The 144,179-nt window shown below is 36.6% G+C and overlaps 1 protein-coding gene across 1 annotated transcript; it reads left to right on the forward strand.

The window, feature by feature from the left end:
• Window positions 1–25,068: 25,068 nt before the first annotated feature.
• LOC308635058 (UDP-glucose:glycoprotein glucosyltransferase 1-like) lies at window positions 25,069–89,974 on the forward strand (the record flags this gene model as incomplete). The annotated part of the gene is made up of 14 exons (XM_081269322.1): window positions 25,069–25,157; window positions 32,426–32,529; window positions 33,785–33,867; window positions 62,925–63,037; window positions 64,846–65,020; window positions 67,056–67,152; window positions 68,046–68,124; window positions 79,222–79,322; window positions 80,115–80,214; window positions 81,436–81,496; window positions 85,349–85,440; window positions 86,807–86,957; window positions 89,074–89,193; window positions 89,927–89,974. 14 exons carry the CDS (start codon window positions 25,069–25,071, stop codon window positions 89,972–89,974), a joined length of 1,413 nt encoding a protein of 470 aa, XP_081125448.1.
• Between the last annotated feature and the right edge of the window lie 54,205 nt (window positions 89,975–144,179).

Consider the following 144,179-nt stretch of genomic DNA (forward strand, 5'->3'; position numbering starts at 1 on the left):
CCAAAAAGGTTTTTTAAATTGTTCTAAGTTACAGAGTGGCTCATGGAGAAGCCAAGATTGGAAGCCAGTCTGACTGAAAGCCTCACACTCTGTGTTGTCATGTGACCATGGGGAACACAGCCATGCATATCTGAATTTCCTTATGATGTTGAGTTCAACTGATGCTATAATTGTCCTCGATTCTCTTGGTACCTAAGACTTTCACAGGTGACTGCTTAAGTGACAACTGTCATCAAGCTCAGTGAGGGAGTCCTAGTTTTTAAAACTCTCAAGGTCATGAGAAATCAGAAGAATAGGAACCAGTCACAGAAAAGAGGAAACTAAAAACCAAAATGATGGAGCACACTGTGGGACCCTGGATTAGTTCCTGGACCAGAAAAGGACAGAAAAAGCAAAAAAAAAAAAAAAAAAGCCTGGAGTTTGGTTAACAGTGATGCACCAAGATTGATTCTGTGGTTTGGAAAATGTCCCACAGTAATATAAATAGCATTAGAGGAAATGGAAATGGGTCATGGATACCCAGGAACTAGCTTTGCAACTTTGCTGTAAATCTAATGTTATTACAAAATAAAATGGTGACTTTCAAAAGGATCAATGAACTCCCCCACCCACAACCTGACCCCAACCCAAACCAAAAAACTTGAATGAATTCTCCTCTCAAAAAAAAACTTATTTACATGTACAGACACACCTAATTATACATTAAAAATCTCCAGATGGCTACATTACTGGGACCTTGGGTGAAGAGTGTATGTTATGAGAGATTTTCATTAGCCTCGCTTTGCTGTTGCATTAGGACATGTGTCCCGCAGTGGGGAGGTGCTGTCGGAGGGGCAGAAAGGGCAGAATAAGGCAGAGTGAAGCAACCTGGACCAAAGGGACCCTGCCAGGAAAAGGATGGGGCTTGAGAAGACAGCAGCATGGTGGGACAAACCAACAGAGGACCACTGGGCTGTACATGAGTAAAATGGCTCCCAATCAGAACTGGCCCCACATCCATAACACACATACCAACTACACTTCCCCTGCAACCAGCAGACAAGCCCTGTATGTAGTTCAACTCTGAACTACTCCAAGCTGACTGAAACAGTTACAGTAGCTGGAGAGCAGCATGTGTCTGAGCCACTCACAGCAAGTGAGACTTAAGGTGCATAGCAGAAAGAGCCCAGATAAGATGGAAAAGGCCAGAAGCCAGTGGAGAAGGCAGGGGTGGAGGCTGGAGCAGAAACTAATCAGTTTCTGAGCAAGAGAATACCAGAGAGGCAGCTGGGGCAGTGAGAAAGAAAAAGAAGAGGAAGCACAGAATCAGTGACTTTTTTGCATGTCTTTTTTTTGAGTATAGTAAACTATATGTAACATAAAATTTATCTTCTTACCTGTTTTGAATGCATAGTCAATGACAATAAAGACAATCATATTGTTGTGCCTCAGGCCATTGAGCCCCATAAATTAGGGCTTCCCAAGCTGTCTGTTGTGATAGACCCACAGTTTCTATTTGCTATCCATTATAGACAGATGCTTCTGTGAAAGACAATAAAAATGAATTACTTAGCAAAACCAAATGACAAATGTAAACAAAAATAAACACACACGTTTAAATGTCACATTTGACAGCCTTAAATGGTTGTCCAATTGCAATGGACATTTCTTAACTCCTAGTCTCATCTTCTGTACTCCTCTCACCTTGGACTAGTAAGGAATGTTTTCGGAGTCCCACATGAGTGCCATGCTCTGAATTCTCTGTTCCCAGGTCCCAGTAACTTTGGTGTAGATCTCACTTTAAGCATATTGATTCATGTTCCTTCTTCTGCTGCCTTCCAGAACCAGGGAACTCTGATAGTAACAAGGTCATCTTTGGAGGTGGAGAGATGGCCTGAGGTTAAAAGTGAGGTGAGGAAGCCACAGCATTATCACAGAATGGCTTTTGAATCAACACCATGCACAGATGTGTCCCGTCGGCCCTGTGAGTCAGGCCCACCTTCTCCCCTGTGATAGTCAGCCTTCAAGATGGACCCCAGTTATTCAGACCTCCTGTGTTCACACCCTTGCTACAGCTGCACTCTGCTGACTGTGGCTGGCCCTGTGTGCCCATAGAGAAATGAGGGATTGGCAATGATGGCTTCTGAGGCTAGATCTCAAAGAGCCTGGCAGCTTCTACCTAAGTTTCTTGAGTCTCTGACCTGGTATGGTAGAAGTCCTGATACCTTGGAGCAGTCAATGCTGGAGACAGCACCAGGAAAGACCAGGAGCACTATGGAACCACAGCTAGACACACAGAGAGAGATACTGGAGACTCTGAACTCCTCTATCTTCCCTGCTCTACATCCCAGCCGAGCTCCCAAAAATTGTGGAGCACAAATGAGCCTTCCCTGCTGACCTCCATCCAAACTGTAGAGTCCTGATTATTATGGATTGTATCCTCCTGAAAATTCATATATCAAAGCCCTTAGCAGGGTGTCGTGGCATATGGCTGTAATCCTAGTGGCTCAGGAGGCTGAGGCAGGAGGATATCTTGTTCAAAGCCAGCTTTAGCAAAACCAAGGTGATAAGAAACTCAGTGAGACTCTGTCTCTAAATAAAACACAAAAAAGGACTGGGGATGTGGCTCAGTGGTTGAATGACCCTGAGTTCAATCCCGAGTACCAAAAAGAAAAAAGCTCTAACCCCCAATGGCCCATGTCCTCATCAGAAAAGGAGATTAAAGACACAGGAGAAGATGGCCATCTGCAAACTGAGAGGAAAGTCTGCAGGAGAAATCAACTCTGTTGACACCATGGTCTCAGACTTTCCACTTTTGGAACTGTGAGGGAAAATAAACTCTCTTATTTAAGCCACTCAGGCAATGGTAGCTCAGTACGGCAGCCCTTTCAAATTATACAATGACCATAAATGATTATTATTATTTTAAGATATCAAAGTTTGGGGCTAATTTGCTATAGAGCAATTTATAATCAGAACACCCTAACCTTCAAGAAATCTGTGTTTTTTTAATTACTGGCACGAGAGGGTTACACCTTCCCCATGGAAATGCATTTCCTATAGAAAAGTGATTGCAGCCTTGTGAAACCTACATTGTCCCTCGAGTCTGATTGCTGTTTTGCTGTATTCATTCCAACAGAGAACAAGGAGGGCTTTGCAGATACCTGCAGAGCAAACACACCCCAACTCAGAAGGAAGAGAAGCTGTGATGGAGAACTTCCTTCCACATTCCAGCCTTCCTGGCTGCTATAAAAATGAAGGTAATTGCCAACCTATAAAAATGCAATGACTGTTAGATCCCTCAGTGTGCTATCATCTATTAGTATAGTGACAATGGCAGAATTAGGTGGACAAATGTGCTTTCCAGTTTCCCAGCTGAAACATTGCTAAAGCTTAATTGGATTACACTTCAAACTCTGTGCCCCTCATAGGAGGTTGTGAGTTTGCATTACAAAACAAGGCAAATGACACTCAGGGTCTGAGGTGGCACATTGCCTATCCCTAAATTTACGAGAATGATCTTGTCAGGTTTTGAGCTTTACTAGCAATTAAAAGGTGTTCCTGCTTACTGATCTGGAGATCATGCTGGCCTCTGAGATGTGTCCCTGTAGAGAAAATAAAGGCAACAGGAGTCAGCTAGGAATTTCACCAACTTCTTTCACTTCTGGGGGGGGGGCAGGGTTTCCAATAACATGATAAATGCATTTACCTCCTCCCAATTTGTGCCATGTAACAGTCAGCTAAAAATCTGCCAAAACTTTTAGCCGAATTCTAGAGGGCAAATGAACATCATCCATATTCTGATATATAGCTTCTGACACTAATTTGTCAGAAATTTCTAGAATGCTGTTCCCAACACAAGGAAATGTCCCAGTACCCCCTCCTCTCTGTTCCTGGGACTCTCCGCTCTCCCAGCAAAAGGACCAAGTAGTCATTTGGCTTTTTTTTTAAGAGAGAGTGAGAGAGGAGAGAGAGAGAGAGAGAGAGAGAGAGAGAGAGAGAGAGAGAGAAGAGAGAGAGAGAGAGAGAATTTTTAATATTTATTTTTTAGTTCTCTGCGGACACAACATCTCTGTTGGTATGTGGTGCTGAGGATCGAACCCGGGCCGCACGCATGCCAGGCGAGCGCGCTACCACTTGAGCCACATCCCCAGCCCTGTCATTTGGCTTTTGATTGTACAACCCCATGCAAAGGTTTCTGTCAGGGCCCCAAAATGTATGTGACCGCAGCTGTGGGGGTGAACCACTTGTCAAGGCCTAAGTGATAAATGTCAGATTGCACTGATAATTTGGGGATAATTTTCTGCCTCTTCCAAACTAGTCCAGATTCTCCATCAGAAGTTGACTCTGATTGACCAAGAATTCTCCAATTCAAATCTTTGCTAAATAGTTTGTGTCAAATCCAGTGCAATTGGATTTGGCAAAAATCCTTAAGAACACAGCCACTAGATGTGAGATAAAGCAACTTTAGTTAATGTGTCACAGGAGATTCTTGGCCTGGACTCCTTGGGAACGCTTATCACCTCACTTCCACCTGGGCCACCAGGCCCTGCCCTGGGCTCTCAGCTGGTCCTTCTCCAGCTGATTTCATCATGGAGACAGAAGCACCCAATGTCAAGGGGATAACCCCAACCCCTGCTTCTAGACCCCTGAATCCTTAAGATTAAATCATCCAGGTCTCCTTCCAAGGCCACCACCAGCCTCTTCCATTATGTACCCTGCTGAGTGGCCCGTGTTGCCTACAAGCACCATCTGGGTCACAAAGCGTGTCAAAGGATAGGTGTCTGCAGGGGAAAGGGAGGGAAGTCCCCGTGGCATAAATAGAGAGGGAGTCAGGTGCAGTTCTACTTCCAGGAGCTTACAGAGGATTAAGCCAATAGGAACAGGGAGGCCATTGAAGAACCTGTCGCCCTCTGCCTCCTTCTTCCCTACTCCATCACCACCAAGACAGAAGGAAATTTTGCCTTCCTGTTTCATATTTCTATTCTTTGTTTCCTTCCATTCGAGAAATTTTGTTTCTCATTTTAAAAACAAACTTTGTCCCTTTCAGGGGTCTCTCTACTAACTTCTTTGCCTTCAAGTCATTGAGCCTTGGTGGGAAAGGGATGGAGCCTACCTAGGTCCCTTTCTTTGGCACCTGATGGCCACATGTGAATAATGAGAAGTATTCTGTGGCTGCAGGGAGCCCTTAGCAGCCCTGAGGAAAGCTCAGGCTGAGCTGCAGAACCTTGTGATCCTTGAGTTATTTCCAAATCTCTCGTGTCCCTTTGAGGGGTAGTGGGGACTTCATTGCTTGTTCTTATCCCACAGAGATATTTCGGTACCAACCCAGATTACCACCCAGATGGGGATGAGATAAAAGGATTTGAATGCTGTCACATGGTTTATTCAAAAGCCAGATAGAAATAGAGCAAAATGAAACTGGGGCTAGGATTTGATAGAGAAAATAGTACTCCATTTGGGGCTGAGCCAGGGCCTCAGCGACACGGGCCTGATATATAAGATCTAATTTTCACTGCCACAAAGAATGTGCTGGTTCAAATTCCCTTTGCTCCTCACTTTTTGTTCCTAGTCAGAAGACACGGAAACTGGCAAGGATCCCTGGCAAGGCCACCTGATCACATGGAGAGAGGGACCTCTAGTGTTGAGCTACTTCTTCTGCCATCCACTACCACTCTTTTCTTACATGTTTATCATTTGCCTATGATCATTAGAACCATGTTTCTGTGAGAAAAACTCTATTTACATTGTAAAGTGAGCAGTATATTTTATTTCATTGAATTTTTTACTTCTGGGATAAGTTTGAATATTTTTGAGAATGGCAAAATATAGACCATAACATACGAAATTAAAGAAGACTTAAGGAAAATCTTATGCAGCAAAAAAATACTTATTAAACACCTATGAAATGTTTGGCCCTTGAATAGGTACTAAAATTAATTCCAGGAAGGCAAAGATAGGAAAAGGCAACTTAATACCAGTAGTAATTAGATCCCTGATGAGTAATGAGGAGATTTCATATCTATCTTTCATTTGTACATTCCCACAAACATTGATGGAGAAAAAAATCTCATATTACAGGCACTTGACTAGGCTCCAAACTACAGAGAAGAAGGATATAGACAGGTGAAAGGGAGGGGAAACCTCTGGGCAACAAGGGGCCCAGAAAGCACTGGTCCTGCTCAGCATTGCTGAAGTCATGTTTCCTATAGGGCATAGATGGGACAGAAGGTTAGTACATAAAGCTGCAGCAATTTCTGCTCTGTGGTGTTAATTATCATTTCTTGATTCATTCAGCTAATTTGCCAAGTACCTTCTGTTATTGGATCCTTGGTCCTGGCACAGAGGCCACAGCATTAATCATCTTTCCATGACTATAACAAATAACTGAGATAATCCACTTCTTTGGAGGTGGGTAGTGGGGTTGAACTCAGAGATGCTTTTCTACTGAGTTACACACCCAGCCTTATTCATTTTTCATTTTTCTTTTGAGACAAGGTCTCCCTAAGGAGACGAGGCTGGCCTTGAACAAATGACTCTCCGTTGTCAGCCTCTCAAGTCACTGGAATTACAGGAGTGTGCCTCCAGGCCTGGCTCTGAGATAATCAAATTATAAAGAGAAATGATTAATTTTAGCTCACAGTTTGGAGGTTTCAGTCCATGATTTGTTGGCCTCGTTTCTTTTGGGCCTGTAGCAAGGCAGCACCTGATGGCAGGAGCATCTAGTAGAGCCAAAATATTCATCTCATGGCCAAGCAGGGAGAAAGGGAAAGGGGCTGGAGTACTACTGACCCCTTCAAGGGCACACCTTCAATAACCTGTAGACATTTCCCTAGACCCTATCTTTTAAGGTTTTACCACCTCCCAATGGCACCATGCTGGGGACCAAGCCCTTGCCACATGGTCCTTTAGGAGACACTTAAGGTTTAAATTACAGCAGCCACCGAGATGAGAAGGATGTGGTCTAAACCCCTCAGAAACCTCACTGTCTAGTCAGACACAGAGATATATAAACAGCCACCCAGGGGACCATAAAATATGTGCAACCAGAGAGCTATGCCCAGGATTTGACCACCGTGGAGGGGCTGAGCAGCTGTATCTGATCCAAGGATTCACAGAACAGGTTGCAGGGTTGAGCCTTCAAAAATGAATAGTAGTGCCTGAGTCGAGGCAGGAAGAGCAAGACTAGTGGTATATGGGGGTGGAAGGCCTCTATGAGCCCTACTGAAATCGACTCCATCTGACTGGAGTCTCTCCTGAAGCTGAGAACTATGAAATTACAGGGAACCAAAACAGATGACTTCAGGAGCCCTAATGAGAAGATCTTATAATGGTTTGGAATGTCCCCCCAAAACTCACGTGTTGTGTCATGATCGCCAGTGCAGTAAGGTTCAGAAGTGGGGTGTTGGGGAAGTGATTGATCATGAGGGCTCTGATTAATCCATTGATAGCTGAATAGACCACCCTGGAGGTGTAGGCAGTGGGGCATGAATGGAGGAAGTAAGTCACTGGGAGTGTGACTTCACCTTGTTCTGAGCCTTTCCCCTTTCAACCTCAAAATCAATCTCTCTCTCTCTCTCTCTCTCTCTCTCTCTCTCTCTCTCTCTCTCTCTCTCTCTCTCGCTGCCATGAGATAAGCAGCTGTCCTCTACCACCTCTGGTGGAGGATTTCTGTCCTAAAGCAATGGAGCCAGCTGACCATGGACTGAAACCTCTGAAACTGGGAGCCAAAAGAAAGCCTTTCTTCTTTAAGTTGTTCATGGCAGGTATTTTGGTCACATCAATGAAGAGCTCAGTTACACAGATTTAGAGACCTTTTGTTAGGTAGAGGAGACAGGAAGTAATATGATGAGATGATCATTGTTCAAATGCTAACAAGTGACAGCATGCAAGATGCATTGAGGGGCAGGGCAGGCCACTGCACTGATTACAGTCACAGGCTCTAGAAGGAATTAACTAAATTTTGTGAGAATCCTAACAACCAGAGTAGATATGGAATCAATTTGATATTTGTCTGCACCTTTACTGTTGGCCAAGGAGCCAGGGGAGGATGCAAATGTTATCTTTGATGCCAACATATTAAATGAAGCTCATCCATACGCTTACCTTTATTCACACTGGAAAATAACATTACAGCAGAGAAGGATTGCTGTGATTAACAAAACATGTCAGCTGAGCACAGAGCCCATGAAACACAGCCATTGGGAACTGTTGCATTGCCTTATTACCTATGAATGATTGTCCAGTTGGTAGATCAGAGCTCTGTGCTCACAAACAAAGGGTTATACAAAGAGGGATACCCCAGGCATGGAGAAGACTGGTGGCAGGATTAGACTTCTAGTATGGGGATATCTCCAGGTTTTGTAATTCAATATCATAGAGGGCTGATTTGTTAACCAGAATTTCGATTTATCACCATGCAATGGATTCTTTAATAAAAAACTACTAAGATTTATAAGGAAGTTGCTTTGTGAACCTGGCACTACAAGAAGTGATGTGGAACGTAGCTAAGCTTACCCAGCTTGACTAGTCCCCATTCTGTGCTCTCACAGAGGAGAAGTGTAAGTGAACCAGGTCTGCACACCCACAGAGTGTCACCAGACACTGCTCTAGGGGCTGTGGTGAGAGAAATTAGTGATCCAAGGCCCTGCCCTTTTGGAGTTTATCCCTTTTGAGGGAAAAGACTAACAAATACAAAAGCTAACAAATACCTAGTACAATATCAGGGAGTGGTAATCACTGAGAAATGCAGACAAAACCAGGAAGGAGGGAGAGAGAAATGAGTGGGCAGACAGTGCTCAGGAATGATCCCTCTGAGAAAGGAACATCTTCGCAGAGATCTGAGGGAAGAGCAGGTGTGAGCTGTGTGATCATTGTGTTCTTCCAGCCCTGCAACAGTGGAGTAGAGATGCACCCAGGAGGGAAAATGAAAGAGGGGTTTGTGTGTTCTGGAGGATACCTGATGAGATATTATCATATACGATTATGATGGATGTCATCATCAGAGAAGGGGGTAGAAATACTACCATTCAAGTTTTAGTTCCAGTTTGGCCTCAGAATCATCTTCTATTATTGTTATTCAGCATAGTAGATCACACTCTGTACCAGAGTGTGACCAGAGTCATGCAAAGGTCCTGGGAAAGGAAGTTTGGTATGCTTAAAGGACGGGCTTCATTTCTTAGCAAATGCATCATAACACACTTGATATACCAAAAGAAGTTTTTCCATACTCAAAGTGATCAGAATGAACTTATTATGATAAGGCTACTATTTTGGAATTTTCCTGCTAGAATCACCTTCAGATTGCCACATACATGCCCTTCCTCTCAATCTTCCACCCAAATTACTCAAGAATATAAGAGTAAGCAAAGAAAATGGTGCTAGGAAATAGCAAAATTCTGAAACTTTGAGAAATTTCTGGTTGGTCTGAAATAAATGGGATTAGTGATGGAAATTTTGATTAGGACTGATTGGCTGATGATTCATCATGAGCAAGAGAGCCTCCTTGAGAAGGAGAAGAGTTGGAAGCAAGAATGAGTCAAAGATGCAATTAGCAAGGGGCACTCAGAAAACTTCCATAAATGCCCCGGAGCTTGATCCACCTCTCAGCTCCATGCAGGGTGCATGCTGGCCAGCAAATGGGACATTTACCTTCACAGTCCCTCATGTGGTCCAGAGGGCCTAGAGGGTGTAGGTACTCCAGGTGCCCTGCATGTGCCACATCAAATAGAAAGGAGAACAGTAACTGATACTAGTCACATCCTATCTCTAGCCACATCCAGAAGGTCACAGAAGCAGAAAGGTGAGTGGAATGTGAACGAAGCAAATTTTGTCACTTCCTGAGCAGCTGGTTGCCCATGGGGCTGCCCTCGTGAGGAGGGCTCAGGTCACCGAAAGACCCTGTCTGTAGGCTCCCTCCTCACTCAAGGAGACCTGCCTGCCAGCCTGTCCCCAGACCACAGAGCCCAAAGGGGAGCTCCCTTCTTCCCTCTTCTGCTTCTTCTCCTTACCCAGAGCCAGCCTGTCCCTTCATAGGGAAATCCACGTTTGCCCTGGTACTTTCCATGTTTCCAGTACCTTTATATTTTCTATGTAGATTTTCTCAGTGTTTTCCATTCCCTTTCCAAACATATATGGGGTTCATTAAATTTTCTTTTTTTATACTCTTTTTGGAATTATATATCCTACTCCTATTCTACCAGAATTTTACTTAAAATTTTAATGAAGTTTAATTAAACACCAGATTTTTTGCAACATCAATAATTGAAGAGCACTTATAACCTCCCTCTTCCCAAAGTCAAGCAGGATGAGATACTTTTATACCCCCTCCTGTTAATGGTCCCTGTGCTCTGAAAGCTTTGTTAAATTAATGGTAATTTTAGTTTCAAGATTATAATTATTATTGTGGGGCTTTTTTCCAGTCTATAGTTTTTACTTTCTTAATAGGCTTTACATGTTATAGCAGTGTAGGTTCATAGCAAATGAAGCAGAAAGTACCTAGATTTCCTCTCCACCCCAGGTCCCCACATGCACAGCCTTCCCTGCCAACATCTCCCACCAAAGCAATACATTTATTATAATCCACAGACCTGTACTACATATTACTATCACTCAAAGTTTACCCTAGGGTTCACTCTTAGTGTAGTATATTCTGTGTGTCTTGACTTATGCCATTAGAGTATTTTTTAGAATAGCTCCACCACCCTAAAATCCTCTATTTCCACATACTCATCCCTCCCCCTCTCTAAATCCTGACAGCCGCTGGTATTTTGCTGTCTCCATGACTTTGTCTTTCGCAAAATGTCATATGGTTAGAATCATGCAATATGTAGCCTTTCTAGACTGGATTCTTTTACTTAGCAACATGAATTTAAGTTTCCTCCATGTCTTTGTTGTTCTAATTAGTCATACATGATAGTAGAATGCACTTTAACACATCATACATAAATGGAGTATAATCTCTCATTCTTCTGGTTGCACATGATGTAGGATCACACCAGTTGTGTAGTCCTGTACATACATAGGGTGAAAATGTCCACTTCATTCTATTATCCTACCTACCCCCATGCCCCCCTCTCTTTCCTCCCCTCTACCTAATCCAAAGTAACTCTATTCCTCCATGTCTTCTTATGACCTAATATGTCATTTCTTTTTTTTATTTGTTCTAATTAGTGATGCATGACAGTAGAATGCAATTTGACACATCATACATAAAGGGAGTATAACTTTTAATTCTTCTGGTTTTACACAATGCAGAATCACACTAGTCATATAACCATATATGTACACAGGGTAATCATGTCTGATTCGTTCTTCTATTCTTCCTGCTCCCACACCCCCCAATTCACTCCCCTGCTATTTCTTTTTATTCCATCATCAGGATGTGCCACAGTTTATTTATATAGTGTATGTCTTTCACTCACCTACTGAATGACATCTGAAGTTGCTTTCAAGTTGTAGCAATTATAAATAAAACTTCTATAAACATCCATGTGCAGGTTTTTGTGTGATCTTAAGTTTTAATTCATTTGAGTAAATGCCAAAGAGTACTGTATTGTGTTAATTGGCTTTCTGATGCTGTTACAAATAACTGAGAAAAATGACTTTAAAGGAGGGAAGGTTTATGGTCTCAATCCATGATCACTTGGCTCTGGTGTCTCTGGGCCTGTGGTAAGGCTAAACAACATGGTGTGGAGCACATGGTAAAGTAAAGCTGCTTACCTCTCAGCATCCAGGAAGCTGAGGGGGGCAGGCAAAAGGGATTGGTAAAAGGACCAGAGTCCCAATACCCTTCATGAGAATGCTCCCAGTGACCTGCTTCCTTCAAGTAGCCGCCTCCCCAAAGCTTCCACTGCCTGCCAATAGCACCACCAGTGGGGACTGTCTTTAGCACATGGCCTTTGGGAGATATTTTAGATCTAAACCATAATAAGCATGAATGCTGAGTCACATGGTAAGAGTTTGCTTAGTTTTGTGGAAAACCAGCAAGCTGTACTTCAAAGTGACTGAACCATTTTATATTCCCTCCAGCAGCAAACCGAAGTTCCCATTGCTTCTCACCCGTACCAACATTTTATGTCATCAATGTTTTGATTTGGATGATTCTAATAGGTGTGTAGTGGTATGTCATTGTTGCTTTAATTTGTAATTCCTTAATGTATTATGATGCTTATTTTTTAAAATCCTTCAAACATGTATTAAACATCACAAATTTCATTAAACTTAACTTTCAGTGTTGGTAGTTTCATGGCTTACTACAAAACACGGTATTTCTTTCCCTTTTTAAGTTTATTCATTTATTACTCCAATATTGACTGAGTGCTAAGATGTGCCCATGTGGAGATCTACAATAACAAGCGTTGTCACCTCTGTCTTCATGGAATTTACATCTACATGAAAGCTCTAAATTGTTTGGTTTGGTTGGAGTACACCCTTAAGTAATTTTTTAAAAGTCACTCTTCCTGGAACAATTCCCCTGGAAGGAAGTTTGACTTCTTCCAGGTATTTGCTCATATGTCACCTGCTGGACCACACCATTGAATATTGCACCCTGCTCCCTACAGCCCCCGCCCCCTGTTTTGTTTCCTCCACAATTCTTCCAACATTTAATATGCCATATTTCATGCCAGAAGTGTGTTTTAGGGCACACTGTTGCAAAGAGAAATGCTGCCAATCTGAGTCATGGCCTTAATGTTGGGTCACCCCTTAAATGTTTCTTTTACTAACAGGGGAGATTTCCAGAGACTTTTCCTGCTTTCTGTGGAAATCCTTGGTATGTGATAAGCAATAATTATGCAAACTTTGCTCAGTCATAAGACATGACACAGATTCATCCACTTGGGGGTGTCTTTTTTTATGATGGTGACTAAACATTGCTGGTTATTTACAGGAAAATATGAAATTGTGGTCAATAATGTCCCAGTAATGAATAACTACTTCATTTCCATGCCTTGCTGTGTCCACAATAACTTATTTTTTAATGCTGGATAACTAGGGAATCTTTTTGAAGAAATTTTAAATAGCATATCAAATCCTATAATGTATAACCAACAGTAAATATAACTGGATTGAAGTGAACAACTTTTATCACATCTGCTGAGTCAAAACAATAACTACCTAAAGACAGCAGGAATTGTAAGATGCCCCTGATTAGAGAAAGCACCACTCTCTGCAGCACTTCACTCAAACTTGGAAAGTAATCCCATGGTCATGCTCCCTCTTTTTTGCTTCCTGACACTTTCTCTGGCTGTAAGCCTGTTTTCTAGGAAAAGGGGAAGAGCTGATGGGCACATGTCATCTGAAAGATGACTGATGATTTTCTAGGCTGCTAGGGGTTTTTATCAAATGCTTGTAGACTCAAGCATGAATGTCCCAGAAGTTTTAGAAAAAACATACTTTATAAATCAAAACAAGAGCAGAATAGAGGAAGGAAGGAAGCAAGCTCACTTCTTATACAGAAGAACTTCACTCGCTAATGTACTTGGATCTTGCTCTGATGGGTATTGTGGGGCAACAAAGATGTCACTTCTAGGCACTAGGACATTTCAGAAGCCAAGGAAGTTCCCAGGCAACCCAGGAAGAGCTACGACTTCAGCAGGAAAGGACCCTGGCACTTAAACTCATGTACCTCTGAGCAGGTATCTGTGTCTGATGGCTCCCCATAGTAGGCTGGAACGTGGGCAGAAAGCTCCAGAATAATTTACCTTACAAACCATTTCTCACTAGCTGCATGGCATCTTAAGTTCCAATTTCTGTGGTTTAATTTTATGGATGTTAGTACTTGAGAAATGCTGTCTGTCTCTATGGAGAGATGCTGGTTCTCCTTTATGCTCCTGCCATAGGAATTTATTCTTACAACCCTCAGGCAGGTGTTTCTCTTACCCCTGCAGATCCAGTGCAGGCTTTTGGAGCCTAATGTTACAGGATCTCTATTTTAGTTACCTTGATGGCCCATCCAAACTCATCCATTTATGTACATTTCCTTTAAATAAAATCCTGTGGGGGAAAAATATCTGATGTGCTCTTTTACCTTAATTAGCACAACTCAACTTTTCATTTCAGGTATCAAAGGATCTTCACACTTTTGGATCTTAATATCACACATCCAACCAAAGTTCATTAATCACTTCAGTGCTTTGTACAATGGTTAGTCTTTTCCATTCAAAATTCACAGAACAGCAAGCTAAAGAAAATTATCTTTCAGGGATCCTGAATGTGTGCTTGGGGCATACCAGTAATCAAAGCCCAGACACCCAGCCTAACATTCATCTCATTTAACATTAAGTAGTGAGCCCCTGCCAGGAGCTGCTGCTGAACACTGTGCCAGGTCCTAGGGTTGTAAAATTCAGGAGACATGAGCTGTTTCTGGGGGAAATTAAATGATAGACTCTGTTATTGGAATGAATTTAATTTTTATTTAACATTTATTATCTGTCTCATCTGATACTCTTTTCCAAGAAACCCATTCTATCTGTTAAAAGAATGGTACAATGTCTAATGGAGAGCGTGATGGAACATCAACTTTTGATTGAAGGAGATCTAGGGTTTCCCTAGATGGGTTTTCCTCTTATGCAATGGTCAGTGAAGGCGTTGCTTCCACAGTTCTAGCAGGTGTATCCCAAAGTCCTTCCTCAAAGAGCAAAGAAGCTTTCAACTGCCAGACTGTACCTTCCAGTGCTTCATTTCACTCAAAATCAGAAAAAATATTTTAAACATGTTAATCAGACATTAGAGTTTAGGGCTGGGCATGGTGGTAAATGCCTGTGATCCCAGTGGTTCTGAAGGCTGAGGCAGGAGTAACACAAGTTCATAGTCAACCTCAGTAATTTAAGGAGGTCTTAAGCAAATTAGTGACACCCTGTCTCAAAATAAAAAAATAAAAAATAGGTGGGTATGTGGCTCAGTGGTAAAGCACCCCTGGTTTCAATCCCCAGTACGAGAGAGAGAGAGAGAGAGAGAGAGAGAGAGAGAGAGAGAGGATTGCTTAGAGCCAAAAGAAATTGTGATGGCCTAAAGCTCTCCTCTCTCTTTTCTCCACTTGTGTAGCTTTTACAAGAATCTGATTTCTAAGGCAACTGCAAATGAAGTTTTCCTTAAGGAGTTGGTTATATGCGCCTGCGCGGGGCCGCGCTAGAGGCGGCAGCGGCGCTAGGGACCGGAGCGCGCGCAGGAGCTAGAGAGCAGTGGTCTCCGCGCCGGCCCGGTCTGCAGCTTCGGGTGCTCTGGCGGCTGCAGCTCCGGAACGGGTGGTTGGGGAGGGGGGCGCAGGAGCTAGAGAGCAGTGGTCTCCGCGCCGGCCCGGTCCGCAGCTTCGGGTGCTCCGGCGGCTGCAGCTCCAGAACGGGTGGTTGGGGAGGGGGGTGGGGGGACGCCAGGCAGGTGGGGTGCGAAAGCGATGAATCCTCGGCTTTTCCTCCCTCTTCTCCGGGACCCGCTCTCTGCCTCCCGTTCCAACGCCCAATGATCTGAACCGCGAGGGCGCCGAGAGCCGGGGGCCCGGACGAAGCCTGGCTCCTCCCCTCCCCGGGCGGCGGCGGCCGCCGCCGCCGCCCGCCGCCGCCGCCCGCCGCCGCCGCCGCCGCGACCCTCTCCTCGCCCTTTCCCCGGCCGCAGTTGCTGCCGTCGCCGCTGCCTCGGCCTACCAGAGACCTGCCCGCCCGCGGCTGCTCCGGACCTAGATGATCAAGACATAATGGGAGCATTTTTAGACAAGCCAAAGATGGGAAAGCATAATGCCCAGGGGCAGGGTAATGGGTTGTGATATGGGCTAAGCAGCATGCAAGGTTGGCGAGTTGAAATGGAGGATGCACATACGGCTGTGATCGGTTTGCCAAGTGGACTTGAAACATGGTCATTCTTTGCTGTGTATGATGGGCATGCTGGTTCTCAGGTTGCCAAATACTGCTATGAGCACCACCAATTCAATTTGATGCTTATTCTTAGTTCTCAACTGTCAATGTGAGATTTATATAATCAGTGTACTGTCTAGTATCTCCAAGAGATATTACTTTTTTTTTCAAAAAACAAAACTTCCTACAAATTGAAATAAATATAATAACGGAATATGTACATTCTAAAAGGCTCTGGAGAAAATAATGGAAGGTGAGACAGAGCAAAGGGATCTCCACCGTGAGGAATCACCTACCCAGAAGGTGGGAAGAAGGGAAAACATGAAATACTTGCTATGTTAGCCTTTTGTCTCCTTAGGAGGGCATATGAAAAAGGCACATTTTTTCTACTTTTATGTACAAATATAACTGTTCAGGTGAGTAATGAGACAGCCTTCACCTGTCTTGAGTCACCCCAGCTATTCAGGTTACCCTAGCTGAGGTTCTGAGGAGAGATATCCCTGCTGCATTTTCTCTGAATCCCTTATCTACAAAATATATGAGCATCCGAAAATGGTGGTTACTCTAAATTTTCTGGTAGGTTCTTCCACAGCAGTAAATAACTGAAACAACCATTTCCTATCCATAGATGCTAAGATACATTTTCTGCATTATTTCCACACTAACTTTTTCTTTTTTATTGATTTTTTAAAAATAAATGACAGCCGAATGCATTACAATTCTTATTACATGTATTCAGCACTATTTCTCGTATCTCTGGTTTTATATAAAGTAGGTTGACACCAATTCGTGTCTTCATACATATACTTTGGATGATGATAGATACAGTGGAAACCTATGAATAAGGGAGATGTAGTAAACACACATGCCCAGAGAACTTGGTAGTAAACTGTATATATAAACACTTGAAATTAATGTGACTCGCTCAATTTTGTTCTTCTTTTCCAAAATTGTGTTAGCTGCTCTAGCCCTTTACCTTTCCTTACAAATTTTACAGTAATCATCTTTACATCTTGTTAGAAATTATTTAGCCTATAAATAAATTTGGGAAGAGTCAATAAATCAAACTTCATTGAGTTTAACAAAACATGAACTCAATGTGTCTGTCCATTTTATTTAGATGATAGATTTCTTTCTCTCCATTTTATTTAGATCTCTGAATTCTTGTTTGTTTTGTAATTTTCAGCTTACAAGTACTATGTATTTTTAGATGTAAATATATTTCATTTTAGATTCATACCTAAGTAATTTTTAATGGTATTATATCTTTGGATTTTGTGTAATTCACACTGTTTATATAATTAATTTTTGTATGTTGAATTTGTATTCTCTAGCTTTACACTTTATACTTATTGATTCTAGGAATGTTTTCATAAATTCCTTGGGATTCTTTACTAGCAGTCATGTCACCTAAATAAATAGTTATTTTCTTCCTTTCTAATAGGTATCACATTCTTTTTTTTTCTTGACTCATTGCATTGGCTAGTACTTAAATACTATGTTGAATAAGAGTAGTGATAATAGACATTCTGCCTTTACCTTAGTTTTTTTGAGAAAATATTCAGTTTTAGTGTTTGCCAGTGGAAACAGTATACAAATTACCTTTGGCCCAGTGTTCTTTGAATTCCTCATCAGATTATAAGTGAACTGTAAATTCATCTACTCCATCCAGAATCATTTCTCATAACCTAGAGTATTTTCATCTATTGGTAACTAGTGGACTGAAATGATAGCTTCTCTTATTTTGCCTGTGGAACATGAAATAGATGTAAGCACATCAAAAACCAAACACCCCCAAATGCACTTCTGCTAAGTTTTTTCATGTCTCATTCTTCTCTTACTACATTATTTAGAGCACTGACTTTGTCATTATCCACTTTGATACACCTAATCTTCTACACTTACCACATCACCTTCCTCTCTAGCCAGTTATTTCCTAGGAGATACAGTGTCAGAATGGGCCAGGATTACTGACTTTAGCTGCTACAGAAACCAGCTCCACATGTCACACAGACACTTGCACAGATTCCTGTTTGGTCAGGCTTGCATTTCTGGTCCATGATTTGGACAGTGGGAGGGGTTCTTGCCTGTACTTTCAGCAGGCAGGCGTACCAACAGAGTGTGTCAGTGTGCATTGCACTCAGTAAAGTTATAGCCCATAAAACCTGGACCCTGGCATTAATCCTAGTTGTAAATTGTATTTTTTTAAATTGTCTTTAAAATTTTTTAAAATGTTTGTATGTTTTGATATTTCTTTTAATAATAAAATGGGAGTGTTGTACTGGAGGTAACTTCACTAGATGCCATTTTAGCTGTGTGAGTACCGTTTTAGTCATTTTTTTTTCTGTTGTGACTAAAAGACCTGATGAGAACAATTTTAGAGGAGGAAAAGTTTATTTGGGGGCTCATGGTTTCAGAGGTCTCAGTCCACAGCCAGCCAGCTCCATTCTTTGGGGCTCAAGGTGAGGCAGAACATCATGGTGGAGGAGTGTAGCAGAGGGAAATGGCTCACATGATGATCAGAAGCAAAGAGAGAGACTCCACTCGCCAAATACAAAATACATACCCAAAGGCGCACACACACACACACACACACACACACACACATGACCTATCTCCTCCATCCACACCCTGCCCATGGTTAGTTACCACTCAGTTAATCCTATCAGGGGATTAATTCACTGATTGGGTTAAGACTCTCATAACCCAATCATTTCAACTCTGAATGTTGTTGCATTATTTCACACATGAGCTTTTGGCAGACACCTAATATCTAAACCATAACAAGTACCATTAGTGGTTACCAATTTTGTCTTAGGTGGTGATATTCCCTCTAGCTTTAAATTGCCAAAATGGCAAACCAGCCATTAACTATACTTTCAGGGAAAAACAATAGCAAATGTTTCTCTGGGACATCAATTTAAATCCAAATAATTTTACTACTGTCAAGTGTTTACATTTCTTGACTCACTTCCTCTTTGACAATGACAAACCAAACAGCATTCCCAAAAGATATAAACCATTCTTTTCACAAACATTTATTCTCCCCTCATCTCCTTTCCTTTCTTCCACCCTTTGAAAAATTACTGCTTGAGCAGCATGGACTGCATTGCTTAAAACTGTCAAAATCTTGCAAGTTGACAAGCATGAACAAAGATTAGTCATTGACACAGAGACTCTTCTAGAAATAAGATTAAAGGGACTAGAGTAAGTTGACCTCTAAGCAGGGATTTGATTACATAATTAAGCATATGAAATGCATATAAATTTCTGTAATCTTGAAGGAGTAATACATATTTGTGTTTGGATGGAAGGGTAGCTGTGCCTACGTGACCCTCAGTAGTGTCAGCACAGTCCATTAGCACAGAATGCTCTGAAGACACAGCTATCAGAAGGACATATTTTCTTTTATAACAACTGTGGAACTTGGGAGGGGAGAGATCATTAGAAAGCATATACCTTTTAGCTGTTTATAATTATGTATTTTAAATATAAAAAGGCCAGTTTTTATCACATGGGCAAAATGTCATGTTTTTTAAAAAAAGAATCCTCTCCCTTGTTTTTTTTCCCCTTTCCCCTTACAAACTCTTATATGTAATTTTGTGTAACAATGAGGGTCTCCTTCCATTTCAATACAGTTTCCCTTCTCTCTCCCTTTCTCCCACCCCACTCGTCTCTGTTTAATGTTAGTCTTTTCCTCATGCTCTTCTTCCATGTTCTGATCTTAGTTGCTCTCTTTATATCAAAGAAGACATTTGGCATTTGTTTTTTAGGGATTGGCTAGCTTCACTTAGCATTATCTGCTCTAATGTCATCCATTTCCCTGCAAAATCCCCGATTTTGTCATTTTTTAGTGCTGATGGGGTAGAGAGGGAAAATGAGAGGGAAGGGGAGGGGGGATAGTAGGGGATAGGAAAGGTAGCAAAATACAACAGTCATTAATATGGTATTATGCAAAAATGTGGATGTGTAACCGATGTGATTCTGCAACTTGTATTTGGGGTAAAAAATGGGAGTTCATAACCCACTTGAATCAAATGTATGGAAGATGATATATCATGAGCTTTGTAATGTTTTGAACAACCAATAAAAAAAAAGAATCCATTTTCATGAGAAATGGTGATACCAGACAAATATTTTGGAGTTAGATAACCCCTGTTTAAATTCCTCCAAGCTGCCCAGTACTGCTCCAGTTAGCAAATTATACTGGGATGGAATCATATCTCTGTTAAATTAATTCCAGAGAAGGAGGTAGATTAGTGGCCTTTAGAGACTAGGAAAGGTAACGTGAAGAGGGAGAGAGACAAGTCACACAACAGGTAACAAGAGATAGGTATGAGTAATTATTTCTTGTTTTCTGTAGTGTAATAGAATAACTGTAGTCTATAATAATTCTTGATATATTTCAAAATAACTAGAAGAATCCGATGTTTCCCAACATAGAAATGAAAGTTTTAAGTCATAGAAATGCTAATTACCCTGATTTGATCATTATGTTGAATTATTATACTGTACCCCCTAAATATGTACAAATATGTGTCATTTAAATTGTTTTAAATTGTAGCTGTCATTTTTGTTGAGTTTCCTAATTGCCAAAACGGTGATAGTAGTAGTACCTATATCATAAGGTTATTTTTCCCCATAGCTTTATTGAAGTACAATATGCATACCATAAAATTCAGCCATTTTAAGTGTATAATTCTTTGAGTTTTAGAAATTTAGTCATGCAGGGAGCACCAAAATCCATTTTTAGAATACCTGTTGCAGTCCTAATGGTTTCCTTATGCTTGTTTGCAGTCACTGCCTGCTCCCATACCTAGCTCTTGGCAACCACATACCTACTTACTGTCTCCATAATTTGCTTTTTTTTAGAAAGTTTGTATAAATACAATCATACAATATGTAGTCTTATTTGATTGGTTTCTTTGACTCAGTATAATGTTTCTGAGGTTCATTCATGTTGTAGTATGTATCTGTACTCTATTCCTTTTTATTGTTTAGTAGTAGTAGTACATTGCATGAGTATACTACATTGCATTTATGTACTCACCACTTGATTATTTAGGTTATTTCCACTTTTTTGGCTAGTATACATATAAGTCCTATGTGGACAGTTAATTTCTCATCAATGATAGTAGTAGAATTCTAGGGCATATGTTTAACCTTTTCTAAAAATTGAGATGTAAGTCTAGGATGTAACTCAGAGGTAGAGTGCCTGCTTCTTATGTGCAGGGCCCTATGTTCAATCCCTAGGACCTCCCCCCCGAGCCAAAAAAATTGTGATATAACTCACATACCTGAAATTCACTCTTTCAAAGTAGACAATTTAGTGGTATTTGGTATATTCACAAAATTGTGCACCCATCACTACTGTCTAATTCTGGAACATTTAATCACCCTAAAAGGAACTTCATCCTCCACAGCAGTCACCATAAACCCTGTGCTCACATCTCATGGGAACCTTAATCTACTTTCTGTTTCTGTGGATTTACTTATTCTGGACATATTGTATTTACATTTCATATATAAATCTTTTCTGTCTGGTCTCTTTTACATAGCATAATGTTTTCAGGGTTCATTCATGTGAACTGTTCATCACTGTGGTTTTGATTTTTAGTTCCCTAATGTTAAGCATCTTTTTTATGTGCTCTTTAGTCATTTAGTACGCTGGCAAGGAAAACGATGCGTCATTCCTACTTGGTAATGGCCCTCAGCATGTCAAGAGTTTTGTAATGTTTTGAACAACCAATAAAAAAAGAAAAAAAATGAAAAGTCTAGTGGTGGATCAATAGTAGCATGAGGGTAAGGGGTAGTTTATTTGGAGGCAGAAATAAGAGAGAAGCAAAAGAAGAAAGTAACTCTGTCATAGCCCCCAAAAGAAAGAGTCAGATGAATGGATTATGTGTTTATTTTTTCCCACCTTGGAGTGGAATTCATAATTCACAGAGTATGTTTAAGTAGGTAGTATAAAACCATTTCCAAGTAGCTTTACAAATTTGTGTGGCCGCAATCAACATTTGACAATTCCACTCACATAAAATCTTTGTACTTTTTCATATGTTTTATTTATTTATTTATTTATTCATTCATTCATTCACTCACTCATTCATTCATTCAATTTTTTTTCATTCACTTTTGCTTTACTGTTATTGTGTATATACTCCTGGTGAGTATACATGATACAAACACACACACACAATCATATATATATATATAAAATGCTTATTTTGAAGCCAGATTTAAAGTTAGGTAGTCAGTGTAGTTAGGTAAATCGGGTCTAATACCAAGTGAAATCTAAAATGGAGGCCATGCTGGGAATGACTCAGGGAAAACACAGGACAATGGAATGTTAATGAAGTCCCGAAAAGGCCCTAGGCCAAAGTCCATCCCAAAGAAGTGATAATGAAGTCCTTCCTGCCCAGATTACTTCTTTGGCCCACCTGTGTCCCACCCCCTTGGGCCTTCCAACCTACATTCCATCACCAAAACTATAAAAAGGGGAAACAACTGCACTTCCACGGATTCCACCTCTTGGGTCCCCTTCTTCCTCCGGGAGAAGTCTTTTCTTCTGTCCTCTAATAAACTTCTAATTTCTACTCTGACCTTGCCTCGGCGTGCTTCTTTGGTGTTATTCTTCAACATCGGGAAAGCAAGAACTCGTCACCGGTCAACAGCGGTATCAATTTCTATAACATTATATTCTAAAACATTAAAGTCAGTCAGCCTCAGCAACTTAGTGAGGCTGTAAGAAAATCAGTAAAACCCTTTTTTCTTCATAGAATAATTTATTAAAGGCTAAGAGTGTTTCTTAGCAAAAAGGCATATCTGATTTCAATTTGTAATATGAGAGAGAGAGAGAAATCTTGCAGAAATAAAAAAAGTAATCAGTGACACTCTTTGTATCAAGGATGTAAATAATTTAAAATTAATAGTGAGCTAGTTGGAAAACACATCTAGGTTATTAACTGCTGCTTTGGAAATTTAGTATGCTCTCCAACATATAAAAGTTAGAGAGGAATTCTTTATTAAGCTTTTTATAAGAAAAAAAGGAGTTTTGACTCAGCTTTTAGTTGACCCACACTGGGTCAACTTTAGTGGGTGATTAGGGTTCTGCCAAGATGATAGATCCTTGAGTTATTTGGAATAATGTGATTTTATCTAGTCTTCAAAAACAAAGATTAAGGTCTAATATAAATCAGGCTTGACCAAGGAAAAACATTTAAATGAAAAGTAAATGTATCGGGCTGGGGATGTGGCTCAAGCGGTAGCGCGCTCGCTTGGCATGCGTGCGGCCTGGGTTCGACCCTCAGCACCACATACAAACAAAGATGTTGTGTATGCCGAAAACTAAAAATAAATAAATAAATAATAAAATTCTCTTTCTCTCTCTCTCTATGTCTCTCTCTCTCTCTCTCTCTCTCTCAAAAAAAAAAAAGTAAATGTATGAATAAACACATAAAACGATATTTAAAAAAAAGTTAACATTCAGAATATTTATGCAATTATGTAATCACCAGTAATGTAAAAACAATGGCAACTAAAGTGAATTAATAAAGGAACAAATAAATAATGGAATTAATTAATTAATTAATTAATTAATAACAAGTGCAAGTTTTAATGTGACTGGAATTGTCAAAGTCAGCTTGTAGCCATGACAAAGTGTAAAGGTACATGGAAATGGTGTTTTACTACTTACTGAAACATATCCTATGAACTATAAATTCCACTCCTAGGTGGGAAGAGTTGAACTCAGAACCCATTCACCTGGCTCTCTTACTTGGGAACTGTGAAAAAATTACCTTTATCTTTCCCCCCAAATTTTATTGCTGCTTCCAAGAACACTACTTCTCTACATTCATACCATCATTGTAGACTTGTACAATATGAACCCCTCTACTGCTCAAGTTTTTCTATTTTTTTTTCATTGCTCTTTTTCTCTATACTCCCATATAGTCCACCAATACTTATTTTGTAATGCACAATCTACATACTCAGCAATCTCCAGTCTTACTATATCCATTTCATGCCTTGTGAATGACAACTTTGAGATCCCCTCCATCAAGACATCGATAGTCCAAAGTGATCAGATTTTGGGGTAAAATATGCAGAACATTAAAGGTCAGTTACACAACAAAAAAGCTATAAAAATTGGGCTTCATTTAAGAGTGAAAATAAAAAGAAAATCTATAGACTTCACTAGTTAAAGTAAAGGATCCAAAATTTATGAGTCTCAATAATTTGAATTATACATGTGAGTCAATTTTTGGGGGGGAAGGGATATGGGGACATTGCTAATGAGTTTAAAGCTCAAACTGCTTTTTAATGAGACAAAGAACAAAAAAGTTAAGAAAGAAATTAAATAAATTGTGATATCATTTTCATAAATAAAAATATAGACATATTTATTCACAAATTGCTTTAACCTTATAAACAGTTTTAAATGCCAATGCAATTCCCTCTGGGATAGATCCTAGTATTGGAAGAAAACTATGCCTTAAAATAACCACATTCAGGGGCTAGGGATGTGGCTCAAGCGGTAGCGCGCTCGCCTCACATGCGTGCGGCCCGGGTTCGATCCTCAGAACCACATACCAACAAAGATGTTGTGTCCGCCGAGAACTAAAAATAAATATTAAAAATTCTCTCTCTCTCTCTCTCTCTCTCTCTCTCTCTCTCTCTCTCCTCTCTCACTCTCTCTTTAAAAAAAAACACATTCACAGACCCTCAAGTAATAATAATAATAATAATAATAATAATAATAATAATAATAAGTTACGTGGGGAGGATTTCAGGGTTTTGAAGCATACTTGTAATATAAGTTACTTGAAAAGCCATCATTGGAGAATTTTATACACTGTCTGAAGATATATATATATTATATTATATATAAAAAGTGTTTATGGGTTCTGTAGTGAAGGTGCACAAGTCGAATACACAGTCTATTTTTTCTTGAATATTTTTTGTTTTAGATGAACACAATACCATTAGTAGTTTGTTTGTTGATTGGTCTTTTAATGAGGTTCTGGGTGTTCAACCCAGTACTTCACTCATGCTTGGCAATTACTCTACTACTGATCCATAACCCTAGTCCCCAAAGTCCTTTACTTAATTTTTTTTTTTTTGGCAGGAGTGTATGTGTGTAGTTCAGGGGATTGAATCCATGGCCTTATATAAGCAAAACAAGCAGTCTACTGACTAAGCTATATCCCCAGCCCTGATCTGTAGTCTTTTAACAATGACAATGGAGCAGCCTGTCATTCAGATGGATTCTACACCCACTTGGCTCAGGCTGGAGGCAGTGCCTGAAGCCTTGACCAATCAGTCTCTTAGGTGAGAACCGTCCAATCCTCATGCAGCTGGTGATGAGGGGGCGGGTTTCCACAATCTTCTGTTCCCTTGGCATCTGGATCCCATCATTTTTTCAATCTTTTTGTAGGCTTCGGTCCGGGATCCAGAGCCCAGGTGTCTGTGCTATGCAGAATCTGAAAACAAATCACAGGGAGAACGCTGAGAACCCTGAAAGCCAGGAAATGGTAAGTGTGCCTTGTTATCTTGAGACTGGGTATGAAGGTGGCTTAAAGCTGACTGGAGTGGCAATGGTGGAAATTGGCAGTCATAGCTAGGGACTCCTCGTGGTCCTCTCCAGAATCTTGTGACCAGAGGGTCTCTGTGGGGCAGCTTATCCTTCACCTGCCTCTGACTATTCTAGTGAGGCTTAGATCAGCAGTTGAAAACCTGGGCATTTCATTCCATTGCTGTATGGTGTTTTCAGCTTCTTTCTAAAGCCATTTGTGGACTTCCATGTGCCATGAGTCCACCATGTCTCCAGATTGCATAGTGAAGACTGAGATAATTACCAGGAGAGAACCCCAAATCCATTTGTTGTACTCATGCATGAGATAGGCTATTGATTTTAGGGCTTGTTACTCATGAGGGTTTGTTTGTTTAATTTTTTTTTTGTGTGTGTGTGTGTGTTTCTTTTTGGTACCAGAAATTCAACCCAGAGGGGTTCATTCACTGATTCACATTCCCACCCCCTTTTTTATATTTTTATTTAGAGACAGGGTCCCTTTGAGTTTCTTAGGGTCCCACAAATTTGATGATGCTGGCTTTTAACTCATTCTCCTCATGAGTCCTGAGATTTTTAAATGTAGGGGAAGCAGTATCTCAAATCAGAACAAAAATCTGAAATCCAGAACTTCAGCTTAGCTCTCCATAGGTCTAAGAATAAACCCCTATTTTTCTAGCTCTCTGTTCACAGATCCAAAACTAGGGTTTTCTGTTCACAGAAAAACTATATAAAATAGAATAGATAATAGAATGACCTTGTAATGTGTATAATGGGCCTCACTCAACAACACCTGGAGGCTAAATGGAAGATATGTTAATGAGCACCATTAAGGCCTATTTAAAATGTAAAAGACCTTGAAGCCCACTTGTGAGAACACCTTCAACAAAATCCTTTGTCCCAGGGGTGATTCCTGATTGAATTTGAAGAAAAAAGGATGGGTCACACAAAGAATGAAAGTGAACCCATATGGTAGTCTGTAAGCCTTTTCCAAAGCCTATACTAAATGCATTTTGCTCTGTGTTCTGTCTAAACCATTGGTAAACTTCTGAGATGGCACACCAAAATGAGTTTTTTTTCTGATATCATTCCTCATACCACATGGTGGGATTGCTAATTTTTAGATTTTTTTCTTTAAAATTTATGAGACAAGCACCTAGATTCAATTGGCAAACTAAGAAATTTTGGCTTATATCAAAACTCCACTTTCAGCATTATCAATCATTATTTTCCCAAGTTTTATTTCAAATGGATGCATCATTTATGTTTTTCTACAAGAACTGAAGGACATTTTTTAAAAGATTTTAATTTATCGTTCTGAGATTTTCACATGAGAAGAAAGTAGAATAAAATTAGGTGACATTAAAAAGAATGAATCTCTCCTAAATGAGGTTTATGTATCCCAAATAAGAAATTTTAAAAACTGTAATGGGAACTTAGTTCTAAGTTTTAGAATATCTGAAACAAGGTTCACAGAGATATCAAAAATTTTGGAGTATTTACAAAACACTACTATCTAAGTCTTGCCTTCTAGGGACCAGTTTGAATTTTAAGTGTGTAGCTTCTGAAGGGATGAACTAATTGGATGCTTTGCAACTGGAAGGCATTTTCTGATAAAATTTTTATCTAAAAGGTACTTCATTTGTTTCATTTTATTAGATACTGTGAATAAAGATACAATAAAAATAGACAAGTGGCAATATATTTAGCAAAAGGATTCCAATCCCTTTACATAGATACCCAGAGTTATTATTAGTGGATTGTATAATTTTTTTAACAAGAATTTTTATTTATATGTTTACATTTATGTAAATACTAAAGATTAACCCCAGGACACTTTCCCAGTGTGCTACATACCCAGTATCCAACACTTTTATTTATTTATTTATTTATTTTTGAGAGAGGGTTTTACTGAGTTTCTTAGAACCTTGCCAGGTTCTTGAGGCTGGTCTTTACCTTGAGAATAAACCCCTAGTTTTCTAAATCTTATCCTACTAAGCCACTGGGAGTACAGGCATGTACAACCTTGCACTGCTACCCCAAATTACTAGTGGATTATGTGGCATTTTTATTTTGGGCTTTTAAAGATCCCTAACACTTTAATAAAAAATATATATTTATTAAATTTATATTGTCACCAATATTTTTACATATTTATGTGCCCTGGATTCCCTATTAATTATGAGATATTTGCTTGTTTTTTTTTTTTTTTGGTTTGGTGCTGAGTATTGAATCCAGGGATGCATACCACTGAGACACATCCACATTACTTTTTATGTTATATTTTGAGACAGGCTATCACTAAGTTGATTGGAGCTTTGTTATGTTAATGAGGCTGTCTTTGATCTAACCATTCTCCTGCATCATTTTTCATAGCTTCTAGAATTTCAGGCATATGCCACCATACATGACAATTTTAGATTTTTATAATAGTCATTCCAACAGCACTGCATAGGCTGCAGAATATCTATTTGATTAATGCATTAAATCCCTGAGGCAATTTTATATGAAGTAGCCAGTGTAGGAGTGTTGTGTAAAGATTAGCAAGGATTGTGGAATGTAATAGACATTATTATCTAAAGTACATATATGAAGACAGGAATTGATGTGTACATACTTTATATACAAACAGAGGTATGAAAAATTGTTCTATATTTGTAATAAGAATTGTGATGCAATATGCTTCATGTATTTAAAAAACAAAACCAAAAAATAATTTCTTTATATGTATTGCTGAGAATAAAACTCAGTGCTTTCCACATGCTGGCAAAGTAGTCTACCACTGAGACACAACTCCAGCCCATGTACCCAGCTTTTTATACCCTCTTTGTATTAATCAGAAAGAACTTTAAAAATTAAAATTCCATTTATATTACTTTTCCTAGTATAGTATGTATTACTCACTAAACTTATTCTTAGTATTTTTTAAAAAATAATCTAATGGATGATTCTTATTTTTTCCAGAGATTATTTTATCACTTATTTAGGGCTTGGTGAAGGGTCTTCTTTTTTTTCAGAATATGGATGTCATCTATTATCTAATGTGTCCATGCTAAGTGTGTTAAAAATAATGATTCTAAAAGTTCAAACAACCCACACATTTCCAAGACTATAGAGGAAAGGGAAAGACAATATTCACAACCAAGAAACCATTTCCCATGGAAGCATAGTATCAGTGTCCAACTTGGATTGTAATCCAGATCTTTCAGTGATAAAGTTGTTTAAAAACCACAACCATAGGTTTTTGGGATCCTCTAAAGTACCCTGAATGGATTTAAGTCATTTACTCTCCTTCAAAATAAAATTTCTGCTACCTACTTAAAAAATAAAGCACTATGAATGAGAAAGGTGAATGAGACTTAAGTTCTGTGGAGGCACTGAGGTTGACCTTTAATTATGGTTTATAAATAGTCAAATAAGAAGGGCCTTAGAGTAGTCTCATCTTTTCCAACACATGATAGGGAATATTTAGATGAACTGACATGAAATAATGAAAATGCATTTCAGGGAAGTGATATCATAGAAATTTTCAGGGTAGAATATTAGAAATGTGGGAAAAATATATTTATATGCATATGCATTTCTATAGAAAAAAAATAAGTGATAAGTACATGAGTATGAGGGTAAATTCAGTGTGCCTCATGCATTGTAGGTTGAAGGTAATGATAAAGTAGTAACTGAGGAGATCCAGAACTGTGTAATTGTGGGAGACATTAATTGCAATTTAGAAAAAGAAAATATAGTTAAATCCCTTTAGATTTGCCTCTGTCCTCTGTTCTTCTTATGAATTTGATTCTGTCAAAAGAGATTATGTGGGTATGATTCTCTCTGAATTTATGTTTTCTTTTGTTTTTTTAGGATTTTGTCAGCTATGTCATGTAAAGCCCTGTCTTAAATTCACTTGGGAGGCTCTTTTACCACCTGTTCTGGACTGCAGAGCAGAGACCCATCTCACTCATTCTGTGCAATGAATTGACTTTTGTCAATCTTTGCCAACAATGGTTGGAAGAACAAGCATATTAGAGAGTCTTTCATATCCTATAATATGGTTGTCAGACCCTGTGGGGTTAAAGGTTTCTACTTGCTATGTTAGAAACATATTCCCTATGAGAAGGGCTTATCTATATATTTTTTTTCTGTTTTGGAAGCCCAACGAACACAGAAGAGAAGCATTTGTGGTCACAAACAAAGGAATGCCAGAAGCCATTAGATGTGAGAAAATACAAAAAACATAAAATCTCTTAGAGCTTTTAGAGGTTAAAATTTTATTTCTGTTTTATGTAAGAAAACTAAAATTTCTCTTTGACCTGACAATATTTTGATGTTTTAAATGTGCTTGGAATTTCTACCTGTGTTTTGAATTCACCTATGCCTGGCTATCCCTTACAACCCTTTCTAAAACCTTACTGGTGCCTCATAAATTCTGACTCCTGCTGAACCAAATAACAATTCTCTCTAAATCTCAGTGGTTGCTCATATATTCTAATGTCTGGAGCTGAATTTATTCCCTACCTTGAAATGTTAGCCATGTAGATCCTTAACCTTTTTTCTGCCTTTCTATTATTATTATCAAAATCTTGTTAGCTGTACGTACCCTAGACACCCACCTTCTTTGTAACTTTTTGTGCTGTAAAACTTTTTTCTTAAAGATCAGGGGGATGATCTCTAGCATGGGATCTTGTAAGAGACAGTCCTGGCCAGCTTTTGTGTACACAACACAATCTTAATTTAATTTGATTTAAAATTGGAGTTGGTGGTCTTTTCTATGTGCTTTGGTCCAACATTAACGTTTTTTTTTTTTTTTTTACTTCACTGTAAATAAAATCAAAGAACACAACAAAACTCCTGTAAATGAGCCAGGTGCATAATAATTGTCATTCTTTACTGAAAGCATAGTCTTCGTTATAGAAATGATTTAAGCTTAAAAATTAAAACATAGCTCAAATATCAAGGGAGTTAAGGAGATATAATTTTTTTTCTTTCAAAATATAGGTGGTAAAATAAGACAAGAGAAAATGTGAAACATAAATATAATAAGTAATAGGCAAAAATTATCACCAAAATATTTGTTACAAAAAAATCATATCTACAGAAATGGTTCAAAAGAAGCAGTCTTTTTGTCAGGAATAAACATTTGGACAGGAATGGAAGTTTGGTTCTCTTTTTAAGTAGTTTTACTCATAGTGAATAATCTTTACACTATTTCTGCATTTTACTGGTTGGAATTAATTATAATTCATATATCTGCAAAACAGGTACTGAATGCAGAAAAATATTATTGCTCATGTTTAAATCACCTACATTATTTGATCTTTCCATTTTTAAACCAAAAATCTGCAAAAAAACATCTCTTAATAAATATCTCTATCTCTGTATATTAGGAGCAACTGAATTATAAACTTTGCTTTGAAAGCTTATCTCTTCATGTACTTAAAGTCTATGAATTTGCTGCTTTGCATTTAGGTATAATTTTCTATGGTGTTCTCTAGTTATTTGTGTGTCTGTGCCAAGTTTTATACCAAGCTCTTAGTATGTGCCTTAATTACTCTGTGTAGCAATGTAGGATCCATGTCTTATTTGTGACACTTTGTTCCCAGAACTGTGTCTAAAGGGAAATATGTACAAGATGATTATCCAGAAAAATATCTATCTAATATTGTATTTTAGTTTATATTTATATATTTATGTATACATATTATTTTTATTATTTAGAAACACACTGTGGTCTGAAACTACAGTAATACTAGTGTATTTTAGCTTGAATTTGTTGTGAGAAACAAACTAAAAAGACTTTTCTCTTTGTTGACTCGTGATTTCTGCAACCTCAGGAACCTAGTGAATAATAGCAGAAATAAATAAGTAACTCTGTAGTTTGAACCAGAACCATCAAACTAGATGATGTTTTGCTTCTGCTTTCTATCTTGATCATCAGCAACATACCTTTAAATTTACATGGAACACTGTTGGAATTCTGTTCTGTTAGTTCTTCTAAAAAATCAATGAAAATGAAAAATAATGCAGGAAAGAAAATAATTAATTTCAAATAATTCATTTATTAAAATAAATAATGTTTTTTCATATTACCAAAAATTCTGAAAAGTTAGAAAAGTTAAAAGCTTTAGAAATAGCCTAAGGCAATTTCTCTTTTGCTCAGGACAGTAGACTATATCTCCAACTCATTCCTCTCTAGAATTGGACTGTGTGCAAATATGAAAAAAAAAGTGCTAAGATGCCTCACATGGCTTATAAGTTTTAAAATCCTGAAAGGAGCTCAAATCTGCCATTTTTCTACTTTACAAAATACAAAATCTTGAATTTGTATACTTAACAAACATTTGCAGAAGTGTAATTCAAAATGACCTAAAATGAAAAAAAAAAATCATTGAAGGACTGAACATGAGGGACTTATAATATTGAAGCCCTTATATTAAATGTCTATCATTGTCAGAATTTTCCATGTTTATGTTATCAATATATTAATCAAAATTTTTATGCATTTAATAACAAATATCTTAGTTCCTATTTTACTCAGTCTTTTAATAAATTAGTAGTAATTAATATTAATAATTTAATGCTCATACTTGTTAAAGTATGAAATATATACTTTAAAAGCTATGGCTATAGCAAGTGAAAAATCCAGCCTAATATGTTTTTAAGACTGAGCGCCATCTCATCACAAAGGCATGAAAAGTTAATTTCTGCTTCATTATAAATTACTGTGATTTGTAAACTTGCTTGAAAGGCCTGCCAATGCCTTGAACTCACCCATGTCTAGTTTTCCCTGATGAGATAACAACCCTCCCTGAGACTTTAGTGATGACTCATAAATTCTGGCTTTCCCTGACCAAATAACACTCACTCTGAAACTTTAGTGGTGCATCTTAAATTCTGATGTTGTGATCTAAACTTACTCTCTAAGTGCTGAACCATTTATACCATTAACCTACTACCTGCCTTTGTATTACCCTTGTCAAAATCCTGTTATCTGCGTAAAGTTCTCAAGACAACATTTTGTGTTATAAAACTGCAGTCCTAGAGAACTGGAGTGCTGTCTGCTTTTCCCATGGGTTTCGGGAGAGACTGTTATGCTCGAATTCAGGACCCCCAAAAGACCACCAGAGCCGAAGACCCGATGTAAGCAGCAAAGAGGTGTTTATTGCGAGCTAACTCAGTCCTCCACATGCAAAGCAACTTGTGGCTTAGAGGCACTGAGCCCAGGGTTTGCAGCAGTTTTGTACACTCTTTGTGGAAGGCAGGTACCCCCCATACATCATAGCATCTCTTAGCAAATCATCACACACCTTGGGGAAATCGTAAACAACTCTAAAACATGATTAGCACATTCACTGGTGGGAACAAGTTGGGTAAGGGTGATTGGTTAGTACAAAATGGGGATTCGTTTGAACTGATTGGCTTAGGCCATGAGGGGAGTATCTGCTGAATTTTATGGTTTCCCAAAATATTATCAGCCACCATAAACCCCTTGGAGAGTCATCTGGCATCCCAGGTATTTTCCCTGTCTCATGCTGTTTTGTGGCTGCTAGGGGGTTGCTCTGGGTCCCCACCTAGCCTGACTGAGTCAGGGACACCAGGAACAGCAGATCTCTCCTGTTATTTGTAGAGAAACAACTAAGCAGGATGGGTATGTGCCTAGGAATACTCTGTAGGTCTTTCCAAGGACCAAGGTCATGCCCCCTTCCTTGGACAATCTTTGCTCTTAGGTAGAGGCTGGTTTCTCACTTTGTACCTTATGTTTTTTTATGCAATTTTTAGCTGTAGCTGGACACAATACCTTTATTTCACTTATTTATTTTTTATGTGGTACTGAGGATTGAACCCAGGGTCTTGCACATAGGAGGTGAGCACTCTACTGCTGAGCCAAAATTACATCCCATTATGTGTTGTTTTTATTGGGCATTTTTACTTTAGGGGGTTTCTTTCCAGTTCAATCTGTCACCTAAAAAGAACAGAGATCAAAAAAATTAAATAAAATTGGATAGTTATTGTCATTATTTTATATTAATTCCTGAATAATATACAAGCATATATAATCTATTAACTGAAATGACTTTATATGTAAGTTTAAATGAAAATGTTCTGTTGGTTGGGTAAGTTCCTACTTATGGAAAAAACCTTGCCTTAAAATAACAGCAGCCTGAGGCTCTGGGGTACATTTCTCAGATTAAAAAAATAAATTCTAGCCCTTATTCATGCCTGGTTTGGATAATATTGCCTGTCACTCAAAAAAAATCTCACTTCTCTCAGATTCAATGTTCATGATCAGAAGCCCTTTCTAATCAAGAGCATTTTGTGGGAACTGTCCAATCCTGTGTGTCATCAGGGAGGAAGAGCTTTCACTTCCTGAGTCCTCCATTTTTGCCATTTGTAGTCTCACACTTCAGAGTCACAGGTTGTTCTGCTGTGCAGGAACTGAGGATCCCAAGTAGCCCTACTCCTGTGAACCAGGAAATGGTGAGTGTGCATTGTCCTAGCAAGGGAGGCTGGGGAGAAAGACTATTGGAACCACAAGACTAGCTGTGTTGGAAACAGGAGCTAGCAGATTGGTCCTCTGGGCAGTCTCTGTAGTCTGCAGGCTTAAGTTCTCCACTGGGCCACTATGTCCTCAGTCCTACTGGCCAACCAGGTGGGGAACATGTCAGTGGCAGATACCCTTTGTTACCTTCCTTATGCTCAAAGGGCATCCTCAGCATCTGCATAAAATGCTATGTGGCAGGTGTGATCCTGTAGCTCAAATTCTGGAGATTGATAGGTGAAATAATTATCAAAATCACATTTCCAAAGGCCATTTTCCTGCAGGAGAGCAGCTGTCATTTTGGGGTAACTAATTTCCTCTTGACCTAGCTAATTTTCATTTTGGCATTCTTTTATTTTTACTTTCTTCATTATTTTGTTAAAGTTAGGTGAGGTCAGGGATACTGTACTACTTAGCCATATCCTTGGTAGTGAAGCCAGTTTTACAGATAGGTAGTTAGTGTAGTTAGGTAAATTGGGTCTAATATTCAGTAAAATCAAGAATGAACACCACATTGAGAATCAGGGAAAAGGGAATTAAAAATGTCCCCAAGGTCCTTAGCCCATCCCAAAAAAATTTTAATGAAGCAGCCCCCAGCAAACATAGAGATGCTAATCCAAAAGCCCTACCTGCCCAGATTACTCTTTCAGCCCACCTGTGCTGCACACTTTTGGCCTTCCCACCTATATTCCATCACTGCAAGATAACAGAACAAAGAACAGCAATGTGACAGGAATGTGGGATAGCTGAAGGAAGACTTTAGCTATAAAAAGCTAAAAGACCTTAGCTAAAAAAACAAACAAAGAAAAAAAAAACCAAAAAACCCTTCCATGATTCTACCTCTTGAGTCCCCTTTTTCCTCTGGGGAGAAGTATTTTCTGCTGTCCATTAATAAAGCTTCTACTTTCCACTGTAAACTTACCTTGGTATACTTCTCTGGTGTTATACCTCAGCATTGGTGAAGCAAGGACTATTCACCAGTAAACAGCTCTAACAGGTTTAAATTTATTTTGAGAAAGGTCCTATCTAAGTTGATGACATTATTTTTGTTATGGTTTGATTTATCTAGACTTTGCTATTGCAATAAAACATACAGTTTTTACATACAGATATATTCATATGGGGATCTTATTTATATTTTGATTCTTTGATGATTATTTTAATATTACAATTTCACAATACATATTAATAATAGTTCATGATCAGTTCTTTTCCTGCTCTAATAATTGAAAAGGTTTTTGGCTAAAATTACATATAACTTTTAAGATGAATTTTAAAAATTTATGCTTTGGTTTCTTACTTCATTTAAAGCTTGCTGATTTTTTTTATCATTGCATTATTGTTGTATTTAATAGTCAAGTTTATTTTGACATAACCATAAAACATGGAATATAATTTGCTCCCCTTCAGTATCCAGAAGTTCCCCTTTCCCTATTCTCCTACTTTCTTCTACTGTATATTTATTTATAGTTTTTTTTAAAAATTATTGCTTTGAAGAATACACATAAAAGTAGACTTCACTTTGATATATTCATATTTATACATAGCAATTTTGGTGAGATATATTGTGGGTTGAAGGAAAATTATCACCTTTAAAATGATGAGTTTTATCATCTATGTGTGGGTTGTATAATTCAGTCTTTTATGTGCTTTTTGTGAATTTTATTTTCTCATAAGTTCTACATACTTTGTTTCTAAAAATGTACACATGTGAAATACCATTTGCATAAGGTACCTATGTAAAATTTATACATAGTGTTTTATGCTCTTTTTAAAACTGGATATATTATGAAATGTGACGGGCCTTAGTGATCATTTTTCCTACAGATTATTATTTTATCTCTTCTAAGATGTATATTGTATTGAGCCATGCCCTTGGGCTTCAAGTGTTTGGGTGACTACCATTGTGTACTTATATGTTATCAGGATCACATATGCTCTAAATTCAGTAAGTCTCTGTGATAGGGAGTGTCATGTATATTTGATAGCAAAATAGTTTCCACAAATAGATACTAATTTAAACTCATTTTGAGTTAATGATTATTAATTTGATTTAAATGTTCATCAATATTGCTTAATTTTTCCCATGATAGTTTTTATTTTGTATTTCTTAAATTTCTAAACATTTAGTGTTTTATAGTTAATAAAAATATCTCATGTATAAATTTGCAGTTCAAACTTCTGTCCTTTATATCTTTTTGGCTTAAAAGATGAGAAAATGGATCCAAAAATGCAGCTAGGGATTTATTTCAAGAAAAAGAAAAAAGGTTTAAATTATTTTTTCAAATTGACTTTTTCCTTTCTTCATCATTTATTATAGGTTTCTTGTGTGATTGTGAGGGTAGGTTATTTAAAGTGGATTCTAGGGCTTATCTTTGTTAATTACTACTGGAAAAATGAATAAGAAATTTCTCTACACTATGGCTGCAGGAAAATGAATAAATTTCTTCAAAATCATATGGTAATAAAATTGTTAAATGACATATTTACTAAACATCCACTCCTTAAAATTTTTTATGTAATATTTTTGGCAGTGAATCATGAATTCTATTATCTGGATTTTGAGGTTTAATATAAAATCATATGGAATAAAATTTGCCAATCCTAGAAATATTCATACATAATTTGTTGTTTACTTAATGACTTGTTGTGGAGATAGCAACTAATGAAAATATTTATTTTCAGAAATATTTACTTGTTTCTCTTCAGTTTCTAATAAGCCTTTTAGATTTGTTTCCTTACTGAGTCACACAGGGCCACTGCTGTTTTTTTTTTTTTTTTTCATCTCCAGGCATTTACCCTTCTAAGAAATATGTCTTGTGAGCTCTGTTTCTGAATAGTTTCTTAACATGAAAGGAAAAAAAAAGTATTTATGTTGCTCCTGAAATGTATTCTCAATGCACTCTCTGCAAAATGGAGAGAAAATAATATTTCCCCAGACTGACATCCCTGTGTCAGGAGGTAACAATACATTGATGGTCTTTGAAGAAATTTCATGCAGTTCTGTCTCTGGGTAGTTTTCTGTGGGGCATTTAATTTAAATTTAGTATCCAGGTACCCATATTTTTTCATCTGTACTATGGGAATAATTTTAGATCACACAGATGAATAATGCTCTTCATAGAGGCTATGAATACCTGTATGTTCTGTAGTGCACAGCTGACAAAGCCCCTGGAAGACACTGTGTAGATTCTAATTGGTTAACCATTATCTGCCACTCACATTAATTTTCTTTCAAAAGCTTGTAATATCCTTTTCACTTTAGGCATCCATGTCATCCACATTTCCAAGTATAAAAGTTTGAATCTTTCTTTTCTGAATTCCAGGTTCCATTTCTCTTATGGTTCAATGTGGTGCAAATAATTATGTTTATTTTTGTCTTTCGTTTACACTGTGTTTCTAATAAAAATGTTCTCTGCTTAAAGCCTATGTTTTCCATGTCCAACTATGTTTAGAAATTTGGCATAGAAAATTGCATTTGATAATTCATAAAGGAAAGTTGAGAATCCTTCTTGCTCATGTTTCCCTTCCTTAGTAACTGAACGTGAAATATGCTTGGCCCTGTAAAGGGAGCACCATAACCAATCAGATATATAATAAAAATGTTGATTGTATATTCTCTTCTAAGAATACTCTGTTCAGATACTTGGCCCATTTCTTGATTGGAGGAGGAGGATGATGATGATGATGATGATGATGATGATGATGTTGTTGATGATTTGCTTAGTTTTTTTTGAGTTCTTTATGTACCCTAGATTTCTTTATGTACCCCTCGCACATCAGTGCTCTATCTGATGTGCGAGGGGTACAAAATTTCTTCTAGGATGTAGGCTCACTCTTCACCTCACAGATTGTTTCTTTTATTGATAATAAACTATTGGTTTGGTTCCATCCCATTTATTGATTATTTGTTTTAATTTCTGTGCTATAGGTCTTATTAAGGAAATTCGGGCATATTCCCACATGATGAAGACTAGAGCCTGTGTTTTATTCTATTAAATGCAGAGTCTCTGGTTTAATTCCTAGGTTCTTAATATACTCTGAGTTTAGTTTTGTGCATGGTGAGAGATAGTGGTTTGTTGAACAGGCTATCTTTTCTCCAGTGCATGTTTTTGGCACCTTTGTCTAATATATTATAATCAAAATTTTGTGGGTTAGTCTCTGTGTCCTCTATTCTGTACCATTCGTCTTCCAGGTTTTTTTTTCAATGCCATGCTGTTTTGTTACCATTGCTCTTCAGTCTAGTTTAAGGTCTATTATAGTGATACCACCGGCTTCACTCTTCCTGATAAGGATTGCTTTAGCTATTCTTGGTCTCTTATTTTTCCAGATAAATTTCATGGTTAGTTTTCCTATTTATATGAAGAATGCCATTGGGATTTTGATCAGAATTGCAGTAAATCTGTATAGTGCTTTTGGTAGCATTGTCATTTTGATAATATTAATTCTGCCTACTTATGTATAAGGTAGATCTTTCCATCTTCTATGGTCTTTTTTGATTTTTTTTCTTTAGGGTTCTGTAGTTTTTCTTGTTTAGATCTTTCACCTCTTTCATTAAGTTGCTTCCCAAATATCTTATTTTTTTGAAGTTATTGTAATTGGGGTAGTTATCTCCATTTCTTTCTCAGAAGATTTTTCACTAATATACAGAAATGCTTTTGATTTATGGGTGTTAATTTTATATCTGCTACTTTGCTAAATTTATTTAATAGTTCTAGATGTTTTCTGGTGGAGCTTTTAAAGTTTTCTAGGTATAAATCATATCTGGCATTTGCAGGTAAATGGATAGTTTTGGAGAAGATAATGCTAAGTGATGCTAGCAAATTCCAAAAAAACATGCCAAATGTTTTGTCTGATATAAAGAGGCTTGCTCATAATGGGGTTGGTAGGGGGAGTATGAGAAAAATAGATGGTTTCTAGATACAGAAGAAAGGTGGGAAAAAAGAAAGGGGAAAGGGGATTAGCAAGAATGGTGGATAGAGTTCATCATCAAAAATACTTGTATGAAGACACAAATTGGTATCACCATACTTTATATAAAACCAGGGATATGAAAAATTGTACTCTATACATGGAATAAAAATTATAATGCTTCTGTTGTCATTTATTTAAAAAAATAAATAAAAATATGAAAAATTGTTTATAAATTATATACATTAAATATGTGCATGATATATAGAATATATATATATATATATATATATATATATATATATATATATATATAGCCAAGCCTATTTCCTGAATTTTTAAAAATCAATTAATTTATTAATTTGTTCTAACTTGCTATTAGAGCAGAATGCATTTCACTTCATAGTGCACAAGTAGAGCACACAATTTTATTTCTCTTATAAAGAAACAATAACTACAAAACCCATGTAACTCTACTTTGTGTAGAAAATATTTCCATCTCATTCCACCATCTTACCTGCCTCTATACCATCTCCCATCACCTCCCTCCCCTTTGTCTTATTTAAAGTTTCTTCATTTCTTCCATGCTACCTCCCACTTCTCTCATTGTGGATCAGCATCCAGTTAGCAGAGTAAATATTAGGTCTTTGGTTTAGTGGATTGGTTTACTTGCTAAGCTTAACATGATATTTTCCAACTCCATCCATTTACTTTCCAATTCTATAATTTTATTCTCTTTTAATGCTCAGTAATATTTCACTGTGTTTATAGACCATATTTTCTTTATCCATTCATGTATTGAAGAGCATATAGATTGGTTCTATAGTTTACATATTGTAAATTGTTTTGCTATGAACATTGATGTAGATATGCCACTGTATTATACTGTTTTTAACTCTTGTTGGTCTAAACTGAGGAGTGGAATAGCTGGGTAAATTTTGGTTCCTTTCCAAGTTTTCTAAGGAATCTCCTTATTCTTTTCCAGATTGGTGTCACCAATTTAGAGTCCTACCAAGAGTGGAACAGTGGGCCTCTTTCCCCACATCCTCACCAACATATATTTTCCTTGTATTTTAATAACTGCCATTCTGATTGGAGTAAGATTAAATTTTAGAGTAGTTTTGATTTGCAATTTTTTTATTTTCTAGACCTGTTGAACATTTTTTTATGGATTGATTGATTGTTTATCTTCTAAGAAGTGTGTCTCTTCATTTCCTTAGCCCATTTTATTTATTGATTGGGAAATTTGTTTTTTGGCATTAAGTTTTTTAAGTTCTTTATATATCCTGGATATTAGGGGTTCTATCTGATGTGTATGTGGTAAAAATTTGTTCCCATTCTCTGGTATCACTTTTTACCTCACTGATTGTTTCCTTTGCTGAGAAGAATCTTTTAAGTTTGAATTCATCCAATCTAGTGACACTTGTTTCTATTTCTTGTGCTTTAGTAGTCTTCCTAAAGAAGCAAAATTTCAAATCTCCTACCTGGAATTACAGGTGTATGACATAATGCATAGCAAAACAGTTCATTTTGATTTCAAGTACACTTTCTTAAGGGGCTTTCATCCTAGGAATTAAAAGAAAATGTTATAGACAGACCATTGGGTCTAAGGACATGTCATAAAATAAGGACTATACCATTAATCAATTTAAATAATAGACTCAAATCTTTGGATCTGTGGAAAAAAGAAACACACACACACACACACACACACACACACACATACACACACACACACACACACACACAATCACACACCATACACTTTCTGGTTAAATCTCCCTACCCTCAGGACAGTTTCTCTGTAGTTTTTTATATCTAAGGAGAAATATTGGTTAAAAAAATGTATCTTTCACCTGTAGCACAAAAAGAAGTGGTCATGTCCTTCATCTCCTGAACTCAGGAAAATCATAACTCTCAAATATGGTTTTGTGAACTGAGATTTTTTGGAGTCTTGACATAGTTTTGAGGGTGCTGTTTCAAAAATTTCAAAATTTCTCTTATACCATTGGTATTGGATTCCTAGAGATCTCACTAAATATTCAGAACAGCCAGCTGCATCAGAGAAATAACAAATAAAATTCTCCACTTTAGTAAATCTCTGATTAGTGGTTGTACAATTAATATTTGAGGATTCCCTTTCTTAATTACCATAATTTTCTCATCTGAACTATATGTATAATTTATATCATGATATAAAAATTACAAAATAAATATATTTGTGGTAATGCCTGAGTTTTATATTGTGTTTCATAAATGTGGATTGTATACACTTTTTTGAACTTAAATCATTTTTTTCTGCAGAAGCAGGTAATGGTATCTTTGTGTTCCAAAACACCACCTACATGATAGTCTACTAACTTTCATTTCAACTTCAATTACATTACAGACTGTGCAAATGTTCATGTGGTCAATGTGTTATTTATTTACCTATTCTTATTTCAGGTACTATTAACATTCAGGGATATAGCCATTGATTTCACTGAAGAAGAGTGGGAATGCCTTCAACCTGCTCAGAAAAACTTATATAAAGATGTGATGTTAGAGAACTATAGAAACTTTGCCTTCCTGGGTAAGTTTAATTTCCTTTAAAAATTTTTAATTAATAATTATTATTTAATTTACTTCTGTTGTATCTTCTGGGAACTTCTGTATAAGAATGAGTTTCATATTTGTATTTCAAATAAAAAAGGGCATTTTTAATACAGATATTTTACTCTTTAATATATATTATTTTACTCTTTAATCTCTCACTTTCTTGGTGTGCTATACATGCTTCACTTTAGATAAGTAGTAACTAGTGTAATTTAGTGATGTAAACTATTGTAGCCTACACATAGCAGGGGGCACAGTTGAGGCGTTCCAATGGAGAAAACTAAACTAAAAAAATATTGAGAGAGTAGTTATTCAGCAGAAAAAAATTCCAGAATCTTAGGTCTATTTCTTTTGATTGTAATCATTGAACACATAGTGCCCTACATTTATCACATTTTCAAATTCTTTGTAGTCCTCTGTTTTCTAATTTAGTATTGTCCCAGTTTATTCAGATTAACCACCCAAACTTACCTTTTGTTGTGAGGGCCAGCATGATCTGTTAAAAATCTTCTTGTGAGAAAACCTGTAAAGAAGCAAACAGAAGAGAGACACACACACATTGAAAAGAAAAAAAAAAATAAAAAGAAAACCTGGCCACTCCTTCACGGCTGAACATAGTATACCCCAAAATTACATAGCTTCTATTACCATGACTACATTCTAACCCAGTATTATTTTAACCCCAAGTGCTAGCTAACCAAGATAAGGCAGAGTTAATACAAACATAGAGTCCCTTCTCCCTAAGTACATTACCACAGAAACTAGATAGTGAACTTGTATAGTTGTCGTAATAGCTTCAGGGAGAAACTGCTGGGCATTACTATTGTGGGACTCAGGGTGCCAGTTACCATCACCCCACACTTTCCTGTCTATTTCCAAGGTCAGAATACCTACAGCCCCCCTCCATTTTTTAAGGCCTTTTGAATAAATAATATTACTTATCTCCTTAATGCTGGTGGGGGGCAAAAAATTGGGCAGGAATATACAACAGCAAGTACAAACATCAGTAAACATCCACCTATAAATATGTTTTGATCCAGATGAAATTGTGTAAACATGAAGTTAGCCAATCCAAGAAGTCTAAACATCCATGATTTTGTTGGACCTTATTAATGATATCTTTAAGTTAATCTAACTCTTTTGAAATAAAATTACTATTATCACTTAAATTGAAGAAACACGTTATTGAACTTCTCATATCCTTTATGATGTTGCAATAACAGGCAATCAATTGCAGCATGATTGTCAAGTATGGCTTGACAATGTTTTTGTTCTTCATTAAGCATATTAATGGCCATGGAGGCATGACTAATACTTTTTTTTTTTTAAAGAGGAGGTGGGGGGAGAGAGAGAGAGAGAGAATTTTTTTTAATATTTATTTTCTAGTTTTCGGTGAACACAACATCTTTGTTTGTATGTGGTGCTAGGGATCGAACCAGGGCCGCACACATGCCAGGCAAGTGCGCTACCGCTTGAGCCACATCCCCAGCCCTAACTAATACTTTTTATTATAGCATAGGCAAGTTTCATAGTAGTTTTGTAAGCCCATAGAGCTAATCCAGGGAAACCAACTAAGGAGAATGATAAAGCAACAAATTATGCCTTAGAGAGAAGATTCACTGAATCATCACAGTTTTTATCAAGAGGAATAAACATTTTATGAATAAATTGTGCAGGTGACCTATTAAATACTATGTGGATGGTAAGGACACAGTTATACTGCTAAGACAACAATAAATACCATGAGACATTTTTGTAGGTATGTAACAGTTTCATCCAAGTGAGTCAAGATATTGTAATGGGTTGTGGAAGTCCAGGATCTGACAGTACTGAATTTCCCACAGCTGGTGTACATAAACAGAGCAACGTTGTTATTAAGACCAAAGCATGTACAGAGTTTTGTGTGATTTTACCAATCAAAGCAGTAAGAAAGATATTTAGAGTACATTCTAACCTCATTTTATCCAACATCTGTTGAGCTGAGGCTGTTAATGGTTTTATATCCCCACAAGTAACTGAAATTATAGTATGTTGGGTTTCTCTTTAATGTTTCTACTCTTTTGAGGAGAATGATTATTCTCTTGTTTGGAGGGACTCTTCTCTTCCATAATTAAATGAAACTTAGGAATCAGCTTGTGAAGTCCCTGATGCACATTTATAATTGCTATATCCATGCTTCAAGCTAGAGTCCAAACAGGACATGTTGGCATATGTTTAGCAGTCTATGATTTTCCCCATGTGATCAAAGGCATAGGACCATGTCAGGCTGGGTCATGTGGAAACTTATATATTACCTATTTTTTATTTTTGGTAATGGCTGTTTGAGAATAAAATGTCTATTCAATGCAGATGACCAATTTTGAGTATTTAACTTTATGTTGTATATTGAGAAGATTAATTGTAAATAAAACAATATATAATGAATATAAATATGAGAGAGGCTAGATCTTTGTTTGTTTCTGTTTTAAAAGGCAAGTATATGGATACAATTTTCACACTCAAAAAAAAGCTTGTCCAAAAGGATTATGAGAAATTTCATAATTTAAAACTGTATCTTATTGATTAAAAATTGTGCAAAATGATAAGATGTAAAGGCAATGGAATTATCCATCTTTAAACAAATAGGGCCTCTAGGAGCATATTATGCTTGGTTTATTTTCATGCTCTCTGCTGGATCTGACTTGGCAGTTTCTTTTTTAGATTCAATTCTGTTAGTAATTTTTTTTGTTTAGTGTTTTGCAATAATGCATTGATAATCATATATATTTTGAAGTGAAAAATTCATTATACTTATACTTTGTAAGTTGTTTTCTATATTTCTTATTATTTTCTATTTTTATTAATGATTTAGTTTCTAGATCATTGCTTTTCATTGTGGCATACTTGGATTCTTTTCATACTTTCTCTCTCTCTCTCTCTCTCTCTCTCTCTCTATATATATATATATATATATATATATATATATATATATATATCCCACTTCTCTTTATATAATATATACTATATAATATATACTATTATTATTTAGTTGTAAACATATTTTGTCTCTTAAATTGTTATAAGAAATATATGCAGGTCTTTGCATTGAGTGAAATGTGGCAGGCAGACATTAAATTGCAAGAGCATTTGATTCACATGTGGAAGTCAGAAATTTAGTGAGTAAAATTTTTCTCACCAGGTACTGTGTTTTGTGTAGGGTTGATATTTAGTCAAAGTCACATATTTTTATTTTATTGAGCATTAGAGGGTAAAGACTTTTGTTTTACCACATGGTGAGTGTATAATGTTCTTCATAAACACTAATAAAAGGAATACAATACCTTGTAAGAACAAAACTGGTAGGTATATGAAACAATGATTGTGTTAATTCATTTTTTGTGTTAATTCATTATATTTAGTCATTTTACCTTTTATATATATAGTATAAAATACCATGATATACTTAGGAAATAAACAAAGGTGTATTTGTCAATGAAAGAAATCATCATATCTCACGAATTTAAAAATATAAAAATTAATTTATTATACTTGATTGGAATGTGTTGACTTCATCCAAGTATTATGGCCATAGGCTATACAATGTTTCTATAGTCTTTTAAAATGTTTTTATGGAAAATATTATAAACATATATGTGTATATTTCTTAGTAAATTTTTTGTTCATATTTCTTTTTAAGTGTCCATAGCCTCTTTACCCTTGTTGAATATTTGTGGTATTATCACTCAAAATATACTAGTTATTTTCATGGCTGTATGTCATGGTAGACCAAAACCAATTTTTGGACACTCTTTGAAAAATCCACAAATGTTTATATATGTTTCACATTTCTCTTATTCTACTGAGAGTGAAGGTAGTTGGTAGATATTTCCTAAATACACATTGCTATCTTATGGGATAAAAGGCTGTGGATGATAAAAGTAATATACTTACCTTCACTTTATTATATTACTCTTCTTAATGATGTACTCCTCTTGGATACTGTGGTCTCTACAAGAATTTGGGTAATATTCTCAAGGTAATTTTGTCTGTACATTTTTATTGAACTGATAAATTTTTTGATTTATGATGACTTGGACTTACTAATCTTCTACACTCCCGATGTATGTATTTTACCCTTATTTCAAGATATGTATGCAAAATATATTTATCCCTGTATAGTAGGTATTTTTTTTTAATTTTTGTTTATTTCAGCCATGAATTCTCATAATACCCAAGAAGAGTCACCAGAGAAGGTCATAAAACATATATTTCACAAAGAGATAAGTGGGAAATATAAAAGTTCTGATCTTGACTATTTACAACAAAACAAAATATGGAAAAATACAAGTAAGAGTGAAAACCAGAAATCATATAAAAAATCAGGCCTTGTTCACCACCAGAGAATTTATACTGGAGAGAAGCCCTACAAATGTAAAGATTGTGGCAAAGTTTTCAGTCGAAAATCAAACCTTATTTGCCACAGGAGAACTCACACTGGAGAGAAGCCCTACAAATGTAAAGACTGTGGCAAAGCTTTCAGTCGAAAATCACACCTTATTCGCCACAGAAGAACTCACACTGGAGAGAAGCCCTACAAATGTAAAGATTGTGGCAAAGCATTCAGTCAAAAGTTAGGCCTTACTTACCACAGAAGAACTCACACTGGAGAGAAGCCCTACAATTGTAAAGAATGTGGCAGAGCTTTCAGTCAAAAAGTAAGCCTTATTTGTCACAGCAGAACTCACACTGGAGAGAAGCCCTACAAATGTAAAGATTGTAGCAAAGCTTTCAGTCAAAAATCACACCTTATTCGCCACAGCAGAAGTCACACTGGAGAGAAGCCCTACAAGTGTAAAGAATGTGGCAAAGCTTTCAGTCGAAAATCACATCTTATTCGCCACAGGAGAACTCACACTGGAGAGAATCCTTACAAATGTAAAGAATGTGGCAAAGCTTTCAGTCAAAAAGTAGGCCTTATTTGTCACAGAAGAACTCACACTGGACAGAAGCCCTACAAATGTAAAGAATGTGGCAAAGCTTTCAGTCAAAAATCACACCTTATTCCCCACAGCAGAAGTCACACTGGAGAGAAGCCCTACAAGTGTAAAGAATGTGGCAAAGCTTTCATTCAAAAATCACACCTTATTCACCACACCCGAAATCACACTGGAGAGAAGCCCTACAAATGTAAAGAATGTGGCAAAGCTTTCAGTCAAAAATCACACCTTATTTGCCACAGAAGAACTCACACTGGAGAGAAGCCTCACAAAAGCAAAGTATGTGACAAAGTTTTTACTCAAATATAAACCCTTATTTGCAAAAGCAGAATTCACACTTGAGAGAGTCCCTACAAATGTAAAGAATATAGGAAAGCTTTTAGCAATAAAATAGGCCTTATTCACCATAGAAGAACTCACACTGGGGAATGGCCCTACAAATGTGAATAATGTGGCAAAACTTTTAATAAAAAATAAAGCTTTATTCACCACAGCAGAAGACACCCTGGTGAATGTGAAATGTGAATAAAGAATCATTGAGCTATGTTTTATTTTCTTATTTTCTATGGACCAATTAATAAGGTAAACTGAGAAGGTTGTATGTAAAGATTAAGTTTCTTATCATAAAATGTTGTCTTATCAGCTACCATAGGATACAGTCTTCTTATACATGGAATCCATACAAAAATCATATTGAATATCATTCACAATTAATATTAATTAATACTTTTAAAGAAAGATTATACTTCATTAACAACAGAATTCATACAGAAAAGAACCCATACAAATGGTCTCCTTTCTAAAGTTTCTCTCCAGTGTATTTTCTCTGATGTCTAATAATGTATGACATATAATTTAAAATGCTTCTACATTCTCTATATTTCCATGTCTTATTTCCAGAATAAATAGTCTAGTGGTGAAAAAGAATTGATTTAATGTTAAAAGCTTTGATACATTGTTCTCATTTGTAGGGGTTCTTTTCTGTATAAATTCTGTTGTTAATGAGGTTTAGTTTTCTTTAAAAGTATTAATTAATATTAATTGTGAAGGATATTGAATACGATTCTGGTATACTGTACCAGAATCTTCTCAGCTCCTATGACAGCCACTTCATCTGCATTACACAAGAGATGGCATTATGGTGAGGGCTCATTTGAGAGGGAGAGATAACATAATGATACAGGAAGTCAGAGAGATTCAGAAACAAGGCCTTCTCTTTTTGTAACAACTGCTTTAATAGGAACTCTCTTGTGTCCCATGAATTTTACATTAACCCTTTCTAATGTCATTTCCCCCAATGATCTAACCACAATCTACTAGATCTCACTTCTTTAACATTCTATTATTTTCCAAATCTTTCCCTTTGGAAACTAAGTTCCCAACACATGAGCATTTGGGGGACATACTCAAATTCTTCTATTTCATGAAGCAATCAAAAGACTACCAACCAAGAAAAGTCCTGGACTGGATGGGTATACAGCGGAGTTTTACAAAACTTTTAAAGAATAGTTAATACCAATACTTTTAAAGTTATTTCAAGAAATAGAAAAAAGGGAGCTCTTCCAAATTCATTCTATGAGGCCAACATCACCCTGATTCCGAAACCAGACAAAGAGACTTCAAAGAAAGAAAACTAGAGACCAATATCTCTAATGAACCTAGATGCAAAAATCCTCAATAAAATTCTGGCGAATCTAATAAAAAAACACATCAAAAAAATTGTGCACCATGATCAAGTAGGATTCATCCCTGGGATGCAAGGATGGTTCAATATATGGAAATCAATAAATGTTATTCACCACATCAATAGACTTAAAGATAAGAACCATATGATCATCTTGATAGACGCAGAGAAAGCATTCGACAAAGTACAGCATCCCTTTATGTTCAAAACATTAGAAAAACTAGGGATAACAGGAACTTACCTTGACATTGTAAAAGCTATCTATGCTAAGCCTCAGGCTAGCATCATTCTGAATGGACAAAAGTTGAAGGCATTCCCTCTAAAATCTGGAACAAGACAGGGATGCCCTCTATCACCACTTCTATTCAATATAGTTCTCAAAATACTGGCCAGAGCAATTAGACAGACAAAAGAAATTAAAGGCATAAAAATAGGAAAAGAAGATCATAAATTATCACTGTTTGTGGATGATATGTTTCTATACCTAGAAGACCCAAAAGGGTCTACAAAGAAACTACTAGAACTAATAAATGAATTCAGCAAAGTGGCAGGATATAAAATCAACATGCATAAATCAAAGGCATTCCTGTATATCAGCAACAAAACTTCTGAAGTGGAAATGAGGAAAAACACTCCATTCACAATATCCTCAAAAAATAAAAATAAAATAAAATACTTGGGAATCAACCTAACAAAAGAGGTGAAAGATTTATACAATGAAAACTACAGAACCCTGAAGAGAGAAATAGAAGAAGATCTTAGAAGATGGAAAAATATACCCTGTTCATGGATAGGCAGAACTAACATCATCAAAATGGCGATATTACCAAAAGTTCTCTATAGGTTTAATGCAATGCCAATCACAATTCCAATGGCATTTTTTATAGAAATGAATAAAGCAATGATGAAATTCATATGGAGAAATAAAAGACCCAGAATAGAAAAGAAACTCTAAGCAGGAAGTGTGAATCAGGCGGTATAGCGATACCAGATTTCAAATTATAGTACAGAGCAATAGTAACAAAAACAGCATGGTACTGGTACCAAAACAGGCAGGTTTACCAATGGTACAGAATAGAAGACACAGAGACTAATCCAGAAAGTTACAACTATCTTATATTTGATAAAGGGCCTAAAAGCATGCAATGGAGGAAGGATAGCATCTTCAACAAATGGTGCTGGGAAAACTGGAAATCCATATGCAACAAAATGAAACTGAATCCCCTTCTCTCGTCATGCACAAAAGTTAAGCCAAATGGATCAAGGAGCTTGCTATCAAATCTCTGCATCTGATACAAGAAAAAGTTGTCTCCGATCTACATATTGTGCGGTCAGGCTCCAAATTCCTTAATAGGACACCCATAGCACAAGAGTTAACAACAAGAATCAACAAATGGGACTTACTTAAACTAAAAAGTTTTTTTCTCATCAAGAAAAACAATAAGAGAGGTAAATATAGAGCCTACATCCTGGGAAAAAATTTTACTCCTCACACTTCGGATAGAGCCCTAATATCCAGAGTATACAAAGAACTAAAAAAATTAGACAATAAGAAAACAAATAATCCAATCAACAAATGGGCCAAGGACCTGAACAGACACTTCTCAGAGGAGGACATACAATCAATCAAAATTACATGAAAAAATGTTCACCATCTCAAGCAGCCAGAGAAATGCAAATCAAAACCACCATAAGATACCATCTCACTCCAGTAAGATAGGCAGCCATTATGAAGTCAAACATCAACAAGTGCTGGTGAGGATGTGGGGAAAAGGGTACACTTGTGCTTTGCTGGTGGGGCTGCAAATTGGTGTGGCCAATTTGGAAAGCAATATTGAGATTCCTTGGAAAGCTGGGAATGGAACCACCATTTGACCCAGCTATCCCCCTTCTTGGACGATTTCCTAAAGACCTTAAAAGAGCGTATTATAGGGATACTGCTACAACGATGTTCATAGCAGCACAATTCACAATAGCTAGACTGTGGAACCAACCCAGATACCCTTCAATAGATGAATGGATAAAAAAGTGTGGCATTTATACACAATGGAGTATTACTCTGCAATAAAAAATTACAAAATCATGGAATTTGCAGGGAAATGCATGGCACTGGAGCATATTATGCTAAGTGAAGCTAGCCGATCCCTAAAAAACAAATGCCAAATGTCATCTTTGCTATAAGGAGAGCAACTAAGAACATAATAGGTAGGAAAAGCATGAGAAGTAGATCACCATTAAACAGGGAGGAGAGGGGGAAGGGAAAGAGAGAGAGAAGGGAAATTGCATGGTAAAGGAAGGAGACCCTCATTGTTATACAAAAATTACATATAAGAGAAAGTGAAGGGAAAGGGGAAAAAACAAGAGAGAGAAATGAATTATAATAGATGGGGTAGAGAGAGAAGATGGGAGGGGAACGGAGGGGAGGGGGGATAGTAGAGGATAGGAAAGGCAGCAGAATACAACATACACTATGTAAAAAAGTGGATGTGTTACTGATGTGAATCTGCAATATGTATATGGGGTAAAAATGGGAGTTCATAATCCGTTTGAATCAAATGTATGAAATATGATATGTCAAGAGCTTTGTAATGTTTTCAACAACTAATAAAAATAAATTAAAAAAATAAAAACAAATAAATAAAAAAAGTAATATGAGAGAGACAATGGTAAAAGTGACACATAGAATGTCATTTCTTAGTAGTCATAAAGATTCTACATACTAAAATAAAATGCTTTAGAATATAGAAATTATTTTAGGTGGAGATTTTATTTTAAACCAATAGGAAATTTAATTAAACTACTTTTTGAAGAATGAATGAATTTGAATGTGACAAAACTAATGGCCTAGGTATAAAAAAATAAAGAAAAAGTCTGTGCAAAATCTAACAGATGTTTAGTAAACCATGCCTTGGTATATAAAAAGAATGGTGGGATTTCTGAATATGGTATATGAAGCCAAATGTTTACTGGCTAAAATTTGGTGGCCCTCAAAACCAGAGCAAATATTCGTATGGAACATGCAGTGGACATCAGTCTCAAGATCATTCTACTTAAAATATCTGCTTCCAAAGAGTACATGATTCTTAGTAATTCTTGGGAGTATTATATTTGAATTTCAATTTTTATCTTTTTATACAGTTACTGCACCATATCTTGGCCAGATCAATATTTTCTTGAACATCTTCATATATTAATCTCTACACTATCTCACATATGCTTGTTTTTGGTTGTCATGGATCCCTCCCAGTGAATTCTGAGATGTGCAAAAGGTTTAAAAAGCATAGAAATTTGCTTATGAAAAATAAGCCATATTGTAGGTGGGAAATAAAAGGAGAAAAGATGCAAAAGTCCTCATCTAATCTTGTATATGCTGATACTACACAAGGTTATTCCAATGATATGTTTGGTTTGGGGTAGAGAAGCAACTTTTTGTATACACTATGACACAAAGTTCATCAAGTATGGTTGTTATGGACTTTTTGGGAAAACCCAAATTTATCTTAGTAATTTCCACATTGAAAAACTTCTGTTACCTTTAAACAAAACAATTCATTGCAATAAATATGACACAGTTCTTTAATATTGCAGAACAGAAAATTGGTGGCATTATTCACTGAATGCCAATATTTTCCAATAAAATGTCAGACCACAATAAATGTACCTTATATAGTTTAACATCTATAGGGGTACTTAATAAAATGAATAGATAATTAAAGTAAAGATTGAAATGAGACCCAGAAACAACTAAGTGTAGTAAATATTATTATTACCTTCATTTAAATACTAGTGCACACTTTTGCTTTTTTTCCCAAAAAGTTATTTTTTAAAACTTTGTGTATGATATTTCACTTTATTCATATAACATTGATAAATTGTACTTTTTTTTCATATGCACTCTCTGATGCATCTCAAATATATTTGCATACCCCGAGACCTTAGCAGATTTCTATACACGTTTTCACTATAGAAACAGTGAAGTAAACAGTGAAGTACAATATAAAGTTAGTTGTTTGAGCTTGGGTCACAGTTCCCTGAGAGTTTGCATGCAGAATATGTAAGGTACTGAATTCAAATTCATCACAAAAAGCAGATGTTTAGATGAGGTGAAGTTAGAAATTGTTTTAATCAGTCTTTGTCACCACTGTGACTAAATAAATTGACCGTAGAAATAGTAGAGGAATAACAATTACTTCTGAAATCTATATTGCCTTTTTCAATGCTAAGGAAGTAAAATAGGCTCAATCTATATACTTCCCTTGAAACCAGAACCCATAGCTGGTGCTGTGATCCAACTGAATGTGCCTCCAGGAAACTGAACAGTGCCCAAACCCACTAACATGGCCATCTGGGAGTTTTCTGTTATGTCAAGGGCAGAGATTCCATAGGCCTTGCTGAGACTTCAGACCAACACTGAGCACTGAATTGGAACTCAACAGATACAATATTGAGTCAGAAATGTTTAAATAGATAGAAATGTGGGTGGGAATTATCTCTTTGCAAGCAAGAAAAAAAACTAACTGGGGTTAATCTGAGCAAGAGGTGATTAGGCAGAGATCAAAGCAGGAGTGGGAAGCTCTGTTTTTGCCCAGGATTGGCAGCCCAGGCAGCCAGCAATTCAGGAAGGGCACCTCACTAAGGAGCACTGCCATGACCCATAGGGATGAGGACAAGGATCTTCTGAATGAAGCACAGCATAAGCTCTTTCCAGTGATTTGTCCCTCCACTAAAAAGGGAAAAGTTAACTGGCCCAGTGTGGCTTTTGCCAGCAACAGAATTGACCATGTCTAGTGTGGAAGAGTATTTCTAACTTAGTTAAAGAAATAGAGTGCTATTAGGAAAGAGTAACTGTGCTGGGAACTTTAGGAAGAAACAAACAACCAAAATAAATAAATATAATATATTTATTCTCAAGGGAAATCACCATGGTCCGAGAGGACAGTGGTATCTACCTGCTGCAATTTAGCCATTCAGCATCCTGAAGAAACCAAGAAATTTTCACCCATCTTTGCTCTTTGTTCAATGTCAGTGGGTAATTTCGGTAATGGGAACAAATTGCTGCACCTTGGTTTAGGTTAACTTGCCAACACCATCGATCTGCCATAGGTTGATCTTCCTCATGTGCTTCAGCACAAAGCTCCAAGATGCAGGTGGTTGCAACAGGAGCTGAGATGATGTCCCAACCACTAAAGGCCTCATCACCAAAATGGAATCCAGCCACTCAAAACTGTTGATACACACAGACATGCTACATGTGCAAGATGCAGAAAAGCTGAAGGGAAGTAGTGGTGTGGAATGAGCATGCAAACTTACATCCACAAAGTGAGAAGGGATTCAGTTTTGATTTTTTCATCTCTGTACCACCTTTGATTGAGGAAACAGACCAGCACAGAACAAGAGATGCTAGTCACTTCTAATATAGGGCTGCTCACACATAATGTGCACCCAGACACCTGATATAATCAACAACCAAAGCAGGAGGGCAATAAGTAAATCTGTCAAGGGACACCAAGGCCCCCTCTGCCACCATTCCAGTCTTTCACACCATGAGTGCATTTATGGTGAGAGCCACAAGTTGTCTTTTGCCTCCCCAGTCATGGGGCTTGGTTGACAGATCAGTTTGACAAAGACACATTCAAACCGGAGTCATGAAATACTATTTCTCTCAATGCTTACACTGGGGACTGACTATTTCTTACTGAAAATACTAAAGTCATTTTATTGTTTTTTTCCTACCAGATTTTGAATTTTAACCTAACAACTAGTCAAAATTATGAATATGATATGTATCATAAATATATTAAATTCAAATTAAAGATAGTGTGTGTGTATGTGGGTGTGTGTAATTTGTTTGATTTCTTAAGAAGCAAGCTATAGCAAAACTGACATTGGGGATTAGGACACATCATGTTCTCTAAGTCACACTAGAATAGTAAGTGCCCTGACCACACAAGAGCCTCCTCACAACAGGGAGTGTGGCAGGCTGGCCTCTGAGGGCAGCTCCTTGGTCCTTGAAGACATGTTGGGGAAGGAACTCTGGTCACCAAGCAAAACAGATGGGCAGAGCAAGAAGATGTGGTGATGACCCAGGGAGGTGTTGCAGTTTCTGGAAGTTACCAGGAAGTACCAGTATGGGCTTGCTGGAGCATCAAAAAGTGTCTGAAAGGAGTGGAATCCCGAGATGTAAGATAATGCCTCAGCAGGATCCTGATTCCTCTGGAAGCTTTAGAGAAGGGTCTGCCTCAGCTTCTCTCCTAATGCCTGATAGTTATTTGGCTGAGGCATTGGGGTCCAGGGCCCACATGGTACCCTCCCTTTATGCTTCTCTTAATCTGTGCTCAATTTTCTCTTCTGATACAGTCCCCAAGTCATATTGGATTAGGGGCCCAGCCTGCTCCAGTATTATTTAATGTAAATCAGCTCTACCTCCAATGCCTCTTATTTCCCATGCAGGTAGCAGTCTGAAGAACCATGGGTGGGAACTAAGGAGCAGGAGAGGTCACCACCTAAGCCAGGCATTTCCTTAGCTGGGATATCAAATTCCCTTTTTTTCCTTTGTCCAAAAATAGAAAATTAGAGAAACCCATCCCTGGGACTATAGTAAACTTTTTACTTTTTTTTTTAACTCCCTCATGCATTAATCTCTTAATGAATACCTAATGCTTTCTTCCAGAGACTTGAATGAGCAAAAATTGGTTATCTATTTCCACACAAGATAAAACTCGTACTTTTAATCCCTGGTGAAAACTGCCAAGGTAACAAGTTAGGAAGTCATAGTCACATAGTTAGCTGACAGTGATGTTAGTGTTGGAACCTGGATTTCCCAACCAGGACTTTGATGCAATACAGGAGGTAGTAGATTTGGAAAGGCAGGCAAAATTCCCTGGAGAGCCAAGCTCTTCCTCTCACTAGCAAAATATCTGACTTGAAGATGATGAAGGAGAGCCCAAGACCTGGAGAAAGGGCCCTGGAGAAGATCTCAAAGTCAAACAATGTCAGGGGCTATCAGCCCCATCCCACAGCTCCTCCCACACAGGCAGGGGCAGTATGGCACCCCTCTTGCATTGGAGACAGTGAGGCCCAGGGAACTGGTACTGCCTGTTCAAGGTCTAGGTGACCAGGGTTTCAAGGCCATGTGTGCTTGTTCTTAGCTGAGTCTGCCTCAACATGCCATGGAAAGACAAGTTTATTGCCAGATAAGTGCCATACCTGGACCTTCACATATGTGCTTCTCATTTGGCTTAGGCACCTGCCATATTTCCTTTTATTTATTTATTTATTTATTTGTATGTTTTGAATACACAACAGTGGGATGCATTACAATTCTAATTGCACATATAGAGCTCAATTTTTTCATATCTCTGTATATAAAGTATGTTCACACCAATTCATGCCTTTATACATGTACTTTTTTGTATTTCAATTCTTATTACACATATATGCCACAATTTTTCATATCTCTGCTTGTCTATAAAGTATGTTGACACCCAATTTGAATCTTCATACATGTACTTTGGATAATAATGTACATCATATTCCACCATTCTTGGTAATCTCCTGCCGTCTTCCCCTTCTACCCCTTTGCCTATCTGGAATTCATCTAATCCTTTTTTTTAATTAAAGAGAAAAATGCAAGCCCTCCTCTGGAAGGTGAAGGCCTATGCAGATGCACACACTTCCTGCCATTAAGATGGCACCATCTCTCCTCAGTGTCTTGAAGACAAGAGTTTTATGGTTGCTGGGAGTTGGAAAAAATAAGGCTTGAGCAAGTAAAAGATTTCTGGACAACAGTGCACAGTTCCCAAGGTACCAGGCCAAAGCATAGACCATAAAGAGTAATGAAGCCAAGACTCACATACATAGATCTCCATCCCTGCTCTGTTGGCTGTGGGTGGTGAAAATGTGGATGTTGGAGAAGAAAAGTAGATAATAATAGCAACAACAATCTATCATGTATTTGTTAGGATGTTTTTAAAATTCAGATTAACAGATGTTTCCACTACAACTCCATATTTCAGGAGCTGGTTGGAGAACCAAGTAGATTTTGTTAAGAAGATTGCCTGACTGAAGGTCCATAGAGCATTGCTCTTTCCTCTGAGATAGCTCGTCATGAGCAAGATGTGAGCCTGGAATTTCCCAGGGCTGTGTTTTTCAACTCATTGAGAAAAGCTGCCCTGATAGATGCCAGCACAGACCAAGATAAGTTATGGAAAAGAGAGATAAAAAGACCTGGTGGTCCAGGGGCCTAGCTCAGTCTGAACTTCCCACCAGAGGGCTAACAAACTCCTTTTGTATGCATGAACTTTTTTGATACGGTAATGTGGTACTTGCCACTTTAAGAGACTTGACAAAGAAAAATGCAGAGTAAATGCAGGCAAGAGGAAGAACAAGTCTTCACATTTAAACATACACAAAATGACATAGACAGATCCTCACATTATAGCCATATAGATGAGGCCCTAAAAAACCTGACACCTTTGCTAACAGTAACCTCAAAGCTTGTCCAGACAGAAATTTCCAAACTTCAGCTATAAATCAGGGAAAGAATAGATGAGAAAACCTGTTGAGTAGATACACTTACCATTCTGCTCCATGGACCACTGCCCCAAACCTCTATGTTAGATAAGGTGTGCTGCTACAATATCCAAAGTTATCTCCCTTAACCTAGTTCACAGATCAAAACAACCTCAGAGCATAGAGACCATGGGCTAACCTTCTAAAATACATGGGCCATAGACACATTTAGGGAGTCCAATTAGTATCACATTTAGTTTTTTTTTACCTGGTCTTACAATGAATGCTTAATCTTGGGCAGTACATGACAAAGAACACAGCAATAAGCAGCATTTGGATTTTAGTTGAGAGCATAAATTCTCCTAAACTGGGTTCCAATCAGTTGTTCTAATTCTTTTGTCAGGGCTGTCTGATCAACACAGGTCTTAAAAATGTGAAGTCTTATTTATATAAATAAATGTTAAATGGGAATAGCAGCTACTGGTATTTTTGCATTTGAAGTCTATCTATAACATTATTTATATACACATGAAGTATGTAGTTGATATGATAGAGAAGCTCCTGTTTTACAAAATATAAAATCTTTTTCTATGTATGCAGAACACTTGTAGTTGCTCAAGAATGCATGCAGTTAGTGTGATATGAATGTTCTCCTATTATAAGGCATATATACAGCCCTTTCATAATGTTTACTTTGAAAACATTCCATTCTATGACCCTGCATCAATTCCACCCTGTGCAGACATTCATGGGTCTGAGACACACCTAAGTACCTACAGCATCACAGAACCAACCCCTAGCCAGGTCTCACTTCTTACCAGGGAGTCAAGCTTTCAGTTCCAGCTCATACTCTCCCCTTTCAACTTTATTCAAGGTGTTTGAAATTTCTGAAGCATTAAAATGGAGTCCCAGATGCAGAAGGATGATTTTTTTTTTCAAAAACAGATCTCTCCCTTTTTGATAGTATTTTTTTTTTCACTCCTGCTGATTTGAACTGGCATCAGAATCAGTAGCAGATTCTTAGTTTATATAGAGCTTTAAAAAAAGAAATCTGAGGGCATGAAATAAAGGGAAAATTACTGGAGAAAAGTCACAAACATCTTGTGCCTCAATAGAACTTCTCTGTTAATTTTTTATGCTCACCCATGCAGAACATTGTAACATACTGGTTTGGTGTAAATTTCCATGTTCTTGTTCAGTAAAACAAGAAAAGAAGCTCTTAAAAATAAAATTAATCTGAAGAACTGTACCCTAAGATGAAAAATTGAATGACATTTTGGAATGATTAAATTAGATCATTTAAAAAAATAATTCTGTATTGTAGCATATTATTTTATACACACCCACCAATCACACCCTAATCAGATCACAGGAATGGGCAAAGAATGAAAAGCATTTGAAAGGAAATATAAGAGACTTAGAATAAATTAACATTTATTGGACATAAACATGTAATAAGAATTTATCTGTAATAGAAGTTTTACTTACATTAACTATTGTAGTCATAATTAACTGTCTCATACTAGGTACTATAATATTCAGTGATATGGGTAATATAAATAATATTAACTATCACCTATGAAAGAGTTTTTATATGACAAGCAATAGATTTAGATTTTTTATATCCTTTTATAATTTCATCTAAACAGAGAACTGATGAGTGGTCTCTATTAGAACACTCACTTTCCAATACTCTTAGCTAAGAAGTGGCAGAGTAACAGAGACAACACTTCAAACCAACTTCATTAAGTGACTTCATGCTGGGTACATTGCAAAATGCTCAGAAGAGGTTTCAGTGTGCAGTAAATATTAGTTAAAAGCAATGTTTGCTTGGAGAGAAGAGGAATCAACCTGGCTAAGCTAATAGCAAACATAGCAAACTAGATAAACAGAATAAACTGGTGTGCCAAGAAAATAAGTTTAGCACATCCAAGTACTTGGAGGATGATAGGGTTGACAGAACAAATCAAGAGAGAAAGAATATCAGTTTAAGAAATAGTTGTCCTTTATGTTGGAAAATTCACATAGAACCCTACCTCACACCCAACACAAACCACATTGAGAACAGTGCCTTAGGCTCTCTCTCAAGTCCAAGTCTTAATCTTCTGTTCCCTTTATGTATTTTTGGTGTATACTAATTGTACATGTTAGTGGGATGTTTTTATATTTTTGTACATGTGCACAATATGGTTTCATCACACCTATAATTCTTTTCATTTTGATATATGACATTTTCAAGGTCATAATATCAAAATCAGATATAGTAAAATATGGGATGTGTGTGTGTTTTTGTGTGTGTTTTTATATATATGTATATATGTATATGTATATATATATATGTATATGTACATATATGTATATATATATATATATATAAGAGAGAGAGAGAGAGAGAGAAAATTTTTTATTCAACAATAATGAAGAATGAAATTATGCCTTTTGCAAGGAAATGGATGAAACTTGACAACATTATCTCAAGCAAAATAAGCCAAACTCTGAAGGTCAAGGGTCAAATGTTATCCCTCTATGTGTAAGCTAGAAAGAAAAAAATTAAAAGAAAGGTGGATGGAGTGGTCTCATGAAAACTGAAAATAAAAGGGAGATCAATGGAAGAAAGGGACCAAAGAGAGTTGGGGGAAGGGAAAGGGGACATACTGGGGAATTATATTGGCCAAATTATATTGTTATATAGTGTGCACATATAAAAATGTAACAACAAATCTCACCATTAAGTAGATATATAATGCACCAATTAAAAAAAAAAGTGGGGAAAAAAGATGCAGTCAAGATAAATGACAATCACAGGAAGGCCAAAACTTAGGGGTCATAAGGAGACACAGAGAAGGATCTCTGCTGAACCTCTACTGTGCAGAGTAGAGGATACATCCAAAGAGATCTGCCAAGCCTCCTTGGCATTTATGAATCACTTCTCAATGTGTTGTTCTGTAGCTGTGGCAATAAGTGTGGCTTGCAAATGAGGCAATGTGGTCGAGTGGCTTAAAAATACCAAGTCGAAGACTGAACAATGTCTCCTTACCCTATGTTTCCTCACTTCTCTGTCTCATCAGTGCTCAATGATACAGCCAGAATGTGCACGTGAAAGAGTTTCAGGGTGTTCTCTAGCCCTGGCTTTCCTGTGGCTTGGTCAGCCCTTGAGTGTGGCAGGCTCTTCTTCATTTATTTTCACAGAAAAATCAAACACAGTGAATGTAACTTTCTACAGAACTTGTTCACAATTTACAGGCACTGTGGAGTGCATTAAATATTGACATTTTCTAACTAAATGCTCTCAGTTTGAGGTTTGGGGTTGAGAGAACAGGAAGTTGTTCTGACCAAGGAAGTAGAAACTGTGAATGGATGGGGTCTTAGTATTTTGAAAAAAGTAGAATTGTCTGGTGATTGGTCTTTGGCTAACACCATGCATTTCCAGGAACAGGCCTTATGATGATGACCCTGGTAGGTGATCACTGTGTGTGTGTGAGTATTGCATATCGTGACATCAACTCTGCTGCTGGTGACATCAGCATTCTGCCCATGGGCCATTATCAATGTGTGCCTCTTTGGTATCTCTGTTTGGAGATGAGGAAGTTCCTGCAGCACTGTTTGCTAGTCAAGACATGATGTTGTTGGTCCTGGTGCATCAGTAGCTGATCAGAGCAGACTGTGTACTTGCATCTGTATTGGAGAACCAGCCTTTGTACATGGACTTGAGGATATTTGAGGAAGAAAGCTGTGACATACAGCAGAATTGGAGCAAAAACAAAGATGGCAAAATGGTTATTGATATTGTACTTGGGATGGACATGTCAAAACCCAGCAATCTACCAATAGATGTGAAAACCATGACTGAAGTGAAAAAAGTGAGGAGTTCTGGGATTCTTCTGAGAGAGTGCCAGTAGCCCTCCACTCACTCACTGCACTCTGTACTGCCTTCTATCTCCATAGCCTCAGTTGATACATGGGCAATGTTTCTTTCCTCTGGCACTTAAATCATCTCATGTTTTTTTAGGGCATAAATATTGTTTTTAATTAATTCCTCATTGAGAGAGAATTCTCAGAAACTTCAGGGCATTTTTATATATTCCAAAGTTCATTTCATCCTGTAGCTACTGGTTGACCCTCTTACATCTTTGTAACCAGTCAGGTGGCTCATCACTGTTTGATCTTCTTTCTATTTTTATGTGATCCCTGTTTGTTCTTCATTTTTCCCTCTAGCTTTTTCATAAAGTATAAAACATTCAACACTTTGCATTCTGTGTCTGATTATGTCACTGATCATGTCATTCCTTGTTCCATTCATAACTTTGCTGGACATAGCAGTCTTGGTTGGTAAGTATATATTTTCAAAGCTTGGAATACTTTATTCCAAACCCCCTTGATTTTAGAGTCTGAGGTGAGAAGTTTGAAGTGAAGCTTATAAAAGTAAATATAAGTAAATTTATATAAACAAATATAATTTTATATAAATGTGACCAAATGTTTTTCTTGTGTATCTTTTACTATTTTTATTTATTTCCATTGTTAGTTCCTTTGATTATAATATGTCTTGCAGAGTTGCTTTTTATCTTAATACCATTTCTTTGGGATTCTGTGTGTATAGTGTATGTATATGTCTATCTTATTTTTAATGTTTGAAATTTTTTAGTGTTATTTTATCAAAAAGGTTAACGCCATTAGCCTGAATCTCTATGTTCTTCTCCACCATTTGCCAACATTTTCCATTTGACCTTGAGCCCAAAGCAGTGGTGTTTGCCAACCATGTACTTAAAGTTTTGAAATGTAAGCAAAAATAAACTTTCCTTCTTAAAATTGTTTTATGGTATATTAGTCATATTAATAGATAATTATTAACAGGGAAGGAGATACTTTTTAATCAAAATTTTGAGCTTTTGTTTTGTTTCAGTTTATTCTTTTCCAGGCTATAAGGCTATTTTGAAGTGGAACTTAATGTATCTCAATTTTATATATTAAGATTTACATTTTCATTTATACCAGTTTTGCTTCAATGTTGAGATTCTCTTCAAAGTCAAATTGGAAAAAAAAATTGATTGACACTATAAACTTGATCCATTAGATCCTCCAGGAAATATTCTTATTTAATATGCATAAGCTTATCTCAAATGATTTGGAGAGTTCTTCAGGCTGGGATACTTGATTTGAAGAGAAGAAAAATTTAAATTAAAAGCTTCAAGTTATAAATGCATTTTGTAACCAACTCATATCCTTCTCAGCTATATTGGTATTTATATATTGTGACTTGTTAACCACCTGTGGGAAATTTCACTGAGCTGTTCCAATTATTATCTTGCAACTGTTGTTTTAATATTAAGTAACATTTTTCTCAAGACAAATCATAAGTATGTTTTCCACTGATATTTTGAGAGCCATAGTCATTACACAATTTTTAAATAACACATATTTTTACCTCTAAATCTATTTTCTGACAGGGTACAGTAATTTAATGTTTTGTGGATTAGTATGGAAACTTAAATAACTATACACAATAGAAAATATAAATATTTGACCATGTATGTGAATCAAAAACATCAAGGCATGTTTCTATTATAGATGTAATAAAAAGGATTTTGAATCACTCCTTCTTCATTATTATTTAAAGGGCATCTTAACATTAGTATGTTACATAGATGATACGAGTGTACAAACCAGGGCTTGTCATTATATCTTTTCCTTTTCCTATCTGTCATACAACTCTTCAGAGTTCTTCTCCTTAAAGTTGCAGTTCATTGTCTCTTTTATTCATTTGGTGTTAAATGTGTTTCACCCACTCCACACAAAAACTCATGTCTCATTCAGCCTTGTTCTTGAATATCTTTGTGCAGTGCATATAATTTTCCTTTCCATCTGAAGGGCTTTTTTTTTACTCAATTAATTTTTAGAGTCTGTAATTCTTCCTATTCAGTGAGGGGCTTAATGTTAATTTACATATTATCTTTAATTAGAACAGCATAATTATACCTTGGCACTTAAAATTGACATTTTGAGCTTCATTTTTTACATGCTACATTCTATATTCATTCCATAGATATCTTTCAATGTCTTCCAAGATGTAATTTTAACATTTATTTTGGAGAACTACTAGCACCTACCTCCTGATGTGGGAGGAACTGAGTGTATACGAAGAGCACTGGCCTGGAAACCTCTTACTTGCCTGGCTCAGAGTGGGTGTTGAGTAGATGTTAGTTTTGCCTTTATTGGTGATATCTTTTTATAATTTAATCACATATTTAGAACATACATGTTTTTAACTTGACTTTGGTAAGAAGCTGTAAAAAATTATCAATATTGTCTTCTACAACAGATAGCAGCTAATGAGCCTCCACCAGAAGGATGTGATTCATTTTTTTCAGTTCATGGAAAGAAGACCTGTGATTTTCATACTTTGGAGACTCTTCTACTTACAGCATCTGAGAGGTAGATTTTGTGTTTTTTAATTTAAGTGTCATGCATTTTTTTGTGTGTTTTTTTCCCTGTACTAAGTCTTCCTTCTGATTTTTCTTTTCTATTTTATAGTCTATAGGTGTAATAGTTTATAGTGTGGATTCTGAAACCAGAGTTACTGGATGTGAATCTTGTTTCCATCACTTAAAATAATTTTGCAAAATGAAGCAAAGTACTATCTTTCCTATTCTCTCTTCAAAATGGAGCTAATAACAGTATAAATATTCCTGTTGATTTAGTACTACTGTCTGAGCTATATTAACTTATTGTCATTAGCTTAGCAGGAAAACTGTGTGTATAAAATCTAGTGCCTAAAGTAATAGTATTAATGATAATGATCTCTCATGATATTATAAGCTTAAGACAAAGTAAAAGATAATTGCAACCTGATTTTAAAATGAAATTGGTCTGGAGGTATAGCACAGCTCAGTGGTAGAGCTCTTGTTTATTATGCACAAGGCTATAGGTTTGATCCCTGGTACTGTAAAAAAAAAATCAAAACCAACCTCCACCCCACCAAATTTGGCTTCTTTGCCTAAAGAGGTTTAGGTTTCTGTAATAAACAGCAATAATGAATACCTACTTTGCTGTCTGGCGGTAGCAGCAAACCCTCAGTACCTCCTCTAATGCTGCTGTAAATATAATATAGTGGAGGTCTGCTCTATCAGGAATGCTAATGACATTTTTGGTGGTGTGACTCTCCTTATGGACATTGTGTGCCCAGCTGTGTCTGCCCACCAAATGACATTAGTGCTCTTAGTGAGGTGACAACCACTGTATTAAAATGTATGTTCTAGGTAGCTCAGGGTCAAGTCAAGAACATTCAAGAATGGCTGCATAGTAAAATGGTGCTCTCTTGAGCAAACAAAATTAATAACTTAAAATTCTTTAAAAAACTTTAATCTGTTATAAGCATAATGCAGACCTTTATAAAGAGAGCAATTGTGTCTCCTCTTCTGAGAGGCTATAAGTATTTTTCATAATTTGGCATTTATCCTATTAGATTTTTTTCATGGTAAGAGGCATCTTTCCATTTGGTACATTTAGGTGTACCTCAGTGTTTTAAACACAGGCATAAAACTTTTATAAAAATGTCTTACTGATGGTTTTTCCATTTTTTGTTTTTATTTCTTTTTGCTCTTCTAAAAAGGCTACAATGAACAACTTCATTCATATGTCTTTTCATTCTGTTGAATGCATCATAGTAGGGATTAGTAGGTAGTACATTAAGATCTATTAGTATCATGATCACCCTTAGGGATTTTTTTTTTTTTTAGAAATTTTAAAACATGTGAGGAAACAGAAATGTTAGATCCATTAGTGGAAAGACTGTAATAGTTGCAATGGTACAGGAGAGACTTGCTATAATTGGCATCAACTTTGAAGCTTTTTGCAGTATTTGTACTTAGGTTTTTAGACAAAAGAATGATCATTTTTATATGGTAAAAAATATCCTGCAGAGTTAGTACTGAGAGATTTGGATATGTATTATTTTTCTTGCCTTTACCCCTTCTCTAGGAATTGGTACAATTATTAATCTGTGTTTGTATTTATAGTTAGTATTTATATAATGTATTTTTATTTTTTGTAATCATGAACAAGTCAGGCTTGCACCTTACAATATTCTTACCAAGTGAAGACTAAGACTGTGATACCATTTATATAAAGATTCTTATAATCTTTACTTAAGTCATTTAGCTATACTTTACATTTTGTACCTTTTTTAATGTTTAAAATCTTTTTTAACTTGATAATTTTGAGCTTTTAATATTTATTTCCAGACCCAAACCTTTGTTGTTCAAAGGAGATCACAGATATCCCTCATCCAATCCTGAAAGCCCAGTGGTGATTTTCTACTCTGAAATTGGCTATGAGAACTTTTCTAATTTCCACCAACAACTTATATCAAAAAGCAATTTAGGCAAAATCAATTATGTATTCAGACATTATTTATCTGTAAGTATTGAATTATTTTTTAATTTTTGTATATTAATTTGCCTTCCATGACCTTAGAACATAAGCTCATAATTTCCCTTTTTATGAAATAACTTAGGAGCTGGGGTTGTGGCTCACAGGTAGAGTGCTTGCTTGCTTAACACATGTGAGACACTGGGTTCAATCCTCAGCACCACATAAAAATAAATAAACAAAATAAAGGTTTTGTGTTCATCTGCAACTAAAAAAATATTTTAAAAATAATTTAGTTATTTGAACTTCTTTTTGAAAAATCAAATAATTTTTATCAGATCTATTATTTGTGCATAGACATTGCCTGGCTTACCTTTTTGAAGAAATATAAAACAATTTTACTAAAAAAGTGGCTTAATAAAGTGTGCATTTTATTTCACAATTAATCATGTAAATAATCTTTGTTAAATTTAATATGGCTGTCATACTATGAAATTGATTCTTGAATTCAGTTCCTTTACATACCTTTTTTATTTTCCTTTTAGGCACCTTTTCATTTGTAGGAAAAGGAAGATTTCTAAAGAGGTGAAATCAGGCAGAATTGATTTAAAATTAAGCTTTTTGTAACATTTAGCATTTAAAATATTTTTATGTTAAGATTGTTAGCCTTCAAGGTTTGTGTATAATGATGAGTTTGGTGAACATTGGGTGCTAAATCTGTACAAGTAAAATAAAATTTTAAATGAAAATTTAAATGAGCAGAAACAAATTTTATCAAAGTCGAGTTTTAAACAACTTTTCTCCCTCTTTCTTCTTGCTAGACCCTTGTTGGTTTTGAAAGTTAAATGTCTTAAGGGGCCAGGCATGGTTCTGCAAGCCTATAATCCTAGCTTATGTGGAGGTTGGGCAGGAGGATTTCAAGTTTGAGGCTAGCTTGTGCAACTTAGTAAGACCTTGTTTCAAAATGAAATAAAAAGAGCTGGGGATGTAACTCAGGGCTTACATAGCCCTGTGCAATGTCCTATGTTCAAACCTTAGTACAAAACAAAACAAAACAAGTTTAAAAGGACCATCATTTATTAGGATGGTGGTGAGCCTGTGGCATTTTGTTAGCTCATGCCCTGCCAGAAGTATTTAAATTTAGTAAAAAAAAAAAAAAAAAAGGCCGGGTGTTGTGGTGCATGCCTGTAATCCCAGTGGCTCAGGAGGCTGAGGCAGGAGGATCTCCACTTCAAAGCCAGCCTCAGCAAAAAGCAAGGCGCTAAACTAAACTCAGTGAGATGCTGTCTCTAGATAAAATACAAAATAGGGCTAAGGATGTGGCTCAGTGGTTGCATGCCCTTGAATTCATTCCCATTACCATAAAGAAAAAAAATTCAGTAAAAAACATACATATACACATATGGTACTAACAAAGCCCTTCTGGGTTTGAGACCTCACCAGTTTTCAACCCTGCTCTGTATGTAGGTTCTAGAGCTACTTGTTTTCATTCTCCATTTTCTCACATGGTTTAGAATCTTTGCCCTTTCAACTGTCCATTCATCTGATTTTTGCTTCTACATTGGAATTTTAATTCTCACAGTCCTGGAGATGCAATATGTAAAGGAGGCTAGGATTTTCTGGAGAAACATAAAGTTGTAATTGATTTTTTTTCCAAAAATAGAATCAATATTTTAATGGTAGATAAGTGCTTTTATTAATGTTGGTATGTTGCAAACTCTCTTGAACACACAGTTAATATCCTTAAAAAAATAAGCTAAAGATATTTTAAGTACATGATCTTAAGTGATATCTAATAGATGCAATGTTAATGATGTACAGTCAAGTGTGCTGTGACACATAACAAACTTTTTTTGGGGGGGGGATGTACTGGGGGTTGAACTCTACCACTCTACCACTGAGCTATATCACCAGCCTTTTAAATTTTTATTTGAGAAGGGTCTTGCTAAGTTGCTGAGGCTGCTCTCCAATTTACTATCTTCCTGCTTTAGCTTCCCGAGTTGCTAGAATTACAGGCGTGTGCCACTGCACCTGGCTTATAACAAGCTAGGTAGTAATGATGGAATACTTGCTTTATCTGCAGAATCCCAGAAGGGAGCCAGTTCATCTCTCTGGTTATGGTGTGGAATTGGCCATTAAGAGCACTGAGTACAAGGCCAAGGATGATACTCAGGTGAAAGGTGAATTTGTAAAATTAAGACCAATGTGTTTTCTTTAAATATGAACTAAAAGGGAATTTGTTTCCATATGAAAAAGAACAGATTTAGGAGTCATTACTGCTGTTTTCTTTGTCCAATAATTCTTTGGAGGTTGACCTTAAAACAACTTCTCTAGGTCCTAATTTTCTCTCACTGTAAATGCAGGTGATGACAATATTCTTCTTTAAGTATTTTGGATGAATAAATAAGTAAAGAATTTAGCATAGTTTTTTTGCACAGAAAGTTTAATAAGTATTAGTAGTAGCTGTTTTTTTGATGTTATGATTTGCAAATAACCGTTAATTTGTGATTACAATGTGAAATTTTAAATATACTTTAATGAACAGTTTTATGTTCTTTATTATTTTCTCAACTTAAATGGTTTACTCTGAATTTTTCTTGTTCTAATTTTGTGGGATTTTGAAATCATTATTTCAACCACAAGTTTTACATGCTGTCTTTTTTTCTTTTTAAGCATAAAAGTTACCAGTTTGGGTAGTGAAGCAAGTAGAAAATAGCCTTGTACTCATTTTGGTTTTTCAATAATTATATTTAGGATTAAGTTGCCTAATTGCAGGTTCTTCAGAATTTTTATTTTGAAGAACCCTTTGTTCATAATATTAAAAGCTGTTAATCTTGAAATTCTAGCATCTGAAATTTTTTACAGTTTATGGGAAAAATATTCTTTTTGATCACAGGAAATGTTAAACACATTTTTTAAAGACATTGCAAAATGTTAATTGGGGTATTTACATTTTAAATGGTTTTATTTCAGGTGTTTCTGACTTTTATTTTTACATTACTCAAATTTTATCAAATTATAACATTTGTATTTCTAATCTGAACCATTAGACATATATTTACTGTTTTCATAGGAACTGAGGTAAACACTACGGTAATTGGTGAAATTGATCCTATTGATGAGGTTCAGGGATTCCTCTTTGGAAAATTAAGGTATGTATGTATATTCTATTTATTTCTAAAAAAATGTCCTTTATTCTCTTTAAATCTTCAGAGTTCCCTGCATTCCTAGTGTCATCTTTTTCATGATTATTTAAGTACAGATCTAATAGCACTTTATATTTGTAGTCTAAACTGGAGAAATGCCCACTTTGCTTCTAATTAAAAGTGAGCAATTTTCAGTTATTGTGAAATTTGTTAATTTTATTTATTTATTTATTTTGCATTACTGGGGATTGAACCCAGAAGTGCCCTACTATTGAGCTACCTCTTTGTTTTATTTTGAGATATGTCTCAGCAAGTTGCTGAGGCTGGCCTTGAACTGGAAGTCTTCCTGCCTCAGCCTCCTGAGTAGCTGGAATGACAGGTGTGTCCCATCACGCCTGACTAAATCTCTTTTTTCTTAAATGACCTGCCTGTAGCTTCGGTTAATTTTCTTTCCCTCTCAGTTAATGGAATAAAGTTAAATACCAGTTTTTGATTGAATAATAGGGTGAACCAAATTGTTTTATTTAATTTTTTCTCATAGATGGGTGTTTAACTTGGAATGATTGTAGATATTTGCTTATCCTAAACATAATCTGAAAAAAAGTAAAAGATGTATAATAGATTTTGTAATTGCTCAATTAAAATACATTTTATTAGACTAGGCTTTATGAAAGGGGAGAGAAATTTTTCATTTATTTTATTTTTTTGTACTGAGGATTGAACCCAGGGGTGCTTAATCATTGAGGCACATCCTTAGCCCTTTTTTTTATTTTTTATTTTGAGACAAGGTCTCACTGAGTTCTTAGGACTTGCTAAGTTGTTGAGGCTGTCCTGGAACTTGCTGTCTTCCCGTCTCTGTCTCCAGAGTGTTTGGGATAAGGCTTGCACCACCATTTCCAGCTAGAAAATATTCTCTTTTTTTTCATACTGGGGATTGAACTCAGGGGCACTCAACCACCGAGCCACATCCCCAGCCCTATTTTGTATTTTATTTGCTTAGCACCTCACTTTTGTTGAGGCTGGCTTTGAACTTGTGATCCTACTGCCTCAGCCTCCCAAGCCACTGAGTTTTACAGGCATGTGCCCGGCAAGAAAATATCCCCCCGGGCTGGGGATGTGGCTCAAGCGATAGCTCGCTCACCTGGAATGTGTGTGGCCCGGGTTCGATCCTCAGCACCACATACAAACAAAGATGTTGTGTCTGCTGAAAACTAATATTAAAAAATTCTCTCTCTCTCTTTAAAAAAAAAAAGAAAATTCCCCCCCGCCTTTTTTTTAAAGAAATGTAAACAATTTTTTAAAACATCTTTTTAGTTGTAGATGGACACAATATATTTATTTTATTGTTTATTTATTTTTTAAATAAATGTAAGCTTTTTAAAAAATATACCTTTATTTTATTTATTTATTTTTATGTGGTGTTGAGGATCGAACCCAGGGTCTCACACGTCCGAGGCAAGCACTCTACCGCTGAGCCACAACCCTAGCCCTGTTGTTTATTTTTTATGTGGTTCTGAGTATTGAACCCAGTGCCTCACATGTGCTAGGCAAACGCTCTACCACTGAGCCACAGCCCCAGATCCTAGAAAACATTCTTCTTCTTTTTTTTTTAAGTTGTAGACACACACAGTATCTTTATTTTTATGTGGTGCTGAGGATCGAACCCAGTGCCTCACGTGTGGGAGGCAAGCCCTCTACCACTGAGCTACAGCTTCAGCCCCTCCTAGAAAATATTCTTTAAAACAAACAAAAAAAAATTTTGTGTTTATTTTTTTAGTTGTAATTGGACATAATACCTTTATTTATTTACTTAATTATTATTATTTTTTTATGTGGTGCTGAGGATCAAACCCAGGGCCTTGCATGTGCTAGGCAAATGCTCTACTGCTGAGCCACAACCCCAGCCCCTATAAAATATTCTTAATGATACTATTTAAAGTTTCACAATTCCAAACCATTTTTATGAAAACATCGTAGTATTTTATAAAGAAAAGTCTTCTTAGACATTATTTTATCCTTCTATTTATTTATTTTGGTTCTGGGAATTGAATCCAAGGGCATTCTACTACTCAACTACATCCCCGGCCTCTTTTTTTAAACTTTTTATTTATTTATTTATTTTAATTATATTTTCTTTTTTTTTTTTAATTATCAAGGCTCAAGTTCATATAGGTTTTTTTTTTTAAAGAGAGAGTGAGAGAGGGAGAGAGAGAAAGAGAGAGAGAGAATTTTAATATTTATTTTTCAATTATCAGCGGACACAACATCTTTGTTGGTATGTGGTGCTGAGGATCGAACCCTGGCCGCACGCATGCCAGGCGAGCGCGCTACCGCTTGAGCCACATCCCCAGCCCCTAAACTTTTTATTTTAAGACAGGCTCTCACTAAGTTGCCCAGGCAGGCCTTCAACTTGGGATCCTCCTTTAGTTTCCCAAGTCATTGGGATTTCACCCATGTGCCACTGTGCCCATCTTCTAGAACCTTGTGGTGAGCCGTTTCTGCGGACTGTGGTCACCATTACAAGATGGCGCTGGCTCCACTGTGGTCTGTAACAAACAACTCCTTATTTGGGAGAGTTGGCACAGGGTTTTTTAACACCCTATGAGAAAGCTCCACGTAGCAGCTTCGCATTGGGGCTTGGGATGCTTTATTAAGGCTGGGAGGGGCATCCGAGAGGAAGAAGAAGGAATAACAAGGACCTAAATAAACGGCTGAAAGAAGATTCCTGTTGTTGCGTCTTCCTTGCGGGCGAGGGGGCGCGACAAGTGGTGCCGAAACCCGGGAAAAAACAGGACTCTCAGTCGTCAAGAGTGGTGCACCAGATCGTCCCGGTGAGTGGGACCCCATCGTCCCGGAGAGCGGGACCATATCGTCTCGGAGAGCGAGACCCCATCGTCCCGGAGAGCGGGACCATATCGTCTCGGAGAGCGAGACCCCATCGTCCCGGAGAGCGGGACCACATCGTCTCGGAGAGCGAGACCCCATCGTCTCGGAGAGCGAGACCCGCCACCAAAGCGGAATCAGCTCCTCTACTAAGAAAGAGAGAGCCTCATATTTTATTGCAGCTGCACTGTGTACTTTCATTTTTGTTTTCTGTGTGCTTTCATTTTTGCTTTCTGTGTCTGTTTTGTTGCTGTGTCATCCCTTTACATTGACTCTCTTTGAGTCTTTCTCTGCCAATCAGCTAGAGGGACATATTAAATGAAATTGTCCCGAGGGGGATAGACGGGATCGGGAAGGCACGCCTGGAGCAGCGAGTGTCGTTCCAAGTTTGATACTCAGGAACGCCCACTGCAGCCGGGTAACGGGAACAAGGGCCCACCCCGGGCCCCGTATGCCAGAGTGTACGGGACGGTCCAAAGACAGAACAAGCTGCTACCGCAGTAAGATCTTGGCCAGGCGGGGGAAAATGCAGACAAAATCATACAAAAGGCAATCGGCTAGGAAAACTTGGAGAACTTTTGCCCCGAGAACGGGCAGCGGACTCCATGTTGTTTACATCACCATGGTAACCATGGGGTGCCTGGCCGGAAGAGCAGCCTCCTGGTCCCACCTCCCACACTTTTGCGGGCTTCCGATTGGTTCTTCCACAGTCACTCAGACAGGACTTCTGGTCCCGCCTTCCAGCCACTAACCTGCTTTGCTGTGTTTCAGATTTCTACCGGAGCTGCTCAGAAAGATATCTTTTTCAGACAAAATTTAATTCCACGTGTTTCTATGTTACAGTCCTAAATTTAAACTAGTTCTAAGTTAAATAACCTGACTTTTCTCTGTAGTTGTGTTACTAAATAATGTTCTATTGAGATATCAGATATGCTTCTTTATATTTTACTTTTAATTTTGGAGATTATGAGGATGCATTTACTCGCCACAGGAACAAGCCGACAAGGTTCCTGTGATGACCAAAAAATCCTTATTTTCATTGCTAACCATAAAAATAAAAATGTATACTCAAGGATCTTATTTCAGTACATCAAGTGACGTCACATAGAAGAGTGCACTCCTAGTTAAAAATAAATTAAAATGGATCCAAATATTTTAAGACCACGTGGTTACATAAAGTTAATACAATTATAAGTTAAGTTCTTATTCTTAATATATATTTTTTAGATATTTAAATAACCTATATTTGTTAATCTATAAATTAATTAGCACATGCCTAATTGATTAATTAATATATATTTGCCTAATCGTTTTTCTTCAACAGGAAACCCATAATTTATGTTTTATATTTACATTTATCAGATACTCTGCCTTTTCAGTTACAGATATTTGAGATAAATGTGTTTACTATAAATTTGCTTTTAAGTAAAAATACAATCAAATAATTTCTAATTCTCAAAGTTACTATTTAAACTCATAAGATGATACATTATTATAATTATTTCTACAAAATATCTAAGGGTTTTAACTATATTTTCATTGATATTTCTTATCAAAGTATAATAATTTGTTTATAGATCCTAAGGTGTTCAAAGATTGTTCCAAAGTATATTTTTTTTTAAGAAAAAGATGTTCCAACAAAGAAGAAGTACACATGGATCCTAAGGAGAAGAAAGAAATCATCTTTGGGTAAAATAAGGTCTTTCTATTCATTTCCCTAAGTAAAAAGATTTTTATATTGTTATCTAAACAGAAAAGAGAGAAAGAATTTCATATACTAAACTGACTATAATTAACTTAAGGATATTTCAGTTTATTTTCCTAATTTAACCATACTAATGTGAGCTAAAATTTTGTCCATATTTTGACATGACAAACACCTATTAGAATGTGAGTTTATTTCTTTACAGAAAGATCCTTGTTGCCTAACAATTCTTACTGTTTAAGATAGGGATTAATTTTGGTAAATAAATTCACATTGTTGATTAAACATTAAGTATATTGAACTACTAACTTAAACCCCTGTATGACCTTTTGAGAGGAGGCCCCTCACCCACCTCCCTGCGAAAACCTACTCCAAAAGCCTTGAAGGCACTCAGGTTAATGGAAACAGCCTTACAAGAGATGCAGGTTACCCAGATAGATTATTCTATACCCCTATCATTTATAATCCTGCCATCAAAATTAACTCCTACTGGAGTGTTTTGGCAGACTAGTCCCATCTATTGGGTCCATTTACCTGCTTCTAACTCTCGGGTGATAACTCCCTTTTATGAACTGGTGATAAATCTGCTCTGGAAAGCCAAATATTTGGGTGATGCACTATTTGGAAAGACTCTTGGCATTCTCATTCAACCTTATACCCAAAATATGATTTTAAAATTGCAACAGAAACATGATCTTTGGTGTCTTTTTCTTTGTACTTTCAAAGGTAAAATTGATAATCACTTTCCCCGACATAAACTTCTAGAAGGCCTTAAGAGATGTCCTATCATTTTTCCTAAAATTATTAAAAGAGAGCCTATTTCGGGAGCTCAAACTGTTTATACAGACGGAACAAAAAGGGGGGTTTGCTGTTGTTTTTGATGAATCTCAAGTAATTCGACACCCTGTTCCTAAACTGTCTGCCCAAAGATCAGAAGTTGAGGCTCTAATTATGGCCCTTAAACTATACAATTCCATCCCACTTAATGTGTATACTGATAGTCTCTATGTTGCTAAGTTAGCCTCAGTTATTAAAACAGCCCCTTATATTGGCAGGCAATCCACTATCATGGAACAATTACAAACGGTCAGCTCCTTGTTTGGGCTAGACGAGATCCTTTATTCATTGGACATATCCGAGGACACTCGGAGCTTCCTGGGCCTCTGGCGGAAGGTAATGCTAAAACAGATGCCGCCACTCATAATATGGGCCTAGTATACACTATAACCAAGTATGATGAGGCCACACAACTCCATGCTAAATTCCATCTAAATGCACAATCCTTACGCTTCCGCACAGGATGCTCGCGTGATCAGGCTTTACAGATTGTTTCCCTATGCCCAGTATATGCTCCATTTCTTCATTTTCCCAGTTTGGGTGTTAACCCTAGAGGCCTACACCCCAATGATATCTGGCAAACTGATGTTACCCACTTCCCTAGTTTTGGTAAGCTGTCTTTTGTACATGTTTCTATTGATACATACTTTGGCTATATCTTTGTTACATTACACACTGGGGAAAAGGCCAAAGATGTTATTGGACATCTCTTAAAAGCTTTCTCTTGCATGGGCAGTCCACGTTGTCTCAAAACAGACAACGGACCCACATATATAAGCCAAACAATTCAACGGTTCTGCACCCAATGGGAGATTGAACACAAAACAGGTATTCCTTATAACCCCCAGGGACAAGCTATTGTGGAACGAGCCCATCAACATTTAAAAATTTATCTACAAAAAATAAAGGAGGGGAAAATATATAGATGCTGCCAGGGACCTAAGGCCTATTATTGTGCCTCCTGGGGATGTGAAACCTCTAGTAATGGGTATTGACTTAAGAATTCACCTAGGAATGACTATGCCCATTTCTGGCAAACAAATATTACTATTCAGTTTACTTCCAATGGAAGACAACAACCAGATTGGACTTAAGGATATCTCTGGGGGCTGCGTATTTACACCCCAGGACAGTACAATCCTGGCCTGCTTTTTCGGCTCAAATTGACCATAGAACAGCCTACTGGAAGTCTAATAGGACCTAATCAGGTGCTCGGAGACCAAAAGGCCCCATCTGGACTCAAGCAGCCCATAGCCCCAACAGTAAAACCTTCCCCCAGCGGTCAAACAAAAACTATGGGCTATCAAACCTTTGATTATGCCCCTGAGCCCATATACCCTGGAACTGGAGATCGCCTTCTTAATTTGGTCCAAGGAGCCTTCTTCGCTCTCAATGCCACTAATCCTAACAGGACCCAAGATTGCTGGCTATGCTTGACCTCCAGGCCGCCCTATTATGAGGGGGTAACGATACTGTCTAATTTATCCTCTAATACCACTGCAGATCCTAAATGTTATTCTCTGCCCAGCTATAAGTTGACTATCACGGAGGTCATGGGGCAAGGGGTTTGCTTGGGAAAGGTGCCGCTTTCACGCCAACATTTCTGCAACATCACCCGACTAATAAATCAATCCCAATCTGATTATTTGTGGGGTCCCAAAGGGTCCTAATTTGCTTGCAATACTGGGTTAACTCCCTGTGTTTCCATGGCAGTCCCAAATACAACTACTGATTTCTGTGTGCTGATACAATTATGGCCGAGGATATCTTATCTTGGGTCAGACTACACCCTGGGACACCTTGAGGGACATACTCGGCTCCCCAGAGAACCCATAACTATGACTATTGCCCTCCTACTGGGCATAGGCAGAATAGCAACCGGAATAAGAACAGGGACAGCCACCTATGTCCAGGGAGGTCAATTACTAAAGCTACAAATGGCTATGAATGAGGATTTAACAGCCATGGCCAAATCAATTACCGCCTTGGAAAAGTCCCTCACCTCCCTCTCAGAAGTTGTGTTACAAAATAGGAGGGGACTAGATTTATTGTTCGTAAGGGAAGGAAAACTATGTATAGCTTTATAGGAACAGTGTTATGCTTATGCAGATCACACTGGGGTAATCCTGAAACTATAGAAAAGGTCACGGAAAGATTGGCTAAAAGACAAAAGGAGTTTGAAGCACAACAAGGATGATTTGAACAGTGGTTTAAAAATACCCCATGGTTAACTCCTTTGATATCCACTGTAATGGGACCGCTTTTCAGTCTCCTCCTTATAGCTGCTGTAGGCCCCTGCCTAGGTAAGAGAGTGACACAATTTATTAAAGATCAAATTAACATTCTGACTTCTAAGCCAATACAGGTTCATTATCAACGCCTACAAACCAAGGATGATTTTGCTGAAGTTTGTCTCCGACCAATTCGAAGATGATTTTTCTACAATAATCCCTGCTTCATGCCTTCCTCCTTTCACCCTCTTTCTTCTTTATTTTATTATTCCTCTCCTCTGACTTTATGCCTTGTTGAACCGGAACCAATTAGAGACCTAATGACGACTGGCTGAGTAGATACCATTAAACGCCTTGACAACAACGAGCTGATCTTGTAGTACCCAGAGACGGGCAACTTTCACGCTTACACTGCAACCTAAGACAGGGGAATGGGGCCTCCCCAAAGACGGGTAAGCAATGTAAGGACAGTGAACGACCTAAGACAGGGGCTACTTGATTCCCTTTGACGTGCAACAAACAAAAGGAAAAAACTGCTGGCAGTGGTTTCCCCCCGGCCCCCAGGGCTTGGATCCAGCCCTGAATTTTATGCACGTCAAGGAGGCCAGCTCACAGGGCCTTGTAAGATTTGTGGTGTCTGTTTTCATATTCAGCCAATAACGGTCATGTGGGAACGTCCTGACCTGCTTGGGTCTGATAAGGTTCCTGGTTGAAGGCTTAGTATGAGTAATGGCAATTCACCTCAAGTCTGGCTTGCGCAAATTAAACAGTAAATCTTTGACATGGTCGTTGCACCCCAAGTTTTATGAACATTGCGCTGGGATCGACATGTCTTTCTTTGTTATTCTCTTAGTGTTGGAAAGCCCTTGCACTCTGCCGGCTTTACTGCCATTGCACGCAGATGGGTTTCCACACTAGTGCTTTTCTATCGCCTTGAGACCCGTGCCTTTCTTTTAGGGTGTTACCAATTTGTTTATCGTTGTATTTCTATACAGCCACAGTTCAGCCTCAGCTATCCCCCTTCGTCCACCATCGTCACGATACAGGATGCGAGGCAAAGCACTGCACTTGAGTCATCCTTGAAGTGGACCTCAAGGAGAACATGTCCTATTGCATGCGGGTTAGACGCGTCCACGCCCCGTCCCACGGAAAAAAGCGTCGGCTGATATGGCCTCGGATCTGGGGAAGGCGCCTCCTTGGGGCTGAGCCATACTATGCAGCCACTTCTGCACAGTGGGATAGGACCTCTACTCTCGCCTGTGTTGTTCTTAGAAAACAAAAGGGGGAACTGTGGTGAGCCGTTTCTGCGGACTGTGGTCACCATTACAAGATGGCGCTGGCTCCACTGTGGTCTGTAACAAACAACTCCTTATTTGGGAGAGTTGGCACAGGGTTTTTTAACACCCTATGAGAAAGCTCCACGTAGCAGCTTCGCATTGGGGCTTGGGATGCTTTATTAAGGCTGGGAGGGGCATCCGAGAGGAAGAAGAAGGAATAACAAGGACCTAAATAAACGGCTGAAAGAAGATTCCTGTTGTTGCGTCTTCCTTGCGGGCGAGGGGGCGCGACAGAACCTCTTTCAAGGGAATAAATCCCATTTATGAAAGTTCTGCCCTCGGGCTGGGGATGTGGCTCGAGCGCGTGCCTGGCATGCGTGCGGCCTGGGTTCGATCCTCAGCACCACATACAAACAAAGATGTTTTGTCCCCCAAAAACTAAAAAATAAATGTTAAAATTCTCTCTCTCTCTGAAAAAAAAAAAAAAAGAAAGTTCTGCCCTCATGATTCAACCACCTTCCAATGGCCCATCTGCTAATACTGTCACATTAGGGGTTAAGATTTCAACATGAACTAAGGGTGTGGTGGGAACAGTCCATCAGTCTGTAGGCATCATCTATAGATTCAAGATTAAAAAGGCATAATCAATTATCTCTCTCTTTTTTGAAGAAAAAAGAGAAATAAGTGTCACAGTAGAATGGGTAGAGAGAGGTGATGGGAGGGGAGGGGAGGGGAGGCGGGGGATAGGGAGGGCAGCAGTATACAACTGACACTAGGATTACTGTATGAATACACATGGATGTATAACCAATGTGATCCTGCAATCTGTACATGTGGAAAAATGAGAATTCATACCCTATTTGAATCAAATGTATGATATGTCAAGATCATTGTATTGTCTTGAGCAATTAATAAAAAAAAATATGCTACAGAAAAAAGTGAAGAAAATACCCTCCCCCACCTCCCCCCCAAAAAAAGGCATATCAAAACTGGATATGGTGGGGCTGGAATTGTGGCTCAGCAGTAGAACACTCGCCTAGCACATGTGAGGCCCTGGGTTTGATCCTTAGCACCACGTGAAAATAAATAAAGGTAATGTGTCCAACTACAACTAAAATATAAATATCTTAAAAAAGAAACAAACTGGATATTGTGGTGTATACCGATAATCCCAACACTATGGAGGCTGGGTCAGGAGGATCCCTTGGGTTGTTTGGAAGGTGAGGGATCTGAGAGAATATTTTAATTTCTTCATTTTGCATTTAAGAAATTTTAAGTTTCTAGCTGGACTCATGTAATTCCAGCTCTTTAGGAGAACTGAGTCAGGAGGATCACAAGTTCAAGTTCTACCTTGGGGATTTAGGAAGACCCTCTCTCAAAATAAAAAATTTAAAAAAAAGAGTTGAGCTTGTATCTTGGTCATTAGAGAAGGCTAGAGTACCTCTTGGTTAGGGGAATTGAGTTTTTAACACTTAACAGAACATAATCTCCCAGCCATAAGTCTGTCTGACATAAATGTTACATCTCTGTCTCTGATAACTATTTCAGTAGCTTTAAATGGATTGTACTGTATTTCAGTATAAGAATTCATAACTGAGTAGACAATTTATCACTATATATAGGCTGGAGGAAATTCATCTTGGGACTGGAAGAAATTTTTACCCAATTTTCTTTGAGAAATTAAAAAGATCTAGAAAAGTATAGAGAATAATATATACCCATACAACTCACTGCCCAGAATTGATTGTTGGTATACTTGTTTTTGTATTCCAGAGAACTGCTTTGTAAAGTTTTCTTTTTTTCCAAATCCTAATATAAGACTTCTTTTACTTAAAAATAAAACAGTTCCAGTAAAAAACTACAGGTAAAGTTGAAGGCCCCATTTTTTTCTTCAAAAAAGAAACTCCTAGTTTCACTAACTTCTGCTATAGTTGGGAATCCCTATTATAGTGCTTTATATTTCAGTGTGTAAATTTTACGGTGTTTGAACTAACTGATTTCCTATCTTATTTTTAGAGGAATATAATTGTACTGTAATTTTTTTACCTGTATCCAAGAAGGTTTTTTAGAGTTGAGAGGGGGAAATTGTGAAGATGGAGTCCTTCTACAAGTGTACTTTGAGAGAGAAAAAACAATTGAGAGGAAAGGACTTATTTTATATTTCTTTCAGAGACTTACACCCTGACCTTAAGGAACAGTTGAAAGAACTCAGAAAGCATCTTGTAGAGAGTACCAATGAAATGGCACCTTTGAAAGTTTGGCAGTTGCAAGGTGATGAAAATTTAGAGAGATCGTTTCTGTCCTTATTTTATAAATTTTGTTGTATTAAATGCAGAATTTGAATTTGATTGAATGTATTCACATAATTCTAAGATTTTAAAGACCAAGCAGGTATGATTAATTGACAAGAAAGCAAGTCCTTTTGTAGACAGAGAACATTAGACCTTAAGTACAACATAAATGAATGTCAGATCTTTCAGTGACCAGACGTATAAGCTTGGATGTTAGAAATATGTATCTTTTCTTTATGTTCTTATATGTGTACTTTTTTGTTTTTGGTGATACAGAGGATTGAATCTGGTTCTTGCTACGCAAGGACTCTATCATTCAACTACAACTCTCATTCCCCATTCATTTATTAAAATATATACCTATATAATGTGAAGGAATATAGGGGGTAGAACGTGCGTGTGTACTTTTCTGTTCTGAAGAGCAAGTTACCAAGCCCCCCCCCCAATGTAATTTGCTAAATGTCTTAATGTTATATTGTGTGCTATATTGTGAATTCAGAAGAAGGAGAAGAATTTGGGCTTAAGTTAGCCTCTTCTAAAGGTGTTAGTATGTGTCCTAGTGTTTTATTACAGAAAGATCAGGATTGGCTCAGTGAACACTCGGGATCCATGAGGTGGGAAACCTGAAATTGCACCATGGGAACTTTTTGGAATGGTTGCATTCTATGACATTCTTTATTATCAAGAAAATAGTGGGAAGAAAAGGTGGTTTTTATGTGCTTCTCATTGTGTTAGGCTAATACTTTCTAACTTGTATCTGGCATTGTTGCAGACCTCAGTTTCCAGGCTGCTGCCCGAATCTTGTCTGCTCCTGTGGAGTTGGCTTTAGTGGTGATGAAAGATCTTAGTCAGAATTTTCCTACCAAAGCCAGGTAACATTGAGTAAGACTTTGATATGTTCTTCTTCTTCTTAGTGATATACCAATTATCTTCATATTTACATGCTAAATGACATAAGTAAAATATGAAAATGCTTAGAAAATATAAATTTTTATTCATCATCACTATTGTGAGTGGAACCCTCTTTGTGAGAAGAGAACAAGATCATGCATGGTGTGGTTGACAGATGTAGGCAACATTCTTGGCTATTTACTAGTTGAAGTGACTTTGCAAATGAACAATTTCTATTTACATCACTAACTCAATGATAGAGTGGGAATAACAATACCTGCCTTTTAGAATTGAGTGAGTCACAGAGTATAGCATATGCTGATGTTACTAATCTAGAGTGTGCCACAGACCATGGCTTTCTCAGGGGTTGTACGTGTGTCATCTCATCGAATCTTGAAGAAGAAACTGAGTCAGGGAGATGAAGTGACTTGTTAATGGTGACAGAATACTTTTTTTTTTTTTTTTTTAGATTGTGCTGAGGATCAAATCCAGAGCCTTATGCGTGCTAACCAGGTGCTCTAACACTGAGCTACCGCCCAAGAATAACATTTTGATTTTTTGTTAACATTGCTTTCTATTATTAAGATTATTTAAAATTGTTTTAAAAGCCAAATTTTTAGAAAGCGTTGAGATAAATGGTTGCCTGCTTCTTTCTTGAGTCACTGCAGTGTTTTGACATTTGATGTGAGATGCTTTATAAATAAATTTGTTTTTTACTTAAGTGTTGTTGGTCTAGCATCCTACTTGAAGATAAAGATGGAGAATTCCACCTTCACCATAAGTGCTTAAAGAGGATGCACAATCTGCTGCCTTAGTTATTTAATATTATCTTTTAGTCTGTGAGCAGTAAAATCATATATAGGAGCATGGTACACATTTAAGTAAGAACTTGGAAACAACTCCACTTGTTTTAAAGTACTGCTATTTGCTTCTTTTTGTTTTGTTTTGTTTTGTTCTGTTTATTTATATTTTATTTGTTTTTCAGTACTGGAGATTGAACCCAGGGCTTTGTGCATGCTAGGCAGGTGATATATAGTGATTTAAAATTGGACATGTATGAGAGTAGAAGTATGTTTATCAATTGTATAGGTTTAAAATTTTGTTCATTTTTTGTAATTTATTGAACAATATGTTTTATAATTAGAAAAATAGAAACTGAAGATTTGTCTATTGTGAGCGCTGATAATGATTTTGTTCCTTAGAGCAATAACGAAAACAGCTGTGAGTTCGGAACTTAGAACTGAAGTGGAAGAGAATCAGAAGGTATTAACCATTGGAAAATATTGACTGTTTTGTATTGTACCTTTCAAGAAGAAGTCTGAATTTAATCAGTAGCATTTAATACTGCTACTTTTCATTTATCAAGGATGGTGATATTTTGTTCATTTCTATCTTATGTTTTTAGTTTTTGACCAAAATTGAATATGAATGTACTTGAAAGATCAAGTGGTTCTACCACATTGTTTAAAAAACAGCATTATCTGATGTTTCACCCTGTTGAGTTCCTAACATGTTCCCTAACAGCATTTCATACTATGTTTACCTCTTCTTAGAGCATCCACTTTCAACTTTTAGCTGATTCTTCAGATAATTTTCTTCAGATTTCTAGTATGCCTAAGTTGGTATTTTATTTTTTAGCTTTCTATTTCAAGGATGATATTTATCTTTCTTCCACTGTCAACCCCTTAGTGTGCCATTACTTCTCCATATTGGTACTTGTCCCATTTCCTCAGCCTTCCCTATTGCAATTTTATCCAGTTTTGATCACTCAAATTTGGATAAGTTGCTTTTTATGTCAAATGTGTACAAGGCATCCCGGGGCTTTCCTTTAACCGCTTTTCTCGGGTTCCATGTCTTCTTTGTTTTTCCTCTCTTATTTTGATACAGTATATCCTTCTATGTGAGAAAGTTGCAAGGGAGGTCAATTTTAACCTTTGTAACATAAATTTTTCACTTGTTTTTATTGATCGGTTTCTAGGTATGTGGCTTTAGATTGGGAGTCAATTTAGAAGTTTGAAGGATTACTTCTTGAAATTTTGATGTCCATTGTGGTCGTCGAAGTTTGAAGCCTTTATATGAGACCTCTTTATGCTTCCTGGAATTATTTGGAACCTTTTTTTTACCCTAGTAATTTGAATAAACTGATTAGAAGCCTTAAGGATGAGACTTTTTTACTATAGGGTGTTCTGGTGTGGCCATTTCCTAGGGTACCCTGATTTGTAGAGACTGCCCAGGCCTATCAGATTCTTAGTGCTTTGCACTTCAATATGAGCAGTTAGCCACTTATCACTAGACACTTGAGGAAAGTCTCCAATACCAAAGACAAGAGACTGACATCCCAAACAGGCTGCTTTAGAGGAAGTGAGCTGGGCACTGTAGTCCAGCCACTAGAGAGGCTGAGGCAGGAAGTTCATTTGAGCCCAGAAATTCAAGGTGAGACTGGACAATATAGCAAGGCCCTGTCTGGAAGAAGTGGGGGTGGAAACAAAAACAACAAAAAGAAGAGGAAGTAGGCATTGCAAAGAGAAGAAAACAAAGGCACTCTTTTCATCCTCAGAGAGCCATGAGAATACCAGCAAAGAAGAATTCAAGAGCATGAAAAACTCCTGGAATTTAAAAATTTGACAGCTGTAGGAAAACTCTCATCAAAGAGACTGATCAGTCTCCAGAAGATTTGTGAATTTTCTGCCTGGAGGGTATACTCTGGCTGCCAGGGTTATAGAAACCTGGTAGGGAAGAGCATTTGGAAACATCTTCAATCTCCCATTTTCAGCAGGGACCCCTGTGCTTATATAATTTCCCACATCCCACAGATTCTCTGTTTTGCTCTTTCCAGGCCATGAGCCTCCATTTTTCTGGAGTGTAGGGTTCAGTGACAATAGTCACCGAGCTGTGTGGGATCAACAGGAGGGCCATGTCTTTTTTTTTTTTTTTTTTAGAGAGAGAGAGAGAATTTTTAATATTTATTTTTTAGTTTTCGGCGGACAAAACATCTTTGTTTGTATGTGGTGCTGAGGATTGAACCCGGGCCGCACGCATGCCAGGCGAGCGTGCTACCGCTTGAGCCACATCCCCAGCCCAGGGCCATGTCTTAAAGAGGCTTTCTGCCAGCCTCTTTTATACATGTGTCCTTTGGGCTGTGAATTCTTGAGTCTTTGGGTGCTCCACAGGGTAACTTGGGTTTCTTATTGACTTTTCCTACCTTCTACTTAGCAATAAGCTTTCTTGGAATTGCTAGTCCAGTTATTACTCACCCCTTTCCCTTCTGCTTCCAAAATTTGTTGGCCTTTTTCTTTTCTGTTATTTTTGCCCTGTGAACTCATAACTAAAAAAGGTTCTTTTCCTGGCTTTTCAGTACAGTTTCAGGAGGGAAAAAAATACTTGTGTTCAATTCACTGCCTTTACACCAAATTTCCTTAACTTTTATGTGTAGGATACTAATTAATTAAATAGTTCTGAGAAATAAGCAAACCAAGTATTTCTCAAATATTGACTGAATTGACAAAACTATTTAATTCAGGGGCAGGAGATATAGCTCAGTTGGTAGAGTGCTTGCCTCACATGCACAAGGCCCTGGGTTCAATCCCCAGCATCAAAAAACAAAACAAAACAAAACAAAACAAAAAACAAAACTATTTAATTCAAATTTCCAGAATAATAATATCAAATAATACTTAGGCTTTCCCCCACCAAGAAGACAGAACATTAAATTGTGCAGGATATATTGGTGTTTCCTGGGTTCTTATTGCTTTTGAGTAAAACATTTTATTAAAACATAAAGTACATAAAAAATGCATCCCAAAGTATAAAACATACAAAAATGTGCCCAGATCCCGAATCTTCAGTTTGATTAATTTTCCCAAAGTAAACTCATCTGTGTTACTAGTGTACGGATCTAGAAACAGATAAAAACTGTATTTACCAGCTGAGAGTTAGTTTTTCTGACTCCGGAATAAGTGGACGTGTGTAGTTCTTCTCTCCCATGGAAGAAATGCCAATTCTCAATTGATGCAACTCTGCATTGTCCCCGTACCCCCCCCTTTTTTTTAAATTGGGAAGTATGTATTCATGGTATACCACCCAATATTTTGAAATATATGTGTATTTTAATATTATCCCCTTATCTTGCTTACTACTTAATCCTGATGGCCATGAAGCAACAGCTATGGCTTCCTCATTGTTTTGTTCTTTTCCCATGTGACACTAGATCTTAAAAGTATATTTTTTCTTAGTCTGCTGACAATTAGTGGGTGAAGGGAGCTCAGTGGTTCCCTCTCCAGCTGTAGGTTCCTAAGTGATTAAGTTTTGCTTCTGGTATCTAATTTCTTCTGGTTTCCACTATGTGGCTCAGTTTCCTGTGGTATAGAATATACCAATAATAGTTTCTTTTGAGAGAAAGAGGAATTGAATGGAAAGGTCATTATTAACAGATACTTCAACATGAAATCAGAGCAATTTCCATTGGCTCAGGCAAATCTCAGGGACTGCATAGCCACCTGAGTGCAGGGCCGTCAGCATCTGGGGACTGGCAGGTGAAAGACAGCATGAAGGCCAGATCTAGGCAGCAGGAGGCATTGTTGTCCCCAGCACAGCAGCTTAGTTTTTTGGTGTGCCTTGGTTTGAAGGAAACCCTTTTTGGTGTGATCCCTGAACTTCATCAAGAGGGTTCAGCTGTTATTATTGACTGCTGTCACAGCCTTAATTGATATCAGAGATAGGGAAAACAGCAGAAATGTAAAAAAGATAAGTGTAGAAAGCTTGCCCACTATTGTCTGGCACTGGTGAACAAAAGTAAGAGTCTTTGGGTGCTCCACTGAGTAACTTGGGTTTCTTGTGGACTTTTTTTTTCAGACAGGTTTTAGAATTTCCCTTATCATCATTAGCATGAGGGAAGGAGGAAATGGAATAAAGGTGTATGTCCTATGTATCAGCACTTTCATTTATTATATTGAATTCAAAGAAGATGTGTGAGAGTATATGTGAGAGTATATGGAAGGAAATCTTAACCCCACCTTAGAATATTAAGATTTGTACAGACAGTAAACCCCAGCAATGCAGAAGGGTTTGTTCAACACTCTTTCACCATTCTCTAATAATTTCCTTTTTCTTTTTCAGTATTTTAAGGGAACTTTAGGATTACAGCCTGGAGACTCTGCTCTCTTCATCAATGGGCTTCATATTGATTTAGATACACAGGATATATTCAGGTACAGATGATATTTTTTTCTCATTTTGTAAGTTTTTATAATGTGTATGTAGCTCCTTGTGATGTGTTCAGATTGTTGTCCCTTCTTACTGTGGCATGAGGCAAAGACAATTTACCAGGCTGTACTCCCTAACCCCAAGGGTGTGGAGGTGGGCCCATGCTGTCCCTGGGGTGGACATTGTGATCTAGTGCCATCTTGTAACATAATGCATGTTCAAGGACTCTGTTTTTCAAGGATGCCCTTTTAGAGCTAAAGTTTACCTGTTAAGGATAGCATCAGAAAAGACCTCTTGCTTTTGGAATAGTGTGAAGGGGTTTATTCAAAATGCTGTCTCTGAAGGCATTATTATTTGAAAACCTACTTTTTTGTTATTCTTAAAATGTAGTTTAAAACTATTTAGCCCCAAATTATCTTTATGATTTTAGTGGGAGGGGAATGGATAGTCAGGTAGAATTCAGATTTTTTCCTTGGAATGAAAATCAAGACAGTTGTCACTGGCTTCCTAATTGCAAAAATAAAAAGTAATTGTTAATACTTCAGAAGTAGTTTACACAATAAAATATTTTCATATTAGTTATTTTAATTAAACATTTATGCCTATTTATTGCATTATGGAGCTAGTGATAAGTCAGTTAAATGGATATGAATACTTTAAAAAAATTGTTTTTATTGAATGGTTTATTAAAATCATATACAGTTCTTTTTAGTATATTAAAATGGTGTACTTGCTCATTAAAACCAATGCAAAATAATACAGAGATAAGGGAACTAAGAAGTAAAATTTCATCTCATCTTATTTTATCCAACTCCCTTTCTTCTTCCCCAGCAATTCTCCAGACTTTTTTCTGTGGTCATGTGTGTGTGTGTGTGTGTGTGTGTGTGTGTGTGTGTGTGTGTGTATGTGTATACATGCCTGTGTCAATTAATATTGATATAAACATTAAAGATATATAATTTAGTATCTTTGTGATGTTTTTTTTAAACTTTATTTTGAGATAATTGTAGACTCACATGCAGTTGTTAGAAATAATGCAGGGAGGCTAGTGTACTGTTTTTAAAAACATGCAGTGTAGTGTAGATTTAGAGTTATTTCATCCTCAAATTGTATTTATACTTAGAGATAATCTATATATACACTGAGAAGTGTAAATAAATAGGAGCCAAGAAGCATGTTCTACCCCTCCTGTCTGCACACTTTGATGGGATAAAACAAGGGGAAAAGTTCCCTTGTTGAGTTTCTCAGTTTAATTTGGCACTGAGTTTGACCTGATGAATCTTCTTTTCTTTTTTTTCCCCCCACAGCAAGGATCTAAATTTTTCTTACTAAATACCTAGGTTTGCTTTTTTAATTTATTTTTCCCCCTAGTTTGTTTGATGTATTGAGGAATGAAGCCCGGGTAATGGAGGGTCTGCACAGACTGGGAATAGAAGGCATCGCTCTGCATAATATTTTGAAGCTGAACATCCAGCCTTCTGAGGCCGACTATGCTGTAGACATCAGGAGTTCTGCTATTTCAGTGAGTATTCCTTTGAGGTATCAAGGGGCATTCTAGTCAGGCATCTTAATTATCTGTCTTTTTTGAGAGTTCAGCTATTCCCACCATCTTTTGTGTTGCCATCATGTATTTGCAACTGTTTATGTGGAACTATGCATATACTACAAAGTAGCTCTTAAATGCTCCTAAAAGTTGAGTTATTGTCACTGCTTTGGTTGATAATGATCTCTGTCTACATCGTATCCCTAGGATTCAGCTGAACACCTCTCAGGAAGGAGAGTCTAGTTTGTGTTTTATCAGCTACATATGGTCCTATGAGATTTTGTGGCAATGTGTGTGATTTAAAACTGCTAAATAATTCAGAATTTTGGAGGGGGGAGGGCTAGGGAAGAATAGAGTTACTTTAGATTAGGTAGAAGGGAGTGAAGGGAGGGGAGGGAGTATGGGAATGAAGGATAGTAGAATGAATCAGGGATTATTTCCCTATGTACATATATGACTATATGACTGGTGTAATTCTACATCATGTACAACCAGAAGAATGAGAAATTATACTCCATTTATGTATGATGTATCAAAGTGCACTCTACTGTCATGTATAATTAGAACAAATTAAAAAAACTAAAAAAAGTATGATGTTTCGTTAATAACCTTCCTTTCTAGTACTTTATTACCTACTATGTGATCTCTTTGAGCCTTTGTCACCTTTAAGAAAGAATGTGGGGAGTAGTGTCATCGTAGGTGGTCATGGTAATAATAAGATTGGAGTAGACCTCATATGGCTAGTACATTTTAGCACCCTAGGAATTTTGATAGAAAAAACTGTTATGTATTTTCATGAATACTGTTATGGCATTTGTTTTTATGATTAAAATGTTTTACTTATATTATGAGTAAAGAGAATAACATAAATATGACATATTTATTAATAAAGGGGTTAACAACTATATGAGCCATCTATATACTTTCTAAATAATCATTTTGTGTCAAATCTCTGGGAAAAAATATTTCAGTATTTCCCTTCCCAGTTTCACTTGTTTCCTCCATGAAAATAATTATTCTCTGTAGTTGATATGCATTCCCCTGTCCCTTATTTTATTATGTTATTTCCTACTAAATATTTTAAATATTTGGATAGTCTATTCCCCTATCATTGTCCTTCATCAGCTTCCTTTTTTAAGCAAGTTTTTTCAAGACTTGTAGGTTGATGTTGATACATAGTTTTTTATATCATATTTTATGTTTTACTTTTTTAAAGAAAATCTTTTATACATTTTTAGTTTTAAAATATAAAAGCTTTATGTAGTGCAAATCGTTATCCAGCCATCAGTTTTCTCCTCAGAGTCAGCAAGGATCAGCATTTAACTTACATCCTTCCAGAAATACTCTATGCATCCATGAACAAGGAAATAAACACATAATTCCTTCACCCCTACTCTTTTTAAAGAAATGATAGGTACATAGATACATACTGTTTGTTCATTGTTTTCTCTATGGATATTAAGTCATTCCTAATTTTACTATTGAAACAGTGCTTTAATGGCTCTTTTTGTACATCTTCCCTTGAGCATGTGCATGTGAAATGTCTTTGGGGTAGATAACCTAGATATGGAGTAATTAGGGGTAGGGTACGAATCAAGTCTTCAGCTTTATTAGGTCTGTTTCTCTAAAGTGAATGTTCCAGACACAAGCATTGGGTGAGAGTTTATATTGCTGTACATTTTTGCCTGTTCTTGGATATTGACAAAGTTTGAATTTGTTTTCAGTTTAATGTGTTGTTTTAGTTTATATTTCCCAGATTACAATTGAGGGTATATGCTTTCCTTGTATTTATTGCTCATTTGGATTTCTTCTGTAAATTACTTTCATATTCTTGACACATTTCCTTTGAATTTCTTGCCTCTTTTTTTTTTTTTTTTACTGGTATTTCATGACTCTAGCCCTTTATTGTTTTTATTGGCTGAAATAATTTTATTTATTCTGTGGCTTGTCTTTTAGGCACTTATTTTTCTACTTGATTCTTATGTCTTTGAAAAGGGTCTTGTTCCGTGTAATTCTTCTCAAAATAAAGTCTTAACTGCAATTTTAGTAACTAGTGACTAAAGTATATGTGCCATGTTGTGTTATTTTTTTCTAGTGGGTCAATAACCTGGAGGCTGATAGCAGATATAATTCATGGCCTTCTTGTCTACAGGAGTTGCTTCGACCTATCTTTCCTGGTGTTATTCGGCAGATTAGGAAATACTTGCATAACATGGTAAATGAAACTTCTACTTATTGTTTGCCTGTGAACTCTGTTTCTCCCTTCCCGTCTTCCTATCTTTTTGTCCTTTACTAGTTGCTTCCCCACAACTACTACCATCATCAGTTCAACTTCTTGTTCAAACAGAAAGGGCTTTGGAATATATGGATCTTTTATTGTGCTGAGATGCTACATCAGCATTGCAGCCTGTATCAGTGTGTGAGGAAATGCTCCGCATGTGTAACACAAAGCTTTAGATTTAGGCTACATCATTTTAGTTTTTTGTTTGTATTTGTTTTTGCAGTGCTGGGGATTGAACCAGACCTCACATATATGAGTCATACATTCTGCCATTGAGCTCCAGCTCCAGCCTCTGGTTTAGTTAACACTATTTTTTAAGAGCAGTTTTAGGTTCATAGCAATTTAAGTTTTAAGACAGTTCTCCTTTTCACTTAGAAGATGCATATTACTACTGGTTTTCTTTAATATCTTTTTTTTCTGGCAGTACTTTTGATTGAACCCAGGGTTGCTCAATAACTGAGCTACACACTTTAAGTGTGTGGTCTTTACTAACCACATTCTTTGACAAAGATGGATACAGCTGCTGGTTGTCTTAATTCCTCTTTTATGTGGTTCGATAGTAGATACAAAAATCTTGGCTTCATGTAAGATGACTAATTTCTATTGGCCCAGGAACATTTGAATAAATGTCATTTCATGGGTTCTTTTCCTTACCCTCTCCCTACAGGTTATCATAGTTGATCCTGCACATGAGGCCACAGCAAGAGTTGATTAACACAGCTGAAATGTTCCTCAGTAATCATATACCATTAAGGTAACACTAGTATTGATTTGATAATCTCTCTAATTTAGCTGAGGTTTTGTTTGTCATTACAAAGTATAAATCTGGGTGCTACTGAATTGTAGGGTAATTAATAGTGAGGTTCATTAATGGCAATTTTACCTTCTACTTGGAATTAAAGCCAGTATCTTTTGGGGCTCAGAATTTGATTCTCAATGAATAGGAGCTTACCACCATTGAATTATTAATAAATACCTATTTAAAAATAGTTCGTGGTTTCAGCTTGCTTTCCAGTGCAGGAGAGTTTTCCTAGGTTGAGTGACCACATCACAAAGCCAATTTCCACTTTCGGCAAACATATAGAGCTATGCCATAGTTGCTGTCAGACCATCAGGGACTAAATGTTACAAAATGTAACACAGCCTTTTATAGTGCAGACACATTTATTTCAGTCATATTGCCAAATTTTCCAAATTTCTAGGTTTTTTTCAAGAATAAAAATGTTTAAAGTTTTACATTTAAGTGTTAAGATATTTTTACTTTTATTCTGAATGCTTCTGATAATTTTACATGTTGATGAAATTTGTATTCTTAGAAAATCAAGAAAATAAAGATGGAAAGCATTGTTTAGCCAGCAAGTATTAGCATGTGTTTCGTGTCCAACACCAAACTGTTGTGGATGTTTTAAAAGCTGTATTCCTACCTTCTTGGAAGAAATCTTCAAGTGTATTTTCAAACCCTTAAGACTTCTAGAAGATCAAGTGCTACATTATATCATACTAGCTATAAGTGCTTTAGAATTCAGGGAAACAATAGACTGAGAAGTTTGGCATGCTCAGATATCTCAATCTGTGGAAGAAGTTGTTTTTCAGAGAGACTTTGAAGAAAACAGAATTTCAAATGCTAAGAAAGCAGAGATTTTTAGTTCAGTAAAACATTTCATATAAAACGCGAATGTACTTGGTAAGATGGAGGAATAAATTACTGAATCACAACCAGAGCTATATTTTGATTAAAAGGGACATCTAAGAATATGGAAGTGGACTCATGGTACACAGTGGGCACTGATGAAATATTTATTGATTGTACTGAGGGACAGGAAAAAGGATTGTGATCTTCAGTTGACAAAGGTAGATAAGAATAATGCACCCAGACTCTGAGGCAATGAAAAGTGTGATGTGAACAGTTTGGGGGGAGACGTGAGCAGGCAGGCTTTACTTTTGCTCTTGGTGTGGGTGAATGTGGTCCTGCACTAAGGTTTTGGCAGGGGAGAGGTGCCTACAGGTTTTCAGACTACCTCCTGATATCTGTGGAGGGAGGCCCAGAAGACAATTCCTGGCCAAGCTAACAAAAAAACCTTTGAATCCTGTACTCCAAATTGGAAACTCTGGAATGAGGAATTAGTTATAAGGAGATAATAAGGTTCTGCTTCTCTAACTTGGTGTTAGGAAAATGTAAACATAATATAGAATACTACCTAGATGACTATTAAATGGAAAAGTTAAAAAAATAAAATAAAATAAAATAAAAAGCTAGCCAAAAACAAAGGTGTCATCTAAATAGATAAAGCTACAATACAACCATATTCTATATACACTTACTGCACTGACACTATCTATCTCTTATAAAGGTAACATGAATAGCAAAGAGTTGTTTTCAGTTCTAAGAAAGCCTAACATCAGAATGAAAAGAGTTTTGCTTGTGCTTTCAAGGTCTCAAAGTGGGTAACTTATCATTCTTCAATTACCTTTAACTGATTATATGTCCATTTTTCCCTAGCATTTGGAAACCACTCTTCATCCACTACGGGTCTCTTACTTAAGTCTTTACAAGTTTTTATTTCTATATTGTTGTGTGTTGATCCAATTGATTTTACTTCTCATTTAGTGTAGTTTCATGTATAATTAAATTGGTATAAATATGTCTATATTGGAGAGTGTAAAATGTCCACAGACCTTGTTCTTAGGCATATGTTGCTCTGAACTCAGTACTTCATGGATTATACGTAATGTTACTAAAATTGTGAATGATATCCAATATTTTTGTATGGATTCTATGTATAAGAAGCTTTGACTCTATTGTACCTGAAAAGCCAACATTTTATGATAAGAAACTTAATCTTTACATACAACCTTCTCAGTTTACCTCTTACTACTTGGTCCTCAGAAAATTAGACTATAAAACATAGCTCACTGATTATTTTGTCATAAGTATAAGGCCTCATTCAACCTTGACTCCACATCCATTTCTCTGATTCCTGCCCTGAAATAACACTACCTATAGAATAACAAGGACGTCAGAATTTACTAATGTACATGAAAACAATGATCATTGACCTCATTCAATGAAAAATGTAATGTCTCCAATGAGGATGAAGTCTAGAAGGCACACAAGAAAGATAAAACTCTTCTTTCATGTAAGAGCTACCTTTACGTTTGTGGAAATTCAGTCTATTAAAATCACTAGGAAATGTTAAAATGCTAAAATTTTAAAATTTATAAATCAAGATATGAAAATCTGGGGCTTATTTTCCTATATCTATATCCTTCTTATAACTCTTAATTTCACCATAAATACAAACAGAAAAAAAATAATGATATGACTTTTGCAAATTGTATTCCATATTAAGTTTGATTAAAATGTGTAAAAGAATTAACAAATGCCAGAGTATTATTCACTAAACAGTATGTCTTACTGTTACTAGGACATTTAGTCAAGTGGAACACTATGATGTCTGTCATTTAACAACAGGATGCAATACATGAGTGTTAACACATAAACAAATATTCAGTTATAAAGATATATTGCCTACATAAGTTAAATATAGGTTAAAAAATCCACTGTAAACCTGGCATGATGGTCCATGCATGTAATCCAAGCAAATTGGGAAGCTGAGTAATTTCAGAAATTTAAATTCAGCCTCGGCAACTTAGTGTGGTTTCAGCAACTTAGCAAGACAGTCTCAAAATTTGAAAAAGTGGAGAGAGGGCTTAGGAATGTTTCTCAGTGTATAAAAATATCTAAACTTAAACTGAAATACAAAAAAAATAAAGTTTAAAATATTACACTTGAGTGTTAAACATCAAAAATAGATTTCATATAATTCTTTTCTCAGTATTCAAAAGTGAAAATAGTAATTTTTGATATAGAAAAATAATTATATTCTTTCCAAGATGAGGTTTCTTCGCTATGCATATATGATATTTATGACTGATATTTCTACAAAATAACTTGATAATGCTTAATAAATTTAAGCAAAATTTAAAGACAACTACTTGTTTTCTAAACTTAAATGAGTTCTGTATTTTACTCATCCTCATATACATCAAGTGTAATATATAGATAATAAATTAACTATACTCTCACATTTATTATAAATGTTTCATTGTTATATAAGGCATACATTTTGGACAAAATCTGTTCAATGTTCACTACTAGTATGAGTTTTCAGATGTTCAATGAATTAAAAATTTAAATTCATTTTGGAAATATTTTTAACTTTTTAGAGTTTCTGGGCACAATGAATTCTCCAAAAATAAGCAGTGTTTAAGAAACATGTAGCTACAATTTTTTTTTCCATTTGTATTTTCTCTAACCAGTATGTATCCCCAGGTGTTGAGTATTGCTGAATAAATTTTAGAGGCATTGTCACATTGTCAATTTTCACATTTCAAAATTTTCTCTATGCTATGGTTATTGTGGTGAGGATTAAATGTTGTCCCTTTCTTAGAGTAATGGTATAATGGTCTCATTTGTAGAGCTTCTCTCCAGTGTGTTTTCTCTGATGCCTAGTAATATATGATATATAATTTAAAATGTTTCTACATTCTCTACATTTAGTTGTCTTCTTTCCAGAATAAGCAGCCTAGTGGTGAAAAGAATTGATTTCTTATTAAAAGCTTTGCTGCATTGTTTCAATTTGTAGGGGTTCTTTTCTGTATACATTCTGTTGTTAATAAGGTTTAGTCTTTCTTTTTTTTAATGATTATTTTTTAGTTGTAGTTGGACACAATACCTTTATTTCACTTATTTATTTTTATGTGGTGCTGAGGATCAAACCCAGGATCTCAAACCTGCAATGCTAGCACTCTACCACGGAACCACAACCCCAGCCCCAAGGTTTAGTCTTTCTTTAAAAGTATTATTACTTTATTCACATTTCAAATTCACCAGGATGTCTTCTGCTGTGGTGAATAAAGTTTTATTTTTTATTAAAAGCTTTTCCACATTATTCACTTTTATAGGGCTATTCTCCTTTGTGAGTTCTGTTTTGTTTTATTGATAAAAGCCTTACCACATTCCTTATATATGTAAGGTTTCTCTCCATTGTAAATTCTCCTGTGGCAAATAAGGTGTAATATTTGAGTAAAAACTTTGTCACACACTTTGCATTTTTGAGGCTTTTCTCCAGTGTGAGTTCTGTTGTGGCAAAAAAGGTGTGATTTTTGACTGAATGCTTTGCCACATTCTTTAAATTTGTAAGGCTTCTTTCTAGTGTGAGTTCTGCTGTTTCAAATAAAGCCTGATTTTTGAGTAAAAGCTTTGCCACATTCTTTACATTTGTAGGGCTTCTCTCCAGTGAGTTCTTCTGTGGAGAAGGTCTATTTTGACCAAAAGCTTTGCCACATTCTTTACATTTGTAGGACATCACTCCACTGTGATTTCTGCTCTGGCGAATAAGGTTTCATGTGTCACCAAAGCTTTGCCACATTCTGTACATTTGTAGGGCTTCTCTCCATGTGAGTTCTTCTGTGGTAAATAAGGTCTGATTTTCGACCAAAAGCTTTGCCACAATCTTTACATTTGTAGGGCTTCTCTCCAGTGTGAGTTCTGCTGTGGAGAAGAAGGTTTGATTTTTGACCAAAAGCTTTGCCACAATCTTTGCATTTATACGGCTTCTCTCCAGTGTGAGTTCTCCTGTGGCAAATTAGGAGTGATTTTTGACCAAAAGCTTTGCCACATTCTTTACATTTGTAAGGCTTCTCTCCCATGTGAGTTCTTATGTGGCAAGTAAGGTATGATTTTCGACAAAAAGCTCTGCCACATTCTTTACATTAATAAGGCTTCTCTCCAGTGTGAGTTCTCCTGTGGCAAATTAGGAGTGATTTTTGACCAAAAGTTTTGCCACATTCTTTACATTTGTAGGGCTTCTCTCCAGTGTGTGTTCTGCTGTGGCAAATAAGGTGTGATTTTTGACCAAAAGCTTTGCCACATTCTTTACATTTGTAGGGCTTCTCTCCAGTGTGTGTTCTGCTGTGGTAAATAAGGTATGATTTTTGAACAAAAGCTTTGCCACATTCTTTACATTTGTAGGGCTTCTCTCCAGTGTGAGTACTGCTATGGTAAATAAGGTCTGATTTTTGATGAAAAGCTTTGGCACAATCTTTACATTTGTAGGGCTTCTCTCCAGTGTGAGTTCTTCTGTGGCAAATAAGGTTTGATTTTTGACCAAAAGCTTTGCCACAATCTTTACATTTGTATGGCTTCTCTCCAGTGTGAGTTCTGCTGTGGCAAATAAGGTTTGATTTTTGACCAAAAGCTTTGCCACAATCTTTACATTTGTACGGCTTCTCTCCAGTGTGAGTTCTGCTGTGGCAAATTAGGGTTGATTTTAAACTGAAAGCTTTGCCACATTCTTTACATTTGTAGGGCTTCTCTCCAGTGTGAGTTCTGCTGTGGAGAAGAAGGTTTGATTTTTGACCAAAAGCTTTGCCACAATCTTTGCATTTATACGGCTTCTCTCCAGTGTGAGTTCTCCTGTGGCAAATTAGGAGTGATTTTTGACCAAAAGCTTTGCCACATTCTTTACATTTGTAAGGCTTCTCTCCCGTGTGAGTTCTTATGTGGCAAGTAAGGTTTGATTTTTGACTGAAAGCTTTGCCACATTCTGTACATTTGTAGGGCTTCTCTCCAGTCTGAATGTGAGTTCTGATGTGACAAGTAAGGTATGATTTTTGACCGAAAGCTTTGCCACAATCTTTACATTTGTAGGGGTTCTCTCCAGTGTCAGTTCCTCTGTGGTAAATAAGGTTTGATTTTTGACCAAAAGCTTTGCCACATTCTTTACATTTGTAGGGCTTCTCTCCATTATGGGTTCCTCTGTGGCAAATAAGACCTTTTTTTTTACTAAAAGCTTTGCAACATTCTTTATATTCGTAGGGCTTCTCTCCACTATAAATTTTCTGGTGATGAACAAGGCCCAACTTTTTATATGATTTCTGGTGTTCACTCTCACTTGTAGTTTTCCATACTTTCTTTTTTGGTAAATAGTCAAGATCACAACTTCTGTATTTTGCACTTATCACTTCATGTAATATATGTTTTAGGCCCTTTTCTAGTGAATATTCTTGGATATGATTAGGAATCATGTCTGAAATAAACAAAAATTAAAAAAAAACAATACCTATTAGACTGGGATAAATATATTTTGTGTACATAACATGAAATTAAGGTAAAATAAGTACATCAGGAGTGTAGCCGATTAGTAAGTCCAAAGTCACCATAAATCCGAAAAATATATTAGTTCAATAAAAATGTACTGAAAAAATTACCTTGAGAATATTATCCAAATTCTTGTAGAGACCACAGTATCCAAGAGGAGTACATCATTAAGAAGAGTAATATAATAAAATACAGAAAAGAATCATTAACAGCCTTTAGTCCTTTATAAGATAGTATTGGGTATTTAGGAAATATCTACCAGCTACCTTCAGTGTCAGTAGAATAAGAGAAATGTAAAACATATACAAACATTTTTGGCTTTTTCAAAGAGTGTCCAAAATATGGTTTTTGTCTACCATGACATAGAGACATGAAAATAACTAGTAGATTTTGAATGATAATACCATAAGTATTCAACAAGGTAAAGAGGCAATGGACTCTTAAAAAGAAATATGAACAAAAAATTTACTAAGAAATATACACATACATGTCTATAAAGTTTCTTGTAAAAACATTTTAAAAGACAATAAAAACCTTGCATATACTATGGCCATAATATGTGGATGAATTCAACACATGACAATCAAGTATTATAAATTCATTTTTACATTTTTATGTTCATGTGATATGAGACTTTCCTTTATTGACAAATACCACTTTGTTTATTTATAAATATATCATGGTATTTTGTACTATATATACAAGGTAAAATGACTAAAGAGAATAAATTAACAATCATTATTTCAAATAATTATCAATTTTGTTCTTACAATGCATTGTATTCATTCTACTAGTATTTATGAATAACATAATACACTCACTATGTGGTAAAATAAAACTCTTGACTCTATTATGCTCAATAAAATAACAATATGAAGATTTTACTATAATATAAACCCTACATAAAACACAGTACCTGGTGATCAAAATTTTGCTCACTAAATTTCTGACTTCCACATGTGAATCAAATGCTCCTACAACTTAATATCTGCATGCCACCTTTCACTTAATTCAAAGTCCTGCATATATTTCTTATAACACTTTAAGAGACAAAATATTTTATAACTAAATAACAATAGTATATAAATACATATTTTTAAACATTTGACATTGATGGGCACGCACATTGAGTCCTTAGCTTTAATACTGAGAAAAATGTTGGCACTAAACACAAAAGCAGAGGTATCTCTTCAATTTTCTGATTTAACTGTTCATGGATACATATTTAGTACTGGCAATTCTGGATCTTTAGGTCATCCAACTTTTAATGTTTCATGTGTAATGCTTGAGATTACCCCAGAAATTCTATATCATGTACTACAACACAAGTCTTTTTAAAATTGTTTTAGCCATGCTGTTTCTAAATTTCTGTGAATTCTCTCAAACATGACATACTTTTGTATGACCTCCCAATTAGCAAATATTACAAGGATGCTGCACTGTTCTTGCCTATTGTATTTTATTTAAAAGTTTTTATACTTTTTTCCTGAAAATGGAATAGATAATCTACTGATGGCTCCTTTAATGAACAAATGAAAAATAGTTCAGCAAAGTGAAGCATGGATAAATCCAAGTGACAAAAAAAAACAAAAACAAAACATTATGAATTTAACATTAGGATACTGACAGTTATGAATTACTCAAAGAACACTAAATAACTATTTTAAAAAAGTTTAGAGAGTGAAATTGATAAATATTAACCTCAATGGGCACAATGTGTATGTGAATAACTTTTTAAGAAAAAATGAGAGGGGCATTCCTAGTGTGCAAATCCGATATTCTACAAATATGGGAGAGGCTTATCAAGCAGTACCAAGTTTAAGACAAGTCTAAGCAACTTGTAAAATACTGTAAAAATTAAAAATCTATAGGATATATAAAGAGAAGTGGGATATATATATATATATACACACACACACACTGTATTTTGTGTAGGGTTGATATTATAGTCAAAGACTCTCTCTCTCTCTCTATGTATGTTTATATATATATATATATATATATATATATATATATATATATATATATACACACACACACACACACACATATACATACATACATATATAGTGTGAAAAGAATCCAAGCATGCCACAATAAAAAACAATGATCCAGAAATTAAATCACTAATCAAAATAAAAAAATATTAAAAAATTACAAAGTAGAAGTATAATGATTTATTCACTTCAAAATATTTATGATTACTAATGCATTATTGCAAAACACAATACAAAAGAAAAAATTTAATAACAGAATTGAATCTAAAATAGAAAATGTCAGTAAGTTCCATCAGAGAGCATGGAAAGAAACCAAGCATGATCTGCTCCTAGAGGCCCTATTTGTTTAAAGATGGATAATGCTCCTGCCTTTTCATCTCATCCTTTTGCACAATTTTTAATCAATGGGATATAGTTTTAAATCATGAAATTTCTCATAATTCTTTTGGATGAGCTTTTGTTGAGTGAAAAAATTGTATCCTAATACTTGCCTTTTAAAACAGAAACAAACAAAGATCTAGCCTCTATTATATTAATATGCATTAAATATTGTTTTATTTACAGTTAATGTGCTCAATATACAACATAAAGTTAATACTCAAAATTGGTCATCTGCATTGAATAGACATTTTATTCTCAAACAGCCATTACAAATAAAATTATGTAATATATGAGGTTCCACCTGACCAGCATGACAAGCTCCTATGCCTTTGATGACGTGGGGAAAAGCAGACTGCTACACTTATGCTAACATGTGCTGTTTGGACTCTAGCTTCATGCTTGAAAAATAGCAATGACAAATGTACATCAGTGACTTCACAAGCTGATTTCTAAGTTTCATTTAACCCTGGAAGATAAGAGTTCATCCAAACAAGAGAATAATCATTCTCCTTAAAAGAGGAGAAACATTAAAAGAGGACCCCAAGATACTTAAATTCTAGTTACTTGTTGACATATAAAACCATTAACAGCCTCAGCTCAACAGGTGTTGGCTAAAATGGGGTTAGAATGTACTCTAGATAACTTTGTTACTGCTTTGATTACTAAACTCACACAAAACTCTGTAAATGCTTTGGTCTTAACAACAATTTTGCTCTGTTTTTGTACACCAGCTTTGGGAAATTTAGTACTGCCAGATCGTGGACTTCAAGAACCCATTATAATATCTTGACTCACTTGCATAAAATTGTTATACACCTGCAAAAATTTCTCATGGTATTCATTGTTGTCTTAGCAGACTAATGTGCCCTTATCATCCACATAGTATTTAATAGGTCAAAATCCTGTGTAATTTATTCATAAAAGATCTATTCCTCTTGATAAAAACTGTGATGATTCAGTGAAGCTTCTCTCTAAGGCAAAATTTAATGCTTTGACATTCTCCTTGCTGGGTTTACCTGGACTAGCTCTATGGGCTTATAAAACTACAATGAAACTTGCCTATACTATCATAAACAGTATTAGTCATGCCTCCATGGATGTAAATATGCTTAATGAAGAACAAAAACAACATTGTCAAGCCATACTTGACAATTATGCTGCAATTAATTGTCTGTTATTGTTACATCATAAAAGATATCAGAAGTTTAATACCACATGTTCCTTCAATTTAAGTTATAATAGTAATTTTATTTCAAAAGACTTAGATTACCTTAAAGATATCATTAATAAGGATCAACAAGATGATGGATTTTGGACTTGTTGGATTAGTTAACTTCATGTTTACCTCAATTTTATCTGGGTCAAAAATATTCATAGGTGGATGTTTACTGATGTTGGAACTTGCTGTTGTCTATGCTTGCCCTATTTTTTGCCCCCACCAGCATTAAGGAGATAAGTAATATTGTTTATTCAAAAGGCCTTTAAAAAGAGGTGAGGTATTAGGAATTCTGATCTTGGAATTGACAGGAAAGTGTGGGGGTGATTGTAACTGGCAACCTGATTCCAAAAATTGTAATGCCCAGCAGTTTCTCCCTGAAGATATTAAGACAAATCTACAGGTACACTATCTAGTTTCTGTGGTAATGTCCTTAGGGCAAAGGGGCCTAATCTTGGTTAGGTAGCACATGGGGTTAAAGAAACACTGGGTTAGAATGTAGTCATGATATCAGAAGATATGTAATTTTGGGGTATTATATGTGCAGCTGTTAAGAGGGGTGGCCAGTTTTTTTTTTCTTTTTTCCTTTTCAGTGTGTGTGTGTGTGTGTGTGTGTGTGTGTGTGTGTGTCTTCTGTTTGCTCCTTTGAAGGTTTCCTCACAAGAAGATTTGAAACAGATCATGCTGGCCCTCACAACAAAAGCTAAGTTTTGATGGTTAATCTGAATAAACTGGGACATCACTAAAGAAGAAAACAGAGAACAACAAGGAATTTGAAAATGTGATAAATATAGGGCAGTATTGTTCAATGATTACAATCAAAATAAATAAACCTAAGTTTCTGAAAATTTCTTCTGCTGGGTAACTACTCTTTCAAAATTTTTTAGTTTGGTTTTCTCCTTGACATCTGAATGACTCAACTGTGTCCGCTGCTATGTGTAGTCTACAATAGTTTATATTACTAAATTATACTAGGTACTACTTATCTAAAGTGAAGGATGTGTAACACACAAAGAAAGAGACAGATTAAAGAGTAAAATTTATATATATATATACACAGAGAGAGAGAGAGAGAGAGAGAGAGAGAGAGAGAGAGACAATAATATCTGTACTAAAAATACCCTTTTTCTTTGAAACACAAATCTGAAACTCATTTTATAGAGAAGTTCCCATAAGATACTCTGCAACAGAAGTAAATTAAATAATAATTAGTAATTAATAAATTTAAAGTGAAGTTAAACTTACCCAGGAAGGCCAAGTTTCTATAGTTCTCTAGCATCACATCTCTATATAAATTTTTCTGAGCAGGTTGAAGGCATTCCCACTCCTCTTCAGTAAAATCAATGGCTATATCCATAAATGTTAACAGTTCCTAAAATAAGTATATGTAAATAAATAACACATTGATCACAGGAATATTTGCACAGTCTGTAATGTAAATACAGTTGAAATTAGAGTTAGTAGACTGTCATGTAGGTAGTGCTTTGGAACACAATGATACTATTACCTACTTCTGCAGAAAAAGTGATTTAAGTTCAAAAATGTATACATACTCCACATTTATGAAACACAATATAAAACTCAGGCATTATCACAAAAATATATATTTTGTAATTTTTTATATATTGATCTAAATTATACATATTTTTCAGATGAAAAAATCATGGTAATTAAGAAAGGGAATCCTCACATTTTAATTGTACAACCACCAATCAGAAATTTACTAATGTGTAGATCCTTATTTGTTATTTCTCTGATAGAGCTGGCTATTCTGAATGTGTAGTGATATCTCTAGTAATTCCAATATCAATGGTATTAGAGAAATTTTGAAATGCAACAAGGTAGGCAGACCACTTAATGGAAATATTTAATAGTTTATTTAAGTTCAAACATTTTATGGTTTTTATGTTATTAATATAAAAAATAGCAACAACAATCCTGTTTGAATTTTCCTTTTTATAATTTTAACATGCAAAATTTTATATATATAAACTTTGACCGATGTTTATATTGTATATTTATAATAGAATATACATATAGCTCTTCAAACAAATATAATTTGTTTTTTTCTATTTTATTGGTTCTTTCTAATTGTACCTGACAGTAAATTGATTTTTATGGTATTATGCAAGCATGGGATATATCTTATCCTAATTAAAATCCTGTTCTTGTTAATGGCTATGATGGTAGGATTCACTTACAGATATATATCTTTTTATATTTCTATCCTTGTCCCTTTTATTTATTTATTTACTTATTTATTTTTGTTTACCATTGTGCAATCTACTGATCTTCTTTTCTTACCCTTCCCCACTTTATAAGCTTTAGATTTCACATATCAGCAATAACTTTCAATATTTGGTTTTAAAGAAATGGTTTGTTTTACTTAGCATAAAATCTCCAGATTTATCCATTTCCTGGCAAATGTCATAAAGTCATTTTTCTTTATGGCTGATTCATAATTTATTGTGTACATAAGCAACATTTTTTATCCTGTCATCATTGAATGGACCCATTCATCATTGAATGGTTGGTTTTATATCTTAGCTATTGTGAATTGTGCTACTATAAACATTAATGTGGCTGTGTCGATGTAGTATGCTGATTTTATGTCCTTTGGGCATATACAGTGCAGTCAAAAAACTGAGTAAAATTGTGGTTCCATTTCTTTAACAATATCCATACAGGTTATTATGTTTCACTTAGACCTCCATACAGCTGGAAAAAATTGAATTCATCTATACCTGAGGTGAAAATAAAACATACAAAAAAACATAGTAAGCCATAAAATGACTAGAATTTATTATCAAATCATACATCCCAATAAAAAGTAAAATTCAAAAACTAAAAGTAAAGAAAGTCCTAAGCAAAAGAGCAAAATTAGAAGCTATTAAAGATAAACATAACACAGAGTTACCAGTATCAATGTTGGTGCTTTTAAAAAGCAAATGAGCCCAGTCCAGTGATGGACAACTGTAGTTCCAGTGACTGAGGAGGATAAGAAAAAAGGATCATGAATTCTAAGACAATATTGTATATAATATTGTCTTATATATATTGTATTGAGCAACTTAGTGAGACACTTAGCAACTCAGTAATACTCTGTCTTTAAATAAAATATAAAAAAGGACTGAGGATGTGGATTTATTGTTAAGCACCCTTGGGTTCAATCTTCAGTATAAATTTTTTAAAAAAGCAGATACAATTAAAAAAGCACTAGAAAATTTGAAAATTCAACGAATACAAATTATATCAATTATACAGTATATAATTGCAAATATAGGCATATATAATGATTTCTCACTTTATGGAAATACACTCTGGAAAATTTATCCTAAGAATTTTCTGCAATTTTCCAATACTCTGAGTGCAATGACAGAATCTAGATGGTATAGACTAGTACATGGCTAAGAAGATATTTGCTAGATCCATGGTTGTACATAAAGTCTACTGCTGACCAAAATACCATGATGCCACATGATTGATGTTATGAAGTAAAATCAATCAGGGTAAACCTCATAATAAAATAAATGGTGGAACTACCGAAAACACCAACAACAAAACTCTAAGAACATGCTAGGATATTGGGAAAGAGTGCAATAATAAAATGCTATTTTATCCCTTCACTCATAAAACATAACAACATATTTTGACAAATTAAATGCTGAATATAAGTTATTAATAAATAATACTGAAATATATAAGAAAGTACAAAGCTCAAAAGTTTACATACAAAAGATATGGTTCATATGGTGGTGCACACCTGAAATATATACTATTCTCGAGTCTGAGGCATGAAGTTCAAAATTTAAAGCCAACTGAAGAAATTGAGCAAACCGCATTTAGAAATAAAATTCAAAACAGAGCTGAGAATATGCTCAGCATTAAGACACTTTGGTTGAATCCCTAATATCACAAAAAAAATAGTTTTCTTTTGTTTTCAAAATTATACAATAAAGTAGATTTAAACTTATGAATTAAAAAATATTAATACAAAAAAATCTATTCATCAAATGATTACATTAAAAGCTGTAAAACTGACAAGTTAAAAATAAACCCTAATTTCCTCACATATAATCAAACACTTATAAGAAGAAGAAATACAACAGAGTGCATTAAAAAAAAATTCTTGAAGAGTCACTTTAAAAAGGATATATGTAAGTCTTCAATAATTATAAAAACTCAAAATATTTAGAAATTAGGTAACATTGAATAAAATCACATCATATAAATAAATTAAATAGTATCGATGAATATGTGGAATAAATGCTTTCACAAAAAGGAAAATAATAATTTAAGCTTTTATTATCCATTTGTAGAAACTGTTTTGTAATCATATGTATATGATACACCCACACAGGAAACAGAGACTAAAATTACAGCAACTGTTCATGAGAATACATCCACATTCTTCCAGAGTTGAAACCAAGGGGCATGGCTAAAGAGGAAGCAATAATTATTAAATTTTGTAAAATGTAAATTCTAGGAGCTGGAATTTTTGTTGATGTATTATATCCAGTTTAACAAATACTATAAAATACCATGTATGTTTTATGCTGATATCACATGAATGTTGCATTTCACATGCAAGTATGTTTACAAAAGGAATATGCAGTACTTGAGAAAATAAAAATACAGAAAAGAACATAAAAGACTCAAATATTCAACATATTTACAAAGGATATAACTATTATTAAAAATGATCATTTTTCCCAAGGTACCCCTTAATAATAACTGGTCATAATTTTACCATTATTTACTTTTTGTTAAAGAAATCAAAGCAGAAACTTCTAAAATTTTCCTAGAATGATGAATGTATATAACATTACACAAGTTCTCTCTCACATGTAAGAACAAATGTACTAGTGATCATTACCTGACACTAATGCATGTGATAATATTACAACAGTGTAGTAATTTTAAGATAAAGAAATCACAATACAGAAAACTACATAGGGCATTTCATATGTATGCAAATATCTTTTTATTGTTAATAATTATAAGTATATAAATCAAAACATATCAATAAAATATTTAATGTTAATTAATGCTACAATCCTACTTCAAGGTAGATGTTAGAATAAAAGGCAAAGATTACAAAAGCGACTTGTGTGCAGAATAGGTGTGACACTGGAATTATACACAAGCATCCACCAAAGAGCAGATATAAAGAGAGATAATTTTTAAAAATAAAATAAAAAATAAATAAAAGCAGAATATAAGCCTACCTCCATTTATGGATACTCCAAATAAATATATACTCCTGTTTTGAGTCCTTCCAAAAACTGTAAAGGAATTAGAGGCACACAAATTGGAAAACTAAAAAAAATATCGACCAAGAGGAGATAAGTAGAATGCACTTGAAGACTTTTCTGATTTGAGAAATATGCAAAATTACTGGAACAAAATGCCCAAATCCAGTGTTAATATAAATAAAGGAAGATTGATTTGCATTTGAAATGTATTATTTAACTCTAAATTGCCTGTAGTTTAAATGCTAATTTATCTGTACACACAGAGGAAGGAATAAGATATACATGAGTATTTACTTCAGTAGGAAAAAATAAGTGGTTTTCTATGGCCATGCAAGATCCATGGGCTTGATTTATTCCATTAGACCAGAGTGGAAGAGGTGTTAAATCTTAAAGTAATCCCTTAATCCCTTAGAGGGATATGCCAACATTCTCTAAAAATGCAAATAGCTGTTACTGACAGTTGAACTTTCATCTAGACAGTACCAAAAAATTAACAGGGAAATGCAGACCACCACTGAAAGCCAAAATGGCAGTTTAGCACTTCCTGATCTCTCTCACCAAGCTCACTTTACTAATAACAACAGACCTAACCAATTCTTTCTGTAAGAAATTTGTCCCGGTATTAACTTTTTCCATTCAATGGACTACATCTGAAACCTCAAAGGATTGAAAGCACTGGTAACTGTGCAGGTGCAAATCTTGCATCAGAATTTTAGTGCACCATCCAACTATAAGATCTTCTGCATGAGCACAGCTGTTAGAATGGCTACTCTCAAAAAGTGGAATAGTAAGTAGTACTCCAATTATATGAATATGGAAGAAAGAAACACTGTGCTAGACTATAAAATTAGTGAAGACATTTAAAAAATGGAAGTTGAGAGTTCTCTCTGTTATTTCTTTGAGAAACTAAGCTCTCTACATTTATATTGCTCTTGAACAGGAAAAGGTCCAAGAACTGGTCTGGACTTATGAGAGGCATTAGATGTGCCAGCTGTGGGATCCTCATATTACATAGTTCTGAAACACAGTTCCAGGAGAATACCAGAGTAGGGAATGAGAATGCTCTCATATACATTCCACAAAAGGAAATCTGAGCATAAAGACAATCTGACAGGTTGTCTGCCTTTGGAGACACAAAGGAATAGAAACACATGATTTTTCCAAGATCAAGTGATTCTTCTTTACTTTTCAATCATGTAAAATGCTCATAAACAACAACAAAAAATTTTGCTTTTGATATTTTTCTATGATACTGGGGATTTGAAACAGCAGCATGTTAATTCTGGGCTACATACCCAGCCATGTTTTAAAATTTTGAGACAGGTTTTTTCTAATTGTCTAATTAGTCTACCTAAAGTTCCTGATGTTTACCTTGAAATTGCAATCTTACTGACTTAGCCACTTGAGTCTCTGGAATTAATATGCATGTATCACTGCACCCAGAGAGAAAAAAATATACTTTAAAGTCTCATCAAGTTTTTGGTATAACAATTGAAAATACCATGTTCATTTGAAATATAATATGGGTAAAATAACTGATAATACTGCAAAAATGTAACTGATAATACTGGGAAAGGGGAAGTTGTCATTGAACAGGGAGCTAAAATTTTATGTATAAATACAACTCAAAATACTGGAGCATAAATTTAAAATCACACTCAGCAACTGTTTGAAGATAAAAAAAAATATTAAAAAGTACCAGGTATGTAGCTAAGTGGTACAGTACCTCTGGCTCAATCCACAATACCACAATCTCCAAAAAGAAGGAGAATGAATTCAGGAAGAAAGAAAAACTGAGATACCTATAGAGTATCTCACCCCACTCCTGGAGGAAAAAGAATATGGAGTTGTGATTGGGATGATCTCCTCACTCCAGAATCCACAACACAATCTGAGAAGATTTGGAAATATTGCCACAAATGTTCTCACATAAAATTTAAGGTAGGGGCTGAAGATATTCTATAGGATACTATAGGACTTCCAGTGTCTACTGTTAATATATGATCCAGTTGACTGACCAGTGGAAATTCATGGCTGACCTTTCTCAAGAGAAGATGCAGAAACCAAAGATTACACTAGGGATTCTATCCAACCATTGCCAGTTCCCACCATAGTCAGTGCAGCCAGTTTCAACCAGACTCACCATCCAGTCTCAGGATTTCACTGCACACTCATCATTTACTGTATTTTAAGGAACCATGTGTCCTCTCTATAAATCACAAAGTACCTATACAGGAGAAAAAATCAGGTTCACTGAACATAATGAGGAAGCCTAGAAATGGATACCCACTCTGGCAGACTTCACACCAGATGGTCACAACTTGCTTCTCTTTACTGAATATATGTAGACTGGACAATGCTTATATAAGGGGTCCTGATTAGACACAACTTATGTCTTCATATGCTCAATCTGGGCCTAGTAAGTTTTTTGAGAGTCAGGAGATAACCTCAAATCCCAAAATAAATGATGTCCAATGGTAGGGTCTTCTCTATACATTTATTTATTTATTTATTTTTCTTTTGAGGCTCTGGGAATTGAAATCCAGATCCTCAGGCTGCAGTGAATTTAAGGTAAGGTATCCTTGGAGAAGTAAAATCCAGCCAACCCAGAAAAGCATTTGCATTTAAACTTGCATATGAGGCCTTTTGAATTTGAAGATTATATATGTAAATATATTATTTATTGATGGAAATAATAAAGTGAAAATCTTGTAAAATTTCAGTTAACTTCTCTTGTATGGAAACAGATTGAACATAAAAATTATATCTGGTGGAAAGATAATTGTTTTTTAGAATTCATATAAAATAGCAAAAATTGAATTTTATAGTATAACCCATAATTTCCACTATGTGAAAATTACCATTATGTATTTAAAATATTACTAATAAAGTATATGTATTTTTTGGAACAGCACCCTCAAAACTATGTCAAGATTCCAGAAAATCTCAGTTCACAGAACCATATTTGAGAGTTATGCTTGTCCTGAGTTCAGGAAGATGAAGGACATGATCATTTCTTTTATACTACATGTGAAAGATACATTTTTTTACCAATATTTCTCCTGAGATATAAAAAACTAGAGAGAAACTTCCCTGACTGAGGGCAAGGAGATTTAACCAGAAAGTGTATGGTGTGTATGTGTGTGTGTGTGTGTGTGTGTGTGTGTGTGTGTGTATGTTTTTCCCTAGATCCAAAGATTTGAGTATATTATTTAAATTGATTAATGGTATATTCCTTATTTTATGCCATGGCCTTAGACCCAGTGGCCTGTCTATAGCATTTTCTTTTTTTTCCTAGGATGAAAGCCCCTTGAGAAAGTGGGCTTGAAATGAAGATGAATTGTGTTGCTATCATAATGTCATACACCTGTAATCCCAAGTAGGGGATTTGAAATTTTGCTTATTTAAGAATAGTACTAACCCACTTCAGTCCAATGTATGAAGTATGTTATGTCAAGAGCTTTGTAATGTTGTGAACAACCAATAAAAAAAAATAAAATTAAATTAAAAAAAAAATAAAAAAATAAAAAAAAAGAAAAGTACTAAAGCACAAGAAATAGAAACAAGAGTCACTAGATGGGATGAATTCAAACTGAAAAGATTCTTCTCAGCAAAGGAAACACTCAGTGAGGCAAAAAGTGATACCAGAGAATAGGAGCAAATTTTTACTACATGCACATCAAATAGAAACCTAATTTCTGGGATATATAAAGAAGTTAAGAAACTTAATAACAAAAAACAAATTTCCCAATCATTAAATGAAATGGGCTAAGGAACTGAAGAGACACACTTCTTAGAAGATAAACAAATTAAATAAATTAAAAAGTTTTCAACATCTCTAGCAATTAAAGAATTGCAAATCAAAACTACTCCAAAATGTAATCTTACTCAAATCAGAATTGCAATTATTAAAAATACAAGCAAAAATATATGTTGGTGAGGATATGAGGAAAAAGGCCCACTATTACACTGTTGGTAGGACTCTAAATTGGTGACACCAATCTGAAAAGAATAAGGAGATTCCTTAGAAAACTTGGAAAGAAACCAAAATTTACCCAGCTATCCCACTCCTCAGTTTAGACCAACAAGAGGTAAAAACAGCATAATACAGAGGCATATCCACATCAATGTTCATACCAAAACAATTCACAATTGGTAAACTATAGAACCAATCTATATGCTCTTCCCTAGATGAATGGATAAAAAAATATGGTCTATTTACACAGTGGAATATTACTGAGCATTAAAAGAGAATAAAAGTATGGAATTGGGAAGTAAATGGATGGAGTTGGAGAATATCATGTTAAGGCAAGTAATCCAATCCTCCTAAACCAAAGGGAAATATAGGTTTGGAGGAGAGAACATTTTTTATTAGAAAAACAGTGTAAAACAAAGAAAAATAAACATAGTTATTTGTACCACATTGAACCACAAGAGAAACAGAACCTGAAATTCAGGAAACGGAACCTGGAATTCAGAAAAGATTCAAATTTTTATACTTGGGAATGTGGATGACATGGATGCCTAAAGTGAAAAGGTTATTACAAGCTTTTGAAAGAAAATTCATGTGAGTGGCAGATAATGGTTAACCAAATAGAATCTGCATAGTGTATTCCAGGGGCTTTGTCAGCTGTGCACTACAGAACATACAGGTATTCATAGCCTCATGAAGAGCATTATTCATCTGTGCCCTCTAAAATTATTCCAATTGTACAGATGAAAAAACATGGGTATCTGGATATTAAATGGCAATTCAGCAGCCACAGAAAACTACCCAGAGACAGAACTGTATGAAATTTCTTCAAAGACCATCAATGTATTGTTAGCTCCTGACACAGGGATGTCAGTCTGGGGAAATATTATTTTCTCTCCATTTTGAAGAGAGTGCATTGAGAGTACATTTCAGGGGAAACAAAGACTTTTTTTTCTTTCATGTTAAGAAACTCTTCAGAAATAGAGCTCACAAGACAGATTTCTTAGAAGGGTAAATGCCTGGAGATGAAAAAAAAAAAATAGTGGCCCTGAGGCCCTGAGTGACTCAGGAAGGAAATAAATCTAAAAGGCTTATTAGAAACTGAAAAGCAAAAAAAGTAACTATTTCTAAAAATAAATATGTTCATTAGTTGCTATCTCCACAACATGTCATTAAGTAAACAACAAATTATGTATGAATATTTCTAGGATTGGCCAAATTTTATTCCATATTATTTTATATTAAATCCCCAAATCCAGATAATAGAATTCATGATTCACTGCCAAAAATATTACAGAAAAAAAATTTAAAGGAGTGGATGTTTAGTAAGTATGCCATTTAACAATTTTAATACCATATGATTTTAAAGAAATTTATTCATTTTCCTGCAGCCATAGTGTAGAGAAATTCCTTATTTATTTTTACTGTAGTAATTAACAAAGATAAGCCCTAAAATCCACTTTAAATAACCTACCCTTACAATCATACAAGAAATCTAAAATAAATGATGAGTAAAGAAAAAAGTCAATTTTAAAAAATAATTTAAATATTTTTCTTTTCTTTTTTTGAAATCAATCTCTAGCTGCATTTTTTGATCCTTTTATCATCTTTTAAGCCAAGAAATATATAAAAGACAGAAGTCTGAACTTCAAATTTATACATGAGATATGTTTATTAACTATAAAAATTCAAAATATTTAGAAATTTAAGAAATACAAAATAAAAACCCATCATGGGAAAAATTAAGTAATATTGATGAACATTTAAAACAAATTAATAATCATTAACTCAAAAGGAGTTTAAATTAGTATTTATTTGTGAAAACTATTTTACTATTGAATATACATGATACTCCACATCACAGAGACTTACTGAAATTAGAGCATATGTGATCATGATATCATGTAAGTTTGCAATGGTACTCATCCAAACACTTGAAGCCCAAGGGCATGGCTCAATATAATAGATATCTTGGAAGAGATAAATAATAATCTGTAGGAAAAATGGTCACTGGGGCCAGTCACATTTCATAATATATCCAGTTTAAAAAAGAGCATAAAACATTATTTATAAATTTTACATACGTGCCTTATGCAAGTGGTATTTCACATGTGTACATTTTTAGAAATGAAATATGTAGAACTTATGAGAAAATAAAAGTCACAAAAAGCACATAAAAGACTGAATTATACATCCTATGTAAAGAATAAAACTCATCATTACAAAGGTTATCATTTTCTCCAAAATTAACCAACAATATATCTCACCAAAAGTGCTATGTACAAATATGAATATATCACAGTGAAGTCTACTTTTATGTGTATTCTATAAAGCAATAATTTTAAAAAGTATAAATAAATATACAATAAAAGAAACTTGGAGAATAGGGAAAGGGGAACTACTGGATACTGAAGGGGAGCAAATTATATTTCATGTTTTATGGTTATGTCAAAATAAACCTGACTATTAAATACAACAATAATGTAATAATAAAAAAATCATCAAGCTTTACTTTAAATGAAGTAGGAAACCAAAGCATAAATTTTTCAAATTCATCTACAAAGTTATATGTAACTTTAGCCAAAAACCTTTTCAATTATAAGAGCAAAAAAAGAACTTATCATGGCCTACTATTCATATATATTGTGAAAATATAATATTACAATAATAAAGAATCACCACGTAAATAATATTCCCATATGAATACATATGTATGTAAAAACACTATGCTTTATTGCAATAGCAAATTAGAGATAAATCAAACCATAACAAAAATAATCTCAGCACCTTAGCTAGGACCTTTCTCAAAATAAATTTAAACCTGTTAGGGATGTTTACTGGTGAAGAGTCCTTGCTTCCCCAATGCTGAGGTATAACACCAGAGATGTGCGCCAAGGAAAGTTTAGAGTGGAAAATAGAAGCTTTATTAAAGGAAAGTAGAAAAGACTTCTCCCCAGAAGAAAAAGGGGACCAAAGAGGTAGAATCCATGAAAGGGATTTTTTTTAACTAAGGTCTTTTTAGCTTTTTTATAGCTAAGGTCTTCCTTCAGCTATCCCTCATTCCTGTCACATTGCTGTCCTTTGTTCTGTTATCTTGCAGTGTTGGAATATAGGTGGAAAAGCCCAAAGTTTGGAGGACAGGTGGGCTGAAGTAGTAATCTGGGCAGGAAGGGCTTTTGGATTAGCATCTCCATGTTTGCTGTGAGCTGCTTCATTAAAATTTCCTTGGGATGGGCTCCGGGCCTTGGGGATATTTTCAATTCCCCTTATCCTGGACTCCATCCTCAATATGGTGTTTATTCTTGATTTTACTGGATATTAGACCCAATTTACCTAACTACACTAACTATCTATCTGTAAATCTGGCTCCACTACCAAGGATATGGCTAAGTAGTACAGTATCCCTGAGTTCACCTAACTTTAACAAAATAATAATAATGAAGAAAGTAAAAATAAAAGAATGTCAAAATGAAAATTAGCTAGCTAAAAAGGAATTTAGGTACCCCAAAATGACAGCTCCTTTCCTGCAGGAAAATGGACCTTGGAGATTATTCCACCTGTCAATCTCCAGCATCTGGTAAGACACTGGACTGCAGGAACACACCTTCCACATAGTATTTTATGCAGATTCTGAGGATGCCCTTTGAGCATAAGGAAGGCAGCAAAGAGTCTCTGCCATTGACATGTTCCCCACCTGGTTGGCCAGTAGGACTGAGGACATAGTGGCCAAGTGGAGGAGTTAAGCCTGCAGACTCCAGAGACTGCCCAGAGTCCCGATGTGCTAGCTCCTGTTTTCAACACAGCCAGTCTTGTGGTTCCAATAGTCTTCCTCCCCCAGCCTCCCTTGCTAGGCCAATACACACTCACCATTTTCTGGTTCTCAGGAGTAGGGCTACTTGGGATCCTCAGTTCCTGCACAGCAGAACAAACTGTGACTCTGAAGTGTGAGAATACAGATGGCAAAAATGGAGGACTCAGGAGATAAGAAGTGAAAGCCCACCCTCCTCCTCCCTGATGACACATGATGGGACAGTTCCCACAAAATGCTTTTGATTGGAAGGGGCTTCAGTTCATGAACATTGAATCTGAGAGAAGTGAGCCCTTTTTTGAGTGACAGGCAATATTATCCAATCCAGGCATGAATAAGGGCTAGAATCTCAGGTCGTTGAGTGCTGTTTTTTGTTTTGTTTTGTTTTAAACTGAGAAATGTACCCCAGAGTCTCAGGCTGCTATTGTTTTAAGGCAAGGTTGTTTTCCCATTAGTGGGAACTAACCCAACCAACAGAACATTTTCATTTAAACTTACATATTAAGTCATTTCAGTTTATGGATTATATATTTGTAACTTATTCAGGAATTAATATAAAATAATGAAAATAATTATCGAATTTTATTTATTTATTTTGATCTCTGTTCTTTTTAGGTTACAGATTGAACTTTGAACTGGGAAGAAAACCCCTAAAGTAAAAATGCCCAACAAAAACAACACATAAGGGGCTGGGATTGTGGCTCAGCAGTAGAGTGCTCACCTCCCATGTGCAAGATCCTGGTATCAATCCTCAGTACCACATAAAAATAAATAAGTGAAGTAAAGGTATTGTGTCTGGCTACATCTAAAAAAATACATAAAAAACATAAGGTACAAGGTGAGAAACCAGCCTCTACCTCAGAGCAAAGACTGTCCAAGGAAGGGGGCATGACTCTTGTCCTTGGAAAGACACACAGAGCACTCCTAGGCTCATACCCAACCTGCTGAGTTGTTTATTTACAAATAACAGGAGAGATCTGCTGTGCCTGGTGTCCCTGACTCAGGCTAGGTGGGGATCCATAGCAACCCCATAGCAGCCACCAATCAGCATGAGACAGAAAAAATTCCTGGGATTCCAAATGAAACTTCCAGTAGTTTATGGTGATTGATAACATTTTGGGAAACCATATAGTTCAGCATATAATCCTCTCATGGCCTAAGACAATCTGTTCAAATGAATCCCCATCTTGTACTAACCAATCATGCTTACCCAACTTGTTCCCACCAGTGAATGTGCTAATCATGTTTTAGAGTTGTTTATGATTTTCCCAAGGTGTGTGATGATTTGCTAAGAGATGCTATGATGTATGTGGGGTTCCTGCCTTCCCCAAAGAGTTATTAAACTGCTGCAAACCCCAGGCTCAGGGCCTCTAAGCCACCAGTTTCTGTGTGCATGGAGGACTGAGCTAGCTTGCAATAAACACCTCTTTGGTGCTTACATCGATATTGGTCTCTAGTGATCTTTTGGGGGTCCCGCATTTGAGCATAACAGTCTCTCCTGAAACCCATGGAAAAAGTATTCAGCACTCCAGTTTTCTAAGACTGTAGTTTTATAGCACAAAAACTTACAAAAGAGGGGTGACTTGAGAACTTACATGAATAACAGGATTTTCACAAGCATAATGCAAAGACACGTAGTAGGTTAATGGTCTAAATGGTTTAGCACTTAGGGAGTAAATTTAGATCACAACATCAGAATTTATGATGCACTACTAAAGTTTCAGAGTGTGTTTTTACTTGGTAAGGGAAAGCCAGAATTTATGATTCATCACTAAAGTTTCAGGGAGGGTTGTTATCTCATCAGGGAAAACCAGACATGGGTGAGTTCAAGGCACTGGTAGGCATTTCAAGCAAATCACAGTAATTTATAATAAAGCAGAAACTAACTTTTCATGCCTTTGTGATAAGATGGCTCCCAATCTTAAAAGGAAATTAGGCCAAAAGCCAAAAGCCATAGCTTTTAAAGTATATGTTTCATACTTTAACAAGTATGAGAATTAAATTATTAATATTAATTACTACTAATTTTTTAAAATAATGAATAAAATAGGAAATTAGATATTTGTTATTAAATGCATAAAAATTCTGATTAATATATTGATAATATAAACAGAAAATTTTGACAATGATAAAAAAAAACATTTAATATAAGGGATTCAATATTATAAGTCCCTCGTGTTCAGAGGGTCAATCCTTCAATGATATTTTTCATTTTTTTTAGGTCACTTTGAATTACACTTCTGAAAATGTTTGTTAAGCATACAAATTTAAGATTTTGTATTTTGTAAAGTAGAAAAATGGCAGATTTGAGCTCCTTTCAGGATGTTAATACTTATAAGCCATTTGGGGCATCTCAGCACTTCTTTTTTCATATTTGCACACAGTCCAATTCTAGAGATGAATGAGTTGGATATATAGTCTACTGTTCTGAGCAAAAGAGAAATTGCCTTAGGATATTTCTAAAGCTTTTAACTTTTCTAACTTTTCAGAATTTTTGGTGATTTGAAAAAAAATATTTATTTTAATAAATGAATTTTTTGAAATTAATTATTATTTAATTATTATATTTATCTTTCCTGCATTGTTTTTCAGTTTCATTGATTTTTTAGAAGAACTAAGAGAACAGAATTCCAAAAGTGTTCCATGTAAATTTAAAGGTATGTTTCTAATAATCAAAATAGAAAGCAGAAGCAAAACATCATCTAGTTTGGTGGTTCTGCCTCAAACTAAAGAGTTATTTATTTATTTCTGCTATTATTCACTAGGTTCCTGAGGTTGCAGAAATCATCACCCAACACAGATAAAAGTCTTGTTAGTTTATTCTCACAACCAATTCAACCTAAAACACACTAGTATCACTGTAGTTTCAGACCAAAGGGTGTTTCTAAATAATAAAAATATGTATACATAAATATATAAATATAAAATAAAATATAATATTAGATAGATTTTTTTACCTGGATAATCATTTTGTACATATTTCCCTTTAGACACAGTTCTGGGAACAAAGTGTCATAAATAAGACATAAATCCTACATTGCTACACAGAGTAATTAAGGCACATACTAAGAGCTTGGTATAAAACTTGGCATAGAGACATAAATAACTAGAGAACATCATAGAGAATTATAGCTAAGTTCTAAGTAGCAAATTCATAGTCTTTAAGTACATGAAGAGACAAGTGATCATAGCAAATTTTATAACTCAGTTTTTGCTAATATACAGAGATAGAGATATTTATTAAGAGATGGTTTTATGCAGATTTTTGGTTTAAAAAGGGAAAGATCAAATAATGGAGGTGATTTAAACATGAGCAATAATATTTTTCTGCATCCAGTACCTTTTTAGCAGATATATGAATTATAATTAATTCCAACCAGTAAAATGCAGAAATAGTGTAAAGATTATTCACTAGGAGTAAAACTACTTAAAAAGAGAACCAAAAATTCCACTCCTGTTCAAATGTTTATTCCTGACAAAAAGACTGCTTCTTTTGAACCATTTCTGTAGATATGAGTTTTTTGTAATAAATATTTTGGTGATTTTTTGCATATTACTTAATATATTTATGCTTCACATTTTCTCTTTTGTCCTATTTTACTACCTATATTCTTAAAGAAAAAACTTCTAACCCCTAAACTCACTTGATATTTGAGATATCTTTTAATTTTTAAGCTTATATCATTTCTATAATGAATACTGTACTTTCAGTAAAGAATGACTATTTTTATGCACCTGGCTCATTTACAGGAGTTTTGTTGTGTTCTTTGGTTTTATTTACAGTGACATTTAAAAAAAAAGGTTAATGTTAAACCAAAACACAAAAGACCACCAACTCAAATTTTAAATCAAATTAAATCAAGATTGTATTGTGTACACAAAAGCTGGCCAGGACAGTCTCTTACAAGATTCCATGCTAGAGATCATCCTCCCTGATCTTCAGAAAAACGTTTTTACAGCACAAAGTTACAAATGAGGTGGGTGTCTAAGATACTTACAGCTAACAAGATTTTGACAATCATAATACAAAGGCAAATAGCAGGTTAAGGATCTATGTGGCTAACATTTCAAGGTGGAAAATAAATTCAGCTCCAGACATTAGAATTTATAAGTTGCGGGCCAAGGACCTGAACAGACACTTCTCAGAGGAGGACATACAATCAATCAACAAGTACATGAAAAAATGCTCACCATCTCTAGCAGTCAGAGAAATGCAAATCAAAACCACCCTAAGATACCATCTCACTCCAGTAAGATTGGCAGCCACTATGAAGTCAAACAACAACAAGTGCTGGCGAGGATGTGGAGAAAAGGGTACACTTGTACATTGCTGGTGGGACTGCAAATTGGTGCGGCCAATTTGGAAAGCAGTTTGGAGATTCCTGGGAAAGCTGGGAATGGAACCAACATTTGACCCTGCTATTGCCCTTCTTGGACTATTCCCTGAAGACCTTAAAAGAGCATGCTACAGGGATACTGCCACATCGATGTTCATAGCAGCACAATTCACAATAGCTAGACTGTGAAACCAACCCAGATGCCCTTCAATAGATGAATGCATAAAAAAATGTGGCATCTATACACAATGGAGTACTATGCAGCAATAAAAAATGACAAAATCATAGAATTTTCAGGGAAATGGATGGCACTAGAGCAGATTATGCTTAGTGAAGCTAGCCAATCCCTAAAAAACAAATACCAAATGTCTTCTTTGATATAATGAGAGCAACTATGAACAGAGCAGGGAGGAAGAGTAGGAAGAAAAGAGTAACATTAAACAGAGACATGAGATGGGAGGGAAAGGGAGAGAAAAGGGAAATTGCATGGAAATGAAGGGAGACCCTCATTGCTATACAAAATTACATATAAGAGGTTGTGAGGGGAATGGGAAAATAAACAAGGAGAGAAATGAATTACAGTAGATGGGGTAGAGAGAGAAGATGGGAGGGGAGGGGAGGGGCGATAGTAGGGGATAGGAAAGGTAGCAGAATACAACAATTACTAATAGGGCATTATGTAAAATTGTGGATGTGTAACCGACGTGATTCTGCAATCTGCATTTGGGGTAAAATTGGGGGTTCATAACCCACTTCAATCTAATGTATGAAATATGATATGTCAAGAGCTTTGTAATGTTGTGAACAACCAATAAAAAATAAAAAAAAATTAAAAAAATAAATCAGTTAGTACCCTAAAAAAAAAAAGAATTTATAAGTTGCCACAGAGATTTAGAGAGAATTGTTATTTGGTCAGCAGGAGCCAGAATTTATGAGGCACCAGTAAGGTTTTAGAGAGTGTTGTTATCTGGTAAGGGATAGCCAAGCATAGGTGAATTCAAAACACAGGTAGAAATTGCAAGCAAGTTTAAACATCAAAATATTGTCAGGCCAAAGAGAAATTTTAGTTTTCTTACACAAAGCAGGAATAAACTTTTTAGCTCTAAAAGCTCTAAGAGAAGATTTTATTTATTTTTGTATTTTCTCATATCTAATGGCTTCTGCCATTCCTTTGTTTGTGACCATAAATGCTTCTCTTCTGTGTTTATGGGGCTCCCAAAACAAACAAAAAATATAGATAAGTCTTTCTCATAGGGAAGATTTTTCACACATAGCAAGTAACTAACCTTTAACCCACAGGGTCTGACAACCATATTATAGGATATGAAAGATGCTCCAATATGCTTGTTAATCCAACCATTGTTTGCAAAGATTGACAAAAGTCAATTCATTGCACAGAATGAGTGAGGTGAGTCTCTGCTCTGCATTCCAGAACAGGATGTAAAAGTGCCCCCAAAGTGAGTTTAAGACAGGGCTTTACATGACATAGCTGACAAAATCCTAAAAACAAAAGAAAACATAAAAGAAACATAAAAGAAAACAGAAATTCAGAAAGAACCATACCCACATAATCTCATTTGACAGAATCAAATTCAGAAGAGGAACAGAGGACAGAGGTAAATCTAAAGGGATTTAAATATATTTTCTTTTTCTAAATTGCTATTAATGTCTCCCAGGGTTATAGAGTTCTGGATCTCCTCAGTTACTACTTTATCATTACCTTCAACCTACAATGCATGAGGCACACTGAATTTACCCTCATACTCATGTACTTATCACTTATTTTTTTCTATAGAAATGCATATGTATATTAACATATTTTTCCCACATTTCCAAGATTCTACCCTGAAAATATCTGTGATATCACTTCCCTGAAATTCATTTTCATTATTTCATGTCAGTTCATCTAAGTATCCTATATCATGTGTTGGAAAAGTTGAGACAACTAGAAAGCCCTCCTTATTTGACTATTTATAAACTATAATTAAAGGTCAACCTCACTACCTCCAAAGAACTTAAGTCTCATTCACCTTTCTCTTTCATAGTGCTTTATTTTTTAAGTAGGTAGCGGAAATTTTATTTTGAAGAAGAGTAAGTGATTTAAAGCCATTCAGTGTACTTTAGAGGATCCCAAAAACCTATGGTTGTGGTTCTTAAACAACCTTACCACTGAAAGATCTGGATTACACTCCAGGTTGGACACTGATACTATGCTTCCATGGGAAATAGTTTCTTGGTTGTGAATATTGTCTTTCCCTTTCCCCTATAGTCTTGCAAATGTGTGGATTGTGTGAAGTTTTAGAATCACCTTTTTCAACACAGTTAGCATGGACCCATTTGATAATAGAAGAAATCTATATTCTGAAAAAAAAAAGACCCTTCACCAAGGCCTAACGAAGTGATAAAATAATCTCTGGAAAAAATAACAGTCGTCCATTAGATTATTTTTTAAGAAAATACTAAGAATAAGTTTAGTTATTAATACATTACTGTACTAGGAAAAGTGATATAAATGCAATTTTAATTTTTAAAGTTGTTTCTGATTACTACAAAGAGAATATAAAAAGCTGGGTACATGGGCTGAAGTTGTGTCTCAGTTGTAGACTACTTTGCTAGAATGTGCAAAGCACTAGTTTGATTCTCAGTAATATATATAAAGATTTTTTGTTGTTTTATTTTTTAAATACATGACAGTGGAATGCATCACAATTCTTATTACACATATGGAACATTTTTTCATACCTCTGTTTGTATATAAAGTATGTTCACATCAATTCCTGTCTATATATATATATATATATATATATATATATATATATATATATATATATATACTTTATTTATTTATTTTTGAGAGAGAGAGAGAGAGAGAGAGAGAGAGAGAGAGAATTTTATTATTATAATTTTTTAGTATTCTTCGGACACAACATTTTTGTTTGTATGTGGTGCTGAGGATAGATCAGCCGCATGCGTGCCAGGCAAGTGCACTACTACTTGAGCCACATCCCCAGCCCCATATATGTACTTTAGATAATAATGTGTATCACATTCCACAATCTTTGCTAATCTTTACACAACACTCCTACACTGGCTACTTCACATAAACTTGCCTCAGGGATTCAATGCATTAATCAAATAGATTTTATTCAGCCTATGCAGTGCTGTTGGAATGGCTATTATGAAAATCTAAAATTGTCATATGCCTGAAATTCTAGAAGCTATGGAAAATGACACAGGAGAATTGTTAGTACAAAGACAGCCTCAGTAACATAACAAGGCTACAATCAAGTTAATGAGAGCCTGTCTCAAAATATAACATAAAAAAGAATGTGGATGTATCTCAGTGGTATGCAACTCTGGGTTAAACACCCAGCACCAAACCATACAAAACCAACCAAATATCTCATAATTAATAGGGATTCAAGGGTACACAAATATGTAAAATTTTTGGTGACAATATAAATTTAATAAATATATTTTTATAAAAGTGTTAAGGTTCTTTGAAAGACCAAAATAAAAATGCCACATAATCCACTAGTAATAATTTGGGGTTGCAGTGCAAAATCATACATACCTGTACTCCCAGTGGTTTAGGAGAATAAGAGGTAGAAAACTAGGGATTTATTCTCAAGTTAAAGACCAGCCTCAAGAACTTGGCAAGGTCCTAAGAAACCCAGTAAAACCCTCTCTCAAAAATAAATAAATAAATAAAAGTGTTGGAGACTGGGTATGTAGCACACTGGTAAATGTCCTGGGATTAATCTCCAGTATTTAAATAAATAAATAAATAAATAAATAAATAAATAAATAAATAAATAATTGTCGGTTAAAAAAAATGCCATACAATCCAGTAATAATAACTTTGGGTATATATGTAAAAAATTTGGAAGCCTTTTGCTAAATATATTGCCACACATCTATTTTTTTATTGTACCTTTATTCACGGTATCTAATAAAAGGAAACAAATAAAGTACCTTTTAGATAGAAAGTATATCAGAAAATGCCTTACAGCTGCAAAGCATCCAATTAGTCCCTTCAGAAGCTACACACTTAAAATTCAAACTGGTCCCTAGAAGACAAGACTCAGAAAGTGGTGTTTTCTAAATACTCCAAAAATTTGGAATCTCTGGGAACCTTGTTTCAGATATTCTAAAACTCAGAACTAGGTCATATGGGAGGTCAGAATGAGAACACAAGACATAGTAAATTCCTTAAAGGGGAATCTTAACTCAGACACTGACATAACCAAAAGCAGAGTTGGAGATAAAAAATAGATTCTATTTCACTGATTTCTGGGTTATGGATTCAAATCAAATATATATTAGAAAAAAAGTTAAGGGTACTGGTTAAAATCTACATAAAACAGGTATTAAAAATGTACCAGGGGCTGGGTGTGTTAGTGCAAGCCTATAATCCCAGTTGCTGAAGAGGCTGAGAAACAATTATCAAAATTTCAAAGCCAGCCTTAGCAGAAGCGAGGTGCTAAGAAACACAGTGAGATTCTGTCTCTAAATAAAGTAAAAAAAAAAAAAATCCTGGTGATTTGTCTTAGTAGTCAAGTGTTCGTGAGTTCAATCTCCAATATCCCCCATAAAAAATGTACCAGGGGGCTGGGGCTGGGGCTCAGTGGAGCTCACTTGTCTGGCACATGTGAGGCATTGGAATATAAAGTCTATCAACAACTTTATATATATAGTACCAAGATATTGACATGGACTTTGATCTAAATTGCCTGTACTTTGGCCCTTAAGATTGAAGTTAGTTGGGGCTGGGGATGTGGCTCAAGCGGTGGCGGGCTCACCTGGCATGCAGGCTCGCCTGGCATGCGTGCAGCCCGGGTTCAATCCTCAGCACCACAAACAAAGATGTTGTGTCCGCCCAAAACTGAAAAATAAATATTAAATTAAAAAAATCAGTCTCTCTCCCTCTATCTCTCTCTCTCACACACTCTCTCTTTAAAAAAAAGAGATTGAAGTTGGCTAGGCATGGTGGTGCATGCCTGTAATATCAGCTATTTACAAGACTGAGACATAAGGATCATGAATTCAAAACCAGTCTCATCAATGGTGAGGCACTAAGCAACTCAGTGAAACCCTGTCTTTAAGTAAAATACAAAATAGGGGTAGGGATGTGGCTCAGTGGTAGAGTGCCCCTGACTTAAATCCCTGGTCTCCCCCCCCAAAAAAATGTGGCTGAGTAAATAGCTCAGTTTGTAGAGTGTTTGCCTTCTAAGCATGAGGCCCTGGGGTCAATCCCCAGTACAGAGAGAGAGAGAGAGAGAGAGAGAAGAGAGAGAGAGAGAGAGAGAGAGAGAGAGAGAGAGAGATATTGAAATTGCATGTAATTTAAATTCAAGTTAGTCCCACTTTTATTTTTTTCCTGCCACACCAGAATAAAATAGTTTCCTGAAATATTTGGAGTGTTTGTGTGGGTTATTTATTTATTTATTTTTTATTTCCTTATTTTTATGTGTTGCTGAGGATCAAACCCAGGGCCTTGCACGTGCTAGGTGAGTGCTCTATCACTGAGCCACAACCCCAGAATGTCTGACCAAAAATAAATAAACAAAAAAACAAATTAATAAATAAATAAACCCTCAATTGATGACCCATTACAGTATTTAAAAATCCTTAATTGGGACACATAAATCTCATTTAGGAGAGATTCATTCTTTTTAATGTCACCTAATTTTATTCTGTTTCTTCTCATGTGAAAAATCTCGGAATGATAAATTAAAATCTTTTAAAAATGCCCTCCAGTTCTTGAATAAAAAACATTATAAATGATGCATACATTTGAAATAAAACATGGGAAATGATTAATAATGCTGAAAGTGGAGTTTTGAGATGAACCAAAATTTCTCAGTTTGCAAATTGAATCTGGGTGCTTGTCTCATAAATTTTGAAGAAAAAAAATCTATTAAAGCAAAAAGAAATAGAATGCCTACCATGTGGTATGAGGAATGATACCAGAAAAAAAAAAAAACTCATTTTTGTGTGCTGTCTTAGAAGTTTACTGATGGTTTTGGGCAGAACAGGAAGCATAATGCATTTAGAATAGGCTTTGGAAAAGGCATCCTGACTACCATATGGGTTCACTTTCATTCTTTCTATGACCCATCCTTTTTTCTTCAAATTCAATCAGGAATCACCCCTGGGAAAAAGGACTTTGTTGAAGGTGTTCCCACAAGTCGCTTCAAGGTCTTTTACATTTGAAATAGGCCTTAATGGTGCTCATTAACATCTTTCAGTTAGCCACCAGGTGTGTTTGAGTGAGGCCCATTATCCACATTACATGGTCATTATACTATCTATTCTATTTTATACTTATTTTCTGTGAACAGAGAACCCTAGTTTTGGATATGTGAACATAGAGCTAGAAAACTAGGGGTTTATTCTAAGACCTATGGAGAGCTAAACTGAAGTTCTAAATTTCAGATTTTTGTTTTGGATTTGAGATACTGCTTATGCTACATTTAAAAATCTCAGGACTCATGAAGAGAATGAGTTAAAAGCCAGCATCATCACACTTGTGAGGCCCTAAGAAATTCAAAGGGACCCTGTCTCTAAATAAAAATATTAAAAGGGGGTAGGAATGTGAATCTGTGGATGAACACCTCTGGGTTGAATTTCTGGTACCAAAAAGAAAACAACATACTACTACTACTACTACTACTACTACTACTACTAATAATAATAATAATAATAAACAACAAACAAACCCTCATGAGTAACAACCCCTAAAATTAACAGCCTCTCTCATGCATGAATACAATAAATGGATTTGTAGTTCTCTCCTGGTAATTATCTCAGTCTTCACTATGCAATCTGGAGACATGCTGGACTCATGGCACATGGAAGCCCACAAAGGGCTTTAGAAAGAAGCTGAAAACACCATACAATTATGGAATAAAATGCCCAGGTTTTCAACTGCTGATCTAAGCCTCACTAGATTAGTCAGAAGGAGGTGAAGGCTAAGCTACCACAGGGAGACCCTCTGGCCACAAGACTCTGGAGAGGACCATGAGGAGTCCCTAGCCATGACTGCCAGTTTCCACCATTGCCACTCCTGTAAGCTTTAAGCCACTTTCCTACCCAGTCTCAATATAACAAGACACACTTACCATTTCCTGGCTCTCAGGGTTCTCAGCGTTCTCCCTGTGGTTTGTTTTCAGATTTTGCATAGCACAGACACCTGGGCTCCGGATTCAGGAGAGAAGCCTACAAAAAGATTTAAAAAATGGCGGGTTCCAGACACCAAGGAACAGAAGATTGTAGAAGCCCTCCCCCTCATCACTGGCTGCGTGAGGATTGGACAGTTCTCAACTAAGTGACTGATTGGTCAAGGCTTCAGGCACTGCCTCCAACCTGAGCCAAGTGGGCACAGAATCAAAGTCTGAATGACAGGCTGCTCCATTGTCATTGTTAACCCACTACAGATCAGGGCTGAGAATATAGCTTAGTCAGTAGAGTGCCATGGATTCAATCCCCTGCACTACACGCACACACTTTCCCCCCCCGCCCCCCAAAAAAGATTAAGTAAAGGACTTTGGGGACTAGGGTTATGGATCAGTGGTAGAGACTTCCCTAGCATGCATGAGGTACTGGGTTGAATATGAAGCACCGCATTAAAAAGCCACCCAAGAGGGGGATGTGGCTCAAGTGGTAGCACACTCACCTGGCATGCAGGTGGCCCAGGTTAGATCCTCAGCACCACATACAAACAAAGAAGTTGTTTCTGCCAAAAACTAAAAATAAATATTAAAAAAAGCCAACAAACAAACTACTAATGATACTGTGTCCATCTATAACAGAAAAATATTCAAGAAAAAAAAAGACTTTGTATTGGACTTGTGCACCCTCACTACAGAACTCATAAACACTTTTTATAAATAATATATACATATATGTCTTCAGACAATGTATAAAATTCTCCTGTGATGTCTTTTCAAGTAACTTATATTACAGGTATGCTTCACAACCTGAAATCCTCCCCACCTCTCTTCTTCTTCTTCTTCTTCTTCTTCTTCTTATTATTATTATTATTATTATTAGCCTGTTAATTGCATTAAATGCCTCTGTATGGGGTTATTTTAAGGCAAAGTTTTCTTCCAATAATAGGACCTAGCCCAGAGAGAAATGTATTGACACTAATAGCTGTTTTTAAGGTTAAAGCAATTTGTGAATAAATATGTCTATATATTTTTATGAAAATGATATCACAATTACTTTAATATATATTTTTTAATTTTTCTATTCTTTGTCTCAAAAAAAAACCAGTTTGGACTTTAAATTCTTTAGCAATGTTCTTATATCCCTTCCCCCAAAAAAGTGACTCACAAGTATAATTGAGATTATTGAGACTCATAAATTTTTGATCTTTTATTTTAACTAGTGAAGTCTAAAGATTTTCTTTTTATTTTCACATTTAAATGAAGCACACTTTTATAGCTTTCTTGTTGTTTAACTGACTTTTAATATTCTACAATTTTTACCCCCATTCTGATCACTTTGCACTATTGATGTTTTCATGGAGGGGATCTCAATGTGGTCATGCACAAGGTAGGAAATGGATATAGTAAGATACAAGACTGGTGATTGCTGGATATGTAGATTTTGCTATACAAAATAATATGATATGGGGGTAGGGAGAAAAAGAGCAATGAAAAAAAAGAAGAAAAACTTGAACAGTAGAGGGGTTCACATGCTACAGGTCCACAATGATAGCGTGAATATAGAGGGTAGTGTTCTTGGAAGTAGCAATAAAATTTGAGGGAAAGAAAAAGGTAATTTTTTGCACAGTTCCCAAGCGAGAGAGCCAGGTGAATGGGTTCTGTGTTCAACTCTTCCCACCTAGGAGTGGAATTTATAGTTCATAGGGTACATCTCAGTAAGTAGTAAAACACCATTTCTATGTACCTTTACACTTTTTCATGGCTACAAGCTGACTTTGACAATTCCAGTCACATTACAACTTTGCACTTGTTAGCTATTCATTAATTAATTAATTCATTACATTATTTATTTGTTTTTTTATTAATTTACTTATTCTTTAGTTGTCATTATTTTTACATTACTGGTGATTACATAATTGCATAAATATTCTGAATGTTGACTTTTGGTTAAATATTGTTTTATGTGTTTATTCATACATTTACTTTTCATTGAAATGTTTTTCCTTTGCCAACCCTGATTTATATTAGACCTCAATCTTCATTTATGAAGACTAGATAAAATCACATTATTCCAAATAACTCAAGGATTTTTCATCTTTGCAGAACCCTAATCACCTGCTCAAGTTGAGGGTCAACTAAAAGCTGTGTCAAAACTCCTCTTTTTTCTTATATACACTTTAATAAAGGATTTCTCTCTCACTTTTATATTTTGGAGAGTAGACAAACTTCCCAAGCAGTAGTTAATAACCTAGATGAGTTTTCCAAGTAGCTCACTATTACTTTTAAATTATTTACATCCTTGACACTAACAGTGTCACTGATTACTTTTTTTAATTTTTGCAAGATTTCTCTCTCTCTCTCTCTCTCTCTCTCTCTCTCTCTCTCTCTCACTCTCCCATATGACAAATTGAAATCAGATATGCTTTTTTACTAAGAAACACTCTCAGCCTTTAATAAAATATTGTATAAAAAAAGGGTTTCTCTGATTTTCTTAGAGCCTCACTAAGTTGCTGAAGCTGGCTGACTTTAATCTAATGTTATAGAAGTTTGCATTATATATATATATATATATATATATATATATATATATATATATATATATATAGAGAGAGAGAGAGAGAGAGAGAGAGGGTAGTGTTCATTTGACTCTTTCTCTTGGGGACTGTGCAAGAGTTACCTTCTTCTTTCACTTCTACCTTATTACTGCCTCCAAAGAAACTACCCTTTACCCTCATACTAACATTGATCCACCATTAGACTTTTTAAATCTGAACTCTTGAGCTGGTCATTCTTTCCCTCTTTTCTTCACAGCACTTTTATCTCTACCTGTACCTATTCCACCAATACTTTTTCATGAATACTCACTACTACATACTCAGTATCCACCAATGTCACATCCTGATCCATCCCTGTTTTGCTTTTTCCATGGATCACTTTGAGATCCCCTCCACACAGATATCAAGAGTCCAGAGTAAGGTCAGGTAAGGGTGTTATATATGCAGGTTTTTAAATGTCATTTATATAACAATAAGCCTATTAAAATTGGGTTGTATTTTGTCTTAGGTTAAAAAAGAAAATCTACAGACTGCACTGTTATACTGAATTGTTTAAAATTTATTAATCTCAATAATTTAAAAAAAGAAATTCTATAAAAAGGAGAATAAAGAACATAATACATAAAAATTGACAAATTTGAAGACATATCAAAAAGTGTCATATATCAGTGCTTTCAAAAGACAAATTAATTTGAAATAAATGTAGTTAATGTGAGATGTAGTAATCATTTATTAATTATATATAATGGTAGTATACATGTATATGTACAAAATGCATCTCATATAATTATTAGTATACATTGCAAAAAATGAACTCCACAGTATTTTTTTTTTAATTTTGTTGACAACACTATAAATACCTACATCTAGGTTTATGTATTACCGAATGTTCAGGATACATTTTGTCCTTCAAATAGTTTACAACTCACCAACAGACATTTTTTTTTCAATTTTTAAAAGGAGTAGTATTTATTTTCAGTTAGAACATAATGCCATTATTTATCTTTAATTTTTAAATATTTTTTAAATTATATTTGACAACATAATGCATTACAATTCTTATTACACATATAGAGCACAATTTTTCATTTCTCTGGTTTTATACAAATTATATTTACATGAATTCACTTCTTTATACATATACGTTATATAACAATATACATCATATTCCACCATCATTTTTAACCCCATGATCCCTCCCCTCACCTCTCAACCCCCAAAAGGTCATTTTGATACACAATGATGTATGCTATAAAGTTATAGAAAAGAGTATATACCTTATAATAAAATGAACAGATATAGTTTTGTAACTAATACATAGCATAATAATAATAATAATAATAATAATAATAATAATAATCTTGCCATTTAGACTTAATAAATTATACATCTAGCACTATTGACATCTTTTCCAAAAAAGTTGACATGTTTTCCAAAAGAAGGGGGAGTTATTTGTGGGGGAAAATGGTATTCTATGCTTTCTTAATATCAAGAATAAATTATTTTCAGAAGTAATACATATTTCAATAAAAAATAAAATAGAACCAGGTTCCATGGCACACACCTCTAATCCCAATGGATTGTGAGGCTAAGGCAAGATAATCCTGAATTCAAAGCCAGCCTCAGAAACATAGCAAGGCCTTATGCAACTATGTGTGACCCAGTCTCTGTGTGCCCCTGATTTAAATATTTAAATCTCCAGTAAGAAACAACAACAACAAAAAGAATACAATGAGACATTGCTGTTATTTCATCACGAAAACTGTATATATATAATACTCCTCACCAAGCAGCTTACACCTGTAGAAATTATAGTATATGTGTGTACAATGACAGTGTACAAGTATGTGATAGCATAAGACTAGAGCTATACTTGTCAATACAGTAGAAATCTGTAGCCTAGGAGGAAAGACGAGGTGATTCAGAAAAATAAAAATAATAAATTTTGAGAAAAAAAATGGTTTCTGGAGCCCAGAAAGATTTTTGTTTTAGAGTACAAAATACCACATAAGTATTTTACTGAATTTACATCTGTTAAATACATCACATGTATAATGGATTTCAAGGAAAATATTTGGAACTTATCACAAACTAAATAAAAATTTACAAAAGCACATAAAATAGCATGTGCATAAATAAAACTAATCATTACAAAGACAACTATTTTAACTCAATTTAATATATAATATTTTCCTATCAAAATTTTAGCATGCTTTTCTTTGGGGCTGAGAATCCTCAGCTAATTTTACTTGCCCTCCAGTAGCCACGCCCCCAGTAGCTGGTGCATGAGACCTCAGTTGTCAGCACTGGTGGGAGCGGTAGCTGGGAGTTCCCACGCCACGTCTGATTACCTCGGTCTGACTATCACGCTCTCGGGAGAGCTGGGAAGGGCCCTTATGGGAGAGCTGGGAGGGGCCCTTAAGGTTTCCCCGATGTGTGGAGAGGGAAGGCTAGGGAATTACACACCTGTAGCCACAGGTTTCAATGAAGTTATCTCCTCCGCCGCAGTCTGGTGACGTCAGTTCTCTGCCATGGTGGTATCTCTTGCAAATAGCGACAGTTCGTTTCCCTTTGCCAGGTGACCAATGCAATGGGTGGGTCCTTACTGTCTCTCCCAAGCCCCGTTTCAAACCTGTGGCCACTATCTATGAAGGCTCGGTTGGCATTTACCTCCGTAGGATCAGAAGGGCTGACCAGTTGTTTTAGCCGGTTGGATTAGTGCTGAGTCACAGCTGTTTGTCTGCGGGAAGCAGGCGAACGGGAGCTTGAATTCAGCCAATCCAGGCTCAGTGTGTGTTCTGAGAGGCCCAGACTGTTCGCCCCAGATCCACGTCAGCTCAGCATTGCCTAGTGATCCTTTGTTGTATTTTCTGTAAACACCTTGGCCCCAGAGTATTCCATGCTCGCCGGAATGTGGCTCCTGGCTCGGCTCGCGCTCCTGCACCACCGCCGCCGCCGCCAGCGGAAACCATGTTTGCATACTTTTAAAAATTTGTTTTAATTAGTCACACATGACATACAATGATCTTGACGTATCATATACTTGGATCAGATGGGATATCTCATTTTTCTGAGTGTACAGGTTGCAGAATCACATTGGTCATGCATTCACATATACACACACAGTAATAAAAATGTCTGTATTTAGTTTAGTTGTAGATGGACACTGAGTTGAGCCACCCACAGCTACAACCCTAAGAGCTTGATAGGAACCTTAAGGGCTGACTGTGGTCATCAGGAAGAGCTATTCTGAGGACAACAGCCACGGCTCCATCAAGTCCCCCACCTGGTACAGCACCAAATATGGCCACAAGTGCCTGGCAGCGCCTTCCACACAAGAGCAGCCCAGGCCTGTCTTCCTGCTCTTCAGCGCTAACAGGGCATATCTGCGGGTGACCCAGATGAAGTCCCCTGTGGAGTGCTGCCATCTGGTCTCAGGACAGGTGAAAGGGCAAGTTTGATGTGAAGTGGATTTTTGCCAAGGACGTGCCCAATAACCAGCTCCCACACATCAGACGAGAAGCAGCACAAACTGGTCACAAACTCCTGAGACACACAGGCCCCTAGAAAAAGCCAGACAAGGGCGGAGAACGGTCACTTCCTGCAGCTCACCACCTCCGTCTTGGAAGACTTTTCTCACTCTGAGAAACAGCAGGAGGAGGAGGTGCTCAAGGGACCGCACAGTGAGAACAAGCCAGGACAGGCCAGTTTCTGTGTGGTCAGCAGTCACTCTGACAGCAGAGTCAGCACTGTGCGCTGGGTGCTGTCTCCGGCTGCGCTCAGTGTGTCGTCCTGCATGGGTTGGGTTGTGGGTCGGATTGTGGAGTCTGTACCTTGTTTGTAGTTCATTTCTGCCAGATGGGTCTGCACTCATTGGTATTTCCTCTATGTGTTGTCGTATGTGGAACTCACTAATAGCAAAGAACTTTTTGTCAGCTTCAGTCAGACTGACCTAATACATATTATAAATATCCTTAAAAACATTAAAAAACAACACTGATGCAACCAAATACTTTAAAAAAAAATTTCTGGCATAAATTGTGTTCTTGTTCTTATATCCAGTCATTCATATTTCCACAAGAGACTTTACCTTTCCCCTCTGTACCGTGTTATAGCAAATGTAAGAGCACATGGCTGGTTAACTCTCCCAGCACTGAAATTAAAAGTTAGTGACTGCCCTCTTCGATTGCTCACCATTTTTGCTGTGTTTTCTGTACTGATCTGTGCACTTGGAGTTCCTCTGGATGGAGGGAGAAAATCTTCAATTTTCTAATGCAGTGACCACATTTGTGTCCTTGGGGAGCCTTGCCTACCCGGAAGCTGACTCATCTGCTGCTGAGGGTTAGGAGGGGGTTCTAGGTCTAGGTCAGTGTCCAGATGTTCTCAGTTGTTGGCAGGTCATTTTTAATTTCCTCCTTTCCTCCCTGAGAATCCTGATGTCATCTTAAGTCTTTGTACCAATCACACTGGGCTTTAAAGTGGCATCTGGTAGACTGTAAATTTCATTGTATGTCTATTTTTTTTTTCTGTTAAATGGGTGAAGAAAACCAAAACCAAAACAAGAAACACCTCAACCAACCAGACAACCCCCCTCCCTACAAACACTCTGAGAAGAGAAAAAAACTTTTAGAAAATGAATTTTCTGTTGTGTTTTGTGGAGTGAGGGCTTGTTCAGAAGTTGGACATCTGAGTTGGAGTCCAGTGCAGAAGTCATGCTAATGTCGGCCACCCTGCCCCACGGAATCTGTATGCACTGTCCGTAGCAGACCTTCCTGGCTTAGAGAGCAGTTACCTTCTGAAGCTGTTTACTTCAAGAGACCCTCTGACTTAAAGTGTCAGCTGTATTAGTCAGACCCATCTAGAACATGTCACTTGCTCTGAGTTCTCACTCCCTGTACAGAGTTATGGACACCGTTGGATGGATGTACCTAGGAGAATACATGCCTTAACAGATTTTTGTTTAGGAAAAGATTATTAAAAGTTGAAATACTTTGTAACTTGATATTGCCAAGGAATATGTAATTATGTACATTTCTGAGTGGAGAAACCTTGACTGCGAATGTGTCAAGGACCTGTGCTTGAGCTAATGCAGCATCTTTAGATTTATTTTGCAATACAATAAATGGTGCACAGTTAAAAATCTAAGTCTGAAATTTGGCATGAAACTCTATCAATTAATCAATAAATATCTGGGCATGGTGGTGCATGCCTGTAATCCCAGTGGCTCGGGAGGCTGAGGCTGGAGGATCACAAGTTCAAAGCCAGCCTCAGCAAAAGCAAGGTGTTAAGCAACTCAATGAGACCCTATTGCTAAATAAAATACAAAATAGGGCTGGGTATGGGGCTCAGTGGTTGAGTTCCTTGAGTTTGACCCCTCATTCCCCCTGTCCCCCCAAAAGAATAAATAGCCAAGATATTAAGATAGACTCTAGGAACATTCACAGGTTCTTGACAGTGTGTAAGTGAGTCAGCAGCATATTACTCTCTATAAACAGGTCTCTAATATCAGGTGTAGTCTGAGAAAAGTTTCTAAAAGTAATTGGCAGTTCTTCTGTAAAGTTTCATTCCATGTACAATGTAAACAAATATTGTCATCAGTAAAAAGGAAACTAGAAATGAAATACAGTACTCTTAGAGACAGCAGCACCTGGAGCAATGTTTGAAGCTCTGATTCATCACCATCATAGGAAATGGAATAAATAAAGGAAAAGAAAGACGATCAGGGAGAGACAAATAGACAACTGAAACTATTCAAAAGACTAAGAAAGAGACATGACTAAAGCTACTGAATCATGAAGGGAATGTGTGGATAAGGCAATTATAAATTTATCTAAGATTTGTGGCCTGCAGAAGCCCTGTAAACAAGACAGACTAGGCATTATTTGTCACAATTTACAAATAAGGAAACTGCGGTATAAAGAAGTTAAATTAATGGGTCTTACGAGCATCAAATAACAGAGCCACGTCTTCTGCTCAACCTCTGGACTTAGTGTAGCCAACTGTACTCTTGTCACCCCCAACCAAGCAATATTTAAAGGAAGTAGAGGCAGACAGAATTAAATGGAGCAGACAGCTTGATGAAGAGTTCAACCACGAATGCTTTCTTGCAAAAACCAAGGTACACTAACTGAATAGGTATAAATAATATAGAACAAAAAGAAAGTCCAGGATCATCAGGCTCCCAAGCCAGATGCTGAGAATAAAGGTCAGGTGCCGTCAAGATGAAGGGTCAAAGAAGGAAACTGGAGCACCAAAGGGCCTGTTTTGCAGTGTTACTTGGAGCCGACCATCCATATTTGAAAGATGCAGCAGACACCTTAGGAAGTTACATATCAAGTGCAACAGTGCTCAAAATCAGTCTGAATTTCTTCTTTTAGAGGTTTTCAGAGACTACAATGTTTTGCTGAAATATTGGGAAAATATGATTTTTATACATGGATGGTTTTTGTAAATATCCCAAAGTTATCTGAAATAAGTTGGTTTTGTGACCCCTTCAATGAAGCCCCTGGGCAATAAAGTTGGGTGAGGTCATGTGGCGTATTGGGTCTGAGACTTGGGCCATTCTGTAGCTAGACAGAGGCTTGGGGGGAGGAGGCCTAAGCTAGGCTTCTCCTTAGGGCCTCCTGCTAGGAATGGTGGTCCCACTTCACACCAGCACCCACCCACAGCCACCCCGCTGCTGGGTGGGCTTCGGTAAGGGGTGGATATTTCATGATTCCCTTCATTGGAGTGAATAATTGAAAGTGGAGAGGGATATGTGAGTGCTTCTTTGAAGGATGTAATTAGGTAATATCATACAAGAAGGAAACTGTCATAAAGCTAATAAAATGCAAATGAGAAGGAACTGCAGCACTGCTCATCTGCGGCACCTCATTTGCAGACTTTATGATGAAACAATAGAGATGAGCCAAGGAGTCACTCACGTCCATCAGAGTCTCGGCAGAGTCCTGACCGATGGCCTCAGTCAAAGGGAAGCCTACCACCACTGGAAGTTGGTCTTTACTGAACTTGGATTTGAAGTAGAGAGAAAGGTGGAAACTGGTGTGCTGTATGGATCAGAGGCAATATTTTGATCACATGTATACTTCTGGAACGTTTCTGACTCATGAGCTGTTTGCCAACACATGTGTTCATCCAAATCCAAATTCTTCTGCTCACAACACGTCAAAAAATATTTCTATTGCCCCTTCTGAAGCCATCTTAATTATAGGAGCTGAAGAGATTACAAAGTCATTGATGACGATATCAGTCATAATTTGTCGAAATGCTTCAGAATGCATTTGGTCATTTCTTGTCACACTTACCTTTTCAGCTATTGAATTTATTTTATGAGTTTCAGAGTTGTCACCTCCCCGTCCCAAGACTTTGGGATTGGTAAATAAGCAAATCTTGGTCAGTTATTCATGCTACTTTGATTCTGGAGATTTAATTACTGCTAGATTTTCTCATTTACACACTGAGTGCAAATCTAATTTTAAACAATAAAAAAAAAACTCTATTTGAAAACTTCCAGAACCTACAATGATTTTTGGCTCCTCTCTAGATCTTTTCAAGTTATGAAAAACTTGCTTTTGAGGCATAGCAGCAAGAACTACATAAATCCTTTCAAGCAGAGAAATCTGTTCCAAGCTTTGTCCGCAGTGTGGTGTCTAATGGTTTTCTCAATTTCTCAGGCCTCCTGGGATGGTGCTGACTATTTGGTAGATATTCTGGGATCAAATTGTAATGACTGTGTCTTTTTCTTTAGTAGAAACTGAGAAGGGATAGTCTTTCATTTTAAAAGTATACTTTAGACCATTTATTCCTAAATCTTCAGTTCATTATCAGGCTCATGATCACATCTCTCAGGCTCCTCCCACTGACGTGGACGCAAATTGACTGTCTTCTCCCATCCTCTGGGCTGTGCTCCGCTCCCTGGAGAGGTCTGTGTCTCCTGGAGAAGAGACTTCACGGTGCGACCCTTCTCATCATCATTTAAAACCTGTCAACACACTGCCCTTGTGTTTGAGCAATCTTGAATGATTACACGAGTATCCACAGACACGGGTTTCAGGAGAGGAAAGTTGTTGGGTGTGGGTAGCAACTCGTGCTCTCTGAAACCTCATATGACCCAAATCTGTGTCTTGCGATCTGGAGGGAGTATCAGAAGGCTCTAGTGGACTGCGGTGACTGCCAACACTGTCTCTCCAGTGGGAAACCCGAGGCGTTCATATCCACTGGTTTTGGCTTCCTCTATTGTTTATTTATCCATTCAAAGAATTCAGGAACAATGTTGCAGGGTAGAAATAAATCACTTTTGTTCAGTCTTGAAACACTTGACTTTTGCTCAACTTGCCCTATGTGTGTGTGTGTGTGGGGGGGGGAACTCACCAAATTGTCCTCTATTTAGACCGTTTGTAAGTGAGACTCGCATCTCTAATTCTTTGACCTTGGTCCAGAGTTCCATTTTCATCTTTGGAGTTTAGTGGAATTTATAAATGCACAGATGGGATGTCATTTATTCTCAGAGAAGGATCTTCATCTGCTTTGCCAATTTGACTGTGGAAAAGATCAAGTTGTGGGGGGAGAGATTTTTTAATTGTTGAGGGATTCTAGAAAACTGAAAGGAATATTTTTTGTTTGTCTACTATCAGGATTCCTTGAGTTGTTTATTGAGCACACAGGTTGCTGGGAACAGAAATGATCACATTATCTCCAGGAAATTCTGAACCTAGGGCCAAATAGAGGTAAGAAAATGTGACAGGCAGGATTAATGTCAATGGGAAGAGGAGTGCACAGGGCTGAAACAGTCAGCCGTGGGGCTGGAGCCCTGGATGGAGGGGACCGGCTCAGCTGTGTGGGTGAGCCCCACAACCCACTGGCCCTCCATCACTCTCTGGGGACTTTCCAGCCCAAGGCTTTGGTCCTGCTGGGTTTTAGAGATTACTAGTAAATCCACACCCAACAACTTGCTCTCCTGAAACCTTAACATGTCTTTATCCCTTCATCACCTTCTTCTGCACTGTACCAGAAACTAGAACCTCCTGAGTGAGTCTTAAACACCAGCCTGTTCCAGCTCTTTAGGAGTGAATTATCCCGTGAGGTGGCTGCAGTCCTACTCTGGGTTGCACCCAAGGGTCAAGATTTTTCCTCACATACATGGAAGCCTTACTCTTCCAAGAATTGTTGAGAAGCAACAGTGTGAATCTTTTTGGATCCTGACCTCATGTTAAAACCCAGCAAGCCCTGGTCATGCCTGGAGCCTGGGGAGCGCCACATCACATCACTCAACATGAAATATGCTAAACACGCACACACCTTTTTCTTTTTAGTAGCACCATGAAATCTGGGTAGCAATTCATCTGCAGAAGTGATTAATCTGGGCATTGACTGATACTTACTGAGGACAAAGAGAACCATCATCACTAAGTAAGATCTGTAGGTCTCAACTTAAGTAAGAAATAGAGATTCTCCAAAGATTACTAAGTGCATTCAGGAGTACAACAGGGCTATGCACGCCAGAGTGAACTATGTGTATACCCAAGGGGAGTGTAAAGTGAAGGTTACAGATGTTATTTTGGTACTAGGGATTGAACCCAGCAGTGCCTTGTCATGCTAAGTTGGATATGCTGTGTTCAAATTTGTGGTCCTACTGCCTCGGTCTTCCAGTGATCACAGGTGCACACCATTGTGCTTGGCTACATAAGTTATTTTAAAACCACGATATTTGGCTACAAGGATCAATAGGCAAGGGCAATGTCAGTCTGAGATTAATTGACAGTTGGAGGCAGACATCCTTGAAGGCCTATCTTCTGTGTCAGGTTGCTGTGGCCTTGGTGCTTGGTCGTGCTTCTTGCAAGGTTGTGTGATGATTTTGTTATCAGGCACAAGCAGGAGTTCCGTTTCTTCATAGACCCTCAGCCTCATTTATTTAATTTGATGTTGTTGGAAGGACTTGGCCCAGTGACTTGATTTTGACTCTAACAATTTTCACACAAGATCTTTGCACCGTGTACTATTATAAATCCATATTACTAACTGACATTTGAAACCACTACCCGTTCTTAAAAGAAAAAATTATGAAATGTCCTACATTTAATTACAAGGGCCAGGGTCTAGGGGTGGAATTCAGTGTTGGGGCACATGTCTACTCTGCATGGGGCCCTGGGGTCCCCAGAACTTAAAAGAGAAATATATATGTATATATTTCTCAAGCTTTATCCATTTTCCTGCAAATGACATGATTTCAATCTTGATGGCTGAATAAAACTCCATTATGTATAAATATACCACATTTTCTTTATCCCTTCATCCACTGATGGACACCTAGGCTGGTTCCATAGTTCGGCTATTGTGAATTGTGCTGCTATAAACATGGGTGTGCATACATTACTATAGTGTGATGAATTTAATTCTTTAGGATGAATATTGAGGAGTAGTATAACTGAGTCATATGGTGGTTCCATTTCTAGTCTTTTGAGGACCTCCATCCTGATTTCCATAGTGTTTGTACTAATTTATAATCCTACCAACAGTGCTCCTTTTTCTCAACATCCTCTCTAGTATTTATTATTGTTTGTATTCTTTTTAAAATTTTTTGTTGTAGTTGACAGCATGCTTTTATTTTATTTGCTTATTTTTGTATACAGTGCTAAGCATCGAGCCCAGTGCCTCACCCACACTAGGCAAGCACTCTGCTCCCAAGCCCTAGCCCCGACCCTCATTGTTTGTATTCTTGATGGCAGCTATTCCGACTGGAGGGAGGTGAAATCTCAGTGTAGTTTTGATTTGCATTTCCTTAATTGCTAAGGACATTAAACGTTTTTTAATGTATTCATTGGCCATTTGTATTTCTTCATTTGAGAAGTATCTGTGTAGTTTATTTTCCCATTTGTTAATTGGGTTATTTTATTTTATTGGTGTTAAAAGTTTTTTGAGTTCTTTGTGTTTTCTGGATATTAATCCTCTGTCAGGAGGGTAGGTAGCAAAGATTTCCTCCCATTCTTTAGGTCCTCTCTTCATGTTCTTAATTGTTTTTTTTTTTTTTTGGCTGTGCAGACACTTTTTAATTCGATGCCATCCTGATTATTACCTCTTGGAATCATTTCTTGAGATTTAATGGTCCTATTGAAAAAGTTGTTGCCTGTGCTCATGTGTTGCAGTGTTGACTCTGTTTCCTTGTAGGAATGAATGATTTCTGGTCTAGTGCCTAGGTCTTTATTCCATTTTGAGTTGATTTTTGTGCAGGGTGAGTGATAGGGTCTAGTTTAATTCTTCTGCATATGATAACCAGCTGTCCCAGCACCATTTGTATAAAGGCTGCGTTTCTGCAATGTATGTTTTGGGCATCTTTGTCAAAGATCAGATTGCATATGGAGTGTGTGTCTGTGCCTTTGCTCTCTGTATCAGTTTTGATGCCAGGGTGTGAAGTCAGGGATGGTGGTGCCTTCAGCATGGAGTTTTGGTCTTAGAATTGTTGTGGCCATTCTGGGTCTTTTATTCTTCTAAATGAATTTCAGAACTGTTCTTTCTAATTCTGTGAAGAATGTCATGGGTACTTTGATGGAGATGGCATTGAATCTGTGTACTGCTTTTGGTAGTATGGCCTTTTAACAATATCATTCTACCTCTCCATGACCATGGGGGACGTTCAACTTGTGCCATCTTGGTTTCTCTCTTCAGTGTCCTATAGTTTTTATGGTAGAGGTCTTTTACCTCCTTGGTTAGACTGATTCCTAGGGGTTGATTTATTTATTTATTTATTTGGTGGCTATTATAAATGGGATTGTTTCCCCCAATTTCTTTCTCAGCAGATTCGTTGTTGGTATAGGAAAGCTATTTAGTTTCGTATGTTGATTTTGTAACCTGATACTGTTGAAAATATTGGGGGGTCCTGGGCACCCCAGGAGTCAAAATAAACACTTGAAGATGAATTAGTCAGCCAGCAGACAAGAGCTTACTTCTGCGAAGAAGGGCATACAGCAGTCAAAACCATAAGCAGGTGCTAGAGCAGGCGGTTGGCTTGGCGGATATCCCTGAGGCAAGGCAAGGGTGCCGGTCCTGCCCATGGGTTGGGCTGACCACACAACAGCTATGAAGAACAGAGGGTGTCTCACGGCTCCTCAGGGTCCAGGCTGACTTTACTCCCTCCTGTTGGTTACTTAAAGAGACATGCTTCTGGTGGTCCTCCGCGCCCTTCGTATTCTTGTGGTGGGAAGGTCTCCCTGAGGTGAGTCCTTCTGGCACACACACAATACTGAGGAAGGAAGGGAGGAGGCACAGATACAGGAAGATGGGCAGTCATTTTAAGGAGATGACTGTCAGGAAACGAGAGGGTTTAAAGCCCGTTTTCTCTGGTTTGACAGAAAAGACGGATGAACTTGTTTTCCTCAGTAGTTTCTTTTCAGATCTCCTAAGTGTAGAATCATCTCATCTGCAAACATTGATGATTTGATTTCTTCTTTTTCTAATTTTTCTCCTTTATTTCTGTCTCTGTCTAATGCTCTGGCTAGAATTTCTAGTACTATATTAAACGGGAGATGTTATGATTTAGATATTAGTTGTTCCCCCCAAAACCTAATATGTAAGAGAATTCAAAGTTCAGGAGAGAAACGGTCTAGTTATGTGAACCTCAACCTAATCCCTGATATGGACCAATTGGGTGGTAACTCAGGGAAGGCAGGGTATAGCTGGAGGCGGTGGGTGCCTGGGGGCATGCCTTTGGGGTATACATCTTGTCCTTTCTGAGCAGAGCTCACTCTCTATCTGCTTCCTGATAACCGTGCCCTGAGCTGCCTCCCTCCCACTCTCATCACCATGATGTTCTGTCACAGGCCCCAAGAAATGGAACTGGCCACCTATGGACTGAGATCTCTGAAACTGGGAGCCCCAAATAAACTTTTCCTCCTTAAAATTGTTCTTCTGGGGTCTTTTGGTTACAGCATCGGACATGACTGAAACAGGAGTCGTGAGAGTTGATGTTCCGTCTTGTCCTTCTTGGGTCGTGACTGAGGTGCTCTGAATGCTCCCTAGACCCCCATGTTCCCTTTGATCTGGGAGGGCCTCCTTTTGCGTGTAACTCCAGGGCTCTCCCAACTTGCTGTAATAAATCTGTTCCCATTTTTTCTTCTAGTCATGCTTATTGGCTTCCCACTCTCCAAGAAGTGAATTCTTTGCATCCATCTGGGGACCACTGCTTTATCTCTAATGTACATAGGCAAGAAAACTGAGGATCAAAGGATTTACAGAACTTCCTATGTTCACAAGACCCAGAGTTGGCATCCCAACTCAGTATTGCCCATATTCTAAGTCCCGGACCTTGCCCAGTTGCATCAGGTGAAGGAAAAAAAAACACCTGATTATGATTAGAGATAGAAAAGAGCATGTTTGGATCAAAATGAATCAATTTATTCAGAATGTAAAAAGTTAATGACTTGGGAAGAAACAACCATCTCTCTTGTAGCTAGGGTACCACTAGATCTAAAGTTTTCCTGAGCTGCATCTTCTAAATAATGTTCTGTATTTAAGTTTCTGACAAACATGGCTGTGGTGTAAGAAATATATTTGGATTTTGTCCCCAGTTCCTGACACTGACTAAAAACGCTTGGGACTTCCTGAGTGATATTTGGTGTTCATAATGAACCTGTTTTGACCTCACCTGAATTTATACTAGTGAAATAATTTAGGATGGGATCCCTAGTTAGTCATAGGGTAGGAACAGTAACCGGAAAGAGTAAGAGACTAGAGGGTTGGAACTTTTGGTGCCTTTGCCTGGATTCTGGAAAGGAGGGAGGTGAGGTTGGACATCGAGTTCTGTAAAAACTCTTCAATGATGAGATTGAATGAACCCATGGATTGGTGAGCACATCAGGACATTGGGAGGGTCACTCACCCAGAAAGGACATGGTAACTCCACACAACCCTCACCCCAAACCTTGTTCTATGCATTTCCATCTAGTATTGCTGAGTCACATCCTAAGTAACAAACTGGTTGACATGAGCAGTGCTTCTCTGAGCTCTCTTAGAATTCCAGCAGGGGCTGTGGGAATTCCAGAAGTATGAGAAGCCCAGGCTTGTGACTGGCATTTGAAGTGGTAGTGGTCTTGTGGGACTGAGCTTGTAACTTCTGAGGTCTGATACTCACTCCAGGTGGATGGTGTCAGAGTTGGGTTGTACAACACTCCAAATGTGTCCGAGAATCGATTTATGTGGGAAAGACCTAACCGCACCTGATGTTGGACATGTTTTGTGTGAGGGTGTAGAGAAATGGTGTGTCTTCCAGAATGGTGTACTTACGAAGTGTACGATCAGAAAAGTTCACAAAGCCTGGGTTGTTTCATTTATATTATCATCATGTGAACAAATAGGGCTGGCTGTTTTGACCCAGAGTTATTCTTTAGTGCCCTGATATCCTTGTACAGACTGCCTGAGAGATTTTCCCAGGTGAGATGAAGAACACTGAATGACATTCACCTATATATTCCCCTTCTTTCACTCTGCCATTCTTAACTGGGAGTCCCCATGACACCTTCTCCCCAGAGGGAACTCGTGATGGCAGAATAGTCATTCCAAACACTTGAGTCAGAGTAGTTAAACAGAAAGGACTGTTCTGATGAAAAGAGATGTGTGAAAAGAGACATTAAAAGTGATTAGCCGCTCTGTGTTAATTTGATGGTGAGTCATCTGGAAGCAAGCCTCTAGAATTCACAGTCAGTGAGTTGGTTAGACTTCACGTTGACCCACCTTCTCTGTGGGAACCGCAAGTGAGGGAAAGCGGGATTCTATGCCTAACAGCTACACGGCGAGATCATTGCCCTGAGGCTCACCAGCAGGAACATAAAATGGGGTTTGCTTTTGTTTGTTTGCTTTCTCCTGTTTTTTTTTTCTGACCTAAGCTGCAAGCCAAGTGGGTGTGTCATCTTGCCCCTGGTTAGGTCACCTGCACTGATGTAGCTCTGTGCTGACCTCATCCACAGTCCCTGCAGAAGAGCCTTGGCCACTCTGCCTCAGGAAGACGTGCATGTGCCTAGGCCCCCGAGGGGATGGACCCTCTCTGTGAAGAGAACACTCAGCCTAGGGGTGGCGCCTGGGTTGGAATGCCATCTTGTCTCCACCGTGGCTGTATCATTTATGTAAAATTAGAGAACCCACCGTTTCTGATCAGCCTCTGGCTGGAGGTCTGCTGCCCTGGCATGTGGTGGCCCATGCAGCTTTCTCTCTGTTAGGAGACACAGCTGGGCCTGCTCCTGTGTCTGGAGGTTGCCGGGAACTGGAAATGGGTGGAAACTCCCACCGCACGCCACCGCTCAGCTTCTCTGAGAGCTGAGTCCCGCCCTCCCCACTTAGTACCAATACACAGAGGCACGACAGCACCTGTGACGTGTGCGAGGCTCTCCCACAGTTGGCTGCTCCCACCACTCTGCCTGGGATAAAGGAGAGTAGAAATATCATGGAATCACAGTTACATATTACTTTTCTGGGAATTAGTTACTTGACAATCTCAAACTTTCATAACATAATTGAAAAACCAAAGTATTTTTTAAAAGATCATGAAAATACCCCACCACAACCCTTACCCCCGCCCCCCAACAAGGGAAAAGCTGGCGAGAAACGTAGACCTGCTGGTTTCAAGTGCACTGACAGAAAAAAAATGGATGGTTATCCTGCAAACTAAGAGCCACAACAGTAAATAAATAAGTAAATGAAATGAAAACAGAAGACAACCATTTTAAAAAGTGGAGCAGAGCTGGGCACGGTGATACATGCCTGTAATCCCAGTGACTTGGGAGGCTGAGGCAGGAGGATCTCAAGTTCAAGGCCAGCCTCGGCAGTTTAGTGAGGCCCTAAGCAACTCAGTGAGACCCTGTGTCAAAGTTAAAAACAAAAAGTGTTGGGGATGTGGCTCAGTGGTAAAGAGGCATCTCTGTCTTTGATAAGCTCCACCAAAGGATCTCACAACAGTTTTTAGACTCTAAAGTTCTATCATTTGTATTTTATTTTTGAATCACAGGTATTAGCACATATTAATGGTAAAAATCAATGTGACTCTCTGTTATTTCCATGCATGCCTACATGATGTATTGCTCCTGTCCAACCACACTTCTACCTTCCCCTCTCCCACCTACCCTTCCTGTCCCTGCTAATCCATCTTGTACTGACAGGGCTCTGCTCTTGTTGTTCCTAATTTCTGAGTCTGGCTTATTCCACTCAACATGATGTTCTCCAATTCCATCCACTTCTGCAAATGACAAAATTGCACTATTCTTTATGGCTGGATAATATTCCATGTTTTCTTTATCCCTTCATCTGTCAATGGGCACCTAAGCTGATACCGTATCTTAGATATTGAAGATGGTGTGGCAGTAAACATGCATGTGCAGGTCTTTCTTTTGCATGCTGACATCATTCCATTCCTTTAGACATAGACCCAGGAGAGGTACAGCTAGATCACATGGTTCCTCTATTTTTACTCTAGTTTCTTTTCTTTTAGGAGCCTCCACACTGTTTTCCGTAGTAGCTGTACTAATTCACATTCCCACCAAAATGCGGAAGGGTCCCTTTTTTCCATATCCGTGCCAGCATTTTCATTTCTTTCTTCTTTGGCAATGACCATTCTAGTTGGGGTAAGATGGAGTTTCACTGTAGCTTGATCTGCATTTCCCTGATGGATAACAATATTGAGCATATTTCCACTTGTCTGTTGACCACTTGTATTTCTTCTTCAGATCTCTTGCCCATTTTAAAATTGGATCACTCGGTTCTTCCTATTAAGAGTGTTGTTTTCTAATGTGGTCTGAATATCAGTCCTCTGTCAGACACTTGGCTGTCAGACCTGCTGTAGACTGTCTTTTTGTTCTGTTGATTGTTTCTTCTCCCGGGCAGAAGATCTTTTCTGTTTAACATAATCCCATTTGTCAATTTTGGCTTTTGTTTCCTGTGCTTTGGAGTTTGATCCAGAAAATCATTGCCTCTGTCAGTATCTTGAAGTGTTTCCCCGCGTTTTCCTCTAACAGCGTCAGAGTTCCGTCCTCCCTCAGGGTTTGGGTTCGTTTCAGGTTGACTTTTGTACAAGGTGAGAGGCAG

Source organism: Spermophilus citellus (genome assembly GCF_964194105.1).
Source record: "Spermophilus citellus genome assembly, chromosome: 16".
Taxonomy (NCBI): Eukaryota; Metazoa; Chordata; class Mammalia; order Rodentia; family Sciuridae; genus Spermophilus; species Spermophilus citellus.